The sequence below is a fragment of the Xenopus tropicalis genome, chromosome 3 (genome assembly GCF_000004195.4).
Source record: "Xenopus tropicalis strain Nigerian chromosome 3, UCB_Xtro_10.0, whole genome shotgun sequence".
NCBI lineage: Eukaryota > Metazoa > Chordata > Amphibia > Anura > Pipidae > Xenopus > Xenopus tropicalis.
The window spans coordinates 142,022,862-142,150,667 of record NC_030679.2 but is presented as its reverse complement, the minus strand read 5'-3'; the positions used below and the strand labels follow the sequence as shown (position 1 = coordinate 142,150,667).

The following is a 127,806-nucleotide window of genomic DNA, read 5'->3' as shown; positions in this document are numbered from 1 at the left end:
TACTGGGATGTGGGGCAGTTCTACCCCCTGCCCCCTGCTCTTTAGGGTATGTGATTGTACTGTTACTTTCTACTGGGATGTGGGGCCAATTCTGCAGTTGGTCATTAAGCTATAGCTCTCAGGATCTCTTGGGGCTGCTGAGAGTTGTAGTTCAACGCACCCATATGTATATCATGTCTGGGGTTAATGCAACATTCTGTAGTGACTTCCCAGCTGTACTGGGCACAGAGAGCAGGGAATTATCAGCCATCCCAGTAGCTGGAGAGGGCTTGGGTAGTGACTATATGCTTTAAAAAGGCATGTTTTTCCATATATACTTTTTTTTTCTTAGAATTGTTTTTCAGTGTGCATATTGGGCTATTTTTGGGCTACTTTCGAAGTGGCTTTTTGCTAGTTTTAGAACTGGCTTTTGCTGGTTTGGAAAAATAAATCTGCCTCAGAACCTCACTAGCTCTGTTTATTTGCTGCAGATTTCATCCCACTCTCACAGGTACCATATTATATATGCTCTAAAAGCTGACTCACTAGCTGAAATTAAATCATGTTTGTAAGCTGGCATCTGTAATATCCTTTTGACCCTTTCTCTAGTCTCTTTTTATTTCTTTTTTGTTACTTTTGTTACTTTTATCACTGTTTTGTTCATTTCTAGTTAGTTACAGTGGCACGCTTATGAGTGCCTGGCTAGGAAACAAAGCCAATGTTGTGTATCGGAGCCAGTGTTATAGTGCTAGGGCCTTAATATCTGCCATCAGTACCCACTGCCTCTCACTGTATATAATGTACCTGGGGTGTCAGTACCCGCTGCCTCTCACTGTATATAATGTGCCTGGGATGTCAGTACCCACTGCCTCTCACTGTATATAATGTGCCTGGGATGTCAGTAACCACTGCCTCTCACTGCCTTTCTCACTATGAAACTAACTAAAAAAGCAAACTGATCACAAACACAAATCGATAGACAACCCCTGTATGAATACTTTTAGGGTAAAAATAGCAAGAGGTAGTTGAGGGGGGGGGGTCATTTTTTTATGCCAGCAGCAAATCCAATAAGTCTCACATTAGTTTTAGGTCAGTCTATGTATGGTCTATCTTTTGCCTCCACCATTGACATTGATTGCACATTTGGTTCGAATTCGGGTCACGACAGCTTTTTCCGGTGCTACACATCAGGGGATTTATATAAACTATAGAAGGGTTTCTGTAGCAAACACCCCAGCTGTACCAGTGCAGGAATGGCTGCCCCCGGGGCTACACAGCGGGGTATTTATATAAACTATAGTAGGGTTTCTGTAGCAAACACCCCAGCTGTACCAGTGCAGGAATGGCTGCCCCCGGGGCTACACAGCGGGGTATTTATATAAACTATAGTAGGGTTTCTGTAGCAAACACCCCAGCTGTACCAGTGCAGGAATGGCTGCCCCCGGGGCTACACAGTCGGGTATTTATATAAACTATAGTAGGGTTTCTGTAGCAAACACCCCAGCTGTACCGGTGCAGGAATGGCTGCCCCCGGGGCTACACAGCGGGGTATTTATATAAACTATAGTAGGGTTTCTGTAGCAAACACCCCAGCTGTACCAGTGCAGGAATGGCTGCCCCCGGGGCTACACAGCGGGGTATTTATATAAACTATAGTAGGGTTTCTGTAGCAAACACCCCAGCTGTACCGGTGCAGGAATGGCTGCCCCCGGGGCTACACAGCGGGGTATTTATATAAACTATAGTAGGGTTTCTGTAGCAAACACCCCAGCTGTACCAGTGCAGGAATGGCTGCCCCCGGGGCTACACAGCAGGGTATTTATATAAACTATAGTAGGGTTTCTGTAGCAAACACCCCAGCTATACCAGTGCAGGAATGGCTGCCCCCGGGGCTACACAGCGGGGTATTTATATAAACTATAGTAGGGTTTCTGTAGCAAACACCCCAGCTGTACCAGTGCCGGAATGGCTGCCCCCGGGGCTACACAGCGGGGTATTTATATAAACTATAGTAGGGTTTCTGTAGCAAACACCCCAGCTGTACCAGTGCAGGAATGGCTGCCCCCGGGGCTACACAGCGGGGTATTTATATAAACTATAGTAGGGTTTCTGTAGCAAACACCCCAGCTGTACCAGTGCAGGAATGGCTGCCCCCGGGGCTACACAGCGGGGTATTTATATAAACTATAGTAGGTTTGTGACATAACAAACTGTATAAGTTGGATGAAACCATGAGATATTTCTGTTTATGCTGAAATGTACCCCCTGCCCCCTCCTACCTGTTATAGCAAATGCATTGTGTAGGTTAATCTCATCTAGGTGTGTATTGTGTGTAGCCAGCCAGCTCTGTCTGGCCCTCCCCATGTAATTGCCCCTATTGTGAGGGCACACAGAGCCAGACCCATAGTGACACAATACACATAGTTACCCCTTGTGAGAGCAGTGCTCTGTCTAGTAAATGCAAAAGACTGAACTGGGCATGCTCACTAGGTGGCTTCCCATAGGCCCAGTGGGATTAGCTATGATTGGCCCCCCTGGAGGCTGCCTTTGGGTTGGCAGAAGGAGTCAAATCCTGTTTTGGTTTTACGACAGGGGCTGTTCCCTTTCTGGCTACAAAGGTGGCTGCCAAGAGTTCCAAGGAGCCTTTTGTCTGGGGTGTAACCTTAGCTACGGCAGGACCCGTTCCCCTGTGTTCCCCTGGAATCTACCTTAGCTGCGGCAAGAAGATTCCCCCCAACTGTGTGTATTTCCCTATTCCCTAAGGAACAAGAGTGCAGGCTGGCTACCACCAACTGGCTTATGGGAACCTGCTGATGGCTACTTGCCATTTCTCCAATAAACGCCTCATCCTGTGATACCAACTGTTTGCTCTTTGGGTCCTGCCCTATATCTGTGAACTCACGGCCCTGAGGTTGTGACAGGGTTTCTGTAGCAAACACCCCAGCTGTACCAGTGCAGGAATGGCTGCCCCCGGGGCTACACAGCGGGGTATTTATATAAACTATAGTAGGGTTTCTGTAGCAAACACCCCAGCTGTACCAGTGCAGGAATGGCTGCCCCCGGGGCTACACAGCGGGGTATTTATATAAACTATAGTAGGGTTTCTGTAGCAAACACCCCAGCTGTACCAGTGCAGGAATGGCTGCCCCCGGGGCTACACAGCGGGGTATTTATATAAACTATAGTAGGGTTTCTGTAGCAAACACCCCAGCTGTACCAGTGCCGGAATGGCTGCCCCCGGGGTTACACAGCGGGGTATTTATATAAACTATAGTAGGGTTTCTGTAGCAAACACCCCAGCTGTACCAGTGCAGGAATGGCTGCCCCCGGGGCTACACAGCGGGGTATTTATATAAACTATAGTAGGGTTTCTGTAGCAAACACCCCAGCTGTACCAGTGCAGGAATGGCTGCCCCCGGGGCTACACAGCGGGGTATTTATATAAACTATAGTAGGGTTTCTGTAGCAAACACCCCAGCTATACCAGTGCAGGAATGGCTGCCCCCGGGGCTACACAGCGGGGTATTTATATAAACTATAGTAGGGTTTCTGTAGCAAACACCCCAGCTGTACCGGTGCAGGAATGGCTGCCCCCGGGGCTACACAGCAGGGTATTTATATAAACTATAGTAGGGTTTCTGTAGCAAACACCCCAGCTGTACCAGTGCAGGAACGGCTGCCCCCGGGGCTACCAGCGGGGTATTTATATAAACTATAGTAGGGTTTCTGTAGCAAACACCCCAGCTGTACCGGTGCAGGAACGGCTGCCCCCGGGGCTACACAGCGGGGTATTTATATAAACTATAGTAGGGTTTCTGTAGCAAACACCCCAGCTATACCAGTGCAGGAATGGCTGCTCCCAGGGCTACACAGCGGGGTATTTATATAAACAATAGTAGGGTTTCTGTAGCAAACACCCCAGCTGTACCAGTGCAGGAATGGCTGCCCCCGGGGCTACACAGCGGGGTATTTATATATACTATAGTAGGGTTTCTGTAGCAAACACCCCAGCTGTACCAGTGCAGGAATGGCTGCCCCCGGGGCTACACAGCGGGGTATTTATATAAACTATAGTAGGGTTTCTGTAGCAAACACCCCAGCTGTACCAGTGCAGGAATGGCTGCCCCCGGGGCTGCACAGCAGGGTATTTATATAAACTATAGTAAGGTTTCTGTAGCAAACACCCCAGCTGTACCAGTGCAGGAACGGCTGCCCCCGGGGCTACACAGCGGGGTATTTATATAAACTATAGTAGGGTTTCTGTAGCAAACACCCCAGTTGTACCAGTGCAGGAACGGCTGCCCCCGGGGCTACACAGCGGGGTATTTATATAAACTATAGTAGGGTTTCTGTAGCAAACACCCCAGCTGTACCAGTGCAGGAACGGCTGCCCCCGGGGCTACACAGCGGGGTATTTATATAAACTATAGTAGGGTTTCTGTAGCAAACACCCCAGCTGTACCAGTGCAGGAATGGCTGCCCCCGGGGCTACACAGCAGGGTATTTATATAAACTATAGTAGGGTTTCTGTAGCAAACACCCCAGCTGTACCAGTGCAGGAATGGCTGCCCCCGGGGCTACACAGCGGGGTATTTATATAAACTATAGTAGGGTTTCTGTAGCGGGAGGAGGGGGTTATTCTTCCCCTTTACAGAGCACTGGTAAGGCCCCATCTAGAATATGCTGTTCAGTTCTGGTCTCCAGTGCTCAAACGGGACATTACTGAGTTAGAGAGGGTCCAGAGAAGGGCAACTAAGCTGGTAAAGGGTATGGAAAGTCTCAGTTATGAAGAAAGACTGGCCCAGTTGGGTTTGTTTACACTGGAGAAGAGGCGCTTAAGAGGTGACATGATAACTATGTATAAATATATAAGGGGATCATATAATAACCTTTCTAATGTTTTATTTACCAGTAGGTCCTTCCAACGGGCACGAGGGCACCCACTCCGTTTAGAAGAAGGGAGGTTCCATTTAAATATTCGGAAAGGATTTTTTACAGTGAGAGCTGTGAGGTTTTGTAATTCCCTCCCTGAATCAGTTGTGCTGGCTGATACATTATATAACTTTAAGAAGGGGCTGGATGGATTCTTAGCAAGTGAGGGAATACAGGGGTATGGGAAATAGCTCTCAGTACAAGTGAGGGAATACAGGGGTAGGGGGGATAGCTCTCAGTACAAGTGAGGGAATACAGGGGTAGGGGGGATAGCTCTCAGTACAAGTGAGGGAATACAGGGGTAGGGGGGATAGCTCTCAGTACAAGTGAGGGAATACAGGGGTAGGGGAGATAACTCTCAGTACAAGTGAGGGAATACAGGGGTATGGGGGATAGCTCTCAGTACAAGTGAGGGAATACAGGGGTAGGGGGGATAGCTCTCAGTACAAGTGAGGGAATACAGGGGTAGGGGAGATAGCTCTCAGTACAAGTGAGGGAATACAGGGGTAGGGGGATAGCTCTCAGTACAAGTGAGGGAATACAGGGGTAGGGGGGATAGCTCTCAGTACAAGTGAGGGAATACAGGGGTAGGGGGGATAGCTCTCAGTACAAGTGAGGGAATACAGGGGTAGGGGAGATAGCTCTCAGTACAAGTGAGGGAATACAGGGGTATGGGGGATAGCTGTCAGTACAAGTGAGGGAATACAGGGGTAGGGGAGATAGCTCTCAGTACAAGTGAGAGAATACAGGGGTAGGGGGATAGCTCTCAGTACAAGTGAGGGAATACAGGGGTAGGGGAGATAGCTCTCAGTACAAGTGAGGGAATACAGGGGTATGGGAGATAGCTCTCAGTACAAGTGAGGGAATACAGGGGTAGGGGAGATAGCTCTCAGTACAAGTGAGAGAATACAGGGGTAGGGGGATAGCTCTCAGTACAAGTGAGGGAATACAGGGGTAGGGGGATAGCTCTCAGTACAAGTGAGGGAATACAGGGGTATGGGAGATAGCTCTCAGTACAAGTGAGGGAATACAGGGGTAGGGGAGATAGCTCTCAGTACAAGTGAGGGAATACAGGGGTAGGGGGGATAGCTCTCAGTACAAGTGAGGGAATACAGGGGTAGGGGGGATAGCTCTCAGTACAAGTGAGGGAATACAGGTGTAGGGGAGATAGCTCTCAGTACAAGTGAGGGAATACAGGGGTAGGGGAGATAGCTCTCAGTACAAGTGAGGGAATACAGGGTTATGGGAGATAGCTCTCAGTACAAGTGAGGGAATACAGGGTTATGGGAGATAGCTCTTAGTACCAGTTGATCCAGGGACTGGTCCGATTGCCATCTTGGAGTCAGGAAGGAATTTTTTCCCCTCTGCGGCAAATTTGAGAGGCTTCAGATGGGGTTTTTTGCCTTCGTCTTGATCAACTAGTAGTTAGGCAGGTTATATATAGGCATTATGGTTGAACTTGATGGACGTATGTCTTTTTTCAACCCAACTTACTATGTTACTATGTCTGTGAGTGCGGTTCTAGGGAGCCAGCAGAGCTGCTGAGGTGACTTCAGGGATCATGCAGTTACCCCATTCACCTACAAGGATTGTAAGTAGGGCTGGCAGCAGTGCTTTTCCACATCCAACTGCACCAGAGGAAGCTCCCTGAGGAAGAACTCTTTATACCTTCACCAAGGGACGTCTTGTGCATCTTGTGTTTCCTTCACACCCACAGGCAGAAGGCAGTTCCCAAGTTCAGTGTTTATAATATAGTGGAATTTACCGTAGTTTTTCATTTAGGCTGCTGTACCATTTGCTGCCCATCTAGTTCTGAAGAAGGGGTCGCCCATTGGTACAAACTCTATCCAGCTGGCTATGTATTGGGGGACTTGGATGTACCTGGGGGTTGAGAGGTTATTGCCGAGGGGCTATTATTGTTATAGTTATCACAGGTAGAGCTGATAAATACCAATTTTCCTTCTATTTTTCACTTTTTCTAACCAATCAGGTGAGGTTGTGCCTGTTGCTATGCCATAAGTGTGTACTTGGTTACTGGGGACTTGGGGTGTCACTAAGTGGGACAGACGCAGACCCACTACTACTACTGCCAGCACCTAAGTGAGTGCTACATAGCATTTATAGGGCTATTCGGACTATTGATGCTGTGGTTGAAGCCAAACCAGAAGAACTGAGTGTTTATTTGTACTGAATGTAAAACATTGCAAGGGAAAATAAGATGCTGAAATCTGAAAGGGGTCAAAATCAGCTTTTTTCAGTGTGGGCATCCAGCAGTCATGAGGTATTCAGAGAATTCTTCAAATATATCACAGATATCATAGTTCTCACGTCGCTGACAGTCCCTCTCACTGGGCCACCACTCAATCCATGTATCTTTGCCAATGATATAGGAATATCTGTGAAAGAATAAACAATGGTTACATTCCAAACAAAATCTGTCTTTATCTTCCTCTTGATGCAGCCCATACTGAGAAAGATTTGGGGATTTTAGGGGATAACAGACAGTGTAACTGTAGGCAGTGTCAGTCAGTGGCTACTAAAGCATATAAAGTGCTGTTTTACATAAAAAGGCATTAACTCAAGAAATGAAAACATAATTTTCCCTTTATAGATCCCTGGTAAGGCTTGAGTATGGGGGCAGTTTTGGGCCTCAGTCCATAACAGGGATAGTAATAAACTGTAGAGAGTTCAGAGATGTCCAACTAAACTGGTAAAAGGAATGGAACCATTAAAACAATTATAAAGTTTGAGGGGGGTAAATATCACTTGCAGTGGGACAGAATTTATTTCCTCAAGTACATTAGAGGACATTATAGACAGACATTTTCACATAGAAAAAAACAAATACCCAGAGTCACCTTTTAGACTTGAGGAACTTTTGATTTGAAGTAGTGAAAATGGTTCTTCCCAGGGCGGGCAGTAAGATTATGGCATGCCAGATTAATGCCTTTAACAGGGGCTTGGTTGACTTCTTATACAAGTATGATATTCATAAGATGTACAGTTAGTATAGGTATCAGTGTATAGCAATGTAAATTACTGTTAGGGAGGAATTAGTGACTGATAGGATCCCAATGGCGAGAGGCCCTGAGAAGAGTCTGATTGTGTCTGAGAAGGAACGTCCTGCTGTCCAGCGGGGGAACAAGGCAGCTACTCAGTACTGAGACTACTCAGTATTATGGGGCTCCCACAGGGAAGGCTGCACAACAGTCTGAAAGAGCAGCACAGGGGAGAGCTAAGCCGCAGGGGAAAGACAGCCAAATATTGGCCGAATCCCAAACCAAATCCTGGATTCGGCGCATCCCTATTAAAACCATAACAAACAATATATATAAAATATCAATGATCCTTTATTTCGGATTCATTCAAGCTTCAGTATTGTGACTTTCCCTGGGCCAGGTTGGAGCTGCACAGTGCCTTTGAGCTCTATGGGAGACTTTCCTTGGGCCGGGTTGGAGCTGCAGAGTGCCATTGAGCCCTATGGGAGGCTTTCCTTGGGCCGGGTTGGAGCTGCAGAGTGCCATTGAGCCCTATGGGAGGCTTTCCTTGGGCCGGGTTGGAGCTGCAGAGTGCCATTGAGCCCTATGGGAGGCTTTCCTTGGGCCGGGTTGGAGCTGCAGAGTGCCATTGAGCCCTATGGGAGACTTTCCTTGGGCCGGGTTGGAGCTGCAGAGTGCCATTGAGCCCTATGGGAGACTTTCCTTGGGCCGGGTTGGAGCTGCAGAGTGCCATTGAGCCCTATGGGAGACTTTCCTTGGGCCGGGTTGGAGCTGCAGAGTGCCATTGAGCCCTATGGGAGGCTTCCAAAATCATGCAAAGTCGGAAAGGTTTGCCCGCCGTTTACGCGCGCTCAATATAAAAAAGTTGCAGCAATTCGCGCAAGTCGTAACGGCTACAAAAAAGTTGTGACAATTCACAGAAAAGTCGCAACGGCGACGAAAAAAATCGAAAAAAATGCGAAAAAGTCGCAAAATGTTTGTTTCCAATCCGATTTTTTCCCATTCGGGATTCGGATTCGTGGATTAGTAAATCAGCCCCAAGGTGTGGGAATGGGCATGACCAGAGTTGTGAGAGGGGGGGCACAGGGTGTTGCTAAACTAGATTAGGGTAAGCTTCTCTAAATAAATGTGTTTTTAGAGATCTCTTGAAGACAGAGAGATTGGGAGAAAGTCTGACAGTTTGTGGGAGCGAATTCCAGAGAAGGGGGGCAGCCCTTGCAAAGTCTTGAATGCGAGCGTGTGAGGGGGAAATGAGAGAGGAGTTGGGGAGCAGGTCAGTAGGGGGGTAACAAGCGGGTTGGATGGTACCTAGAGATGAGTTCAGAGATGTAGGGTGGGGCAGAGTTATGGGCTGCTTTGTATGTGAGGGTCATTAGTTTGAATTGTATCCTGGATGGTAGGGGAAGCCAGTGCAGGGATTGGCAGAGCAGCATGGCAGGGGGATTGGCAGAGCGGCACGGCAGGGGGATTGGCAGAGCGGCACGGCAGGGATTGGCAGAGGGGCACGGCAGGGATTGGCAGAGTGGCACGGCAGGGATTGGCAGAGCGGCACGGCAGGGATTGGCAGAGCGGCACGGCAGGGATTGGCAGAGTGGCACGGCATGGGGATTGGCAGAGCGGCACGGCAGGGATTGGCAGAGCGGCACGGCAGGGGGATTGGCAGAGTGGCACGGCAGGGGGATTGGCAGAGCGGCACGGCAGGGATTGGCAGAGCGGCACGGCAGGGGGATTGGCAGAGCGGCACGGCAGGGATTGGCAGAGCGGCACGGCAGGGGGATTGGCAGAGCGGCACGGCAGGGATTGGCTGAGTGGCATGGCAGGGGGATTGGCAGAGTGGCACGGCAGGGATTGGCAGAGCGGCACGGCAGGGATTGGCAGAGTGGCACGGCAGGGGGATTGGCAGAGCGGCACGGCAGGGATTGGCAGAGCGGCACGGCAGGGGGATTGGCAGAGCGGCACGGCAGGGATTGGCAGAGTGGCACGGCAGGGGGATTGGCAGAGCGGCACGGCAGGGATTGGCAGAGTGGCATGGCAGGGGGATTGGCAGAGTGGCACGGCAGGGATTGGCAGAGCGGCACGGCAGGGGAGGAGCGGTTGGAGAGGTGTATGAGCCTGGCAGCAGGATTCATTATGGACTGGAGAGGGGACAGTCTTTGGAGGGGAAGGCCTATTAATAGGGAGTTACAGTAGTCCAGGGAGATATGTTAAGAGAGTGAATAAGAATTTTGGCAGCATATTGAGTGATAAATGATCGGATTTTGGAGATATTTCTTAGGTGAAAGTGACATGATTTGATAAGTGATTGGATATGAGGAGTGAAGGACAGGGCAGAATCGAGGATAACCCCAAGGCACCGGGCCTGGGAAGATGGGGTGATGGTAGAATAGTTGACAGAGATAGATACCTCGGGAACAATGTGGGCGTTGGATGGGGGAAAGAGAACCAGTTCAGTCTCAGAGAGGTTAAGTGAGTTGTTGGGCCTGTGTGGATAATGAGCCTCGTTGCTGGGAATTAGGTGAATATTGTTTGGGCGCTGATGATAGTGGAAAAAATGTTCCTTGTAGAGAAAAACTTTGTTTGATATAAATGGAGCCTCTGTGGGCCCCCACGACCCAGACCCAATCCCATCCCTGCTTGTGCTCCCCCCGCTGATCTCCCGCCCCCGCTGTGCCTCTGTAAGTATTATATATGCTCATTAGGGGGGAGGAGTAGGGTGTGTGCGTGTAGCGGGGGCCCCTTAAGAGGTGTGGGGGCTTCTGGGGTGGAAGCTTTGGTGGGACCCAAACATCCTAGTCCGACCCTAATCATAAAGTCTCTATTCTTGTTGGGGAGCCCTGCTAGTAGGTAGATATTTCAGATTTTTCTGTGAAATTCTCAGCAGTACAGTAGCAGCCGGCTCCTTATTGGATAAAAGCTGCTCATGTGACAAGTGGGCTAAATCCACATGTTTAATCACTAAAATACCCATAGGCTTGGATACCTAGTTTATAAGGTTAGTCAGATTTACTGCTTCTTACAGAACTCAGTAGCGGCCACACTTACCCATCAGGCTGTTTCCAAAGGTCCCCGGTGATACCCCAGATCAGGTAATCTCTGCCGACCTTCAGATCCAAAGCTTTCCGACATTTGATGTGACTGATGAAGTTACGTTCCTCGTTCTCACCAACCTGATCTGTACCTGGAGGAACATGAGAAGGATATTGGAGTTGCGCTAATAAACCAATCAGTGCTTCTTTTAAAGGTCCGACATCATTTGTCACTTTCCAGTGCATAATTGTATATTTGTACAGTAGGTAAATGTAAGTGGGAGACTGATGTAAATGCAACTAGAGTCATGGAGATTCACTGAGAAGGGCACGTGACCCACAATAAGCTAGTGGGCTGTGTCGGGGCCTCCCAGCTTCTCCTGTAGCCTTTGTTAGGTCCTGACATAAGAAGCAGCTCATTATACAGACAGTCTATCATTGGGCGGGTAATTTGTTTTACTACATTCTCCTCTGCAAACAGTGGCAGTTAGAGACTCAGGCTCATTTTCATGTTAAGTGCAAGAAATTTATTTTTTTTTAAAAAAAAAAACCTAGCAGAAAACAATTGATTGGTGTTGAGAAATTATGGGATATTTTCATGGGCATGTCAGCCAGTGCGTGGGGCAAATGGATGAGAGATATGAAGCAGAGCGGGGGCAGGGAGAATGCATTCAATTTGATGCCAAGAAATGATAGGATGTCACCTGAGCTAAACACAATCAAGCTGACTCCCTATTTATGACTCCCCCCACTTCCCTGACTCCCCCTTTGTATCTTTATAGAAATGAAACAAATGCCATAGGCTCACCTGGCTTAATCACCTTCCCAACTGTCAGCACATAGTTGTCGAAGCTTTCCTTGGGCTGCACCTCTTTGACGGTGGCCTTGTACACTGAGAATACAATAAACAATGAATGGCGGAAGAGTTTACATACCCAGAATTCAGTGAGAATTTAGCACCGGGTGCTGGTTCTGCCCGTTCTTCTAAATTGCACTCGGGGTACAAATTACAGGGCTTAGAAAGCGCTCCCACAGCACACTGAGCCAACTCACTCAACTGAGGCCAATACCGGCTCTATTGTGATACAACTATAGGTGTGAAACCTGTTATCCAGACAGTTCCCAATTACAGGAAGGCCACCTGCTGTAGACTCCATTTTAATAATGTAATGCAAATTTATAATAAATATTTCCTTTTTCTCTGTTGATCCCAACTAAGATATAATTACCCCTTATTGGGGGCAGAACAGCCCTATTGGGTTTATTTAATGGTTAAATGATTCCCTTTTCTCTGTAATAATAAAACAGTACCTGTACTTGATCCCAACTAAGATATAATTACCCCTTATTGGGGGCAGAACAGCCCTATTGGGTTTATTTAATGGTTAAATGATTCCCTTTTCTCTGTAATAATAAAACAGTACCTGTACTTGATCCCAACTAAGATATAATTACCCCTTATTGGGGGCAGAACAGCCCTATTGGGTTTATTTAATGGTTAAATGATTCCCTTTTCTCTGTAATAATAAAACAGTACCTGTACTTGATCCCAACTAAGATATAATTACCCCTTATTGGGGGCAGAACAGCCCTATTGGGTTTATTTAATGGTTAAATGATTCCCTTTTCTCTGTAATAATAAAACAGTACCTGTACTTGATCCCAACTAAGATATAATTACCCCTTATTGGGGGCAGAACAGCCCTATTGGGTTTATTTAATGGTTAAATGATTCCCTTTTCTCTGTAATAATAAAACAGTACCTGTACTTGATCCCAACTAAGATATAATTACCCCTTATTTTTTTTTTTTTTTTCAATGTATTATTTTTATTAAACATTTTGCAGGGTACACATATTCAAAAAGGAAAAAGCAGAAGTTATACAGAAGATGTATATTAGCATACTGAGCTGAAAGGATTACATACATACATTTTCCCATAGAGGATTTCTTGCCCCTTACATGTTGCTATTGCTCTGTGTTGGTATTGAATTATTTTGGCTTAGATAGACCTATTCGGCCACGCGGAGGGCCGTATTGTTTGTTATAGGGTGTCCGTACAGTGACGCCAGATTTGCAAAAATTTAAGCATCTGTCCCTTTTTATCCAAAATAGTCCTTTCCAGTGATGCGAGGTCATCCATCGCTTTCCTCCATTCGTGCATGGTTGGGGGTTCTATGTCCTTCCAATGGAGAGTCAAGAGTCTTTTTGCCTGAAACAAGGCCTTGGTAATGAAGATTTTAGTGTGCACATCTAGCGAGGTGTTGAGGTCCAGCATTAGTAGACATTTCCTGACGTCATTGGGGCCCCATTGGGGAATCTTATTTTCTAGCCACCCATTTACCCCTTCCCAGTAGGCTTTCAATTGTGGGCATCCCCATAGTGTGTGCAGTAGCGTGGCTATTTCTGTTTTGCACCTGGGGCAGTAAGGAGAGTTTAGGACCTTCATTGCGTAGAGTCTCTGTACGGTGTAGTATGCTCTGTGGATCGTATATAACTGCAACAGTTTATGTCTTTGGGAAAATGAGACCATCATTGGGGTGTTTAGTACCCCTTCCCACTGATCATCTGTGATTGCTCCTAAGTCCTCCTCCCATCTTACCCTTGCGCGTACCTCCGTGTCACTATAGGTTGGTTTACTCAGAACTCTATAAAGCATGGAGAGTTTACTTTTTTGTTTAGGGATTAGGAGACACTCTAACACTGGGGAGTCATTTACCAGTGGGTTGTTGGCAGATAGAGTCATAGTTAGGACTGTCTTAATTCTGTGGTGGGTAAGCCACTGATTCAGTGGTAACTGTCTAGTTTTATGGAGGTTTAAAAGTGATATGGCTTGGCCATTTTCCCACACATCTGCCAGGGTGCAGAGTTCCAGGGATCTCCATATGTTTGGGGGATTCACCTGTGCTAAGTGTGGGAAGGAGGCGTTTCTGCCATATTGGGGTTTGCGGAGGGTAACCTGTGTGGCCAATCAATTTGTGGGCTGAAGAGAGAACCAAGCACTGTAGTGCAATTAACGGAGAGCGTACACTTAGTTTCTGTTTAACCAGAAGAGCGTGCCAGGGTGTTTCGGGGAAGCCAGTGGCTTGTACCCACAGTTGAAAGAGTGGCGGGGAGAGCTCTTGGTGTATCATGGGAGAGATGTGGGTAAGTTGTGCTGCCAGGTAATACATATAGGTGTCCGGAAGGGCCATTCCCCCCTTGTCTCTTGGTCTCATTAGTGTATTAAGGCGAAGCCTTGCCCTTGAGGGTCCCCAGATAAACTTAGAAAATTGGGAGTGTATTTTGGTGAATACTTTTTTTGGAATCTGAATTGGCGCGTGCCATAGTACATATAAGAGTTTGGGTAGGATAAACATTTTTATCAGATGTATTTTTCCTGCCGGCCCTAGTGGCAGCGTTTCCCAGTTCTTAAATTTATCCTGGAGCGTAGTGGAGTAAGGTTATGTTCAGTGTAGCTTGAGACGGGGAGGGCCACCTGTATGCCCAGGTAGGTAAATTTGTTGGTAACCTGAAGAGGACATATCCCTCGGGGCTCGCTGTTGTTCTGCCTGTCCACTAAAAATAAAGTAGATTTGGATGTATTGGTTTTTAGACCTGATATTGTACCAAATGCATTTGTGAGTTCTATTAAGATTGTTAAGGACTGTCCTGTGTCCCCTAGTGTCAAGAGTTATTCTGTAGTGAGTGGGAGAAGGTAAGGTGAGTCCTTCAGGCAGGGGCTGTTAAAGGATGGAGGAGGCGCGGACAGGATGTAGTGGGCGTAGACCAAAAGGGACAGGACAGATCGGGACAGGACAGAGCGGGCGTAGATCAGAAGGGACAGGAAGGGACGGAGCGGGCGTAGATCAGATGGGACGGAGCGGACGTAGATCAGATGGGACGGAGCGGGCGTAGATCAGATGGGACGGAGCGGGCGTAGATCAGATGGGACAGGAAGGGACGGAGCGGGCGTAGATCAGATGGGACAGGAAGGGACGGAGCGGGCGTAGATCAGATGGGACAGGAAGGGACGGAGCGGGCGTAGATCAGATGGGACAGGAAGGGACGGAGCGGGACAAGGCAAGATCAGGCAGAACAGGAGTGAGGACTGAGGAGAAGAGTGAGGAGCAAGGAGCGAAACAAGAACAAGACAAGAAAGCAAGAAAACAAGGCTAAAGAACAAAGAAAAGAAGAAGCAAGATAAGGAGCCAGAACAGGAACACCAGCTAGGGGCAGGCCAGAGTGCTAAATGTAATTAATGTTCAGGTGTGAGGAGGGCTGGGCTTATATAGGGCAGAGTCAGCCCTGATTGGCTGACCCCACCTAGCCAATAAGGCTGCTGGGGTAATGTAATGAAGCCCAGGACACTGGTGAAAGGGATTACAAAGCAATCCCCTCTCATCAGCTGCTCTCCTGGCTCAACAGTTAGGGAGAGCAGCCAAGAACCAGTAGGTCCTGGGATCAAACCCCAGCAGAGCCTTACACCTAGGTATACCAGGGTGTCGTCAGCATATAACTGTATTTTTTCTATTGTTTCTCTTAGCTCATAACCTTGGATTAGTGGGTGTTTACGTACAGCTTGGGCAAAGGGCTCGATGGCCAGGGCAAAGAGCAGCGGGGACAGTGGGCACCCGTCTTGTACCCCTGCAGAGAGAGAAGGTATCAGTACAGAGTGAGTTGATGCGGAGGGAGGCCCTTGGGGATTTGTACAGTAACTGGACCATCTGCGTGAATTTAGGGCCGAAGCCGAACTGCTTCATCACACACCACAGATATGGCCATTCCACTGTGTCGAAGGCCTTAGCTATGTCCAAGGCTGCTATTGCCCTGTTTCCTATATTATTAGGTGCAAGTGTTAGATTTAAATAAAGCCTTCTGGTGTTGAGTACTGTGGTCTTAGTGGGTATAAAACCTATCTGGTCTGGGTTGATAATTTTTGAGATAACTTTAGCCAACCTGCGCGCTAGTATTTTAGCATATATTTTGACATCTGCTGTCAGTAGTGAAATGGGTCTAAATGATTCGCAAAGTTGTGGGTCTTTACCGGGTTTTGGCAATAGTACTATCGCTGCCTCATACAGGGACTCTGGGAGTTGGCCTGCCGGTTGGGCTTCCATATACATTCTAGTGAGCAAAGGTGTTAAGGATTTGGCATGCCTTTTGTAGAGTTCAATTGGGATTCCATCAGAGCCTGTTGCTTTCCCTAGCGGAAAAGCATCTATGGCCTCCTGGGTTTCTATGTCAGTGATATCGGATTCAAGGAATTCCCTGTACTCTTGGGGCAGCAATGTTAGGTTTAGTGGATCCAGAAAGGCTTTGATATCTTCGGTAGGGGCTTGCAACTTGGTTGAGAAGAGATCTCTGTAAAATGATATTAATAGGTTTTGGATCTCATCTGGGTTTGTGTGTAGCTTGTTTTGGCTGTCCTTCAGTGCTGGTATGGGGGGGGGGAGGAGTGTGCCTTGGCAAGGTGTGCCAGCACCTTGCCTGAGCGTTCCCCATGCTCATATATATTAATTTTGGAAAAATAATGTTTTTGGAGGGCTTTTTGTTTAAGGCTCTCTGTGAGCTTTTCTTGTGCCTCCCGTAGTGAGGTTAGTATTTCAGGGGTTTGAAGGTTGGCCGCTAGTTTATCTAGGTGGGATACCTGATCCTCTAATGCTTTGTGTGCAGTGTTGGCTTGCCGTTTATAGGCTGTTATTTCTGCCGATATAGAATTGCGAAGGTAGGTTTTCAGTGCGTCCCAAAAGGGGAGTATGAGGCTAGAGCTTTGCTTTAGTGTTGTGAATTCCTTAATACTGGCTTCTACGGTTGCATAGTTATCTAGTATATTTAGCCAGGTTGGGTTTATAGCTGGTCTAGAACTCTTGAGTCTATAGGGAAGTTGCCACTGGATTTGCACCGGAGCATGGTCCGATATCCCTCTCGGTAGGTACTGGACTTTGCTTAAATGAGGGATCATTGCTGCGTTGACTAGTACTAGGTCAATTCTGGAGAGGGACAAGTAAGATGTTGAAAAACAGGAGTATTGGCGTGTGTTAGTGTTGGCGATTCTCCAGGGGTCTAGCAGTGCCAGTGAGGTTACCAACCGTGCTAATGGGGTAGGTTTGAGGGGTGTCTTGTCTGGCTGTTTCCAAGTTCTATCTATGCTAGGGATGAGGACTTCATTGAAGTCCCCTGCTATTATGACTAAGGCGTGTGGAAACTGGGACATTAGGTCAGAAAGTGTCAGTAGGATCTCAGGGTCATAGGGGGGTGGGATATAGACGTTTGCGAGGAGGAGTTTGCATGCATACAAATGACAGTGTAAAAATAGGTACCTGCCATTGGGGTCGGATTTCAGAGAACCAAACCTAAATGGGACATTTTTCCCTATTAGAATAGCAACACCAGATGAATGTGTGGAGTAAGTAGCATAGTATGACCATCCAACCCAGGGCCTTTTGAGGGCTAATATCTTGGAGCCAGTTAGATGGGTTTCTTGTAGGAATGCTATAGAGGTATTGTGCTTTTTCAAGAAATCTAGGACCAGCCTGCGTTTAATGGGGCAATTAAGTCCCCTAACATTCCAGCTAGTTAATTGGATAGCCATTAGTCCACTGGGTTGGATAGTGTCTCCTGCCAATTACTAACCATTTCCCTTGCAGTAGGTTAAAATACCATTGAGCATAACACATTAACATGAACAACATCATATCAACAATGCACATTAACGACGTGCAGGTATATAACATTTCCCGAACCCTTACAACCCTCCCCTTCCACCCGCTGCCCAACTCGGGGTAGAATTGAACCCTTAAGTAAAACTTGTTAAGAACTTCTTTGGGGGTGAGACTTGTCGCCTAGTTAGGCACGTTGCGTTCCCAATGTGTTGGGAGGTAAGTTGCTTGGTTTCTCTGGGGGGAGATCTGGAGCCGCCGAGCTTGCACCCGGACTATGGTTGGCACAGGGGCACTTTGGATGTTTCCAAGATCTGAGGGTACATAGTGGTGTATGTGCCCCCTCGGATTCCTTTGTGGCCTGAGGTAGTGGGGTATTTAGGATGCTGTAGATTAGTGTGCCCGGAGCTGCAGGGCATTTTTTTAGTAAAGTGCGTGTGCCACGGGGTATAGTCAGTACTTACAGACTTGCGCTGGTGCATCCAACTCTTTAGCGGCGGTTCAGTATGAGTTATGGGGGTATACCTCTAGCATCCATCCAGGTTTGTAGATCCTGAGGTACTGTGAAGAAGTAAGACTTGCCATCAGCTTGTACTCTTAAGCGGGCTGGGTACATCATGGCGTAGGTTAGGCCGGTTGCTCGTAGGCGACTTTTCCCGTTCTGGAACCCTGCCCGTTGCCTTAATACCTCAGCTGAGTAGTCTGCGTATATCGATGCGTTTGCTGCTTGGTGTTTCAGTGGGCCTTGTGTCCTGGCGAGTGTAAGGATTCTGTCCCGGTCCCTTGCATTAAGCAATTTGGCGATTAGCGGCCTTGGTGGCGCTCCCGGGGGGCCTGTCTGGTGGGCACTCTATGAGCTCTCTCGATAGCAAACGTGCTGGATAGTTGTGTTGCCCCAAAGGTTTCTTTCAGCCACGTTTCAAGGAAGGCCTCCGGGGAATTTCCTTCTGCCTGCTCCGGGAAGCCCACAAATCTTAAGTTGCTGCGGCGGAGGCGATTCTCGAGGTCATCCGACTTCCGTTGGCATTCCAGTACTAGCTTTTGCACTGTTTGGTACTGCTCGGGGAGGTTTCTGCAGGAGTCCACAAGGTTACTCACTCTGAATTCAACCGCAGTTGTCCTTTCCCTCAGCTTTTGTAAGTCAGCTTTGATTATTGATAAGTCTATTTTGATTTCTTCTGTTTTGTTGTGTATAAGCGTGGAACAAGATTGGTTCGCCGATCGGATCTCTGCAAGCACGTCATGTAGTGTGGGCTCACTGGTGCTTAGAGGTTCGTCTTGTTTAGCTTGTTTGCCGGTCCGGTTGGCTGTTTCGCGTTGCTTTTGGCCGGGGACCTAGGAGTAGAAGTGGGCCTTTCTGCTGCGCCGCCATTTTGGTTGGTTTCGCGGGCAAACTTTTCCAATCGCGCCGCGGCTTCTGATGCTCTTTTCTGGGCTTTGTGCTGCCCCATCAGTTCTCTTTGTGGTAAGGGATCCCAACAGGGTTCTGCAGGCTCCGTGGTTATGAGGTGCGAGAAGGTAAATCAGGATTATTGCCAGGTTTCTCAGCGGAGCTCCTGAAAGTGCATGTGCTCACATCCGCGTCAGACCACGCCCCCCCAATTACCCCTTATTTGGGGCAGAACAGACCTATTGGGTTTATTTAATGGTTAAATGATTCCCTTTTCTCTGTAATAATAAAACAGTACCTGTACTTGATCCCAACTAAGATATAATTACCCCTTATTGGGGGCAGAACAGACCTATTGGGTTTATTTCATGGTTAAATGATTCCCTTTTCTCTGTAATAATAAAACAGTACCTGTACTTGATCCCAACTAAGATATAATTACCCCTTATTGGGGGCAGAACAGCCCTATTGGGTTTATTTAATGGATAAATGATTCCCTTTTCTCTGTAATAATAAAACAGTACCTGTACTTGATCCCAACTAAGATATAATTACCCCTGATTGGGGCAGAACAGCCCTATTGGGTTTATTTCATGGTTAAATGATTCCCTTTTCTCTGTAATAATAATAATAATATTGTTAGAGGGTTTATGGTTCATAAATTCCTGATTCTCACCATAATCCATACCCCCGACGCAGGCCATATACATTCTGTCACTGGCTGTGGTTTCAGAGTCAATTTTCTGCTGCAAGAAACAGTTCTCTGTAAGGAGGAGAGAGAGAGAATTTGGGGGTGAGACAGTTGAACACAGATGTAGGGAATAAACCAAACCCCCCATTGTTACTGTGGGACTATGTACATTTATATAACAGGGATCTGTGTAGGAATAGGCACAATGTTACATCTGCACATGATTAATAGCCAGAGTCTGTGCAGTTGGATATTACTCTGTATATTCCCTGTTTATATATTGACCTACTAAGACATGTTTACATTCTATACTGCCATTCCCCCACTGTCCTCTGTTTATTTCTTCTAACCCTTCTGCCATTCATTACAGAATACACATATATACCCTCATATGTAACGAAAGGCACTAAGTTTACCCAGGATCACTAACCCATAGCAACCAATAAGATGTTTGCTTTTAAAGAGGTATAATGTATCGTGTTATAGACACGAAAAAGACAGAACTGGCACACCTCTTATTGTTAAAATTTAACTTTTACTTTCACTAGTTAAAAATGGTAGGTTAAAATAGATAGAAAAGTCAAGAAAAATTTAAAATGTTACATATCACACCTTGAAAAATGTTTCAATTCTAGCTCTTAACCTCCTAAATAATGTTGCTTGGGAAGTATCTTTATCTGTTATAATTGGTTACATTTGTATCCTTGCTAGTCTGCGTATTGCATATGCCAAAGGAGAGCACGGTCCTTTCATTCAGGTACGTATTGTTAGTCTCTGCACAGAGGTCAAAGAATAAGCACACCATCCATTCAATAAATTTTAATTAACCCTTCATGTGTCATGTGTTTTATTACTTAAATAACCCTTGTTGTCCAAGGGCTCAGATGAGTATTGGACTGTATTGATTTGGTCCTTATTTACTGGGTTGCTACAGACTTATCAGGTAAGTATCTTATTATACTCAGGTAAGTGTGGTTCTAAAGTTCTTATACTCGATAGAACTCCTAACTATGGATATACAACATCAGACTCGGAATCCGTTTACAGCCCAGCATTTATAAATTCCTCAATCCTATGTTATAGCACGTCGATTGTAAAAGTAGGGCTTACTGTTGGACCCAGCTGGGTGATGAGTCTTAATTAACTCTTATAGTCTACTTTTAACAACAGGTTGGTGGCAATTATAATACAATGTTTATAAAGATCAAGTTCACGTCGTAACCAGTGTATGGTGCACTACTATTAATGATTTTCTTGTACGGCATATGAATTGCGTTCAGTTATAAGGATTCACTGTATTGCCCATTGGTGCCTAAAGAGGGGACTGCATTGAGATCCCAACTTATATTTCCCAACCTGTATTGACCCTATTGTTTCGGCACCTAAATAGTTAGATATATGCAGTTCTATTCAATAGTATCGGTAACCTGAATTTGCCAAGCCCTCAAGGACAATGCAGCAGGATTCCTTTAACGTTATTCCGTTGTTATAACCAAATCATGGTGCCTACCGTTCTGTTATTGTCTCAGCAAACAGGATTGTAAGACGGAAATTGGCAATTACAATTATTACTACTTCGCTTTAGGCTCAGTTAGATCAATAGCCAGTCTACATTACTGGCTGGACATCATCTGAAAACCAGATAATGTTCCTATATCGGCAATTCTCGGCGCAAAAACTTACTAGGACGATTCTGATCTTTAGCCCAAATACCAGCACCTACACTTCCGCCCGTTGCCTCGCCAGGTAAAAATCCCGGGTAATCAGCAATTGCCAACGTTCCCTGTTCATATATAACTCCAAAAGGAGTAATCTGCCTGCATTATTAACAGCCCTGAGCGTGTGTCGACTTTGCTTAGTTGGTTAACCAATATGCAATGCGCTAATATACAATATGTTAGTATGCAGCATACAGGTTAAATTCAATTTAAGTGATTCACCACCTTGTCCATTAGTGTCTAGGAAGAGAGCTGCATTGAACTCCCGGCTTGTATTGCCCCTATTGTTGTGGCGCCTAAATGGTTAAATATATACACGGCTCTATTTATCGCCCCGGCAGCTCGAATCTGCCGAGCTACCGAGCAAGCCACGGCGAGGTTCCTTTGGCACTGCTTTGCTCCGCGCCCAGGTTCTAAAACTCACTACCCCAACACTACCTCAGCCGACAGGACCGTAGGATCAGGTCGGCTATAGCGGATATCACCGCTTCACATTAGACTCAACCAGATCTACCGCCAGTCTACATTACTGGCTGAACGTCACCTGGAAGTCGGCTGGTATCGGCAGGCAGGGTTTGAAGTGACAAATAGTTGCCCTCATTCCCCATTCGCATTAGACTAAACAATGTGTAGATAGTCAGCCTACATTACTGGCTGCACAAAAATAGGAGGTCAGAAAAATATTCCTGTGCCTACGATCCTAGTTATTACCTCGGCACAGGATTAAATGGATCAAGGATGTGAAGCGCCCATTCCCCATTTGCATTAGACTAAACAGTGTGTAGATAGTCAGCCTACATTACTGGCTGCACCAAAATAGGAGGTCAAAGAAATATTCCTGTGCCTACAACCCTAGTTGTTACCTCGGCACAGGATTTACTAGATCAAGGATGTGAAACACGTTGAGTCTAATGTGAAGCGGTGATATCCGCTATAGCCGACCTGATCCTACGGTCCTGTCGGCTGAGGTAGTGTTGGGGTAGTGAGTTTTAGAACCTGGGCGCGGAGCAAAGCAGTGCCAAAGGAACCTCGCCGTGGCTTGCTCGGTAGCTCGGCAGATTCGAGCTGCCGGGGCGATAAATAGAGCCGTGTATATATTTAACCATTTAGGCGCCACAACAATAGGGGCAATACAAGCCGGGAGTTCAATGCAGCTCTCTTCCTAGACACTAATGGACAAGGTGGTGAATCACTTAAATTGAATTTAACCTGTATGCTGCATACTAACATATTGTATATTAGCGCATTGCATATTGGTTAACCAACTAAGCAAAGTCGACACACGCTCAGGACTGTTAATAATGCAGGCAGATTACTCCTTTTGGAGTTATATATGAACAGGGAACGTTGGCAATTGCTGATTACCCGGGATTTTTACCTGGCGAGGCAACGGGCGGAAGTGTAGGTGCTGGTATTTGGGCTAAAGATCAGAATCGTCCTAGTAAGTTTTTGCGCCGAGAATTGCCGATATAGGAACATTATCTGGTTTTCAGATGATGTCCAGCCAGTAATGTAGACTGGCTATTGATCTAACTGAGCCTAAAGCGAAGTAGTAATAATTGTAATTGCCAATTTCCGTCTTACAATCCTGTTTGCTGAGACAATAACAGAACGGTAGGCACCATGATTTGGTTATAACAACGGAATAACGTTAAAGGAATCCTGCTGCATTGTCCTTGAGGGCTTGGCAAATTCAGGTTACCGATACTATTGAATAGAACTGCATATATCTAACTATTTAGGTGCCGAAACAATAGGGTCAATACAGGTTGGGAAATATAAGTTGGGATCTCAATGCAGTCCCCTCTTTAGGCACCAATGGGCAATACAGTGAATCCTTATAACTGAACGCAATTCATATGCCGTACAAGAAAATCATTAATAGTAGTGCACCATACACTGGTTACGACGTGAACTTGATCTTTATAAACATTGTATTATAATTGCCACCAACCTGTTGTTAAAAGTAGACTATAAGAGTTAATTAAGACTCATCACCCAGCTGGGTCCAACAGTAAGCCCTACTTTTACAATCGACGTGCTATAACATAGGATTGAGGAATTTATAAATGCTGGGCTGTAAACGGATTCCGAGTCTGATGTTGTATATCCATAGTTAGGAGTTCTATCGAGTATAAGAACTTTAGAACCACACTTACCTGAGTATAATAAGATACTTACCTGATAAGTCTGTAGCAACCCAGTAAATAAGGACCAAATCAATACAGTCCAATACTCATCTGAGCCCTTGGACAACAAGGGTTATTTAAGTAATAAAACACATGACACATGAAGGGTTAATTAAAATTTATTGAATGGATGGTGTGCTTATTCTTTGACCTCTGTGCAGAGACTAACAATACGTACCTGAATGAAAGGACCGTGCTCTCCTTTGGCATATGCAATACGCAGACTAGCAAGGATACAAATGTAACCAATTATAACAGATAAAGATACTTCCCAAGCAACATTATTTAGGAGGTTAAGAGCTAGAATTGAAACATTTTTCAAGGTGTGATATGTAACATTTTAAATTTTTCTTGACTTTTCTATCTATTTTAACCTACCATTTTTAACTAGTGAAAGTAAAAGTTAAATTTTAACAATAAGAGGTGTGCCAGTTCTGTCTTTTTCGTGTCTATAACACGATACATTATATCCGTAAGTTTCCAATACTGAGCACCCTAACATATACCACTGCAGTGCGAGGTTCTCTCTTACTTTATATGCTTTTAAAGAGGTGACCAGTAAATTGTACCTGCCGATTGGTTGCTATGGGTTACTGCTCCTGGGCAAACTTAGTGCCTTTTATTGCATAAACCTTATAGGCTTCTCCCATGTTATTCCCCATATTCCATTGGTTCTCTCTACACTTGTGATTTATCTCTCTCCTTTCTTTGATATCCTGGAGGCATTTTCTCCCCATTTCCTTTCTTCTATTTTTCCTTCCCTTTCTGTTATTCTCTACCTATTTTTCTCCTTCACCAGTGGGGGGTTCATGCAAACAGGGGGCAGATCACCCGCAGGAACAAACCATTTAATTAGCTGAAAAGCTTCTAATGTTGGACTCACCCTCTACACAGCGACATACATCCCCCTGACAAATCTTGCCATATAGCGCGCTGCTCTCTTTAACGTGGTAGAATTTAGTGCAGCGGTTCTCTGTGAGGGAAGGACAAGAGATAAGCAAACATCAAATTGCTCTTCTGATAAAAATGTTCTTTGCATTCATATTTAAAAATCTTGGTGGGTCTGGGGTCTGGCTAGCTGGCTCTTGGGTGACAATGAAGGTGGCTGTACATAGAGCCAGACCTGTGGGTTATCTCATGTGTATCAGAACCCAAATAAGAGCTGTGATTGGCTATTTGGTATCTCCATATGGACTGCTGGTCTTCAGGAAGCTCTGATTGGAGTAAAACCTTGTCTCTGTGCTTCCAAAACTTGTTTCCAAGCCAGAAATGTAAAAATGGCACCTATTTTGAGGCCACTGGGAGCAACATCCAAGGGGTTGGTGAGTAACATGTTGCCCCCGAGCCACTGTTTGGGGATCACTGAAGTAGAGAGTAGAATTACCCCCATAGGATTTTCACAACCACATGGAATATCCAGACCAACTCAACTGATTAATACTTTTCTTTTGTTTCAGATTTCCACTTCAGGCCCAGACTGGCGATCTGTGGGTTCTGGCAAAAATTTTATTAAACCTGAATATTTCAATCCTCGAGGAGCAGGGATCTGAGAAGAACGGATGACAATCAGGGCATTTTGGGACATTTGAACAGCATTCTGGGACAGCGGCCTGTCAGGTATGTGATATTCCAGCGAGGGTGAGTGCCCCCCCTTGCCCCTATTTGCGGCCCCATGGATAGATATTTTTATGAATTGATCAAGACACTGTTGCAATGGAATACTAGGAATTAGTAGTCATAGAAGGTTTCCTGTCTGTCATGAGGAGCCAACCTGTTCATGGTGCAAACTGCACAATATGAAAGTCAATGGATGTAGGCGCCCATTTTACCAATGCCAAAGTAGATAACAGACAGCTGGTCTGTCTACAAAGAGACCTAGGTCTTTAACTCAAGTGACTAAACCTTCACAATTTCACATCTCTAGACTTCCCCCCTTTTTACTGCAACCTTCAGAGCTCAGCCTTGCCAAATCTAAAGGGAAATGAAGGAGACTGTAGGTAATAAAGGAAGAAAAGGTTAATTACAGTAGGAAATAGACCTCCTTACCGGGAGTATAATAGTCATACACTGTCACAGAAGCAGGTTGAATGAGACCCACCGCAAAATACTGGTGAGCGTAAAACTTCACACATTCTGGCTCCGTGTGGGAGATCTGAAATGAAGTGGGAAAGGTAATGAATAGAAATAAAGCAAAAGAGAAGACAGATTGGAATAAACACAGGAATGAATGTTAGAGTTAAACAGCTGAGGCCGAAACCAGCAGAGAACAGGGCCATCTTTAATTGTGGCAAAGCATCGAGAAAGTAAACTTTACCCTTAATTTCAATGCAAATGAATTCTGTCAATGCTTGGACTGAAATTTAAAATATGATACAGGTATGGGATCTGTTATCCTGAAACCCATTATCAAGAAAGTTCAGAATTATGGGAATGCAATCTCCCTTTGACTTCATTATAAGCAAATTCTAATTTTTAGAAATGATTCCCTTTTCTCTGTAATAATGAAACAGTACCTGTACTTGATCCCAACTAAGATATAATTACCCCTTATTGGGGGCAGAACAGCCCTATTGGGTTTATTTCATGGTTAAATGATTCCCTTTTCTCTGTAATAATAAAACAGTACCTGTACTTGATCCCAACTAAGATATAATTACCCCTTATTGGGGGCAGAACAGCCCTATTGGGTTTATTTCATGGTTAAATGATTCCCTTTTCTCTGTAATAATAAAACAGTACCTGTACTTGATCCCAACTAAGATATAATTACCCCTTATTGGGGGCAGAACAGCCCTATTGGGTTTATTTCATGGTTAAATGATTCCCTTTTCTCTGTAATAATAAAACAGTACCTGTACTTGATCCCAACTAAGATATAATTACCCCTTATTGGGGCAGAACAGCCCTATTGGGTTTATTTAATGGTTAAATTATTCCCTTTTCTCTGTAATAATAAAACAGTACCTGTACTTGATCCCAACTAAGATATAATTACCCCTTATTGGGGCAGAACAGCCCTATTGGGTTTATTTAATGGTTAAATGATTCCCTTTTCTCTGTAATAATAAAACAGTACCTGTACTTGATCCCAACTAAGATATAATTAATCCTTATTGGAGTCAACACATTCTATTGGTTTTAATTAATGTTTAACTGTTTTTTTTAATATACAAAGTATGTAGATCCAAATTACGGAAAGACCCCTTATCTGGAAAAACCCTGGTCCTGAGCATTCTGGATAAAAGGTCCCTTACCTGTATTGCATTTCTGGAACACAAGGGTCCAAGCAACACACTACAGACCCCATAAGAAGTGTCAAACTATGGCAGTTTACCGCAGCCCCTCTGGCCTATGGCAGGATATCCAGGAAAACACAGAATGAAGAAATAACAATAATGGGTTGTAATATAATATTTGAAGGAAAAGGGAGTCCTGGTGCGATGGAAGGGCAGATTGGGGAAAAAGGAGAGACCAGCTTGATATATCAAGTATTACTAGAGATAAAGTATGTGTTAGGGAGGATTTGTGGATAAAAGAAAATGGAGTAAAGAGTCCCCTAGAGCACTTACCACTCAGAACTTACCTTATCTAAATAGAGAATAAGGGTTCCCCTCTCATTTGCTCCTTTGTTGATTTCATACTTGGAGATGTATTTGTCCGCTCCTTTCATTAGCTGTGGGTAACAGTAAGTCAGTATTGCCATGGGTCATGGGCAGGCAGGGGAGACAGTAATGGCTCCTAAGCTCCTAACCAGCAAAATATCATTATAAATATCTATTTTCTTGATATCCCAGGTCATACGCTACTTAGCCAAGACTTTTCTTTGTTCTTTACTACCTATTTTATGATGCCCCATGTACGGTAACTGGTACTTACATTATTAAGGGAATTAGTATCGGGAGAGAAACCAGTCATCATTGAGATATCCACGATGGACATGGTGGCATCAGGATTTCGGAGATATCTGGCAAGAAGCAGAATAAGTTGTAAATATATATAAGTGTTTATTTATTTACAGAAAATCCAAAGTTACAAAGCAATAATCAGCGAGGAGCCAATTTCTAAACATTTGCACTGAACAGAACAAAATACCATTTAGACAATAGCATGTAGAGTAAAATCTTGAACAAAAGTTGTTAAAAAAAAGAAAGCCTCTTAAATCTAAAAACTGGAGGGGGGAATTTTGGTTGTTTGCCATCAGCTTGGTTATTCCTCTTCCTTATTCTTCTTTGGGGTTCAAGTTTTTCTCTAGATCAGTTATGATAAAAGGCGAGTTACGCTCGACTGTTGCGTTAAGGGGACGAATCAGGTGACGGCAACAATGTGACATAAAAGCTCAGATATTGTGGGATGTTTAGTGTCAATGAGAATTGTTCAAATGCTCTTGTACAAACCTTGCACAGACTTCAATAGACACTGCAGCCACAACACCGTCAGGGAGCTTCACTGGTTTAATAGAAATAAAATAACAAGGGTCAGAAAGGATTAACAAAAGGAAACAAACAAACCCCACAATACTGTCAGCTAATTAGCGCAATGTGACATATTGATCATGGCTGCTAGTAATCCTGATGGGGAGATCCAGGGGCATAACTGTCCCTCCTTGGGCTCCCCTGCCACCATCTTGCTGGCCACACACACACATAAGAAATGTATTGGAGCAGGAACAGCCTGAGAAGAAAGAAGCCTTCTTCTGGGTCCTCACCAGACTTCACTCCAGTGTCTGCTTCCCCCCCACTCAGAAGATCTACTTCATGGTGTTACTGAAGGGAAACCAATTCTTGTCTGGTCAGTTAGACCTGTGCCTCATCTGTACCGCTGATCCGCAGCCTGCCTGCTTTGCCCCAGACGTACCACCTGACCATACCTACTGGGGGTTAACTTTATTCCAACCAGGCAATTGCATAATATAGAAGATATATCCCTGTGGACTAGAAGTGAAATCATTCCAGGAGGTGGATCAACCAGGTTAGAAAAAAAAAAAAAAAAAACCCCATAAAAAAAGACATTTTTACTCTGGGGGGAGTGGGAGGCAAATTCCAGATTAGACTCTGCACTTTACCAGAGAACCCTTGCAGTCTAACAGCAGTGTAACAACTTGGCGCCAGGCCCCCTCCAAAAATACTTCTGCGGGGGCCCATTGCTCTGCCACTGACCCCCCCCCCTGCAACTCGCTGCCCCCACGCCCTCTCAAGTGTGCAAGTGTGCCTGCCCTTACAGGCAGCAGGCTTGCACCTTTTCTGTTAGAGAGTGGCTATAGAGAAGCCCCCCATCTCCCAGATCTCCCCTACCTCTATAGTTATTAGTACAAGTTGATCCAGGGACTGGTCCGATTGCCATCTTGGAGTCAGGAAGGAATTTTTTCCCCTCTGAGGCAAATTAGAGAGGTTTCAGATGGGGTTTTTTGCCTTCCTCTGGATCAACTAGCAGTTAGGCAGGTTATATATAGGCATTATGGTTGAACTTGATGGACGTATGTCTTTTTTCAACCCAACTTACTATGTTACTATGTTACTATGTTATGCCACTGCAGGGTACTCATTGACCCCCCTCATGGTCAGGGAATCAGAAATGTTCCACCTGTCCACTTTGAATGTATTGGGCAGGTACCAAACCAGAGTGTAAATCATCTCTGAGATAAAGGATGTGAAAGTTTCCAAAGGGACCTCAATGTTCTGCCTTGTTAGGAACATCATAAAATAACAAAAAATGAAATACGCCTCGAACGACTCACGATTTTTCTCTTCATTCACTGTCACAGAGAGATCAAAGTTTTTACATTCCATTTGCTTCTCCGTTGTAAGAGCGTGATACACAGACACTACCTGCGCAGGAAATGGCATCACAATGAATGTTATTAGGAATGATGACATCATAAATATCAAAATAATATATGGTGCAGCTTAACGGTAAAAGAGATATATAAGGCCAAGGCTGTTGAGGCTTGGGTGTAATTTTCTCTATAGCTTTTAAATAAAAGTATTGAGAATTTTTAGTCCAGTTGTATAATATAGGAAAAGCAGAGTATGGGATGCCAGCTGATACACACTGAAGCTCATTAGGAGGTGACATCACCCCTGCCAACTGCAATTATGCTGGGATCATGGGAAAATGGTGAATTGTGGGAGAAAATGGCAATGGCAGTGAGATAAGTAAATGACCCCTAGCGATTCACTGTAGGATAATGGACTTTTCCATGTTACATTAGTGCAGCTGAGTTTTGGTTGGGTGGCAAGGCATTAGTGGCAAACACGTGGTTAGGGTTCCTGATTTACACTTAATTACTCTAGAGTAACGATGATCATGGCTATCAGCTGACTTGATCAAGCACAATATATGGTTGAGGTTGTACTCACTGTCAGAAGAGCTTGTCCTTTGCCTTTAGCTTTAACTACAAAGTCTTGATTTATAGCGGTCTGCAAAATAGATAAATGCACGTGTGTGTGAGAGAGAAGGTGAGTAAAATACATACAAACTTGCCACTTGAATATACAAACAGCGGCCCAAGTAGCTGATTAAGTCGGTAGGTGGGGCTGAGAGAGACATCTCTGGGTTGATGTCCAACAGGGCTGCTATTTGCAGCTAAATCTCGGGGCTTAGTAAAGGTCCCCATACACGGGCCAACTATAGCTGCCGATATGGGTCCCTTGGACTGATTCGGCAGCTAATCGGCCCGTGTATGGGCAGAACAGAGCGGCCTGGCCGACCGATATCTGGCCTGAAATTGGCCAGATATCGATCGGCCAGGTTAGAAAATCCAGTCGGATCGGGGACCGCATCGGCTCGTTGATGCGGTCCCCGAACCGACTGCCCCATAACCACAAATGAAATCCGATCGGATTATTTTTTTTAAGTTACTTGCTACCCGATATCGCCCACCCATAGGTGGGGATATCGGGTGAAGATCCGCTCGCTTGGCGACATCGCCAAGTGAGCGGATCTTATAGTGTATGGGCACCTTAAGTGTTAGAGGCCCATTAACATATTGTATTTATGCCTTGATTTTATTTCTTGATTCAAGTTTTTTCGCTCTTAAAAAACTCAAATTCAAGTTACGTTTAGGAAACTCAAATGTCCAATACTTATTAAGTGCAAAAAACCCGAAAACTCAAATGTAAAAATTTGCCGTGTAAATGCTTGTGTGTTTCTATAGAAGTCAATGGGCGATGTCATAGGCAAAGTCAAACCATATTCTCAAACTCAAATTCTTTTGAGTTTTTAAAGCTCGTAAACTCCAAAAATTTGAGGTATTCATGTTTTTTACTCGTTTTCCTTATTATTAAATAAGCGACCATTTGATATGCGAGTTTGTTCAATTTAGAAACACAAACTTGAATTCAAGAACTCGAAAAACTGATAAATAAGCCCATATGTGTCAGTAAAATCAGCATTCCAGTGTAAGAAATTGGGGCATTTTTCTGCCTCCACCCATCCTGTTCATTTATTTATTCATCTCCAGTTACATATTTGTGTGTGGAGCAAAAGTACGAGAAGCACTGCTTTCAGTCTCCGCCCCCTTTGGCACAAACACACATGAATATCATCCCATTGGCTGAAACATCCGACTCTAATTTCCCCTTCTAATCAACAGGGAACCCTAGAGGTTGACATGGTTTGCCCACACACAAATATCTACTCAATAGATAAATGAACAAGAATGATAGTATTGAGCCATTGTGGTACTGGGCTCTAATTATCTGGTTATAGGAAAAAGCAGATCCCATATTTAGGCCATATTTAGGCAGAATTAATAAAAATTCAAAAGGGTTGACAAACTTTCAGGCACCACTGTAGAAAGCTAAGTTCAAGCAAAGGATGGATGCTTTTGTACTTTTGTATATTCCTTCATGTATTATTGTATTCTTTAATTTAATATGTCTAGCAATATGTCCATTGCCTTTCTAATCATTATTACAGAATCAATAAGTCTCAGTATTTGGTTCTATATTCTCTATATTGGCTTCTGATGAACCTCTTGAAATCTGCATTGAATCTTCTGACTCACTGAGCGAGCCTCCTAAAGGCACATTATAGCCACCATTTACTCAATACTAAAACAGGACCTTTGTACTCCCACGTTTAGCTAAAATATTGCGATGACACTTTATTAGGCATTATTTTATTGTTACAATGAATATTACTGCAACCTCAGCAATGGCTTCCATACAGACCTCTTCCAAGCGCGGCATCAATGCATTCTCATTATTAATACGGATACTGACGGGATCTTTTTTCTCAGGGAGGCAGACAGAGATGTCCATGTTCAAGTCACTAACATTGGGGACATCTGTCTGATACTGAGCCAGAGCTTGGAACACTATAATCGTAGCCTAGAACAATACAAAATACCAGTCATCCTAATGAGCAACAGCGCCAAAGACTTAAACAGATGTTCCTAAAACTATGGGACTGGCCACCCATGGCGGCAGATACAGCAGGTTTTGGCGATATATGGTACACATTATATTTTCTATGTTTATTTTTTTAAGAACTAAAGCAGGGGCCACTGTGGCCAAGAAACACTATTTTGTACGAAAAATGAAAACCTGTTCAACTACTGGTTAGTCAAAGGGGAGACTGAATTTATGTATGAGATTTTAGAATGGTATAAACTGACCTAAGATGGGCAAACATGCAGGGACAGTACTGGGGGTAGGCAGAAGAGACACGTGCCTAGGGCGCAATGCTGGAGGGGCACCAGGCACATACCTCATTTCTGCCTTCCCCCAGTCCAAGCATTCCAGTCCCAGTGATGCTCCCAGTCCTGCCCACATTCCCATGCTCCTCCGCTGTTTCTTCTTCTCTCCACTACCACCCCTTTGTCATCCCCGTGTGTGTGAATGTGAGCTGACGCTGGGGGGGCAGGAGTGGAGCGTCATGGCTGGTCGTGTTGCCTAGGGCACCCCGCACTGCATACACAGTGCAAGGTCAACAAACAAGTAAATTGTCTCCCAATATGCCAGATATCTATCAGGTAGGCCCGTGGGGGTGCCCATACATGAGCAGATAAGCTGCCGAATTGGTCTGAAGGACCTGAATTGGCAGCTATCTGCCCATGTACGGCCACCTCTATTCTATTTAGTAAATTGTTTTTATCACGTGTAGTAAACAAACAAACATGATGATCATGATCATAACCTCATAATGGGGTAACGCAGACAGCGGGCAACTGCACAATGAACTGGAAGGCATCACTTACTTGTGTGGAGCTGTAAGCTGCCCCATAATATCTCTGCTCGTTTAGCCAACGCACTATGGCACCGGTTGGATCGTGCTGCTTCACTTTAAGGAGGGTCAGAAGAGCGTATGATGTGGCCTCCAGGGTGATAAAGGATGAATCTGGCTCTTTCCAGTGGCTCTTGTCTGAATAAGAACACAAACAGAGAATGTGCAAAAACTTTTAAAAGCTGATTGGCACTGTGAGTGTTTAATAAAACAGGGAAAACTACATCTAACCAGCGACTCCTTTCCAGTGAAGGCACCCGGGAGATATCCAAGGGAACAGCTCTGGAAATCACATAATGAAGAAGGATACAGCTCTACTCTGCCCACTTACTTTTCTGTGCTCAGGAATGTTATGATCTTATGCCAGTGGTTGTTAAATAACGTTAAACATAAACGATACTAACTGGGTGATCATTTGGCCCAGTTGTGGTTGATCAGCTGTGGTGCAACCGGTTAAGCTGGCCATACAGTGAAACATCTGCTCAGCTGGGCGACATCACCAAATGAGCGGATCTTTCCTAAGATACAATCACTATGAGGTGGGGGCGATTTCCGATTGAACCAAGGGCCAGACGATCGAATCACATTGATGGGATATAGGCCATTGGGGCCAAATCAGTTCAACATAGCAGAACTGATCACTAATCACACACAAAACTGCCATGTATCTATTAAACAGTTCATCTGGAACTCAGGCTGTTATTTATGTGTCACCTATTACATAGGATGTCCCTTTAATTTTAGACAAAAAAATTCACCCTAAAGCCGTTGATGTGAATGTAGAGGATGGCCTGCAGAGATATATGAGCTATTACCTGTGGCTGCATTCAGTAGTGTGTTTGTATCCTGGAGCTTCCCGGCCAATGCCAGCGCGTAGGATGTGATTGCGACGGAATACGGTTTGCGCAGTTGAGAATATTTACCCCTCAGGAAGTTGGTGGCCCTATTAATAGCATCTCCCAAGCGCTAGGGTCAAGAACAGAGTCAGAAGTCAAGTGATGCTGTGGATTGCACATCATTCATTGTACGAGCTAATACAGTATAAGCATACATTTGTCATTTTCTAGATCTATACACTGCCAGGGTAATACAGAAACGCCGTACAGAAGGGGTCAGGCAGAGGCACCGTCAGAGTCAGGCAAAGGGTCGAGCGCAGGCAGCGAAGGTTCCGCGTCACAAAACCAGGCAAAGAGTCAAAAACCCGTGGAACAATCAGGGACAAGGCTTAGCCAAGGTCTGGGTACACACAGCCAGCTTGTATCGCTCTGTATCACTCATGTATTATAAGGGATAATGTACCCCCTACTGTAAATGATAAGGATATTCAGGGACGGGCCAAGCTGACCGGGCGCCCTAGGCAACCTCGCTGATTCCTCCCCCCATGCGTGTGCTTTAGTGCGCATGCGTAGTCGCACGCCCCCCACTGCACATGTGCGCTAAATCGGTTCACGATGCGCTAGCGGCTAGATCATTGCCCCCACCGCGTAATGACAAGCGGTGGGGGCAATGACTAAAGTGAGCGGGCTAGGGGTAGGCTAGGTGCCTAGCCCTAGTTCCGGCCCTGAGGATATTAGCAGTCACTGAGGGGTTCTGTGCCCATATAAAGGCACAAGGCTGCAGGCTGAGTTATACAGGGAACTCTGAGTATCACTCATGTATTATAAGGGATAATGTACCCCCTACTGTAAATGATAAGGATATTAGCAGTCACTGAGGGGTTCTGTGTCCATATAAAGGCACAAGGCTGCAGGCTGAGTTATACAGGGAACTCTGAGTATCACTCATGTATTATAAGGGATAATGTACCCCCTACTGTAAATGATAAGGATATTAGCAGTCACTGAGGGGTTCTGTGCCCATATAAAGGCACAAGGCTGCAGGCTGAGTTATACAGGGAACTCTGAGTATAACTCATTTATTATAAGGGATAATGTAAATTATAAAGAATTCAGTGACTGAGGAGCTCTTTGAGGAGATCTCAGCATTGTGGCCCAGTTACTCACACTGAGTTGTTGGGTACAAAGCTCCCGACTCTCTAACATAGCGATGAGCACAAAGGCTGTGAGGGCTGCGTCTGGCTCTGCTGCTCCTTTCTTATTTCCCCCCTGTGAAAAAGACAAACCATTTAATTCATATTAAAACACAAAGGATCTCAGTTTCTATGACAGAAACAAAAAAATAATAAAAAATAAGATAAGGACTTCTGTGACATTACATTCAGTGATCCCTCCAGTCTGGATTTTGTTTGTCTGGGATTCAAGTTCTGTTTTATTATCCCCACCCACTTAGGCCCAACATCTTCCAGGAGGGGTATCCAGGAGTAAAAAGTAGCCCCATAGCCCTATATACTGCCTGGGTGTGGGTAACATGATCCTGCCTATCATCCTGCTATGCCCCTACCTACCTCTCTAGGGTCACAACAAATAGAGGGCAACTCATCTGGTAGGGATTTTGTTGTACCTCTCTACACTATAGGGCTCATTTACTCTATATTGGAAGTAGAAGGAGCTGTGTCTGAAAGTGCTGGGCACAAAATGTGGGGCAGTGTTCATTGCTGGAAGAAACATAACTCTCTGTATGGGTGTCTACCAGTACGTACCCCCATTTCCGTTCCTGTAATGTATCTGTATGGGTATCTACCAGTACATACCCCCATTTCCATTCCTGTAATGTATCTGTATGGGTATCTACCAGTACATACCCCCATTTCCATTCCTGTAATGTATCTGTATGGGTATCTACCAGTACGTACCTCCATTTCCATTCCTGTAATGTATCTGTATGGGTATCTACCAGTACATACCCCCATTTCCATTCCTGTAATGTATCTGTATGGGTATCTACCAGTACATACCCCCATTTCCATTCCTGTAATGTATCTGTATGGGTATCTACCAGTACATACCCCCATTTCCATTCCTGTAATGTATCTGTATGGGTATCTACCAGTACATACCCTCATTTCCATTCTTGTAATGTTTCTGTATGGGTATCTACCAGTACGTACCCTCATTTCCATTCTTGTAATGTATCTGTATGGGTATCTACCAGTACATACCCCCATTTCCATTCCTGTAATGTATCTGTATGGGTATCTACCAGTACGTACCCCCATTTCCATTCCTGCAATGTATCTGTATGGGTATCTACCAGTACATACCCCCATTTCCATTCCTGTAATGTATCTGTATGGGTATCTACCGGTACGTACCCCCATTTCCATTCCTGCAATGTATCTGTATGGGTATCTACCAGTACGTACCCCCATTTCCATTCCTGCAATGTATCTGTATGGGTATCTACCAGTACATACCCCCATTTCCATTCCTGTAATGTATCTGTATGGGTATCTACCGGTACGTACCCCCATTTCCATTCCTGCAATGTATCTGTATGGGTATCTACCAGTACATACCCCCATTTCCATTCCTGTAATGTATCTGTATGGGTATCTACCGGTACGTACCCCCATTTCCATTCCTGCAATGTATCTGTATGGGTATCTACCGGTACATACCCCCATTTCCATTCCTGCAATGTATATGTATGGGTATCTACTGGTACGTACCCCCATTTCCATTCCTGTAATGTATCTGTATGGGTATCTACCAGTACATACCCCCATTTCCATTCCTGTAATGTATCTGTATGGTTATCTACCGGTACGTACCCCCATTTCCATTCCTGTAATGTATCTGTATGGGTATCTACCAGTACATACCCCCATTTCCATTCCTGTAATGTATCTGTATGGGTATCTACCAGTACGTACCCCCATTTCCATTCCTGTAATGTATCTGTATGGGTATCTACCAGTACGTACCCCAATTCCATTCCTGTAATGTATCTGTATGGGTATCTACCAGTATGTACCCCCATTTCCATTCCTGTAATGTATCTGTATGGGTATCTACCAGTATGTACCCCCATTTCCATTCCTGTAATGTATCTGTATGGGTATCTACCAGTACGTACCCCAATTCCATTCCTGTAATGTATCTGTATGGGTATCTACCAGTATGTACCCCCATTTCCATTCCTGCAATGTATCTGTATGGGTATCTACCAGTACATACCCCCATTTCCATTCCTGTAATGTATCTGTATGGGTATCTACCAGTATGTACCCCCATTTCCATTCCTGTAATGTATCTGTATGGGTATCTACCAGTACGTACCCCCATTTCCATTCCTGTAATGTATCTGTATGGGTATCTACCAGTACGTACCCCCATTTCCATTCCTGAAATGTATCTGTATGGGTATCTACCAGTACGTACCCCCATTTCCATTCCTGTAATGTATCTGTATGGGTATCTACCAGTATGTACCCCCATTTCCATTCCTGTAATGTATCTGTATGGGTATCTACCAGTACGTACCCCCATTTCCATTCCTGTAATGTATCTGTATGGGTATCTACCAGTACATACCCCCATTTCCATTCCTGTAATGTATCTGTATGGTTATCTACCGGTACGTACCCCCATTTCCATTCCTGTAATGTATCTGTATGGGTATCTACCAGTACGTACCCCCATTTCCATTCCTGCAATGTATCTGTATGGGTATCTACCAGTACATACCCCCATTTCCATTCCTGTAATGTATCTGTATGGGTATCTACCAGTACATACCCCCATTTCCATTCCTGCAATGTATCTGTATGGGTATCTACCAGTACATACCCCCATTTCCATTCCTGTAATGTATCTGTATGGGTATCTACCGGTACATACCCCCATTTCCATTCCTGCAATGTATCTGTATGGGTATCTACCGGTACGTACCCCCATTTCCATTCCTGTAATGTATCTGTATAGGTATCTACCAGTACGTACCCCCATTTCCATTCCTGCAATGTATCTGTATGGGTATCTACCAGTACGTACCCCCATTTCCATTCATGTAATGTATCTGTATGGGTATCTACCAATACGTACCCCCATTTCCATTCCTGTAATGTATCTGTATAGGTATCTACCAGTACGTACCCCCATTTCCATTCCTGCAATGTATCTGTATGGGTATCTACCAGTACGTACCCCCATTTCCATTCCTGTAATGTATCTGTATAGGTATCTACCAGTACGTACCCCCATTTCCATTCCTGCAATGTATCTGTATGGGTATCTACCAGTACATACCCCCATTTCCATTCCTGTAATGTATCTGTATGGGTATCTACCGGTAAATACCCCCATTTCCATTCCTGCAATGTATCTGTATGGGTATCTACCGGTACGTACCCCCATTTCCATTCCTGTAATGTATCTGTATGGGTATCTACCAGTACATACCCCCATTTCCATTCCTGTAATGTATCTGTATGGGTATCTACCGGTACATACCCCCATTTCCATTCCTGTAATGTATCTGTATAGGTATCTACCAGTACATACCACCATTTCCTTATGTATGACAAGTCCATGCTCTATAAACATTCCATCTGGCATTTGTCTCTCCTTTAAAAGCCAATTGATTGCACCACAGAGAACATTATCATCAATATATGTATATTCGTAGGACATGGCAAACACTTTAGCAACGTACGCTGTGAGCCTGAAGGGGAAATAAAGAGCAATGAAAGAGAGGACACACATTGGTTGTTACTAGACTTTGTCATTATGATTCATTGTCTCACAGCTAAAGGGGCAGGGCTTTGAGAAAGATAAGAAAGGTTACATAACATAGTAGATGAGGTTGAAAAAGGCTCACAACTTTTTTGTCTAACTGCTAGTTGAGCCAGAAGAAGTTGAAAAGATCCTAAATCCGAGAGACCATCGACCAGTCCATAGATCAACTTTTTACTAGAGTTAATTTCAGTAAGTCTGCATATTCTCACTTTCTAAAAAGCCATCCAACTCTTTCTTAAAACTATCTAATATATCTGCCAGTACAACAGCCGTGGCAAGAGAATTCCACAGCTCTCACTGTAAAAACCCCTTTCACATCTTAAGATGGAACCTTCTTTCCTCTAATGTGAATGTATGCCCTCGCGGCTGCTGGAAGGGTCTACTAATGAACAAAGCACCTGAGAGTTAATTTTATGGGACCCTTAAGCGCCTCTTCCCCAGTGTAATCAATACCAATTAGGCCAGTCTTTCCTCATAACTGAGACTTTCCATTCCCTTTATCAGATAGATGGGTCTACTTAGGATTGTCTATTGATTTCCCTTGGAGACAAAAACAGCTTAGCATATTCTAGATGGGGCCAAATTTGGGCCTGCATCATTTTTTTGTTACAGAGAAGTGAAGGATATGGCAGATTTGGCTGTGGCCAAATGGCTTTACTTTTTAACCTGATGTGAAATACATGACAAGGTTGTGCTTGTGCTCTGCTTAAAGGAGTAGTAGCAGCAGTAGTAGCAGATTAGTCACGATAGTGCAAGTTAGAATGCTATATTCATTCTGCAGAAAGCTTTACTATTACTGAGTAAACAACCATTAAAACTCCCTCTGTTTGTTTAAGATACTGTAGCAGCTGCCATTTTAGCTTGGTCCTAGTAGCTTCCATGCTGCTGCTCTGGTGGCAGTAAAAGGGCAGGTATGAGCCTTACCACGTGCTGGATGGCCTATTTTGAAATGCTGCAAAGGAGCTGTCAGGTTTCCTATAAGCCAGTTCTCTCTGATAACCTATGAAGACAGAAATGCTACAGTAACTTATCCATGTTTTTAGTATAACTGGAGTTAGTCTATCAACTTTTCACACTTAAGCATCTTATCAATCCAGCCCAGAGTCTCATATAATGGAACAGTGTGTGCAGATAAAAGGAAAAAGTAACAATTTCAGTCTCTCATTCAACAAATAGAACTTAGCAAATGTAAGAGAAGGCTCTTATAGAGCTATTGAAAAGCTGGTGAGATTCACTAGCCAACAGTTATTTTAGACTCCTTCATTCTTTTCTGCATGAAAAATGTCCCGTATTTTTCATGCGTCTGTAACCCTCAAACAACAAACCAAGAAGTCATTCCATCTGTAGTAATAGTACAGGAAGGGGAGGGGCTGGGTCTTGGTGGAAAGACCAAGAGCTCTGTTTTAAATAGGAGGTGGAGGGGGCGTTGGTTCATTCAGGAGAAAATGGCTAAGAGGCACGTAAGGAGATGAAATAAGGATTTATTTCAATGTATATAGTTAAGCTTTATTTGGGCTGGCCTCTAGATGGCAAATAGGGTTGGACTGTAGGGGGCAGTCCCCTTCAGGAGCCTATATAAAGAGCTGCGTGAGCTGAGCATTTCCACTTTTGGCCTAATAACATCTACAGAGAGGCAGGTATAAAAGAGTCAGGTGGGCACTAGACCCTTACTAGGCTAGGCAGAGAGGTCGGAAATTGTAGCATTTGGAATTTGGAGCATGTAGGATTGGCCGCTTAGTGGAGCTTGCGTGAAACTTGTTCCACTGTGTGTTGGACACCACAGAGGGACAGGGGGACGGATGATTGGGTAAATAGGTCAACCCCTTAATGGCTAAAGGCACTTCCACATGACAGGGGTCCTGGAGGCTTCGGGGAATACAAAATGTGTGAGTGTGTGATACAAGAGAGAACAAGAGAGAATCCTCTGTGACGTATAACTTGTGAAACAATTATTTCCTGGTCTAGTCTGTCCATTCTCTGCCTGAGAGAAGCCTACCATAAAGTCTGCTGTGGTTCAACACACTCCGTTGTCATCATGACTGCAGTTCTCAGCAAAGGCCTGCACTGGTCCCAGGCTGGAGGAGTGCCAGTCCCGGGGTACCAACCTAACAGGCACTTAGGGATCTGGGTCGGAATGTCAGTGGTTAGTGAGGGGGTGTCTATGTATGTCTGGATATGATCTTTATATAAGTGATATTTAAGGCCAAATGAAGAATTAGGGAGAACAGCAGATGGCACAGTACAAAGCCTTATAAGTTCTTTAGGCAGGCCATAGTTTTGGATCCACATGCGCAAGCCAATAAGCAGTCAGCTCTGCTAGGAGGTCTTATGAACAACAAGTAATGCCCATCTACCACACATGAAAGATCTAGGTCCTAAAGATGGAGGGTTATATATCAAGCAGTGACAAGGCTGGGTAAATTAATCTCCTAAACTCCTATTCATTTGCCATCCTTTTCAAAGGAATCTCCTTTACTTTGCCTGAGAAATACACAATGTATCAAAGTGTTTTTTTAACTCTTGCACTTTGTCTACTCACCATGTTTAATGTTGCCGATGGCTGTTGCTCTGCGGTCCACTCCAACTCGCTGCCACTGTGCGGTTGCATCAAGGTACCGTGTAGTAATGACATTAGTAGTCATCGTCATCATGTTCTGCTCTCCACTCCCGACTGGTTTCTGAATCAAATGCCGTAATTTGCTCCCATCAATGGCGCTCTCCACCAGCTGACTGATTGGAGTTCCTACGAATAAAAAGGGAATTAATTAAGAATAACAAGATTTAGTTAAGATCATATTAAGAGACACCAATAAAAAGGGTGAGAGGCTGTAACTGATGAGAAGCTTCTTAGATATTTCCCTCAACATCTGAATTTCTTCTTTCAGTTCACCTTGTAATATGACTTTGATGTCAATATCTGACTTGGGAACAATATTCGGTGCAGACAGCGCTTTAATCTTTACTTCTTGTACCCCACCTATGGGATAAATAATTCACACGATCACAATTATATATTAATAAAATATGAAATTATGATGTTGGACCCCAATACACCTTTCTTAAAGAACCATGAGACTTACGGGCACTTGAAATAAGAAACACTGACCTTTTCCTTTTACCTCTGGCTCTAAAATCACAAAATTTAATGTTTTTGAAAGAAGCAATCCTTCAGGCTAAAACAGAAGAAAATGCAAAATAAAGACACAGAAAGATTTAACCTGACAGAGACAGCAGCACCAGAGTATCTGTTTACATAGCCCTTATCCAAATACGGCACTACTTTCCCTCAAACACACTACAGTTTGCTCATGGATCTAACTCACCACAACATTTAGCTTTTTACGGATGCCATCGGATTTAAATTGCTTATAGATCGCTGCCTTCACTTCTACTTCATGCTGACCGAGTTCGAGTGGCACAATGACGAAGGGGACAACAGCAGAGGACTCGGCACCAACCCAAACCTCCTGCCGGAACTTCTTTTTAGGTTTGGACAGACTGCAGAACTCTTTATTGTAGCCGAACTCCACTAGCACCTATGCAAGGAATGAAAGAAAACAGATACAGTTGGCCTTCACACTTGTGTGTTGGTTTTATAAAGAAACTGGTGGATCCTGGTCCTGTGTAAGCAGCAAAAACTGTGTAATAAATTCTCAAAATGGTAAAATTTTGCCAAAATTTTAACAAATGAATTGGAGTCAATGGCCTTTTTGTGTGGTTTTCCTAGTGAAAAAAACACATGGAGAAATTATAATAATGTCAATTACATCATTCCCACATAAAAAATGCTATATTTTGGCACAAAACTACCAGGTGAAAATGTTTGCTGATCCCTATTAATTAAGACCAGTTGCATCTATTTGGGAGCTGTACAGATCTTCAGATCATTTGCACTGTGCACAACTGCAGGAATGTTTATGGGCGCGAAAACTTTTATGAATAGTGTCGACGTGCATGCAATCTTGTGACACCATTGTGCCTGTATTTATAAATGAGTCCTATAATATATATATATCAATTATATTAATTTATATCAATATAAATCAATTTCACATGCTGTTGTGGAAATGGAATAGACAACAGGTGGAAATTATAGGCAATTAGCAAGACATCCCCAATAAAGGAGTGGTTCTGCAGGTGGTTTGGCATTTGCCAGAGAACACCATGATTGGCAAATTCGCCACTGGCACCCTGTGCTCTACACAGATGAAAGCAGGTTCACACTGAGCACATGTGACAGACGTGACAGAGTCTGGAGACGCAGTGGAGAACGTTCTGCTGCCTGCAACATCCTCCAGCATGACCAGTTTGGCAGTGTGTCAGTAATGGTGTGGGGTGGCATTTCTCTGGGGGGCCGCACAGCCTTACATGTGCTCGCCAGAGGTAGCCTGACTGCCATTAGGTACTGAGATGAGATCCTCAGACCTCTTGGGAGACCATATGCTGGTGCGGTTGGCCCTGGGTTCCCCCTAATGCAAGACAATACTAGAGCTCATGTGGCTGGAGTGTGTCAGCAGTTCCTGCAAGACAAAGGCATTGACGCTATGGACTGGCCCTCCCCTTCCCCAGACCTGAATCCAATTGAGCACATCTGGGATATCATGTCTCGCTCCATCCACCAAGCCAAGTTGCACCACAGACTGTCCAGGAGTTGGTGAATGCTTTAGTCCAGGCCTGGGAGAAGACCATCCGCCACCTCATCAGGAGCATGCCCAGGCGTTGTAGGGAGGCCATACAGGCACGTGGGGCCACACACACTACTGAGCCTCATTTTGACTTGTTTTAAGGACATTACATCAAAGTTGGATCAGCCTGTAGTGTTTTTTTCCACTTTAATTTTAAGTGTGACTCCAAATCCAGACCTCTATGGGTTGATAAATTTGATTTCCATTGATAATTTTTGTGTGATTTTGTTGTCAGCACATTCAACTATGTAAAGAATGAAGTATTTAATAAGAATATTTATTAATTCAGATCTAGGATGTCTTATTTTTGTGTTCCCTTTATTTTTATTTTTATTTTTGTGAGTAGTGTATATGTATATATATATATATATATAGTAGTGACTCAATATGGTGGACATAGTACAACAGATTGGTACTATTCTACGTAAACATTGGCATATTCTACGGGATGCCTATCCACAGGTTAAGGAATTCTCTTTGCCTCCAATGATTTCATATAAAAAGGGCAAAACTATAGGTTCACAATTGGTCACTTCAGCAGTACCTGGAAGAAAAAATGATGGCTCTAAGAAAGTTTTTGGTCACTCACAATGTGGCATGTATCCCTGTTTGGATTGTAAGCAATGTAAATACGTTATGCGAGGTAAAATATTTCACCACCCTATTACTGGTGAGAGATTTGAGCTGCGGGGACATTTTACATGTTTATCTCAATATGTAGTATATGCGATTGTTTGCCCTTGTAAAAAGATTTATGTGGGTGAAACAATACAGAAAGTTAAGTCTCAGATTTCACAGCACAGGTCTACAATTAATGTAGAGAACATCATACTTCCACTATCAAAACATTTTAAAGAACAGGGGCATAGCCCGGAACAATTAAGATATACTGTGTTAGAAGCAGTGTCCCCATTGAAAAGAGGAGGGGATCGTGAGATGAAACTTAAACAAAGGGAAGTATGGTGGATTAAAAGACTCAGTTCCCTGCATCCAAATGGGTTGAATAAAGATTATAACTTATATTTGTTTTTGTGATGTTAGACAAGAAGCACATAATAATAGCATTGGTGTCTGATAATATGTTATTACTGCTTGTATTGAATCTTCAGGGTTGGAACCCTGGAATGTGGTTATGTGAATTATGATGTTGTCATTTCCTCCCCTGTGAGTATAAATGTTTAGCTCTTGTAATGGACATATGGACTTACTGCTCACAAGCCTTGATGAAGAGCCTGGCTGGGCTCAAAACGTTGCTTATATGTGTACAGTAAGCATATGATGTAATTTTTATACAACATATTCTTTGCACTTTAACAGTGTGTGCTGTCCATATATTTATATATATATATATTTTTTTTTAAGTTGCTGTGAGAGTTGGCCCTGATTGTCAAGTTCTCTGGTAGAAAACTCCAGGTGGGTGCTGATCCCACACTCAGTACTGAGTACCGGAGTATAACTACATGGAGAGGATGTGTGTGCCGGAATGTGGGTTGGGTGTGGGCAATATTAGGCTCAATACAAATACTAAGGGCCGATGGTCTGCTACACATTTATATATTGACACCATACTAGGTCCACATTTGGTGCCTATGTCAGAGGTGCCTTAAGAATGCATTAAGGACAGGAATCCCTTTTCTCCCTTCATCCCCCTGATGCACGTTCTTTGCACTTGAAAGGGGCTTTGCCAGGATATACCTACCGTATATACTCAAGTATAAGCCGATCCGAATATAAGCCGAGGTACCTAATTTTACCTAAGAAAACTGGACTCGAGTATAAGCCGATCCGAATATAAGCCGAGGTGCCTAATTTTACCTAAGAAAACTGGACTCGAGTATAAGCCGATCCGAATATAAGCCGAGGTGCCTAATTTTACCTAAGAAAACTGGACTCGAGTATAAGCCGATCCGAATATAAGCCGAGGTACCTAATTTTACCTAAGAAAACTGGACTTGAGTATAAGCCGATCCGAATATAAGCCGAGGTGCCTAATTTTACCTAAGAAAACTGGACTCGAGTATAAGCCGATCCGAATATAAGCCGAGGTACCTAATTTTACCTAAGAAAACTGGACTCGAGTATAAGCCGATCCGAATATAAGCCGAGGTGCCTAATTTTACCTAAGAAAACTGGAAAAACGTATTGACTCACGTATAAGCCTAGGGTGGGAAATGCAACAGCTACTGCTAACAGCTACTGTAATATAATCTGGTTTAAGTATGCCATCCCGTTGTGTGTGCTGCCATCGAAGCTGCCATACTAAATATCAAGTACTTGCCATCCTGCTGTGTGCGCTCCCATCGTATTCCATCCTGCTGCCTGCTGTGTGCACTCTCATCATCCTGCTGTGCTCCCCTGCGTGCGCTCCCATCCCCTGCTGTGCTCTCGTGTGCGCTCCCCATCCTGCTGTGCTCCCCCTGTTCCATCCCCTTCTCCCACCAGTTGCTCCCCACCCGACAACCCTGACTCACCTATAGTGCATATAAAGGTTGAATTGAAGGCATCTTCTGAAAACCTAAATAACACACACGTCTTCCTGACCCCAGAATCGCTGATAAGTAGCAGTTTAAACAAATAATCGTAAGTCTTTGCCATATTAAAAACTACTAAACAGGAAATACTAGAAGCTGCGAACAATTGGCCAGGGGCAGCGTCAATCTATGTGAAAGAGAAGATCAATTGGCTAGTGACGCCCTGTCGTTACCCGCGACCCACCCATCCCAAGAGACCCCCCGCCGCCGAACCCAGCGTAAAGTTTATCAGGCAAAGCTGCCGAGTCAAACTGAGAGACATTAGCTGGTTGGTGGAAGTAATGTCAGAGCGGGTGCTCTGGGCCGATTAATACATTGCCAGGTCTGAAGAGTAATTTAAAGGTATAACCCAGACAAGTAGGTTGACTGGAAACTAAAAGCTCATATAAAGTTTGGATGTTTTATAACCCTTGCATATCTTATTGGCGTTGGGATGAAATATATGTACTAAAGGCACGGTATTGAAGGCTTGTTCAAAGAAGGCAAATAGTGCCGTAATAGTGTGTAGGGCAATGTTACAGCACAGAGGCCAGCGCGTTACATCTTCAGATTACCGTATATACTCGAGTATAAGCCGAGGGAGACATTTTCAGCACATTTTTGGTGCTGAAAAACTCGGCTTATACTCGAGTATATACGGTACATTCTGATTATGTACCATCTCTTCTGGACGTAGTCCTGAGGTATTACCAGGAGAACTGATCCAGAGACAGGCAGAACTGTTGGCTCTACATTCTGTGGTAGACTCAACTCTTGGGGGAAAGGCGCAAAATGCAAAAAAAAAAAAAATAGCACTTAAAAGTAATACAATGCCCAATAAGAAATGTAAGGGCTGAGAATGGATTTTCTTCCCAGGATTCCTTCTGCTTTGCATTACTTACTATTCCCTATTTCACCTCCCTACTATTCTCTCCCATTTACCTTAATCCTGTTGCTGTTATAGTTGTGGACAACGGCTCGGATCTCCACCTGCTCGTTCCTCACAACAGAATAAGGCAGTTTTAGATCGATAAAGAAATCCTTCATTGCCTTAATCTCATAGGGAGGAGCCACGCACAGACCTGTATACAGAGAAGAAGACAATGCACCAATGTCAAAATATATTTGTTTTGCATAGACAGTCACATGACATGAACCTTAAGAAAGTGACCATCAATTCAATGGAAACAGAGAAGGGGAAAAGAGTTTAGTACTGCAAAATAATTTTAACAGATATTTTTTCAAGAAGAATGGTTCCTCAAAAGAATAATACTATAAAAAAAAATAAAAAATCAGACTGGGATTTCTTGCTTGGTTCTAGATCTCAATACCTCTCACTTTTTCAGCTATTTATGAGGACTTACCAAGATGGCTCCATCTGCCCCCATGTTACTTCTGCACGTGAGAAAGCGAATAGGTCTTGGCACTTACAAGATGACATCATCGCGTTACAATAACTGCTTTGTGATGTAATTATGGTCTTCATGATGTCTGGTTCCAGAACAGTTTTAATTAAGAAAGTTGCTTAGGTGCTTGATTGTAGGATTTTGATCTTTCAGAGCTCCTGGGTGCTACTATAGATAAGCAAATTCCTTGTTTTGAACTAGGCCGACTCTTAGGCTTATCTTGCCTGCTACTGCCCAATACTATCACATATTCTGACTGCCCTCGGCATTGGCCTGATCCCCACAGAGCTTATTTCTTCTACCTGGACCTCAGCCTGACTTTGCAGCCTGGCTCTGGAAAAGCTCTCTGAAATGCTTCCTTCTTCTGATGGTCTTATTTCGTCCAATATTAAAACAATCGTCAACTTTAGTCTCTTTTTTGGGGGGGGGAGAACTAAGCTACAAACTGAAGAAATTGTAGTATATCCCCATGTGTATCAGTAAATAAGAATACAGAGAAGTGACTATGGGGCTGATTTTCAAACTTAGGTTCTAAATTGCAGTTTCCAATAGCAATCAATTAGCAATTGGTCTTCTATAAGCTAAACAAATGAAAGCAAATACCTGATTCCTTGCTATTGCCAACTGTAATTGCACTTTAGCACCTGTGCAGTTAAATCGCAGTTAAATTGAAAATGAAAAGTATGTTTTTTTCCAATTTTATTCTTTTTAACCGAAACCATGCACATAGTGTAAACTCATATTACAATAAATAACATTACATGCATAGGTTTCAAAACAGGTTAAAAACAAAAGACAATCAACTTACTACACCCCTTCCCTATAGTGCCAGAACCATTACTAAAGCTTTATGTGATATAGGCCCATGTGAGCCATATGGAGTGAGGCCACTAGAAGCTGTTCCAGTAATCCTTCCCCAGGGAAACTATAGCTACAGCCAACAGGACAGTTACCTTTGTTTTCAGACAAGCTCACAGCCAGAACCTCCCAGGTTGTTATTGAGTCTTTCAACTGAACATTTAGGATCTTGGTTGAAATCCTGTGAAGATAAAGTGCTAATGTTAGGGTACTTCAGACCAATTCAGCAACTTATCTGCCAATCTAAGGGGACCCCTGATGGACCTTCCTGACATATATCTGGCCTAGGTGTGCCTTAGGTGGGTAAATTGGTGGAAATATCCGCTTATTTGGTGACCTCACCAAACAAAAGAATCTTATAGTATATGGCCACCTTTTGGCTGTCTCAACACTCAGATGAAGACACTGCTAAATATTATGGATGTGATGAGCTTGTGGTGGAAATAAGAAAGGGGCTGATAGGGACTCCCAGGACTCCACTCCACTAGGAGATCCTCTGTTACTCTGGGAGGCCAGTTTGACCTTGTTCTGCCTTAACACTTTTTTTTAAAGAGACCACAACAAGGAATCTCTCTTCGACTGCTAGCAAGGCAGGGTAGGGGTGTCATTACTAACTTGTCTTTATCAGCAGCTCCAGTCATTTCCTCTTCTCTCCAGAACCAGCTCTCAGGAAAGTCTGATCTGATATCAATTTCAGAATACAGCATGTAATTGGTATCCTCCTCACCTGTGGCACAAGATGTTCAATAAATCTGAGATGGTAAATATCACTATGACCTCCGACTTTTCACCAAAATCACAATGCTTGAAAAAGTTTCAGTGTCAAGGGAAAATCTTACAATGGGCACCTATGGAAACTTTTATTGAAGAGCAAATGAGCGAAACTGGGTGTATATATATATAACATCACAGCTAGCACCTCTCCCTCCAAAGCACGGTCGACAAATAAATGACCTAAGTGTTTCTACGTAAGACCTGAGAGCGCCGATGTTTCTTTGTCTTTCTTGGAATTGTTACCTTCTTACTGGACTGTGAGATATATATAAAAAAGGGCACTCACAGCACAGGACTTATGGTGAAAAATAAATAAAGTTTATTAGTTGTTTGGTCTTAACGAAGATGCTGGAATAACAAATCTTTATTTCTTTTTAACCGTACTACTCCCAGAGGGGCGGGGGGGCTGTCTGTCTGTGTGAGGAACTCCCAGAGGGGCGGGGGGGCTGTCTGTCTGTGTGAGGAACTTCCAGAGGGGCGGGGGTGCTGCCTGTCTGTGTGAGGAACTCCCAGAGGGGCTGGGGGGCTGCCTGTCTGTGTGAGGAACTCCCAGAGGGGCTGGGGGGGCTGCCTGTCTGTGTGAGGAACTTCCAGAGGGGCGGGGGTGCTGCCTGTCTGTGTGAGGAACTCCCAGAGGGGCTGGGGGGGCTGTCTGTCTGTGTGAGGAACTTCCAGAGGGGCGGGGGTGCTGCCTGTCTGTGTGAGGAACTCCCAGAGGGGCCGGGGGGCTGCCTGTCTGTGTGAGGAACTCCCAGAGGGGCCGGGGGGCTGTCTGTCTGTGTGAGGAACTCCCAGAGGGGCCGGGGGGCTGCCTGTCTGTGTGAGGAACTCCCAGAGGGGCTGGGGGGGCTGCCTGTCTGTGTGAGGAACTCCCAGAGGGGCTGGGGGGGCTGCCTGTCTGTGTGAGGAACTCCCAGAGGGGCTGGGGGGGCTGCCTGTCTGTGTGAGGAACTCCCAGAGGGGCTGGGGGGGCTGCCTTTCTGTGTGAGGAACTCCCAGAGGGGCTGGGGGGGCTGCCTGTCTGTGTTAGGAACTCCCAGAGGGGCTGGGGGGGGGCTGCCTGTCTGTGTGAGGAACTCCCAGAGGGGCTGGGGGGGGGCTGCCTGTCTGTGTGAGGAACTCCCAGAGGGGCTGGGGGGGCTGCCTGTCTGTGTGAAGAACTCCCAGAGGGGCTGGGGGGGCTGCCTGTCTGTGTGAAGAACTCCCAGAGGGGCTGGGGGGGCTGCCTGTCTGTGTGAAGAACTCCCAGAGGGGCTGGGGGGGCTGCCTGTCTGTGTGAAGAACTCCCAGAGGGGCTGGGGGGGCTGCCTGTCTGTGTGAGGAACTCCCAGAGGGGCTGGGGGGGGGCTGCCTGTCTGTGTGAGGAACTCCCAGAGGGGCTGGGGGGCTGCCTGTCTGTGTGAGGAACTCCCAGAGGGGCTGGGGGGCTGCCTGTCTGTGTGAGGAACTCCCAGAGGGGCTGGGGGGGGTGCTGCCTGTCTGTGTGATGAACTCCCAGAGGGGCTGGGGGGGCTGCCTGTCTGTGTGAGGAACTCCCAGAGGGGCTGGGGGGGCTGCCTGTCTGTGTTAGGAACTCCCAGAGGGGCTGGGGGTGCTGCCTGTCTGTGTTAGGAACTCCCAGAGGGGCTGGGGGGGCTGCCTGTCTGTGTGATGAACTCCCAGAGGGGCTGGGGGGGCTGCCTGTCTGTGTGAGGAACTCCCAGAGGGGCTGGGGGGGCTGCCTGTCTGTGTGAGGAACTCCCAGAGGGGCTGGGGGTGCTGCCTGTCTGTGTTAGGAACTCCCAGAGGGGCTGGGGGGGCTGCCTGTCTGTGTGAGGAACTCCCAGAGGGGCTGGGGGGGCTGCCTGTCTGTGTTAGGAACTCCCAGAGGGGCTGGGGGTGCTGCCTGTCTGTGTTAGGAACTCCCAGAGGGGCTGGGGGGGGGCTGCCTGTCTGTGTGAGGAACTCCCAGAGGGGCGGGGGGGCTGCCTGTCTGTGTGAAGAACTCCCAGAGGGGCTGGGGGGGCTGCCTGTCTGTGTGAGGAATTCCCAGAGGGGCTGGGGGGGGCTGCCTTTCTGTGTGAGGAACTCCCAGAGGGGCTGGGGGGGCTGTCTGTCTGTGTGAGGAAGGTTTTAGTGTGAACGATACCCTGGAAGGTTAGAGCCCTGAAGCAGGTACAAATCATAACCATGTTCGGTGAACTGTTTATGAACTGACTGTTATGTTTATGTTGGGAGGAGCTTACCCCAAATAAACTTTTGTTTTTGAGAAAAAACGTTATGTCACATGTGGTGTCCCTGTCTCTTATGCTCCTGATCTTCTGCATACCTGCCTACCATAGCTAATTCCCCCCAGACAGTCAGCATGTCACAATATATAATATATATAGAATAGTTAAGTATATAAATTTCAAGGCAATGATTTTCCATGCCCAAATTTGTATTCGTTGGCTCCTATAAGGCACTGCAGTAATGCTCTTATGGGTGAATGAAAATCACTAGAAGGGTAAAAGCATTTTCCCTAAATTATCTCTGTCTTTGCCCAACTCATGGTTCCTTACTTCTTGCCAGAGTATCCTCATCTTTACTCTTCCTCTCATCTTCCCTCCTCTTCTCATAGTATTTGCAGCAGTCCAGGAAAGCGTCCACACATTCCTTCCCATCCAAGATGTAGCGGGTACGGCGCTCACAGCTGTGGCCCATCAGGTTCTCCTGCATCCCATCCAGGCAGCACTGTTTCGCCTTGTCCTTGTATTCTGAAGCTAAAGGAAAACATGTTAATTATATAAAGTGTTCTTTATACCATACCTTGGTGTGCTTTCCATCACTGGTTCTATAGTAACGTATAACAAATTCACAAGGAATTATGGGTAAATGTGCTGCAACTTCTACTCTTCTACATAAAGGAGGCAGAACATTGCATTATGGACATGAGCTATATGAAGCCATCTTGGATCCAACCAGTTCTTGCACCATATCTGACCTTTCCTGTTTTTAATCTCCATCAGTGCAACAGTTGAACGGCGTTTGCGCGGCGCCCGATCTTTACATTGAGGCTCTGGGGGCAAAGAAATAACCATTGTCAGAACTTCTAAATACATAGGAGACACAGGCGTGCTTATGTAATGTTCCTTTTCAGTTAAAACACTTCAGGCAGATACAGGTAAAGCCATACCTTCCAAACTTGGCCTCCTTCAGCCTATTAAAGGGAAACTATACCCCTCAAACAATGTAGGTCTCTATAAAAATATATTTCATAAAGCATCTCGTATGTAAAACGTCTCCAACTTGGGGGGAAAAATTCCTTCCTGAGTCTAAGAGCGGAATCGGACCAGTCCAACTTTATACTAAGAATAATCATCATAACTAGGAAAGTCATGGAAGATACTACGTATGCCTGTGATTATCCAAACCATGTGGCGCGTAAAGGTGCCATAATATGAGCCGCACATCACATGTTTGAATGATGGATGATGCTTGGCTCCCTGCCCCTAGGAGTAAGGTAACCCATGGATACCATCCCTACTTAGAATTGAAATATTCTGGAGAATTTAACGCGGTTAAAATGGTTTTCCAGACACAGCTGGAGTACAGCAGCCCTTTGCTAAACACAAAATTACAGTCATAGGCTTTGCAGGGCTAGCGCCCATCAGTCTGACAAAATGGCTGCCCCTTTTCCTTCAACTTTAAGCAGCTGGGGGGTGGCTTTGAGGCCCTGGCAATTATTGATTTTTTTATTTTGCTTTAAATACATTTTTCATTGCAAAAGGAGCAGCCTGCCTTATTACAGTACCATATCCTATATGGGGCCTCCCCAGCGCTCTCGCAAATCTATGCACCTTCTAATACAGCTCCAACCCCTGTTTGCCAAGTTCACTGTCTACAGGGCCCTTGGTTCCCCCTTTTCTATTGCCTCTGTTCCTCTGAATCAAAGTATAGCCCCCTATATATATATATATATACTGCCCAGTCATGTGACTCATTCAGCCATGTTTCTTCAGCAACACAAACACATCATATTTCTTCTCCAGTGCCAGCACCTCCAGCTCTCCCAGTGTACCAGTCAGACTCCTGGCACTAGCAAGTATTATTCTGAGTATGGGTAAGGGCTATTCTATTAGTACAGGTATGGGATCCCTTATCCGGAAACCCATTATCCAGAAAGCTCCGAATTACGGAAAGCCTGTCTCCCATAGACTCCATTTTAATCAAATAATATAGAATTTTAAAACTGATTTCCTTTTTCCTTGTAGTAATAAAACAGTACCTTGTAACTGATCCCAACTAAGATATAACTACCCCTTATTGGGGCAGAACAGCCCTATTGGGTTTATTTAATGGTTAAATGATTCCCTTTTCTCTGTAATAATAAAACAGTACCTGTACTTGATCCCAACTAAGATATAATTACCCCTTATTGGGGCAGAACAGCCCTATTGGGTTTATTTAATGGTTAAATGATTCCCTTTTCTCTGTAATAATAAAACAGTACCTGTACTTGATCCCAACTAAGATATAAATAATCCTTTTTGGATGAAAAACAATTCTATCGGGTTTAATTAATGTTTTATTGATTTTTAGTAGACTTAAGGTATGGAGATCCAAATTACGGAAAGATCCCTTATCTGGAATACCCTTGTTCCCAAGCATTCTGGATATTGGGTCCTATACCTGTATTAATTTTATAAGGATATAAATCCTCTAGTAGCAGATTTGTAGATATTAATATTTTTAGCAGAACATATACAGTAGCAGCTTTGCCAGAAACCCTATACAACATGGTGTGCACCTGGTGGGATTGGCAGGTTGCATTTACAATGTGATAAAGCTTTGTATTGGTTGAGTGGCTGTTTGAATGAAATCATTCATTGGCCTAGTAATTCAGTGGAGTAAACACGCAGGAACATCCAGGAACGTATTCTCTAAAAAGTGTCAATTTGCTCTACGATTTTTGGCAGTTGGTGGAGAAGTAAAGCAACCGACAACTCAAATACATAAAGGGAAAGGGAATTTTTAGTGAGTTTTTGTAATGCATTGTGTATTTAGTTAGATGTTTATATAGGGGATAATGCCCCCTACTGTTAATGATAAGGATATTAGAAGTCACTGAGGGTTTCTGTGCCCATATAAAGGCACAAGGCTGCAGGCTGAGTTATACAGGGAACTCTGAGTATCACTCATGTATTATAAGGGATAATGTACCCCCTACTGTAAGTGATAAGGATATTAGCAGTCACTGAGGGGTTCTGTGCCCATATAAAGGCACAAGGCTGCAGGCTGAGTTATACAGGGAACTCTGAGTATCACTCATGTATTATAAGGGATAAGGTACCCCCTACTGTAAATGATAAGGATATTAGCAGTCACTGAGGGGTTCTGTGCCCATATAAAGGCACAAGGCTGCAGGCTGAGTTATACAGGGAACTCTGAGTATCACTCATGTATTATAAGGGATAATGTACCCCCTACTGTAAATGATAAGGATATTAGCAGTCACTGAGGGGTTCTGTGCCCATATAAAGGCACAAGGCTGCAGGCTGAGTTATACAGGGAACTCTGAGTATCACTCATGTATTATAAGGGATAATGTACCCCCTACTGTAAATGATAAGGATATTAAGAAAGAGTTCTATAACGCAGCCTGTTGGCTGATACTCACCTATTCTTTGATCAGTAGTAACACTGAAGGAGGTCTGTAGAGCAAGCCCAGCATCATAAAAGACCCCTTCGCTATTAGCACCACTCCCGGGGGTACAGCCGGTGTCTGACTTCTCCACTGAATCCCAAACCTGAGCAAAGTGATAAATGAAAGAAGTGTAAAAGCAAAGGGGGATGTTACAAGGCACCTTACACGTTACATCATTTTCAGGCCAAGGACCGGCTACACTACTGGTTTCAGACAGTTCCTATAGAAGCCAATTGGAGGCAGCAGGGCAGTTTTGTCTGCCAGTTGCACCCATATAGAAAACTTCTCATGTGACATAGGCAAATTAAGATGACAGAAAGTCATAAATCCCAGGCACAGAATAATAAGACTATATAACAACAATGAATAATTTCTCTTGGATGGATGAACATAACACATATGGGAAGGGTTTCTCACCTTACTCTGAGTGAGTTTATACTTCTTGTTCAGCAGAAAGACCCCTTTATCCACAATCACGAGTCCCACGTTGGCCTTGTGGTCGGCTCTGAGTTTCAGTTGCACGCTTGCCGGCAGTTTTTGGACTTCGTTGTCCTTGTCCTTGTAACCTGTCACCTCCAGCTGTGCAAGAACCATAAATATTATTATTATTATTACTTATATAGTGCCATCAATTTACACAGCGCTTTACAGAATAGAGGGGTACAAAAGACAGAACAGTTAACGTGTACATATAATTCACAAAAATGGTTTGCAGTTGCATTGGATGAGGATTGGAGACACTAGGGGGAGGGCCCTGCTCACAAGAGCTTACATTCTAAAAGGGGGGGCTGAGACATAAGGTCAGGGTAACTAGCATGGCGCTGGAGTATATGTAGGTGTGTAAAGTGACAGTAAGTGCGGAGTGAGAGGTGAAAACCAGTTGTTAGTGAATGTTTGGGGGGTTTAGGTTATAGGCTTGAGTGAAAAGGTGAGTTTTAAGAGACCGTTTAAAGGCTTGGACAGTCTGGCAGTGCCTAATGGGATGGGGAAGGGTGTTCCAGAGAATGGGTGCAGTGCGTGAGAAGTCCTGGGTGCGAGAGTGAGAGGAGGGGATGAGTGAGGAGGAGAGAAGGAGGTCATGTGTAGAGCGAAGGTTACGTCTGGGGGTGCGCTTGGGGATTAGGGTGGTTAAATAGAGTCGTGAGTGCTTTGTAGGTGAGTACGAGAATCATGAACTGAATCCTGTACATGACTGGTAGCCAGTGCTAGGATTGGCAGAGAGGGGCGGCACTTGTGGAGCGGGAGGAGAGGTGTATGGCGGCACTGTTCATGATGGAGTGGGGTCAGTTTAGACAGGGGAAGCACAAAGAGCAGTGAGTTGCAGTAGTCTAAGCGAGATATGAGAAGGTCGTGGATGAGAATTTTGGCAGTCTCATGAGTGAGGAAAGGTCGAGTGTGAGCAGTGTTTTTGAGGTGAAACCGATTTAGAGAGTGTTTGAATGTGGGGAGTGAAAGAGAGAGCAGAGTCAAATGGGACTCTTATACAGCGAGCTTGTGGAACTGGGGTTATATTAATATTTTCCACACAGACAGTGATGTCAGGCAGGGAACAGTGTTGGAGCGTGGGAAGATGACCAGCTTGGTTTTGTCCATGCCGAGAGGACATGAATGCAGAAATTGCAGTTAGACAGTCGGAGACACAAGCTAGGAGAGAGGGCAGGTCTGGGGAAGAGAGGTAGATTTGGGCATCGTCTGCATATAAATGATAGTGAAATCCAAAGGAGCTGATTAGCTGACCCAGACCAGTGGTGTAGATTGAAAATAGAAGGGGTTCAAGAGCAGAGCCTTGAGGTACCCCAACTGAGAGAGGCTGAGGGGGGGGAGGTGGAGGCCGAATGGGAGACACTGAAGGAATGGTTGGAAAGATAGGAAGAGATCCAAGATAGAGCCTTATATTGAATCCCCATTGAGGATAGAATATGGAGCATAATCGACAGTGTCAAAAGCTGCAGAAAGGTCAAGCAGGATTAAGAGGGAGTAGTGGCCCTTTGCTTTGGCAGCGAGTAAGTCATTCGCTACGTTAGTGAGGGCAGTTTCTGTAGGGTGGTGGGGGCGGAAGCCAGACTGAAATGAGTCAAGTAGGGAGTTAGATGTTAGATAGTGTGAGAGTTTGTTATGTACATGTTGTTCAAGCAGAAAGGGAGTAGAGAGAATGGCCAATAGTTAGAGGGGAGTGTAGGATCCAGAGAAGGCTTTTTAAGTATGGGCTGGATGATTGTGTGTTTGAGTGAGTGTGGGAATGTGCCAGTAGTGAGAGAGAGGTTAAAGAGAGAGGTTGGAGTGAATATAGGTGAAAGAGGAGGAATGAGATGAGAAGGAATAGGATCGAGAGAGCAGGGGGCAAGATGAGCTTTAGACAGGAGAAGGGAGATAGTCTCCTCGGTAAGCGTGGGAAAGGGTGCAAGAAAAGTAGCGGCTGAGGGAATGTTTCATAGTGTGATGTCCTTTGGGTTCCGATTTATTTCAGTCCGGATTTTTTGAATTTTATCTAAGAAATAGCTAGCAAAGTCCTCAGTAGTGATAGGGGGGGGGGCAGTAGGTTGGGTGGGCGGATGTAGGAGGGAGTTGAAAGTGTTGAACAGTTGTTTGGGATTGTGAGATGCTCTTTATTCATTATCCATTATCCATTTTATGTTTGGTAGAAAACTGTTTTTTGGGTTACTGAACCTTTAATTTTGATCAGTCCTATCTACATCTGTCCCAGCCTTTATATAGTACCTTCCCCCATATGATTACTGTTAATCCACCAACCGTAGGCTGTACAGTAGCGACTGATCTAGGGTTGACAAAAGCAATAGATTGCAGTGAGCTCAACCTGAAGGCCAATTTTGGTGAAATTTGATTACTGAAATAGATTATTAGTTGAGGGAAATGGAAGGGAAGATCATATTTATTTGATCTTAATCTTGAATCTTAATATACAGTAGATATGTCAAGAACTCAAGATATGTCAAAGCATGTTGGTCACCTACGCCTGATAAATGTGCAGTACAACCGAACCTGCTATACTGAGAAATGGTAGAACATATGAAATCCCCGCATTACAGGGGTGACTAGCTATCAATTCTGGTTATGTCCCCTGTGTCCCCCTTAAAGTCACTGACTAAGAGGTTAGAGAGTTGTAAATAACTTCCATAGCTTCCATAACTGAAGAGTTGGTCATTGTTTTATAAATGGAACTGTAAGATGTTGCCCCAGTTGACCCGGGCATGTTCTGGTTGGATTGCTGTGTGGATTGCTGGTAGGCTAAGGACATGTGTCTGTAGGGTACGTCTACACCAGATTCCCCTGTACTTTAATAGATTACAACATGGAATCTCACCGTGCCCATGCAGGTATCTACCACATCCACCCAGACAGAGTCAGACACAATATCACGCCCTTTGGTTGTTGTCACCATGTAATAGGCCACAATACGGAAAGATGGTAGGTAGTCCTCAGTGATGTTCAGAGACATGGCGACCACGGGCTGATTAGGCGACCGTTCCCGCCTGCCCACCTTTATGATCCGCCCCCTGCTCATGACCTGGAGGAGAAATGATGCGCAGTTAAAGTGAAAGTAGGTTCCTTGGTAAAATGAAAGTCTCTCATTGGCCGATTAGTATCAGTTACCCCATCACTTAGCTAGGTGTGTGAAGAGTCTTCAGCCTCAGGCTTAAATATTCTCCTCCTGGTCCACTGCTATTTTGAAGGGGCAATAAAATAAGATGTATCTCCCATGCCTTCCTTTGTCCTTATAAGACTACTGGATTATGTACCTCATTAACTCCCAGTTATGAAATCGATCCAGTTGGTTGGTGGCTTTAACAAACCAGTAATAATAATTAAAATGACTATTACTATGTTCAAACCTGTCGGATTCGTCTGATCTTGCATATCAAATACCATGGGCAATGGTCATAGTTTTTGTTTTAAATGTTTCCGTGGATTTAATCAAGAGGAATATTAATCAAATATCATATAGGTACATAAAGGGGTAATCTCCCTTTACTGTTCATGAGTCGCCAGTTAGTACCCTATTCCCTGTAGGACAGAGGTATTCCTATTGCCCAGGGGTAGTTGCTCCCTGGTTCCCTAGTGTATAAGAGCTTAGGGAACGTGTGTTTACTATTGTTCTGAATTCCACCAATGCACCAAAGGACCAGAGGTTTAGGCAGGCTACAGTACAGGACACCAAGATCACGCCCTAAGGCAGTGATCGCCAACCAGTAACTTGTGGACAACATGTTGCTCACCAACCCCTTTGATGTTGCTCCCAGTGGCCCCAAAGTAGGTGCCCATTTTTACATTTCTGGCTTGGAGAGAAGTTTTGGAAGCATAGAGATGCACTTTTACTCCAAGCAGAGCCTCCTGTAGGCTAGATGTCCACTTGGGTTACCAAATAGCCAATCGCAGCCCTTATTTTGGATCATCTAAAGAACTTTTTCATGCTTGTGTTGCTCACCAACACTTTTTACCTCTGAGTGTGGCTCCCTAGTAAAAAAGGTTGTGGTTCCCTGCCCTAAGGTAACAATTCTTTATTAAAGCTGGGGTTAATAGACTGGGCATGTTGTGCTTTACTTTGCTTTCATACCTCCCAACTTTCCCAATTTTCGCAGGACTGCCCAATTTTAACAGCTCAGCTCAGTTAGACAAGTAGGCCTTTGGAAGAGCCCAGAATGTGCTTCATCTGTGTTTATGGTTGAACCACAACAAGGCCACTACCAATAAGTTTGTTATAAAGGGTTAACTGACCAGTATCAGGAAAGGTAATTATCATTAAACATGTGAAATGTGAATTTATCAGTAAATGCAAATGTGCTAACACACTCTTCATTAGTCTATGTCTTTGCGGGTTGTAAAATACATTAAGGGCAATGGAGTTTTGCATGTTCACAGGGTTGTATGTCTGGTTACCAAATAGGTGAAATGCCGGGTTTGTTCTGCAACGTCTGGGGAGTCAGTTTTGATGTAGAACGTCACTATGAGAGTGCCTCCGAGTTTTAGCTCCGATCCAGGGACGCTGATGTGCAGGTAATTATTAAACGAGTAGGAGGGACGGTAGGCTTTAGCAGACATAGTCGCAGTTGCTTGGTGCTGGGGTTGCACACCTTTCTTGTCTGTTTTGACCTGATAACAGAAAATATAAAACATAAGGCAGTATCCTGGGAGCCCTTCATATACTTCTATGTCTTCCAGTGGCTTTGCCTATTCTGCAAAATGTTGCCCAGCCCAATAGGCACAAGCTTTGTTTTATTGCTTGGCTGGTTCTGTATATACAAGGCAATGGGAGAGTCATAGCAGACACACAAGTGCAAGAGATCCTCTCACCAACACAAAAAGTCACTGTAGCTTTGTGCATTTGAGCTTGGGTTTCCATACTTGTGATCCGCCCGATACTTAAATTCTGCTCCCATTAATATAGTTCCGGTGATAGCCAATCATTATCCGCAACAAGTGGTTTGTTGTGACCATTGGATGGGAATGTAAGATTGTTTAGATGAAGAGGATTTAGCAAAGTTGTGTCATGTGTTGCATCTTGGGGCCCCTCTGGGGGGGGTTTGTAGGCAAGGGCTTTGCTGATTCTTTTTATAATTTAGGAGCATCTGTAAGATAATTTCCATGGCATATAATTTGCCATTGTTCTTCAGTTTCCCTCCCTACTGCCTGAGAGAAGAGAAGCCAGGAGAATTTTGGGAGAATTTAGGTTGTTACGCCAATGGAGAAAGTACTTGACATCATATATAATAGCAGGGGCTGCACTACCATACTGCCAGTTACTGCCAGTTACTGCGAGCCTTCCCATGATGCCTGAGCCCAGGCAACAGTTTAATTGAAATTGCTTTCCTTTAAAAACAACATATTTGGTACTGACAGAAATATTCATCGCTGCCATTCCTTCTTGAGTGTTGAGTTTCAGCCTAGCGGTGCCGTCAGCTTGAGTTTCCCCACGAATGTTTCCCGGATGAACCACCACGGGGATCTGATTAGCAGGTGAGCCATCGGGATTGGTTACAAGAACCTGAAAGAAAAAGAAATGCATGATATATATATATTTATACAGAGAGAGAGAGGATTCTACAGTGCAATTTTCAGCCAATTGGCCATTAAACATGTTATAGTTACTTTTATAATTACCCTACTGAGAGGAACTGAGGAGATTACCTGGGGGTGAAAAAGGGTTGGTGAAAGTGATTCCAACATGTGGTTGTGGAACTATTATGATAACCCAGGCAGGAAGGGGCAGCAGTTGAGAGTTGATCCTCAGAAACATTACTATAGTTAATATATATATACCCGACTGTGTAGCCCCGGGGGCAGCCATTCCTGCACTGGTACAGCTGGGGTGTTTGCTACAGAAACCCTACTATAGTTTATATAAATACCCCGCTGTGTAGCCTCCGGGGGCAGCCATTCCTGCACTGGTACAGCTGGGGTGTTTGCTACAGAAACCCTACTATAGTTTATATAAATACCCCGCTGTGTAGCCTCCGGGGGCAGCCATTCCTGCACTGGTACAGCTGGGGTGTTTGCTACAGAAACCCTACTATAGTTTATATAAATACCCCGCTGTGTAGCCCCGGGGGCAGCCATTCCTGCACTGGTACAGCTGGGGTGTTTGCTACAGAAACCCTACTATAGTTTATATAAATACCCCGCTGTGTAGCCTCCGGGGGCAGCCATTCCTGCACTGGTACAGCTGGGGTGTTTGCTACAGAAACCCTACTATAGTTTATATAAATACCCCGCTGTGTAGCCCCGGGGGCAGCCATTCCTGCACTGGTACAGCTGGGGTGTTTGCTACAGAAACCCTACTATAGTTTATATAAATACCCCGCTGTGTAGCCCCGGGGGCAGCCATTCCTGCACTGGTACAGCTGGGGTGTTTGCTACAGAAACCCTACTATAGTTTATATAAATACCCCGCTGTGTAGCCCCGGGGGCAGCCATTCCTGCACTGGTACAGCTGGGGTGTTTGCTACAGAAACCCTACTATAGTTTATATAAATGCCCCGCTGTGTAGCCCCGGGGGCAGCCATTCCTGCACTGGTACAGCTGGGGTGGTTGCTACAGAAACCCTACTATAGTTTAAATAAATACCCTGCTGTGTAGTCCCGGGGGCAGCCATTCAAAGAAGAAATGGCTGCCCCCGGGGCTACACAGCAGCTTTGTTTATATAAGCTATAGTAAACACACCAATTGTACCCATAGGGGAAGCCATTGAAGGAGAGGGCACAGTCACTGGCTTTCTGTTATGGCCAATCAGTAGGGGTATAGTTACTCACCCTGGTTACTATGCAGATCCCAACATAAAGATATTATCAGATAATCTGGTTACTATATATTATGGAACAACCGCTTGTGAGTCTCTGGCTCTGGGAAGTTCAGACAGGAAATTACCGTTAAATCGTAAGACAATCCAGGCTTGAAATACTGGGGGGATTTGCTGAAGAGGATTCTGTAAGGAGATGAGACGATATAGATTTCCTCCAACTGAGCTTCTACCATGTCGGTGCCTGCGAGAGACGTACAGTTGGTACAGACGGCTGGGGAGATCTGACCCACAGTTCTACTCACACATATCTGATAATCACAACCCAAAGAATCAGGTTTCCAGAGGAAATTTACAGGGTTCTAATAATGTGATGCAGAACGTAAGCTCTGTGGGGCAGGGACTTTCCTACTTTGTCTCCACTTAATCTCTGTATACACCTGTACCCCCCAACTCCTACACCTGTACCCCCCAACTCATACACCTGTACCCCCCAACTCATACACCTGTACCCTCCCAACTCATACACCTGTACCCCCCAACTCATACACCTGTACCCTCCCAACTCATACACCTGTACCCTCCCAACTCATACCCCTGTACCCTCCCAACTCATACCCCTGTACCCTCCCAACCCATACACCTGTACCCTCCCAACTCATACACCTGTACCCCCCAACTCATACACCTGTACCCTCCCAACTCATACACCTGTACCCTCCCAACTCATACACCTGTACCCACCCAACTCATACACCTGTACCCTCCCAACCCATACACCTGTACCCTCCCAACTCATACACCTGTACCCCCCAACTCATACACCTGTACCCTCCCAACTCATACACCTGTACCCTCCCAACTCATACACCTGTACCCCCCAACTCCTACACCTGTACCCCCCAACTCATACACCTGTACCCCCCAACTCCTACACCTGTACCCCCCAACTCATACACCTGTACCCCCCAACTCCTACACCTGTACCCCCCAACTCATACACCTGTACCCCCCAACTCATACACCTGTACCCCCCAACTCCTACACCTGTACCCCCCAACTCATACACCTGTACCCCCCAACTCCTACACCTGTACCCCCCAACTCATACACCTGTACCCCCCAACTCATACACCTGTACCCCCCAACTCATACACCTGTACCCCCCAACTCATACACCTGTACCCTCCCAACTCATACACCTGTACCCTCCCAACTCATACACCTGTACCCACCCAACTCATACACCTGTACCCTCCCAACTCATACACCTGTACCCTCCCAACTCATACACCTGTACCCTCCCAACTCATACACCTGTACCCTCCCAACTCATACACCTGTACCCTCCCAACTCATACACCTGTACCCCCCCAACTCATACACCTGTACCCTCCCAACTCATACACCTGTACCCCCCCAACTCATACACCTGTACCCCCCAACTCATACACCTGTACCCTCCCAACTCATACACCTGTACCCTCCCAACTCATACACCTGTACCCCCCAACTCATACACCTGTACCCCCAACTCATACACCTGTACCCCCCAACTCATACACCTGTACCCCCCAACTCATACACCTGTACCCCCCAACTCATACACCTGTACCCTCCCAACTCATACACCTGTACCCTCCCAACTCATATCACTGTATAAAATGATGGGAAAGTTTCCCAGTTCCTACCTGTTGCAGTGGCCACAGAGACTGTCATATATAACTTGTAGTTCAACATCTCAACTGCATTAAGATACTTCCGAAGGTGTACCCCTTTCAGCTCAGCACGTCCTTTGCCTTTATTAATCTGAGTAAAGGAGGTGCAGCACAAATTAGAGAACAGCAGGACTCATTTATGGATGCAGTGAAATTTGGTAAAAGCACATTTTGGATTCATATTAGCATGTAAAATCCCAGTATAATAATGGGGACCCACTCAGTAGGTTCTCCTGTACTTTCCGATGTACCGATATGGTTGCAAATTTGCCTCCATCGTGAAAAAAGTTTCCTCTTTATGCATTTGTGGGCCAGTGCTATCACTTCCGGTACATGGTGTCAATAGCGCAAGATTCACTTGGTGCAATATGATCTGTGGCTACAGAAGCAAGTGACTAATGGAACCCCAGCATTTATGCCAGGCCCAGACTGCTGGTGGTTTCTGGGTCCCCTTGGATTCATAGCTTGCACAGCTCATTAGAGCAAGGTGGGCAAGTGTACTGAGGCATATATGGATCCATGTACCCGTTAGAATAGCCCCAAGGCATGCTCAGTTTGGCGGCCATTTCAGAGCTTTCACCCCAAGCGGTAATGGCAAGAAGTCTGACATTAAGAATAATCTTATTATCTGTAGGTTTAGGACTCCGAGACCTAGGGGGAGTAGATAGCTCTACCTGTAGTATGACTAAGGCTGAGGGCAGGTGTGTATTGTGCCCAAACCTCCCACTGCCACTTCCTGTTCACTTGAATGGAAAACACACAGTAAAGGACTGGGATGTGCCGGGCCCACCAGCTGCCATCTCAGAACCCCGACCACCCCAGCCTGACCCCACACACCCCTCCTGCCCTTGACACACGCCCTCCCACCAAACCTGCCCCCACGGCCACAGCAAATTTATCCCCCACCCCAGTCCTGGGCAGAATGCCACCCTGGGCTGATGGGTCCACCCGTTTTTTTCCCCGTGCCCCCCGGCCCAATCTGATGCTGAAAACTCATGATTTTTAAATCTTTTTTTGAAATGTGTTTCCCATTCAGGTAGTTGAAGGGGCATGTCCACCAGAGGAGAATGTGCCAAGTGTGCCAAAGCCCTAAACACTTCCGTATGCCAGTCTGTCATGCTGAGTATTTACTTGCACCTCAGGTCCCCTCATTTGGTGTTATAGAGAAATGGAATCTGTGCTACCTGTACTCTCGCTAGAGACTCTGGGATTCCTGTCCTTGTGCCGTCCTTCTGTACCCCAAAGAGCACGAACGCGTGTCCTTCCACAGGCCTCCCAAACAGGTAGCTGGGCACATAGAGCTGATATTAGCCCCCGGGGTGTCACTGACCCCTATACCCCCCACTCACCCTGCACAGATACTCACTGAGTGTCACTGACCCCTATACCCCCCACTCACCCTGCACAGATACTCACTGAGTGCCACTGACCCCTATACCCCCCACTCACCCTGCACAGATACTCACTGAGTGTCACTGATCCCTATACCCCCACTCACCCTGCACAGATACTCACTGAGTGTCACTGATCCCTATACCCCCCACTCACCCTGCACAGATACTCACTGAGTGTCACTGATCCCTATACCCCCCACTCACCCTGCACAGATACTCACTGAGTGTCACTGACCCCTATACCCCCCACTCACCCTGCACAGATACTCACTGAGTGTCACTGACCCCTATACCCCCCACTCACCCTGCACAGATACTCACTGAGTGTCACTGATCCCTATACCCCCCACTCACCCTGCACAGATACTCACTGAGTGTCACTGATCCCTATACCCCCCAATCACCCTGCACAGATACTCACTGAGTGTCACTGATCCCTATTACCCCCACTCACCCTGCACAGATACTCACTGAGTGTCACTGATCCCTATACCCCCCACTCACCCTGCACAGATACTCACTGAGTGTCACTGACCCCTATACCCCCCACTCACCCTGCACAGATACTCACTGAGTGTCACTGACCCCTATACCCCCCACTCACCCTGCATAGATACTCACTGAGTGTCACTGACCCCTATACCCCCCACTCACCCTGCACAGATACTCACTGAGTGTCACTGATCCCTATACCCCCACACACCCTTCACAGATACTCACTGAGTGTCACTGATCTGTATACCCCCACTCACCCTGCACAGATACTCACTAAGTGTCACTGATCCCTATACCCCCCAATCACCCTGCACAGATACTCACTGAGTGTCACTGATCCCTATACCCCCACTCACCCTGCACAGATACTCACTGAGTGTCACTGATCTGTATACCCCCACTCACCCTGCACAGATACTCACTAAGTGTCACTGACCCCTATACCCCCCATTCACCCTGCACAGATACTCACTGAGTGTCACTGATCCCTATACCCCCCACTCACCCTGCACAGATACTCACTGAGTGTCACTGATCCCTATACCCCCCACTCACCCTGCACAGATACTCACTATACCCCCACTCACCCTGCACAGATACTCGCTGAGTATCACTGATCCCTATACCCCCACTCACCCTGCACAGATACTCACTGAGTGTCACTGATCCCTATACCCCCCACTCACCCTGCACAGATACTCACTGAGTGTCACTGATCCCTATACCCCCCATTCACCCTGCACAGATACTCACTGAGTGTCACTGATCCCTATACCCCACACTCACCCTGCACAGATACTCACTGAGTGTCACTGACCCCTATACCCCCACTCACCCTTCACAGATACTCACTGAGTGTCACTGACCCCTATACCCCCACACACCCTGCACAGATACTCACTGAGTGTCACTGACCCCTATACCCCCCACTCACCCTGCACAGATACTCACTGAGTGTCACTGATCCCTATACCCCCCACTCACCCTGCACAGATACTCACTATACCCCCACTCACCCTGCACAGATACTCGCTGAGTATCACTGATCCCCTATACCCCCACTCACCCTGCACAGATACTCACTGAGTGTCACTGATCCCTATACTCCCCACACACCCTTCACAGATACTCACTGAGTGTCACTGATCTGTATACCCCCACTCACCCTGCACAGATACTCACTGAGTGTCACTGATCCCTATACCCCCACTCACCCTGCACAGATACTCACTGAGTGTCACTGATCCCTATACCCCCCACTCACACTGCACAGATACTCACTGAGTGTCACTGACCCCTATACCCCCCACTCACCCTGCACAGATACTCACTGAGTGTCACTGACCCCTATACCCCCCACTCACCCTGCACAGATACTCACTGAGTGTCACTGATCCCTATACCCCACACTCACCCTGCACAGATACTCACTGAGTGTCACTGACCCCTATACCCCCCACTCACCCTTCACAGATACTCACTGAGTGTCACTGACCCCTATACCCCCACACACCCTGCACAGATACTCACTGAGTGTCACTGACCCCTATACCCCCCACTCACCCTGCACAGATACTCACTGAGTGTCACTGATCCCTATACCCCCCACTCACCCTGCACAGATACTCACTATACCCCCACTCACCCTGCACAGATACTCGCTGAGTATCACTGATCCCTATACCCCCACTCACCCTGCACAGATACTCACTGAGTGTCACTGATCCCTATACCCCCCACACACCCTTCACAGATACTCACTGAGTGTCACTGATCCCTATACCCCCCACTCACCCTGCACAGATACTCACTGAGTGTCACTGACCCCTATACCCCCCACTCACCCTGCACAGATACTCACTGAGTGTCACTGATCCCTATACCCCCCACTCACCCTGCACAGATACTCACTATACCCCCACTCACCCTGCACAGATACTCGCTGAGTATCACTGATCCCTATACCCCCACTCACCCTGCACAGATACTCACTGAGTGTCACTGATCCCTATACCCCCCACACACCCTTCACAGATACTCACTGAGTGTCACTGATCCCTATACCCCCCACTCACCCTGCACAGATACTCACTGAGTGTCACTGATCCCTATACCCCCCACACACCCTTCACAGATACTCACTGAGTAGCACTGATCACTATACCCCCCATTCACCCTGCACAGATACTCACTGAATGTCACTGATCCCTATACCCCCCACTCACCCTGCACAGATACTCACTGAGTGTCACTGACCCCTATACCCCCCACTCACCCTGCACAGATACTCACTGAGTGTCACTGATCCCTATACCCCCATTCACCCTGCACAGATACTCACTGAGTGTCACTGACCCCTATACCCCCACTCACCCTGCACAGATACTCACTGAGTGCCACTGACCCCTATACCCCCCACTCACCCTGCACAGATACTCACTGAGTGTCACTGACCCCTATACCCCCCACTTACCCTGCACAGATACTCACTGAGTGTCACTGACCCCTATACCCCCCACTCACCCTGCACAGATACTCACTGAGTGCCACTGACCCCTATACCCCCACTCACCCTGCACAGATACTCACTGAGTGTCACTGACCCCTATACCCCCCACTTACCTTGCACAGATACTCACTGAGTGTCACTGATCCCTATACCCCCACTCACCCTGCACAGATACTCACTGAGTTTCACTGATCCCTATACCCCCACTCACCCTGCACAGATACTCACTGAGTGTCACTGATCCCTATACCCCCCACTCACCCTGCACAGATACTCACTGAGTGTCACTGATCCCTATACCCCCACTCACCCTGCACAGATACTCACTGAGTGTCACTGATCCCTATACCCCCACTCACCCTGCACAGATACTCACTGAGTGTCACTGATCCCTATACCCCCACTCACCCTGCACAGATACTCACTGAGTTTCACTGATCCCTATACCCCCACTCACCCTGCACAGATACTCGCTGAGTGTCACTGATCCCTATACCCCCACTCACCCTGCACAGATACTCACTATACCCCCACTCACCCTGCACAGATACTCGCTGAGTATCACTGATCCCTATACCCCCACTCACCCTGCACAGATACTCACTGAGTGTCACTGATCCCTATACCCCCCATTCACCCTGCACAGATACTCACTGAGTGTCACTGATCCCTATACCCCACACTCACCCTGCACAGATACTCACTGAGTGTCACTGACCCCTATACCCCCCACTCACCCTTCACAGATACTCACTGAGTGTCACTGACCCCTATACCCCCACACACCCTGCACAGATACTCACTGAGTGTCACTGACCCCTATACCCCCCACTCACCCTGCACAGATACTCACTGAGTGTCACTGACCCCTATACCCCCCACTCACCCTGCACAGATACTCACTATACCCCCACTCACCCTGCACAGATACTCGCTGAGTATCACTGATCCCTATACCCCCACTCACCCTGCACAGATACTCACTGAATGTCACTGATCCCTATACCCCACACTCACCCTGCACAGATACTCACTGAGTGTCACTGACCCCTATACCCCCCACTCACCCTGCACAGATACTCACTGAATGTCACTGATCCCTATACCCCCACTCACCCTGCACAGATACTCACTGAGTGTCACTGACCCCTATACCCCCCACTCACCCTGCACAGATACTCACTGAATGTCACTGATCCCTATACCCCCACTCACCCTGCACAGATACTCACTGAGTGTCACTGATCCCTATACCCCCCACTCACCCTGCACAGATACTCACTGAGTGTCACTGATCCCTATACCCCCCATTCACCCTGCACAGATACTCACTGAATGTCACTGATCCCTATACCCCCACTCACCCTGCACAGATACTCACTGAGTGTCACTGATCCCTATACCCCCCATTCACCCTGCACAGATACTCACTGAGTGTCACTGACCTCTATACCCCCCACTCACCCTGCACAGATACTCACTGAGTGTCACTGATCCCTATACCCCCCATTCACCCTGCACAGATTCTCACTGAGTGTCACTGATCCCTATACCCCCACTCACCCTGCACAGATACTCACTGAGTGTCACTGATCCCTATACCCCCCATTCACCCTGCACAGATACTCACTGAGTGTCACTGATCCCTATACCCCCCACTCACCCAGCACAGATACTCACTGAGTGTCACTGATCCCTATACCCCCCACTCACCCTGCACAGATACTCACTGAGTGTCACTGACCCCTATACCCCCCCACTCACCCTGCACAGATACTCACTGAGTGCCACTGACCCCTATACCCCCACTCACCCTGCACAGATACTCACTGAGTGTCACTGACCCCTATACCCCCACTTACCCTGCACAGATACTCACTGAGTGTCACTGATCCCTATACCCCCACTCACCCAGCACAGATACTCACTGAGTGTCACTGACCCCTATACCCCACACTCACCCTGCACAGATACTCACTGAGTGTCACTGATCCCTATACCCACACTCACCCTGCACAGATACTCACTGAGTGTCACTGACCCCTATACCCCACACTCACCCTGCACAGATACTCACTGAGTGTCACTGATCCCTATACCCCCCATTCACCCTGCACAGATACTCACTGAGTGTCACTGACCCCTATACCCCCCACTCACCCTGCACAGATACTCACTGAGTGTCACTGACCCCTATACCCCCCACTCACCCTGCACAGATACTCACTGAGTGTCACTGATCCCTATACCCCCCACTCACCCTGCACAGATACTCACTGAGTGTCACTGATCCCTATACCCCCCACTCACCCTGCACAGATACTCACTGAGTGTCATTGATCCCTATACCCCCCAATCACCCTGCACAGATACTCACTGAGTGTCACTGACCCCTATACCCCCACTCACCCTGCACAGATACTCACTGAGTGTCACTGATCCCTATACCCCCCACTCACCCTGCACAGATACTCACTGAGTGTCACTGACCCCTATACCCCCACTCACCCTGCACAGATACTCACTGAGTGTCACTGACCCCTATACCCCCCACTCACCCTGCACAGATACTCACTGAGTGTCACTGATCCCTATACCCCCCACTCACCCTGCACAGATACTCACTGAGTGTCATTGATCCCTATACCCCCCAATCACCCTGCACAGATACTCACTGAGTGTCACTGACCCCTATACCCCCATTCACCCTGCACAGATACTCACTTAGTGTCACTGACCTCTATACCCCCCACTCACCCTGCACAGATACTCACTGAGTGTCACTGATCCCTATACCCCCCACTCACCCTGCACAGATACTCACTGAGTTTCACTGATCCCTATACCCCCCACTCACCCTGCACAGATACTCACTGAGTGTCACTGATCCCTATACCCCCCACTCACCCAGCACAGATACTCAGAGTGTCACTGATCCCTATACCCCCCACTCACCCTGCACAGATACTCACTGAGTGTCACTGACCCCTATACCCCCCACTCACCCTGCACAGATACTCACTGAGTGTCACTGACCCCTATACCCCCCACTCACCCTGCACAGATACTCACTGAGTGTCACTGATCCCTATACCCCCCACTCACCCTGCACAGATACTCACTGAGTGTCACTGATCCCTATACCCCCCACTCACCCTGCACAGATACTCACTGAGTGTCACTGATCTCTATACCCCCACTCGCCCTGCACAGATACTCACTGAGTGTCACTGATCCCTATACCCCCCACTCACCCTGCACAGATACTCACTGAGTGTCACTGATCTCTATACCCCCACTCGCCCTGCACAGATACTCACTGAGTGTCACTGATCCCTATACCCCCCCACTCACCCTGCACAGATACTCACTGAGTGTCACTGACCCCTATACCCCCACTCGCCCTGCACAGATACTCACTGAGTGTCACTGATCCCTATACCCCCCCACTCACCCTGCACAGATACTCACTGAGTGTCACTGACCCCTATACCCCCACTCACCCTGCACAGATACTCACTGAGTGTCACTGACCCCTATAGCAGAGAAATACATCTATTTACAAGTACTCACTGTGCCTCAATATCCACTGAAAATTTCTCAGAAGGAATATAATAGAAAGTATTTTCTGGCTTCAGAGTGACTTCTATTGTGGGCAGTACTGCAAAGAGAAAAATAAAACTTTTTTAGCTGAGAAAAAAGCTACAACTACAGGTGCCCAGTGCTATAAAGTGGCAATTCTGATTGGGTGGGGTTGCCACCTTCTCTATAAAAAATATGGGCCTTCCTTTCTTTTTAACCTTTTATCAATAACATTGGCATCATTAATTGTTTTTACAGACCAGGCCGCTTAAATCCTGGCCGGCAGGGCTGTATCTATATATATAGGCACCCAAGGGCCTGCAGCAGCCTTAGGGGGGGTAACCCTTGGGTGGGTATATAATCAATAATATAAAAAAAAATCTACTTACCATATTCCTTCACTTCAAAATTGGTGGTGTAATCCTGTTGAGGGGTATCTTCATACTTTGCTGAGACGGTCCATATCCCGACGCTGCCAATTTATTAGTGCAGATACAAAGGAGATATGGTTATTTGCCAATTGCATCCAATAGAATACTGAGGGTGTATGTGTGTGAACAAAACCACCCATCATGCTCTGACAGCATTTCCCTTGAATGTCCGTTTAATTGGAAACTTTGACTGACCAATTAATGATTAATGTAGGAGTTAAACATACGTATGGAAGTGCAGACAGCAGCAGTGCAACATGTGAGCATAAAGGTGACTGACTTTGGTCACTTTGGGGACTTTATGGTCCTTGTCAGGATCTAGGAGAAGTGCAATTGGTGTCTTATTCCTTAATTCTATGAAAACAGCTGAGAAACAAATGAAAAGAACCCAGTAGATACTGGAACAGCATAATCGGTTGTGTTATGTAATTATCACTGGGGTGGGGGTGAGATAGAAATTACAGCAGCGGAGAGAAGCTGGAAGGCCAAATAGCGTAGTACCGAAGGAGTAGGCAGAAGAACAGTCAAACGAGTCCGGGTCGTGGCAGGCAGCAAAGATTCACAGGTGAGGGTCAGGCAAAAGCAGGGCTGGGCCAAGGTATTTTGGCACCCTAAGCAAGGGCTTCAATCAGCACCCCTACCCTTCCTGATTGCCCCCATGTTCCTGTGCCAGGCTGCCAGCAGCCATTTTATTGACCTATGTGCCTGTGTCAGTGGCCACTATATTGCCCCCCCATCTGTATTTGTGCCAGCAGCAGCCAATCCCTCATATTGCCCCCAAACCCCCAGTCTGTACCTGTGCCAGCAGCCATCATATTGCCCCAAGCCCCCAATCTGTACCTGTGCCAGCAGCCAGCAACAAACTTCAGAACTTTTCTCACTTTGCAACGGACCAGCTCTCTCTGTTTGAATGACGGCGTACGTGTACGCTACCCCTTACTGCGCATGCATCAGAGCACCAGCGAGATAAGAGGAGAGCGCGTCAGTTTATTAAGGTATGTGCCGGCAAAGAGAGGGGCAGGGGTGCGCTCCTGGGTCCCGGCTACCGAGTAGAGTGAACAACACACATGCCAGAGAGGGTGGGAAGGCGGTTTTGGAAGGCCTTACCTCACAAGCTTGGGCAGATCATATGTCTCAGACGAGATCCCGGATTTACTGGTAGGGCGGAAGGTCTCTCTCATCACAACGATGCCATCTGGGTTCTACAGAGACAAGGCCTTTGTTAAACTCAGAGTTATGGCTGAGCATACAGAGGGACCGTACATCTAGTTTTCCCACAAACATGCACATATGGCAAAGTCTGGCAAATTGTAAAAACTGAAACACTAAGTATAAATTGATAGAGTAGGGCAACTTCATGGTGTAGAAAAGTTTTGAGCAAGAAAAACACCTTTCTGGAGGATATAACATTATTCTGCAGGGCTCTTTCATGTGAAAACAAAAAAAAAGAAAAGATACAACTACTACCACCTCTACTAGTACTACTACTACTAATAATAATAATATATGAGGCAGGGGATCTCTTCTCTGCTTCCCCTCAATTCCAGTCTAGCTGCCTACTCATGACTCTAGCTGCCTACTCATGACTCTAGCTGCCTACTCATGACTCTAGCTGCCTACTCATGACTCTAGCTGCCTACTCATGACTCTAGCTGCCTACTCATGACTCTAGCTGCCTACTCATGACTCAAGCTGCCTACTCATGACTCTAGCTGCCTACTCATGACTCAAGCTGCCTACTCATGATTCTAGCTGCCTACTCATGACTCAAGGTGCCTACTCATGACCTACCAAAAATTCGACGACCATTGGTTTTGTAATTGGATTCATCTTGTAGTTCATGGAGAAAACCCGATACATAACTGTGGAGAAATAGATTGAGTATGTTGGTGAGAATACAAAGGGCATTGCTGTTTGACTGAAGAGCAAGAATGTGACCAAGAGAAGAGGAAATTGTATTGTATTGAAAAGATCCATGCATCGGCCTTTGTCCTCCACAGCTACATAACTGCCTGTGTCTATGGTAGGCCCCACCCCCTGTTCTTCCCAACAATACCCTCCCACACTACCAATGAGAGGCAGCATCAACCACTCATATAATTGTCTACATTGAGCCCTGTGCTGCCTGCTGGGCTTCCTTGTAATCCTCCAATGAACCAAATCAGATAATGTTTCACTAAAATATATATTTAAAGAAAACCATAACCCCAAGAATGAAACTTAACTTAACAGATTCTTTGGGGCCCATGTACTGACCAACAGATTTTTTTTTATCGATTCTGATTTTTAGCTTTAAAAATTAGCAGAAAAAAGAAGTTGTGACCTTTTCCGAGATTTACTATTCGTCACAACGGCTAAAAATCCAAATCAGACAATTCACCATCTAAAACTTGGCAAGTTCATGTAGAAGCCAATGACCAATGGTGCGACAATTCGAAACTTTCGAGTTTTCAAGGCGACAATTGGGAAAAAAAGCAGTTGTTGCAACTGTTTCCCGTTCCGACTTTTCATATGGGATTTTTTTTTTTTTGTAGAAGTTAGACATTAGAGAAAATGGGGGGAATTCACAAAAGTGGAGGTAGCCCTTTTTTGGAGTAAAACTGGTGGAAAACACTTTCACCAGATTCACAAACAGAAATCTGTCTAAATTCCGACTCAACCGCCACTTTTCTGTTTTTGGTGAAAGAAAGACAGTTTACAGACACTTTTGTGAATTTGTCGTTTAAACGACATTTATACGACGTTTTAATGGCATTTTTCCCCGACATTTTCAAAATGGAGTAAAGCTCAGTGTAACTCTGTCAGATCAATTCTAAGCTCTTCTGTTTTGTTTCACATTTGCATGGTTATGCTAGTTTTAGCTCAATCAGTGAGGTAATAATAACATTTTGAGTGAATATATTGTAAACATTTTTATTAAAAGGAAAAGTAAAGCCTCCCAGGCAAATGTTTAGTTTTAGCAGCAGTGCCCCCTCTTTAATCACTTCACTGACATTTTCCCCAACTTATCTGCACCCCCATAGCATGTCCTGAACTACAGAGCTGCCTGACAGCATCAGCCCCCACCTGTTCCCAGCAGCCATCTTGGTGGCACATACACACTGGCACCCACACTGGGATATTGGGGTACAGGGTTGGACTGGCCCCAACAGGCACTGGATAAAAACCCAGTGGGCCTTAGTCCTGTTGGACCTCTATTCACCGGGCATGTTGGCGTGTGGGCCGGATTGCTGCTGCCCAGTAATGAGTAGGGGCTAGAGAAGAAGGTTTTTAGACAATTAAATCTTGTTACAGAAGTGGAATTACACAGAAATATAGAAAACATTAGAAAGCCCAGATTGTCCTGAAAAAATGATGTATAGTTTCCCTGGGCAAAGTAAAATTACCCCTCAGGAAATGCCCCCAAAGTGAAATGGCAAATGGCAAATGAAATGCAAAATCCTGCAGGTAAAATCCTTACCCCAAGGCTCCTGTAGCTGTGGGACTGGGTTTGGTGGCACCGACAGATTTACTAACAGCTAAAGGCAAATTCATAAAAAAAAATGTCGGGAAAAAGACAAAATCTGAAAACTGTCTGTTTAAAAGATAAATTCACAAAAGTGGAGATAGAGGTTTGTGATTTAGGTGGAAAATCCGACAAATCTATCTCCACTTTTATTTTGTCGGAATATCACCACTTTTGTGAATTCCCCCCAATGAGTTTAGTCGAATTTTAAAATGAAAAAAAATGAGAAACTATAGCGTTTTAGTAAAAGTGCCCCTTTATATCATATTAAGTGGCCTATTAAATAATCTCCCCAAACTGGAATATATATATCAGTAAATATTGCCCTTTTACATCCTTTTCCTTGAGCCGCCATTTTGTGATGGGCTGTGTGTTCCCTCAGAGATCAGGTGACAGGAAGTGATGCAGCTCTAACTGTAACAGGAAGTAGTGTGGGAGTAAGAGACAGAACTCTGCCCATTCATTGGCTGAACTAACATGTATGTGTTCCTTTGGTTTGTTTGTGTGGAACATGAATTGTATGATCCCAGGGGGCGGCCCTTAGTACTTAAAATGGCAGTTTCCTATTTAGGATTACCCAATGGCACATACTACTAAACAAGTATGTTTATATGAAAATGGTTTATTTAGATGAAGCAGGGTTTTACATATGAGCTGTTCATGCAATATATTTGTATAGAGACCTCCATTGTTTAGAGGTGTATTTTTTCTTTAATAAGCAAATAAATTGTTTTTTTTTCTGAAATTTTAACTGTCTTTTACCCATTAACTCCCACAAGTGCAACAACAGGTAAATTAGGTAGCGGTGTCAATAAATAATGGCTTCCTATATCTCTCAGCAGCCATGATCAGCCTTACCTTTAGATCCTGGGGTGTAGATAGTCTTGTCTGTCTGAATGAAGATATAGCCGCTGCTGTATTGCAACATCACAGCTTTCTCCAGTGTACATGAACCGGAGCTCACACTGACATACACAAACTGATTGTTTCTTGTCTCTTTGGGGAGTTGGTCAGAGGGAATCTGGAGGAAGACAGGCTATTAATACAATATAGGCACAACTCAGACAGTAAAGGTGCGGAACATCTCCCATATTACACAGGGTACGACACAAACTGCTCTCACCCTACCAAACACAACAGAAACGCAATAACACCTCTCAGAACCCCACATATATTCACTGGCCGCATCATGGGCAGCCATTTTAGGTAGAGTCACGTGTCATTCCATCTCACCTTTACTGTGGCACTTCCAAGAAACCCATTGTTATTATTCAAGGAGACTTTGGCTGATGCAAGACTGAGTTTCTTCTGAGGGAAGTCCTGGATAAGGATGTTGGCCTCAAATGCAGAGTTGTGTCCTTGAGCATCTACCACAATGGTCTCTTCCGTCTCTACACGTAGCAAGCTTGGTGTTATCAGAGTGCATCTGTGGGGTAGATATATGGTTTTGTTGTACTTGATCCCAACTAAGATATAATTACCCCTTATTGGGGCAGAACAGCCCTATTGGGTTTATTTAATGGTTAAATGATTCCCTTTTCTCTGTAATAATAAAACAGTACCTGTACTTGATCCCAACTAAGATATAATTACCCCTTATTGGGGCAGAACAGCCCTATTGGGTTTATTTAATGGTTAAATGATTCCCTTTTCTCTGTAATAATAAAACAGTACCTGTACTTGATCCCAACTAAGATATAATTACCCCTTATTGGGGCAGAACAGCCCTATTGGGTTTATTTCATGGTTAAATGATTCCCTTTTCTCTGTAATAATAAAACAGTACCTGTACTTGATCCCAACTAAGATATAATTACCCCTTATTGGGGCAGAACAGCCCTATTGGGTTTATTTAATGGTTAAATGATTCCCTTTTCTCTGTAATAATAAAACAGTACCTGTACTTGATCCCAACTAAGATATAATTACCCCTTATTGGGGCAGAACAGCCCTATTGGGTTTATTTAATGGTTAAATGATTCCCTTTTCTCTGTAATAATAAAACAGTACCTGTACTTGATCCCAACTAAGATATAATTACCCCTTATTGGGGGCAGAACAGCCCTATTGGGTTTATTTCATGGTTAAATGATTCCCTTTTCTCTGTAATAATAAAACAGTACCTGTACTTGATCCCAACTAAGATATAATTACCCCTTATTGGGGCAGAACGATCATATTGGCTTTAATTCACATTTAAATTTTTTTAGTAATAGTAATTATATTCGTAGTAGTATAGCAATCTAAATTATGGAAAGACCCCTTATCCACAAAACCCCAGATCCTGAGCATTCTGGATAACGGGTCCCATACCTGTACTTTCCCATAACTGCCAGATCTCTACCAGAAAATCTTCTAGAAGAGCTGACATGTAGCACACCTCCCAACATTTGAAAAATGAAAAGAGGGACAAAAAGACTTTTTTTTACCGCGCCCACCTTTGTGGCCACGCCCCAATTACCACACCCCATTTTTTTATAAAAATTCTCCTTTTATATAGATGAAATGGTGGGATCAGACCCAAATGTGCTATACCCTCATACTGTACTACCTAAGGAAAACAATATAGCAACTCCTACATATAAAATACAAATATAGAGAGAAGGCAGTCAGTTATAAGTGAGTTACAACTATGTACCAGTTTTGCCCCCCCATACACAGTGCCCGCAATGGCCCAATAGACAGTAACCCCCATACACAGTGCCCCCCAAAGACAGTAGCCACCATAGATAGTACCCCCCATACACAGTACCCCCATATACAGTACTCCCATACACAGTTCCCCCATAGACAGTATCCCCATACACAGTGCCCTCATAGACAGTGCCCCCATACACAGTGCCCCTCATTGCCCCCATACACAGTACCCCCCATAGACAGTGCCCCCCCATAGAAAGTGCCCCCATAGACAGTAACCCCCCATAGAAAGTGCCCCCAATTGCCCCATAGACAGTGCCCCCAATTGCCCCATAGACATTACCCCCAATTACCCCATAAAAAGTACCCCCATACACAATGCCCCCATAGAAAGTGCCCCCAATTGCCCCCATAGTCAGTACCCCCATACACAGTGCCCCCCAATACACAGTGGCCCCCATACACAGTGCACTTCATACACAGTACCCTTTATAAACTGTAGATATGATCCCAATGCAAGGGACAGGCCCAAGCTGTACACTCAGTGTAGGGTCACTTTTAATTCTCTTATTTTCCAAAAACAATTGGGCCACAATAGGCTGTGCATAATGCTTTGGGAGCAACCCAACTGGGTTCCCTGTACCTCTTATAAAATGGAAACAGAGAGCCACTTGAACCTAATACATGCACCCATAGTTCCCAATAGCAAAAACGCTTTGTTGTAACTCCCACCCTTTCCAGCTACAGTCAGGTGATCAAAATGAGCCAATAAAAGGGCAACTATTAGGGGATTTTAACCTTGAAAGCAAGTAAGTTGCAGGTAAAAATATAAATTGAAGCAGTAGAATTCTTAATGTATCAGATAAAAGTGAGTGTAGGGCAGGCCAGACTAGGGGTGAGTGAGTGTAGGCCAGACCGGGGGTGAGTGAGTGTAGAATAGGCCAGACCGGGGGTGAGTGAGTGTAGGACAGGCCAGACCGGGGGTGAGTGAGTGTAGGCCAGACCGGGGGTGAGTGAGTGTAGAATAGGCCAGACCGGGGGTGAGTGAGTGTAGGACAGGCCAGACCGGGGGTGAGTGAGGGTAGAATAGGCCAGACCGGGGGTGAGTGAGCGTAGAATAGGCCAGACCGGGGGTGAGTGAGCGTAGAATAGGCCAGACCGGGGGTGAGTGAGCGTAGAATAGGCCAGACCGAGGGTGAGTGAGCGTAGAATAGGCCAGACCGGGGGTGAGTGAGCGTAGAATAGGCCAGACCGGGGGTGAGTGAGCGTAGAATAGGCCAGACCGGGGGTGAGTGAGCGTAGAATAGGCCAGACCGGGGGTGAGTGAGTGTAGGACTGGCCAGACCGGGGGTGAGTGAGTGTAGAATAGGCCAGACCGGGGGTGAGTGAGCGTAGAATAGGCCAGACCGGGGGTGAGTGAGCGTAGAATAGGCCAGACCGGGGGTGAGTGAGTGTAGACAGGCCAGACCGGGGGTGAGTGAGTGTAGGACAGGCCAGACCGGGGGTGAGTGAGTGTAGGACAGGCCAGACCGGGGGTGAGTGAGTGTAGGACAGGCCAGACCGGGGGTGAGTGAGTGTAGGACAGGCCAGACCGGGCCAGTAAAACATTTGATGTAGAGTTTGCAGAGGGAAGATAAGAGAAGGAACCCAAGTAGGCTAAAGCTTAAGCACTGAGTTTAGGGCACAGGCAGGGCAGTTGCTGGGGGGATCCCAACTACTGATGAGTTTTGACAGAGTAGCGCAGGGTTTTCATTTCAATACATGTAGAGCCGAAGGAGCGGATCCCATGAAAAGCAATTCAAGTTCATGCAAAGCAGAAGGAATCCTGGCAAGAAAGTCCAGTTTAACTGCTAACGTGTCCATTTCTATTGAGTATCCTGTAGGCTAAAGCTCCCTCACTGGGTGTTACAGCACAGTCGGAGCAGTTACTGATCACTGGTAATCTAGTTATCTGCCTTGCAAGGACCAGACATGGAGTTTGGTTCATGTTTTGTCCCTTGCAAGGCAGATAATTAATTGGTTACTCAGTGGGAAATGCACACAGCAAAATGAGAAAGGAACGTGTTGGACAAAACAACTTCCAATTCCATAATCCTATGATTCCAAAATACAGACAGTAAAGCTAATAATACAGACAGACAGAGAGTCGGTGCAGCAGATCTATACAGGCTAATACCTCAGACATTGGGAATATTTGGCAGAATTGCGGCAATGGAACAATACAAACACCCTAAGACAGAGAATGGACATTGGGATATGGATTTTGGGGACTTATACTCACTGTTGGGCGTAGGATCCGGCCACTAGCAAAAGCAGAGACAGGCAGAGAGTTCTACAGCCCATGGTGCAGACTGGACACTATGCAGACTCAGTTGGATGGGGCAGTTTATATGAAATGTTTATGTGTGAGGGTCATACCCTTCAGCTCACTGCCCTATCGGTAACTGGGTGGAGCCAAAGAGATTTCCAAACTGGCAGATTTCTATGGAAAGCAGCAATTGTGTAACAGCACCGGAGATAATGTCGGAAATACAGTAATTATGTGAAGCAGAAGACCTTTTAGTGACCCTTTTTGGGTTTAGAACACAAATTATTATTTCAAATGCTGTAAACAGTCCTTGGTGGCAATGGGGCTCCCTAAAACATTGTTGGCCAGGGGGTAAGGGTTTCATTGGTGCCATTGGTGTTCAGTGGAACTTACCTTTATAGTTCATCAGCAGCTTCTCCGTTGACTTCTTCGGCTCCTCAGTGGCTTCAGGCATCTCCAGCAGCTTCTTCGGGCTCCTCCGGTGGCTTTGGGCCCCTCCGGCGAGATCCTTCCTCAAAGTTGCCTTCTCTATTTTTTAACATTTTAATCTTGAACCAACAAGTGTATTTGTAGCTGTAATATTGGTGTGTAGGCGCCATCTCAGTGCATTGTGCCTGAGTCTGAGCTTTCAGCCAGCCCTACACATTAGAACTGCTTTCAGCTAACCTATTGTTTCTCCTACTCCCATGTAACTGGAGGAGTCCCAAGCCGGACTTGGATTTCTTACTATTGAGTGCTATTCTGATACCTACTGGGAGCTGCTATCTTGCTCCCTTCCCATTGTTCTGCTGATTGGCTGCTGGGGGTGAGGGGGGGGGGATATCACTCCAACTTGCAGCGCAGCAGTAAAGTGTGCCTGAGTCTGAGCTTTCAGAAGGAGCCAGCGCTACACATTAGAACTGCTTTCAGGTAACCTATATGGGAACATACAAAGTGAGTTGGTTTTCAATTACCACTCTAATAGGAATGATTTAAGGATCAGACTTGCTGCCTCAGTATCCCATGACCCAAAACCGGTTTTTGGAATTTTGTCTATAAGTAGTATTGTTCGGTGCGTCGACGTTGTCCTTTTTTCAGCTGCAGACACTGAAAAGAACTTAGATGCTTTAGGTCATTGTTGCGCAGCTGACTTCCTCCTATTCGCCACTTTGCAAGTCAAATTCAAGCTGAAGAGTAAAAAGGAAACTTTGCTGCATACTTTCCCCTGTTGCACCCTACCCACAGGTGATAATGAGAAGGGGTAAATAACCTCTTGGACATGTTGGTGCAGTCATTGTGAGTAACAAAAGGTACCTTTGGGCAAGGGGGTGAAGATTAAGGGTACATTTATTCGTGTGGAAATTGCAAGACCTTCTCCTTAGGTTTGGCAGGAAGATGATTTTGTGACATTAAATTGTCTCATTATATCAATTGCCACACGAGTGGGGTCATATATGCCATCATATGGCACACACAGGCAGCATAGGGCAGGCAGAGTATGGCACACACAGGCAGCATAGGACAGGCAGAGTATGGCACACACAGGCAGCATAGGGCAAGCAGAGTATGGCACACACAGGCAGCATATGGCAGGCAGAGTATGGCACACACAGGCAGCATAGGGCAGGCAGAGTATGGCACACACAGGCAGGGTAGGTCAGGCAGAGTATGGCACACACAGGCAGGGTAGGGCAGGAAGAGTATGGCACACAAGTATGGCACAAACAGGCAGGGTAGGGCAGGCAGAGTATGGCACACACAGGCAGCATAGGGCAGGCAGAGTATGGCACACACAGGCAGCATAGGGCAAGCAGAGTATGGCACACACAGGCAGCATAGGGCAGGCAGAGTATGGCACACACAGGCAGCATAGGGCAGGCAGAGTATGGCACACACAGGCAGGGTAGGGCAGGCAGAGTATGGCACACACAGGCAGGGTAGGGCAGGAAGAGTATGGCACACACAGGCAGGGTAGGGCAGGCAGAGTATGGCACACACAGGCAGGGTAGGGCAGGCAGAGTATGGCACACACAGGCAGGGTAGGGCAGGCAGAGTATGGCACACACAGGCAGGGTAGGGAAGGCAGAGTATGGCACACACAGGCAGGGTAGGGCAGGCAGAGTATGGCACACACAGGCAGGGTAGGGCAGGCAGAGTATGGCACACACAGGCAGCGTAGGGCAGGCAGAGTATGGCACACACAGGCAGGGTAGGGCAGGCAGAGTATGGCACACACAGGCAGCATAGGGCAGGCAGAGTATGGCACACACAGGCAGGGTAGGGCAGGCAGAGTATGGCACACACAGGCAGCATAGGGCAGGCAGAGTATGGCACACACAGGCAGGGTAGGGCAGGCAGAGTATGCACACACAGGCAGCATAGGGCAGGCAGAGTATGAGGTGGAAACAGTGCAGGGGTGCAGTGTATTTCAGTACTGATACCATTTAAAACTTACACAAAGGTAACCAGTCACAGCAGCCGGACAGGTGGGGGGGCCACACAGGGGGCGGGGGGTTGTGGGCCACCAGTTGGACAGCACTGATCTAGAGTATTATTTGCGGAATTCTCTATAAGGGCACAGGAGTGCAGGGAATCCTTTTACGGGAAAGATCTCTGTATTTGCACAACTGGTTTATTTTCTTCCATTGTTTGCCTTCTACAACCTTCAAACCAAGCACTTTGGAACTGATCCTGTTGCAGCAACATCTATAATCACAGAAGCTGGCTCATATAGACAGGTGGAACACCCTGGCAGTGTTTGCAGTCTATGGAAAACATTGTGTATGCCTACATTTGCTTGCAGTGGGCAAATACAGATTGGTCAGACTGAACTAATACTCTCTGTATGCACAGAAGCACCTCTTTTGCACTAGGTGGTGTGTGATATAAACTGTGTGCCCTAGCTACATCTGAGAGAGGCGACTGCACAATTGTCTGTGTTATAACCGTGCCATGGATCTCGATTATTTCTGTAAAACTGCAGCTGGTACTTGTTAAAGGATAATTTGGGGCCTGGTGCTGCTTTTATATACCAGGACTTTGTTTTTCGGGGTGGCGTTACAATAGTATTGCATTTCATATGTTTTATCTATGCCACCCATGTGTTTAGGGGCCCTACCGCCGCACAATGATATTTCCTACCATGGATGGTAGTAAGCATCAGTACATTTTTTGTATAGGTATAGGACCCGTTATTCAGAATGCTCGGGACCTGGGGTTTTCCGGATAAGGGGTCTTTCTAATTCGGATCTCCTACCTTAAGTCTACTAAAAAAATTATATAAACAGTAATTAAGCCTAATAGGATTGTTTAGCCTCAAATAAAGGGTAATTATATCTTAGTTGGGATCAAGTACAGGTACTGTTTTATTATTACAGAGAAAAGGGAATCATTTAACCATTAAATAAACCCAATAGGGCTGTTCTGCCCCCAATAAGGGGTAATTATATCTTAGTTGGGATCAAGTACAGGTACTGTTTTATTATTACAGAGAAAAGGGAATCATTTAACCATTAAATAAACCCAATAGGGCTGTTCTGCCCCCAATAAGGGGTAATTATATCTTAGTTGGGATCAAGTACAGGTACTGTTTTATTATTACAGAGAAAAGGGAATCATTTAACCATTAAATAAACCCAATAGGGCTGTTCTGCCCCAATAAGGGGTAATTATATCTTAGTTGGGATCAAGTACAGGTACTGTTTTATTATTACAGAGAAAAGGGAATCATTTAACCATGAAATAAACCCAATAGGGCTGTTCTGCCCCCAATAAGGGGTAATTATATCTTAGTTGGGATCAAGTACAGGTACTGTTTTATTATTACAGAGAAAAGGGAATCATTTAACCATTAAATAAACCCAATAGGGCTGTTCTGCCCCGATAAGGAGTAATTATATCTTAGTTGGGATCGTGTTTTATTATTACAGAGAAAAAGAAAACTATTATTAAAAATGTGAATTATTTGATTAAAATGGAGTCTATGGGAGATGGCCTTTCTGTAATTCGTAACTGGATAATGGGTTTCCGGATAAAGGGTCCGATACCTGTATCATGATATGTTATTGCCAGGAGCTATCCACATGCTTTTGTTTTTTGTATCCACATGCTTTTGTTTTTTATTTACCAGTTCCCTGGGCAAGGCTGGTGGGTTGGCAGGAAGGGTCTTCCCAGGCAGGCAGTCTTCCAAAGTGCAAGTAGGCAGCAGGAGAACAAGATACAAAGGGGGTTCATCAAGGAGTGAGCATGTAAAAACAGCCCTGTATAGGGGAACAGCAGTCACGCAAACTCCTGCGAGATTACCGATTGAACCCTGTACCCCATTGCCTACAAGGATGTCAGTCAGATTCCAAACCCAGACGTCACGTGCCTAGTGACAAGCACCTCTACCCAATTATAGCTTGACTGCGGTTCCCCATTGGCTCCAAGGATGTCAGTCAAGTTCTAAACCCGGACGTGACGTGTATTGTAACATATTCCACTACCAGCAGGTGGAGCACTTTTGATGGGATTGTAAATTTTACGATCTGTGGCAGGGAAGCGGTTAACAGACATGGGATGGAGCTTAGGGTGCCTGTTGAACCATCCTGGAAGATTTGGAATTTCCACCCACCTGTGAATCACTTGAAGCTGTTACCTCCTTCTGCTCTTAGGCGATGACCACCATGAAGCTCAAGGAAGTGACCAGAAGCAGAAGCTGGAGATTTATACTTAGGGGCATTGCTGCAAAATGGCCCTCTCCTTCTTAATATAAACCATGTCCATTCTACCTCCAACGTTGTTTTGTAACAGGACCCTCAATAAAACCAAGATACGATGGTTCCTCCAAAGGAGGAGCCTTAGCGTTTTAAGAAGCATTCCTCCAAGGAGCACCCAGGGTGACTAACTGCTGCCCTCCCGGGCAAACAACTTGCTAATGATACATTATTTAGCTCTGTTGACCTCAAATCTATCATGAGTTATAACCATACATTCCTTCATGGTTAGCTTTTGTCATTGACCAGTTCCTCCTGAACTTCTATAGTAATAACTCCTTCCAATTAAAGAACCATGATGGGTCAAGAGCTCCATCTGCTGGGCAAAACACAGCAATAGTGATGAGCAAATTTTTTTACAGCCTTATCTACCTCCACCTAGTTCTTATTCAATAGGGGGTGGAGCGCAGATTCCAACTTGTTCTTGGGTAGGAAAGTTCTTGTTTCTGAGGGTAAAAGAGTGCAAAAGGCATAGGCTAGGGTTTATGGGTGACGTGTGGAGGTGCCAAAGAGGACATAGTGTCACAAAGAGTATATCTAGAATAGAAGATAGGTTTTCCCTTCAATTCTCAGCCTTAAGGACCTTCACACTGGGCTTTTGGATGTTTCTTTGAGTACCAATAGGTATTTTGTACAACTCTGTATCTTATATCACCCTCAAGCTTGAGGAGGAATGTGTGTCCAGAGCTTCAGGTAGTGTAGACTATGATACCTATATATGTCATTTTATTTATATAGTGCTACAGTTAATTAGTAGAAGAAACAGGGGTAGTTACACTATTAAATACCAGATTGCCTGGCCTAGTGAGCTACGGTCGGCCGGAGCAAAGCAAGAACTCAATGTTAGTTACTCTAGTACCATCAGGTAGATAGAGCTAGAAAACAGGGAATGAGGAGCCAACCTTGCAGGATTAGTGTTGATGTCAGTTTTAGATGTTTGCCTGGAGGTACAGAAAGAAGGACCTCATACGAAGATGGAGGGAGGATGTAGAACCAGAGCCTAGGACATAAGGTCAAAGGGATGGTATCAGGGAAAGACAAGTAGTCAGTATTAGGGTTGTTGTTCCCAGGGTGATGTCTTGTATTAGCACTAGTTAGGCTTGTCTAGCTCAGTATCCTACTCAACCAAGGAAAGACAATAGATTTAGTATCCTGGTAATATCCACCAAGTGTTCCCAGGGAATCCCGGTCAGATTATTTGAGAGTCTGCCCTGTAGGAGCACAGGTAGGGATCCCTGTGACTACTTATTACTCCTGCCTTTGCCTAATATACCTGTTGCAGTGTATTTTCCTGTTGCCTATTGCCATGTATTGCTAAGAACCACCATCACCCAAAAGTCACTAGGGTGTCCTTGATGGACCTCTAGCAACTGCAGGTAATTCTGAACAACGCTGATAGTGGACATACAGCTTCTATTTCCAATATATAAGGCAGCCCTTAGATGTGCAAGTGTAAAGGTGCCCATACACGGGCCAATTCTACCTGCCGATATGGGTCCCTTAGACCGATTCAGCAGCTAATATGCCTGTGTATGGGCACTATCGACGGGCCTGCCCGACCAACATCTGGGCTGAAATCGGAGAGACCTCGATCAGGCAGGTTAAAAAATCTAGTCGGATCGGGGACCGCATCGGCTCGTTGTTGCGGTCCCTGGACCAACTTTTTCTATACTCTTCGATCGAATTAGCCTGGATTCTCCTGATATCGCCCACCTGTTGGTGGGGGATATTGGGAGAAGATCCACTCGCTTGGCGACATCGCCACTGAGCGGATCTGAAGGTGTATGGAAACCTTAAGACTGAATTTTCCCATCTTTACCTTAGGTGCAAAATTGGCCTGGTCCAGCACAGAGAGCAAATATACAGTCAACTTAGCGTGTTTCATGGAGAATGCAAGGCTTGAGGGGAATGGGGAGTCTGTGACCTACTGGGACAGACTTGCACTGGTTTATTGATTGGTTTCATACAAAGTAAACAACGGGCAATAAAAGGCAAAGGGAGATGAATAGAGGGCCCTGCCCTCACAGGTTCATGGTCCGCAAGCATGGGGGAAATGTGGTCTTGCCTGGGCAACAGAGAGGGTTCATCTAGCACAGTGGTTCTCAACCTTTCTAATGACTAAGACCATCGGAAATATGTGTTTTCCCCCCAAAGGGGTTCCGACCCACGGGTTGAGAACCGCTGATCTAGATATATACAGAGACGGTTTATTTTGTCTTTATAGAAATAGAAATAAGTTGATCTGCTGGCAAAATGGTCTTGGTTCTGATCCAAGGCGACACAGGAGAGGAGCAGCTTTCAGCCCAGCGAAGGCTCAGTTGGTGCAGCCGACCAGCGTCAGTTCATCTATAAACTTGGAGATTTCCTCACACAACTTGGTTTGTGTTGTGATACATTCCTTGCCAGTGGGCACCTCTTCTATCCACGTGTCGCCACTGATCACGTAGGCTTTCCTGGGTAAAGGAATGTGGCATGGGGTTAGCCGACTGTATATATTAAGGGATATCATTATGAGGAACGTGAGCCTCATAATAAAGGATGGGCGTGTTCTTCTAATTCAGTGGTTCTCTACCTTCCTAACGCCGCGGCCCTTTAATACAGTTCCTCATGTTGTGGTGACCCCCAACCATAAAATTATTCCTAAGACCATCAGAAATATGTGTTTTCCGATGGTCTTAGGTCTCAACCCACTGGTTGAGAACCGCTGTTCTAATGTCTGCCTTCTATGGTTGGTGCCCCACAATGTGTGTGCATGTGGGTATATTAGAGAGAAGGGAGAGGTAGGTGCTCCTAAGATGAATGGGAAGGGGTGGTTTGATTGTTGAGACCAGGACCATACTTACTCATTCTTTACTTCCCATAAGTCAGCGGTTTTGCCCCAGATGAGATATGTACGACCTTCTGTTAGTTTCACAGAATCTCTACAGCTTTGGTGACTAAAGAACTGGCGCTGCTTTCCTTCTGCTGTATCATCAGTGCCTGGGGGAGGATAACATTAGGCCTTAGTATTGGGGAACAGCTTATCCTATCATGAACCCCGACCGTGCCGGCATTGGGAGAAGACATTGACATGCACTTGTAGCCACCAGTCAGTATCTTATATATTTCTTGCTTAAATGGTACCGTGGGCCCAACCCACCCTTTATATTGTTCCCCCTGCCAGAGGCTTGATTCTGCTGCTAAGTGCAGTCCAGAAACATCTAGGGCCCCTCGATTAGGAACGAGAGGTGCAGGAACGGACTTACCCAGCTTCACAATCCTAGTGATGGTCATTATAAAAACATCATACGCCCCATTCGACTCAGTTTTGTCCAGTCTTGTTTCGTACACTGTGAAGGGGCACAACAGGTCATATGACAATATTAGCAGAGAGAGGGTCCAACAGGGGGGACTGCACGGAGACCCTCCCTTAGGACCCTTTGAAACACAACAATTTCAGTGTTGCTTTGCTTTATTCCTCAATTGCTCATAATATGAATCTAAGTCTCACCGTAATCCACTCCGGCTTCACACGCAGACTGCAAGCGCCCGTCCACATCCAGCTTGCCCTTGAATGCGTTCTTGAGATTGCACCTCTCTGGTGAAGAAACATGGGGGCAGGAAAGAGGCATGAGGGGGCTCACCCACAGACCCAAAATATACTATTGCTTTATTATAGGAACATATTAAGTCCCATTATTTATATGAACATTCCTACTGTCACATGATTTATAGGAGCACATCTACAGTAATGTTCTTTATAGGAGCACATCTACAGTGACTTCCTTTATAGGAGCACATCTAAAGTGACTTCCTTTATAGGAGCACATCTACAGTTACTTTCCTTTATAGGAGGACATCTACAGTGACTTTCTTTATAGGAGCACATCTACAGTTACTTTCCTTTATAGGAGCACATCTACAGTGACTTTCTTTATAGGAGCACATCTACAGTTACTTTCCTTTATAGGAGCACATCTACAGTTACTTTCCTTTATAGGAGCACATCTACAGTTACTTTCCTTTATAGGAGCACATCTACAGTTACTTTCCTTTATAGGAGCACATCTACAGTGACTTTCTTTATAGGAGCACATCTACAGTTACTTTCCTTTATAGGAGCACATCTACAGTTACTTTCCTTTATAGGAGCACATCTACAGTTACTTTCCTTTATAGGAGCACATCTACAGTTACTTTCCTTTATAGGAGCACATCTACAGTTACTTTCCTTTATAGGAGCACATCTACAGTGACTTTCTTTATAGGAGCACATCTACAGTTACTTTCCTTTATAGGAGCACATCTACAGTTACTTTCCTTTATAGGAGCACATCTACAGTTACTTTCCTTTATAGGAGCACATCTACAGTGACTTCCTTTATAGGAGCACATCTACAGTCATTTTCTTTATAGGAGCACATCTACAGTTACTTTCCTTTTATAGGAGCACATCTACAGTGATTTCCTTTATAGGAGCACATCTACAGTTACTTTCCTTTATAGGAGCACATCTACAGTCATTTTCTTTATAGGAGCACATCTACAGTGACTTCCTTTATAGGAGCACATCTACAGTTACTTTCCTTTATAGGAGCACATCTACAGTCATTTTCTTTATAGGAGCACATCTAAAGTGACTTCCTTTATAGGAGCACATCTACGGTCATTTTCTTTATAGGAGCACATCTACAGTCATTTTCTTTATAGGAGCACATCTACAGTCATTTTCTTTATAGGAGCACATCTACAGTCATTTTCTTTATAGGAGCACATCTACAGTTACTTTCCTTTATAGGAGCACATCTACAGTTACTTTCCTTTATAGGAGCACATCTACAGTCATTTTCTTTATAGGAGCACATCTACAGTCATTTTCTTTATAGGAGCACATCTACAGTTACTTCCTTTATAGAAGCACATCTACAGCAATGTTCTTTATAGGAGCACATCTACAGTCATTTTCTTTATAGGAGCACATCTACGGTCATTTTCTTTATAGGAGCACATCTACAGTCATTTTCTTTATAGGAGCACATCTACAGTCATTTTCTTTATAGGAGCACATCTACAGTCATTTTCTTTATAGGAGCACATCTACAGTCATTTTCTTTATAGGAGCACATCTACAGTTACTTTCTTTATAGAAGCACATCTGCAGTAATGTTCTTTATAGGAGCACATCTACAGTTACTTTCCTTTATAGGAGCACATCTACAGTTACTTTCCTTTATAGAAGCACATCTACAACAATGTTCTTTATAGAAGCACATCTACAGTCATTTTCTTTATAGGAGCACATCTACAGTTACTTTCCTTTATAGGAGCACATCTACAGTTACTTTCCTTTATAGGAGCACATCTACAGTTACTTTCCTTTATAGAAGCACATCTACAACAATGTTCTTTATAGAAGCACATCTACAGTCATTTTCTTTATAGGAGCACATCCACAGTGACTTTCTTTGTAGGAACACATCCACAGTGGCTTTATTTATAGGAACATATATTCATTCCTAATTGGAACACACCTACTGTTGCTTTCTATATAGGGGCCCATCAACAGTGGCTTTCTCTAAGGCACACATTAACATTTACATGATATATTGGAAGACATCCACAGACACATTCATTATTGGAACCCTCCCTTATAAAGAAATATCTATAGACAGAAGCAGGAGCTTCTGGTGTCTTGTATATTGCCAGCTAAAGCCTATAATATTGACATAATGACCTCAGATGATCTCTGTATTCTAATCATGCATAGACCAAGGGTGGAAGTTCTGTGACAGCTGCATAAATTGTGGTTAGTGACTTCAAACCACTCAAAAAAAATGCTCTTGGGTAAGGCCAAAATTACTTCGTTAAAGTTATCTGTTTAGAGTAATCAGCCCCACTGGATTCCTTTTGCGTGAGCTTTGATTGATCTGTTTTTCTGGTTTTTTATGCTAAATGTACAAACTGAGCTGCCCTACAGATACACAATGCAATACCTGCCACACAGTGACACTCTATTCCTGTGCAGATCCTGCGCAACTGCCCCTGCTCTTCCGTTGGGTGGTAAAACTTAGTGCAGCGATACTCTGCGAGAGGAAGACAAAATGGGAATACTTCAGGTCTTACAACCCAATAAGCCAAAATGATAGCATCCATTTCCCTCCTATCCATGTTTGAATAAAGGAATAAAGGTCTCGGCACCTACCCTGAGTGTAATATTCATACACTGTGACGGCTGCCGGCTGCAGAACTCCAACCTCAAACTTCTGGTGAATCTTGAATTTCAAACATTCATTCTCCGTTCTGGACACCTAGGGTCATCAAAAATGCATGGTAAAAGCTGCCTATGAGGATGCCCGCAGATCCATCGCCAAAGACAAATTGCCCAGTGTTCTTTACTCTATTAGTAAAGTTCCTTACCTTGTCCAAATAAATAATGAGGGAACCTCGTTCTGATCTCTCTTTATCCATCTCGTACTTGGAAATGTATCTTTCCACCCTGTTTGTCAGCTGTAGGAGAGATGAAGGTGCTCAGTGGACATCACCCCGAGCATGCATGCCAATGCTGTCCCTGCTGTCTACAAGCCCCACAACATGCAAAAACTAATCCTTTCTCTCCTGTAATCACGCTCCCTTCCCCGGTAGTTTGTACAGTAGGATCTCACCACCTTGTCTCTACATGGTCCAATGTCCATTTTTGTCCCTGTCTTTCTTACAAAGTCAATGACTATAATAATTGGTAGCCACCAAGTCTTGGCAGTTTCTCTAAGCCCTAGCATGAACACCCCCCCCCCCCCACATTTTCTTTCAGTAGTCTCAATGCCCTCTTTGTCTAGGATAAAAGCCTAAACCTGTTCCCCTTTGGGTCTGTTACTAACCATATCCAGGTCATTTGTGTCTGGTGTGAATCCTGTAAGCATCGCTACATCTACAATGGTCATTGTAGAATCAACAATTCCAAGAAACCTGCAAAGACAAGACCCTGGTGACCCAAGAAAACTAAATGGGGCTAACCGCTCAGCTGACACTCACAGTCAGTGACAACAGACAAGTTACAGCTCAGATATACAGAATACTCACTTCATACAGATGTTCATATACATAGACTTAATGACTCCATGTGGTTTCTTGTCTAAAAGACACAAATAATAATGGTTCCTTTACTCTCCTGTGAGTTTGAGCTACATCCCATAGCACAAGTCACATCTGAAGATATAAAGAGCTGAGTGTGAATCTGTGATTGGAACAAGTACATAAAGAGCAGGTATTTACCATTTGGCACCTCTTGAAGGGAGACAGAGAAGTCAAACTTCTTGCATTCGACTTCATCTTCAGATAGTGGGACATAATACACGCTCATTATCTGCGAGTGGTGAGAAGGTGGTTCATTGTTATGACTATTTTATTACTTGGCACATTCTGCTCCGCTGGCCTGGATGGTGGTATCTTACCTGGAGCGGGTTCTGTAGGTGGTAGAGGGGATATGCACCACTCTACAGGTTGGTGGCAGGGATATAAAAGGCTCTGCAGATTACTAGCAGTGAAATACAATGATCTGCAAGTCCCTGGCAGGTCCCCGGGTTGGCATACCCAAGGCTCTGCAGATAGCTGGCAGTTATACAAAGTGCTCTTTAGGTTGTTTGCAAGGACACAGAGGACCTTCAGATCACTGGTTGGCATACCCAAGGCTCTGCAGATAGCTGGCAGTTATACACAGTGCTCTTTAGGTTGTTTGCAAGGGCACAGAGGACCTTCAGATCACTGGTAGGTATACCCAAGGCTCTGCAGATAGCTGGCAGTTAGACACAGTGCTCTTTAGGTTGTTTGCAAGGATACAGAGGACCTTCAGATCACTGGTTGGCATACCCAAGGCTCTGCAGATAACTGGCAGTTATACACAGTGCTCTTTAGGTTGTTTGCAAGGATACAGAGGACCTTCAGATCACTGGTAGATATACCCAAAGATCTGCAGGTTCCTGGCAGGGTACCTAAACTTCTGCAGAAGGTCTCTTACTTACCGTCATTGTGCCCCTGCCCCTCCCTGTTGCTGTCACTGTAATATTGCCTTCCATTGATGTCTAAAGGAGAAAGAAGTGAGAGTGAAATGAAGACACTTTAGAACACTTACCTTACCTACCAAACTCAGTAAGGAGGAGGAGCAAACATAGAAAATTGTTCCAACTGCCATGATGCCTGAAATTTTCGATTTATGGCTGTTTCCAACCAACCCTGTTCACCAATGACATAAGGCCAAACCCCTAGTCAATGCTATTTTATTTCTTCTTGTAAGTGGGCTATAATAATGCTGGATGGCTTAACTAGATGATAAGGAAAGTTGTAAAAGATGGCAGTAACCGAAAAGTGGAATCTTGTGCAAAGCTGAAACTGCCAGCTGAAACAGTAACTGGCACTAAGGGCAACAGGTACAATGTATAGGAAGAAATGAGTCCCTCAGGCCTCCATAGATTTGCTAGGGAGTCAAGCAAAACTTGAGGAGTAATGAAGTGTCTATCAGAGAACTTGCTCTGGATTGTTCCCCAAGTATCCAAACAGAACTCCTTCATACTCACCTGTTCGCTTCGCCTGACCATGCCATTATCAGAATCAATCCTCCAAGTCAGGGGGGCACTTCTTGTCGGAAGACGGATCTTTACATCCATCTCAACATCATTCATAAGGGGAACATGAATCTGGTATTCTGACAGTGCTTGAAACACCATTATTGTGGCCTGCAAAATGGTCCAAGGCTTTATACACGACCAATGCATAAATCTAAGCTCTGCAACTCAACAACAGGAGCAGAAGAAGACCTACCTGAGTAGAGCCATAGCCTCCACCGTAAAACCTCTGTTCAGCCAGCCACTGGGACACTGGTCCGGCCAAGTGATAATCGCCGAGTTTGAGGAGAGCAAGAAGGGCATATGACGTGGCCTCTATTGAGTAAAGATGAGGGGAGGCATCTGCCCAGTGTGTACCACCTATAAACAAGGAGAACAAGTGAGCATTCTCTAGTTTATGCTGGCTACCTGTCATGGTTAGCTGGGGAAACGTTATTATGGGTATAACAACCCCATTACCATGTTGTAAAAACACACTATTTCATTTCACTTGTTGGGTTTAGTATATTAATTATTTTTGTACACTTTTCAAGAAATGGTCACGGGGCTGGCTGTGACTGTTTCTTAATGGACGTTGGACAGAATGTAACCCATGTTTGGATTTGGATGTTGAAACGCTGAGCCTCAATTACTTTTTATGGTCCTACTTAAATATGAAAAGAGTTCCAGTTGTACATATAAATATATTGGTTGGAACAAAAGACCACATATCTATGGAGGCACAGTTTGGATCCCACATCTTATATAAAGGTGGCCATACACGGGCTGATTCTATTTGCGAATTTCGGTCTCTTAGACCGATCCGGCAGCTAATTGGCCCGTGTATGGGCACTAACGACGGGCCTGCCCGACCGATATCTGGCCTGAAATTGGTCAGATCTTGATCGGGCAGGTTTGAAAATTAGTCGGATTGGGGACCGCATTGGTTCGTTGACTTGCTCCCGAACGAATGGACGCCTATACCCCAGGGCCAAATGACCGATTTAGCCCGATATCGCCTAGCTGTAGGTGGGGATATCGTGAGAAGAGAACGGATCTTAGAGTGTATGGCCATCGTAAGAGCTACTTAATTATCTTCTACGCTATTGCCTCTTTCTTTTAGGTTTTCTTCTAATTTTCCTTATTTTCAGTCCTCATTCTCCCCCTTCTGCCTCTATCACTCATCCTTCTACCCTTCACTTATATACTTTTTTTAGTCTTCTCTTTCTCCTCTCATCCCAGACTCAATTTTTACCTTTCTCTACTTTGTCTGCAATTGTTCTCCACATTCATTTATCCTGTCCTTATTTGATCTCTTTCCCAATCTCGTTTTTCTCTCCACTTTTTACTTTTCTGCTCCATTACTTTTTGCTTCTCTTTTGGTTACTCATTCCCACCATTGCTTCATTCACCCTTTACTCTTTTTGAATCCTCTATATCTTTCTCACCTTTATTCACCTTTCTCCCTTAGAATTCCTTTCCTCTCCTCTGTGCCAACTTTTTACCCCATCTGCTTTGACTTCATTACTCTTTCTAATCCTTCTGTCCCCGCCCTTCTGTCTTCCATATTCACCCATTTGGCTTTCATAATGTTTGGTTCTACAGCTAATAAATATATATCACCATCATCTTTCTGGGGAGCAAGGAACTATTCAGTTGAAAGCTGTCCAAGTTTCCTCTCTAGTGACTTATCAGTGTTTGTTTCTTAGTACCAGCAAAACCAAGAATAAAACCAAGGCTGAAGAGAGGCTGTGGGCACAGGGTTCCAAATAGCTGTGGGTTGCAGAAGGTGCATCTGAAGGCTAGAAGCTTTGGGTTGGGCATAACTGGCACACAATCTGGATATTGACCAAATATAATTCCAACATCTGCAGTGTACAACAATTCACACACAAAAACTCCATGGCACTATACCTTGGGAGAACTGTACCTTGATTTCTTCCATTTTTTTCAAATGGAAGTTTGAATGTGCAATCACTTTCTTTCTGCACATTCCCTTTGTGTCTATGTTACTGGAACAGGTTGCTGTTTCACCCTTCCATTGTCTCAAGCAAGCTGGCCTTAACCTACCCTACTTCACCCTATTGGTTTATTATCTTCAGGAAGGGGTCTGGCCTAACTGACCTGGGTGCATTGGCTGTGCTGTGCATTGGTGCTCAATGGGTTCAGTGGAATTCCCTACCACTCATTTGAACTGAAGAAGCCACTTGCATGAGTCCCGTTGCTTTCAACTAAATTCTACTAGATACTGTCTATCATGACCTGGATGAATGAGAATCTTCATAGGCAATAAATAGAGCTTTCCAAGAGAAGAACTAAGCAAAAGTTCAACAGGACTGAGGGTATAAAAGCTATTTTTAACCCTTTTATACATGTCATTGTAAACTTAAATCATAAAGAAAACTAAATGAAAATCAATATATGATACTATGTACCTTGTGCAAATTTCATCAGATGCTTGTGATTGGGCAATCTCCCAGCAAGAGACAGAGCGTAGGACACGATGCACACGGAATATGGCATTTTCAGTGTCTTGAGCCGAAGTTCCAAGTATTCAACACTTTTATTTGCAGCTCGGCCCAGGTTCTAGAGGGGGGACGGGAGATATTTAGTCATTCTGGGACCACCAGGGAAATTTTTATGCAAAATTAGACAATTTTGAGATATAGACAAATACAGAGCTACATGGAACAGTTCCATAACCGGGCAGGCTGTATAAGGCGGCCTTAAGCTGGCCATGCATAGTCAGTTGCCAATAGAGACTTGATTTGGCCACCCGCAGGCTGGCTCATATTGGCCTGATCTGATCATACAGAGGAACTTACAGGCCCTTTGGATGAGGATCCCATCAACAAGCCAATGTTTTTCTCATTGGACGGGTAAATTAAGCCTACCTGGTTGACATCTGGCTGATTTTTGGTCTTTCGGACAGAGTTGTCAGCTTTTATTGGGCTGTGGGTACTGGCACTTATACCCATCAAAACAATAGTCCTGCTAAGGACAAGTTGCCACGTGTCAGAGCCAACTAAAGGTGGCCATACATGGCTGATTTCAGCTACCAATATCAGTCCTTTAAGGTGGCCATACACGTTAAGATCCCTCCCGATATCCCCACCTACAGGTGGGAGATATCGAGAAAATATAGGCTAATTCAAACAATCAAATTCTAACGGTGGCAATGGCACAGTAGGTTCGGGGATCACATCAATGAGCAGATGTGTTCCTCGATCCGACTAAATCTTTTAACCTGCCCAATCAATATCTGCCCAATTTCAGGCCAGATATCGGTTGTGTATGGCCATCGTTTCTGCCCCTTCATGGGCCGATAATCTGTCCAAGGGACCGATATCGGCAGCTACAATCGGCCCGTGTATGGCCACCTTTAGACCGATTCAGCAGCTGAATCAGGGCTTCAGACGGCCCTCCCCAACTGACATCTGGACTGAAATTGACCAGGTCTCGATTGAGCAGGTTTGAACTTTCTGTCAGATCAGGGACTGCATCTGCTTATTGATGGGGTCTCCGAACCACCATTTTAATTAGAAAGTTTGGCCCTAGGGAATTAGCCCAATATCGCCCACCCGTAGGTGACCATATTGGGAGAAGATCTGCTTGCTTGCTGACCTCACCAAACGAGCAGATCTGAACACCATGGCTCCCAATGGTCCAGATTTTCACGGAACAGTCTTGAGTTGAGTCACCAGAAATGGGATGGGTTTACCAGACAGATGTGTAGGTTTTGCTAAAGAGGACATGGCCTAAACTGTCCCTTTTTTTGAAGGCTTTACAAACATGATTGCGACACTCACTGGCACCTCCTCTTTGCAGTAACTCTGCGCCTCCAGTAATGCAATCAGGACAAATGCAGTAAGAGAAGCATCAGGATCCGTCTGTCCAGACCCGCCCTAAAGGAGAACAATTAGGTTACGGTTAGAAATTATCAAAACCTTTATTATTTGTTTCCTCAGAACTTTTGATTCGGCTTTCAAAAACAGCCCAGCGTATGGCCATCATATTTCTTTCTTCCTTGAGTCTCCACTCTTTCGCTTGTTGAATTATCTCTTAATTATCTTTTCTTCTATGTTCTATAATGCCATCTGGCCACCTTTTCCTAAACAAATGTGCACAGTACTTGCTGAACCTTTTTCCAACTCACGGTCTTTTTGGAACCATCATTTGTCTACTTACAACCATCTCCCCATGAATGACAGGAGCATCTTCTTGGAACATTCCATCGGGCAGTTGCTTCAGCACGAGCCATTTGACGGCTCCACAGACCACATCTTTGTCAATATTAGTCAGCCCTGAGGCCATAGCAAAAACCTTTGCCACGTAAGCTGTCAGCCTTCAAAAGTCAAAGAAATTTCAATTAAAGAAAGGGAAGGTAAAAAAAAAAGGACGGTTGGGAAGAACACAAGGGGGAAGGAAAATATGGCTTCCACCTTACATCTCCTCACCATGTACTACTGGGTCTGTTAGCGAATGCTGCATACGAGTTGTCAGATTTCCGGTACGCCAGCTGTTGGCTATATCCTGCAAAGGCAAAAAATACATAAAGCTGATGTGCCTATTTCATTCACAAGGGGTTCCATCTGTGCAAAGAGGACATCAAAGCAGGCAAGGCTTAGCGAATCAGCTTTCACAATTTACTTTGATTTCGTTTTCAAGCTGTTAGCCTTTTTAAAACTCTAATATAATGAATTATATTAATTTCGCCAGACTACAATTGACGGAAAATTATGTTTGTGAGAAAAGGCTATGCTATGATCCTCTGCCTAGAAGATGAACTTGGTGAGGCATCTTACAGTTCGTTCTATTAGCTTGTAAAACTGATAATATCTTGCAAACCTTCACCAAGCTGGACCAAACTGTAGCAAATGAAAGTACAGGTATGGGATACCTTATCCGGAAACCCGTTATCCAGAAAGCTCCGAATTACAGAAAGCCCGTCTCCCATAGACTCCATTTTAAACAAATAATTCAGAATTTTAAAACTGATTTCCTTTTTCTCTGTAATAATAAAACAGTACCTGTACTTGATCCCAACTAAGATATAATTACCCCTTATTGGGGCAGAACAGCCCTATTGGGTTTATTTAATGGTTAAATGATTCCCTTTTTTCTGTAATAATAAAATTGTACCTGTGCATGATCCCAACTAAGATATAATTACCCCTTATTGGGGGCAGAACAGCCCTATTGGGTTTATTTCATGGTTAAATGATTCCTTTTTCTCTGTAATAATAAAACAGTACCTGTACTTGATCCCAACTAAGATATAATTACCCCTTATTGGGGGCAGAACAGCCCTATTGGGTTTATTTCATGGTTAAATGACTCCCTTTTCTCTGTAATAATAAAACAGTACCTGTACTTGATTCCAACTAAGATATAATTACCCCTTATTGGGGGCAGAACAGCCCTATTGGGTTTATTTCATGGTTAAATGACTCCCTTTTCTCTGTAATAATAAAACAGTACCTGTACTTGATTCCAACTAAGATATAATTACCCCTTATTGGGGGCAGAACAGCCCTATTGGGTTTATTTCATGGTTAAATGATTCCTTTTTCTCTGTAATAATAAAACAGTACCTGTACTTGATCCCAACTAAGATATAATTACCCCTTATTGGGGGCAGAACAGCCCTATTGGGTTTATTTCATGGTTAAATGATTCCCTTTTCTCTGTAATAATAAAACAGTACCTGTACTTGATCCCAACTAAGATATAATTACCCCTTATTGGGGGCAGAACAGCCCTATTGGGTTTATTTAATGGTTAAATGATTCCCTTTTCTCTGTAATAATAAAACAGTACCTGTACTTGATCCCAACTAAGATATAATTACCCCTTATTGGATGCAAAACAATCCTATTGGGTTTAATTAATGTTTAATTGATTTTTTAGTAGACTAATGGTATGGAGATCCAAATTACGGAAAGACCCCTTATCTGGAATACCCTTGGTCCAAGCATTGTGTATAACGGGTCCTATACCTGTATTAGATCTTTGGCAGGAGAAGACCATATCAGTACATTAAGTCCATTTGGAACGGTGCCAAATTATAGGAAAGTTCCCTATTAATATTATATAAGAGTAAAAAGTGGAAAATGGAGAGGAAAAATCAAACTTCGACAGACAGAATAAGTATCTGCTAGATGTAGTAGCTTTATCACCTATATTTCTAGCAAAATAAAGATAGAACCTTGCTTTTTTGTCCATGGCATTCTTACCTTTTTTAATGGTATTGATAGCTTTTTCTCTGAGCTCCAACCCAACTCTGTCCCACTGGCCAATGGTGTCCAGGTAGCGCGTGGCAATCACGCTTGGGGTCATGCTCATCATATTTTGCTCTCCGCATCCAGATGGCACCATAATCAGATGATGTAGCTTTGAGCCATCAATGGAATTCTCAAGTGTTTCGGCCACAAGGTTTCCTGTGATGGTCCCACATGAAAAGTATAGTTATCTGGGAATTTATTTGCCGTGAAATTGAATTCCTGTCTCTATTTCTCATACTCTATCTTGTGTCTATTTTTCTCTTACTGTCATTATGCCCTGGAAGGGACAACCTTGGTGTTTAATAGAGGCCTCCTGTCTGGTGTTTTAGGGTCTATCAATTTAGCATGAGGAACATCTTCAGATGTTCTGAAGATGAGGAACATCTTCACAAAACAGCATGATACAAACAATATTTACAGACTAGTCCCATGGTTTTCTGCATCTGGCACCACTGTTCTAGATAAATTACACTGTGGACTTATTTATCCCATCTCTTGGTATCACCTCATTGTTTTGAAACAAACATGGTCCTTACCGGTGACGCTGACATAGGTCACAGGATCACTCTTGGGCACTATATCATTGCGCGGAGCAAGATTAATGAATTCTGTCTGCTTCCCAGAATCTGTTGATGGTCAAAAGGCAAAAAAAGGTTTTGAGGTATTTCAGGACTGAAGTAGATGGAAAGGACAGAGAAGAAGACATCTTGGCATTTTCGGATGTTCACAAAAGCATTTAATTCATCAAATGCAGCTACTTGTATCCATTAATTTACATTATGGATAGTGGATATTTTGTTGATGTATGCTAGACCAAAACTAGACACCTTGCAGTCGGCTCAATGATCAGATGAGGTAATGTATATAGGCCAATAGATATTTAGACTGACCAGCCCAGAATATGGCTTTCAGTTGAGCAAGATGATAATTTTGGGCCCACAAACTAAACAATAAAGTTGCCAATTGCAAACTGCTCTACTACATCAGCCCATGAACGGCCATCTTAAACTGCAAACAACTTAGCATGGGGGACACAGTAAATGCCTCTTGAAGAGGCAAGAACAGGCATAGCATCGTTACGAAGACCCTGGACAGATGTGGAAGAGCACTAAGGAGCGCAAAAGTTTTTCCCTCCTGGATACAGTGCTGCTTAATGCAGACGGCATTGTTTTCATGGGTCAAAGGTAGGTGTCTGTGCACACCATATATCGCAGGGGTGGGCAAACTTTTTGGCTCAGGGGGCCACATTGGCTTACCGGTGGGCCGGGCCATCATTACGCCGTTTCCGCCCGTCAGTCCCCAAATGCCAAGTCTCGCTTGATGAGACCTGCAGAGCCGGCAGGCCGGATTAAACAGACCAAGGGGTTGGAGGTGGCCCACGTGCCGTAGTTTGCCCACCCCTTATATATCGGGATGCTTTATGCAGCATGTGGTGTTCAAGCAACAGAAGTTGTTAAGAGTGTGTCTCCATAACTTTACTGTAATACAGTAATATTCCTAGAGACAATAGTAATTATGGCGATGAGTGTAACTGTTACTAAAGCAATTACTGGGTAACCAGAGAAAAACCTCGAGGAACTCTCATTTAGAGCAAAGTTGAATGGGGACTAATGTGCTCTCAGAGGTAGGCAACCACCCTTGGTTTCTCTGCTCTACAGTTCATTGAAAAAATGTAATAAATGGGTCCCCTGGGGTCATTGCAGGAATCTCAAACTGAACAATCACCTACCTGATCCTAAGGGGTCCAGGATGATGCTCTGGATGGTTTTAAAGATCTTCATCCCTTCTGGCTGTTTCAAAAGAGAAGAAATGTTCAACTTAAACATGTGTCGATGGACAACAGTAGGACACTCAGAAGCTGACACTCTAGTCCTAAACTTGATACGGGTGTCCGCCACTTACCACAACCTTCAGCTTTTTCATCACGCCATCGTCAAATCCTGTGTTTTTCACTGAAGCCTTAACTTCCACCTGTAGATCAGTAGCCACCAACGGCACAATGACAAACGGAATTACGGCAATGGCACCGGGTCCCATCTTCACCACCTGGCGATACGTACTTTCCTTTGTGGCTGAGCTGCACATATCCTGGTTATACAGGAGGTCCACCCGCACCTACCAGAAGTACCAGCAGAAAACCGATTAAATGTTCCATTGAAACTATTTTATTAGGGTGATATTAGGGTTTCTGGGTGATATCACCGCACTATCATTGTGATCATTAGTGATGAGTGAATCTTTCAAAAGATTCACGAAATGGTGAAAACTTTGCGAAACGGCAAAAATGTAGCACAGAAAAAAACTGACGCCCACGACTATTCTTGCAAAATATTTGGACGCGCGACTATTCTTTTGACACCCACAACTATTTTTGCAACAATTTTTTGACGCGCGAATATTCTTTTGACACCCGCAACTATTCTTGCAACAACCTTTGGACTCGCAACTATTCTTTTAACACCCGCAACTATTCTTGCAACAACCTTTGGACTCGCAACTATTCTTTTGACACCCGTGACTATTCTTGGGACAATTTTTGGACACGCGACTATTCTTTTGGCACCTGCGACTATTCTTGCAACAATTTTTGGACTAGCAACTATTCTTTTGACACCTGTGACTATTCTTGCGACAATTTTTGGACGTGCAACTATTCTTGCAACAATTTTTGGACACGCAGCTATTATTTTGATGCCTGCAACAATTTTTGGACGCGCAGCAATTCTTTCCGTGGCAAATTTTTTCATCCGTTTCGTGAAACAATCCGCCAATGGCAAAACGTGGAAATTGGCCGCAAATTCATGCCTGGCGAAACATTTCGCCAATCGCTAGCGATCATACATCTCCAATCCGGTCATATTTACCTCAATGTCTTCCTCTATATAGCTGTATAGGACAGCACGGATCTCTACTTGCTCATTACGCACCACGGAATATGGAAGCCTAAGATCGATGAAGAATGGTTTCTTCACCGTGAGTTCGTATGGCTGAGCAACACAGATACCTGTAGAGAGGCAAAGAAGGGCACTAAGGATCAATAGACACTGAGATCCCTCAAAAGTCATCTGCTATAGATTGCACATCCCCCATTCACATTCATGGAAAGATGCTGTGAGCAGGGTAACCTGGTGCCTACCAATATTTTTATTTTTACTACTAGATTACAAGAGCTGAAAAACCCATCTTCTTTATTCTATACACTGAGGAAGATCATTAAGCACACTTGCTTTATTATAATACCCGATAGGACCCACACTCTCACCTTTCTATTATTGATATACTTTTTTCGGGATTGGTCTTTGCAAGTGAACTAACCAGTTCCTTATTTTCTATTTTTGCCTTTTTGATAGCTGCTTTATAACAGATAATATTGATAGGGCCTACATGACGTCTGTCCCCTCTGATTATTTTCTTCTTCATCCTTGCTATTATTATTATTTACATGTATTTTAAAAGAACCAACATATTCTTTATCTCATTCTTTACATCTGGGATAAGCCACGTGTGTTGCTGCTTCAATCTTTTGCATTAAGACACATCAGGAACAACCATGTTTTTAGCTTAGAACATGATACCGACCATGTTCCCGATCTGGATGTATTATTATGAAACGTTCCTAAATAGTACCTTTAGTAGGAGACATGCTGACAGCCAGGAACTCCCAAGTGGTGATTGATTCTGGCAGTGGGGGAGATATAATTTTGGACGCCCAGCTGAAAGATGAACACAAGTGAGAAGGGCAAATACAACACAACAGTCCAGGTAACTGGCAAAAAGAAACTAAAGGAGGCCTAGACGGACCGACTGTAGCTGCCGATATTATTCCCTTGGAATGATTTGACAGCTTATTGGCCGTGTAGGGGCAGGAAGGAGCGGCCTGAAATTGCCCAGATATTGATCGGCAGGTTAAAAGATTGAGTCGGATCGAATTATAATGGCGGCAATGGGGCAGTCAGTTTGGGGACTGCATCAACAAGCCGATGCGGTCCCTGAACCGACTGCCCCATTGCTGCCACTATAATTCGATCGTTTGGCCCCAGGGCCAAACAATCGAATTAGCCTACATTTTCCCCAATATCGCCCACCCGTAGGTGGGGATATTGGGAGAAGATCTGCTCGCTTGGCGACCTCGCCAAGCGAGTGGATCTTCATGTGTATGGGCACCATGTGATTCCTGGCAGCCATGTTGAGCATGTTCTAAATGTATTTCAGGAGAAGAGGGGAAACACATAGTTATATCCAGAGACATCACAGTCCAGGAGAGTGGTTTATGGGAGATTTTTGGCCCCAACCAGACCCCATTGCCTCCTACCATGGCATTAACACCGCAAACATGTCCCCAACTCAGCCTCCACCAGTATAGAAATCTGGCAGAGCTGCCCTGTAGATCTGACAGATGCATGTCTCCTGTAGAAGGATTTGGATTCAGCTGAAGTGCCTGGCCAAGCCAACTGTCATTTGGGGTGGGGCTATGATGTAAGGAAAGGGGAAATGGGAGTAGTGGGTGGGGTTACAGGTGGAGCAGAGGTGGGCCCATAGTTATAAATGGTGATCGGCAGCAAAGAGGGTCATGGAATGAAGAGATTTATAGGCCATTCCGGAATTATTTTGTGCTTTGTTCACCAGCTCTCCAGTTTGTAATTTGAGCAACTATCTGGTTGCTAGGGTTCAAATTACCCTAGCAACCAAGGAGCGGTGTGAGTGAGACTTTGGAATATGAATAGGAGTGGGCTGAATAGAAAGAAAAGTAATAAAATATAACAATAACAATAAAACTGTAGCCTCACAGAACAACAGGTTTTTTGGCTGCCGGGGTCAGTGACCCCCATTTGGAAGAAAAGGGCAAATAATTCAGAAAATATAAAAAATGAAGACCAATTGAAAAGTTGCTAAGAAATGCCCATTCTATAATATACTAAAAGTTAATCTGAAGGTGAACTACTCTTTTAAGTTGGAGGTGATGGAAGCGGGTAGAATGAAAAGCTCAGGTGTCCATTTTGGGGCCGGAAACAGAAAGGAAAATGGCTGCTTCAGTGCAGTAGGGAGAATACGTACCCAGTGTGGTCTGCCCGGGGCGGCAGTACTTCTACCCTCCATAGCCAGCTCTCAGAGAATATGGTACGGGAGCTGATGTCTTTGATATCCATGTAGGAATCCATATCATCCTGGCTTTCTCCGGCAGAGGTTGCATGGACTGGGAGAAGGAAGGAACAGGGAAATAAAATGTATATGGAAGGAATAAGAAAACCTATGGATCTGCTGATGCTGCTGGACTACAATGCCCATCATTTTAAAAGGTAAAAACTAAGTAAGCTTTATCAGAAAGCCATAAGCACTCACAGAAACAAGGCTCTGAGTCCTCTATCAAAAGAAACACAGGATTTATTTTCTTCTTTTATGCACAGACTCTGTGTCAGACTCTCAGAAAAATCCTTCAGGGCACGGCACGAGTCTGCTCAGTTTGTACCTCTCTCCCCCTCCCTTTTCCTCCTCCCCCTCCCTTTTCCTCCTCCCATCAGAATTCACTCCCCCTCCCATCAGAATTTGCTACCAGCCAGAGCTGCAGCAGGAAGCTACTGAGACCAAGCTGAAATGGCAGCTGCTATCTTAAACAGACAGAGGGAGCTTCTAGGGCTGTTACTCAGGTATGGTAAAGGTTTCTGCAGAATATATATAGGGTTCTAGGTGGCACTAATGTTGCAAATTTATTGGCAATAAATTGCCAAAATGACTTTCCTTCTCCTCAAATGGGATTCTGGGAGTTGCCAGGTAGTGGCTGGTATGTTTCCTATAGGACCCTGGAACTTGATGTGTAAATGAGCACATGTTGATAAGACACGCCCCTAATGCCACAGCTATGCTTAGCCACACCCCCATTCTGCCAGTCTCCTCCCACATACTTACTGAATGAGGTTATACTTGGCCTTCTTTTGGGTCCCCTGGAGCCTCCTCTGACTGGCGGCGATTCATAAATAAACTTGCAGCATTCGAGGAATATGGCAGAGCAGTCGCCAGCCTCCAGCACATACTGGGCCCGTCTCTGGCAGGAATATCCCATGGGATTCTCCAGCATTCCCTCCTCACAGCAGCGCCGCAGCCGCAAATCCTTGTACTCCTGAACTGGGGTGGGAAACAGTGTCTTGGATTCAGCAACTCACACAGTGTGCAAATAATAACAGGGGGGATAAATACATTAATAAAGTCTCATTATCCCTTATAATACATGAGTGATACTCAGAGTTCCCTGTATAACTCAGCCTGCAGCCTTGTGCCTTTATATGGGGGGCACAGAACCCCTCAGTGACTGCTAATATCCTTATCATTTACAGTAGGGGGTACATTATCCCTTATAATACATGAGTGATACTCAGAGTTCCCTGTATAACTCAGCCTGCAGCCTTGTGCCTTTATATGGGCACAGAACCCCTCAGTGACTGCTAATATCCTTATCATTTACAGTAGGGGGTACATTATCCCTTATAATACATGAGTGATACTCAGAGTTCCCTGTATAACTCAGCCTGCAGCCTTGTGCCTTATTATTCCTATAGAGTTGTAATAGGGGATATTAATATATTACAGAGAAAATAACAGCTATAAATACCTTTCTTTGCCTTTAGTCCAGTCAGGGGGACGGAGCGACGCTTCCTTTGACCCTGGGAGCAGCGGAGTTCTGCAGAGGCAGATCATTGGGTCATAAATAATTTTAAATTCCCCATAAAACTCTTAATTTATTAATAAATAAATCATAATGACATTGCGATGTTACGGGTTATTATCAACGAGCCCTACTAAGTTTGTCCAGGAGCAGTAACCCATAGCAACCAATCAGCAGGTAACATTTACTGATCACCTGTTGAAAAACAAACATCTGATTGGTCGCTATGGGTTACTGCTCCTGGGCAAACTTAGTGCTTTTTATTACATATGAGGGATAGATAAGAAGCCACTGGCTTTTGGTTTCTTGCTGGGGAGAATACATTGACATATCATCAGTAGATCCCATCACCTTCTCACCTTGTCTAATGGGATTATTAAGGCCAATGTTGGTCACTACAGAAAGTCCAGCGTCGGTAAACACGGCTGCGTTATCACTTCCCCCACCGATGGTACAGCCCAGGTCGCTTGCTTCCAGCTCCTTCCAAATCTGTAGAGACCCACATGACAGCAAGTTGAACATTGTGTTACTGTTCCTATTGGAGGGGGCAGTTGGTTCTACTCTTTGGATGGCGATCTAGTGCCCTGATTGGTGGCCTGGTCAAGCCATGTAGAGTTTTACATGGCTAAAAGAAACTATGGACTGAAATGGCATAATTCAGACGTGCCCATATGCCCATTGCCCTGTTCATTACCTGCCAAGGTCTGGTAAGCGTGGATCTGGGTGAGCCTACTGAAGTCTAATGATCTACTAAGTGCCCCAGAACGTGCTTTACACAATGTACCTCATTAGATCAGTGGAATTCATTGTCATACTAGTGCACTAAAAACCAAACTAGCCTCAATGCCCCAATACAGTATCAATATAGCCCAGTGATCCCCAACCAGTGCCTCGGGGGCAACATGTTGCTCTCCCCCTTTGATGTTGCTCCGAGTGGCCATTTTAAAATTTCTGGCTTGGAGGCAAGTTTTGGAAGCACCGAGACACAGTTTTACTCCAAGCAGAGCCTCCTGAAGACCAGCAGTCCCCATGGGGCTACCAAATAGCCAATCACAGCCCTTATTTGGCATCCCCCAAAGAACTTTTCTCATGCTTGTGTGGCTCCCCAACACTATTTACATCTGAGTGTGGTTCACGAGTAAAAAAAAGTTGGGGATCCCAGATATAACCTATAGCTTGATTCCCACGGTCCACCATCCCCCAATACAGTATCAATATAGCCCAGTGATCCCCAACCAGTGCCTCGGGGGCAACATGTTGCTCTTCCCCTTTGATGTTGCTCTCAGTGGCCATTTTAAAATTTCTGGCTTGGAGGCAAGTTTTGGAAGCCCCAAAACACAGTTTTACTCCAAGCAGAGCCTCCTGCAGGCCAGCAGCCCACATTGGGCTACCAAATAGCCAATCACAGCCCTTCTTTGGCACCCTCAAGGAACTTTTTTCATGCTTGTGTGGCTCACCGACACTATTTACGTCTGAATGTGGCTCATGATTATAAAAAGGTTGGGGATCCCAAATATACCCTATAGCTTGATTCCCACTGCCCACCATCCCCCCAATAAAGTATCACCTCACTGTGCTGTATTACAAGACCCCTATAGCCCCTTATGACTTAATACTGTGCCCCCAATACAGTCCCTACTCAGATTGCCACGTCCGAATACAAATTCCTTCAAAAGACTCTGTGTCCCAGTGCAGTGCCCCCAGAACCACTGTACCCCAACATAGTTGCTCTATAGAAATATCTTACACTGCAATATCCCTACAGTGCTCAGAATAGTCCCTGCACAGACTGAACCCTAGATTGCCCCAGAAAGTCCTCTGTGACCCAATTCAAGTCTTTCATAGCCCACAAGTAATCCCCCCACACCTCCGCTGTTTCTCACCTTGGCTTGGGAAATCCTGTTCTTTTTGTTCAGAACAAAAACGGCTTTGTCCACGGCCACGAGTCCGACGTGGGCCCCGGGGTCCCCGGTGATCAACATACTGATGGAATTTCCAGGTTGAGGATTAAAGGACATCTTCTTGGGATTTTGACGAAACTCAATCTGTCGGGGGCAGAAGACAAAATATTGATATAGTGATATAATGTCGCCATTTCTCCATTATTCCAGTGGACTTCTGCCTTTCAAGTATCCAGTATTTTTAACAAAAATACATTAAATACAATTAAACTTAAGGTTTGTTGCATTTCTATAGCCCTGCGTGTCCACATAAAGTCTTCTGTCTTAGCCAAGATATCATTACTGGAGCTAAGGCTAGGGCATCAGTTCTCAACCTGTGGGTCGGGACCCCTTTGGGGCTTTCACAGGGGTCGCCTAAGACCATCAGAAAACACATATTTCCGAGGGTCTTAGGAATAATTTTATGGTCGGGGGTCACCACAACATGAGGAACTGTATTAAAGGATTGTGGCATTAGGAAGGTTGAGAACCACTAGGCTAGGGTCTTGGTTCCTCAAAACACATTTGCTTTATTGGCCTTCCTTCTGCTCAAGGAAAGGTTCTTCACCCCATGATAGTTAAAAAAAATGAGGAGTCATCCAAAAAATGTTTTGGGGAGTCAATAAAGGGGTGCTATTAAGAAGCCGGTGTCTAAATTCCAACATTTGCCCCATGTAGTCCGATCTGGAACCCCAACTAAGGCCTCCACTCACCTTTCCCATGCAGGAATCCTGAATGTCCACAGAGGCTGAGTCTGACACAATTTCCTGCCCTTCTTTGCCCGCTATATAATACGCCACAATTCGGAAAGATGGCATGAACTTTTCGTTGACAGGAATAGATGTGACCACAAGTCCTTGGCCTTTCTGCCGGCTTACTTTGCCCACGTGTACGATCCGGCCCTTGCTAAGAACCTGAAGAGAGAAGATTCCAGGTCATGGTCTGGGACAGAGCTGTCTTTGGGGAGGGGATGGAAGTGTAAGGAAGTCCTACACTTTCTGTAGGCCACAGAAAAGCAGTTGGAAGCAATGAGAAGACAACAAGGCTTATTTATCAGTGATGTTAATAATTAATGGGGCAGGAGAATGAAGCAGAAACAAGAAGACAGTAGAGAACATGGGAAATCCAGTCTGAAGAACTCAAGGGAACATTGAACTTTTTTATTACCATAAAAGAGATTTTCTGGATACTCTCATCGGCTTCCACGCTCCTCACGTAGAAGTTCACAGGCAGGTTATTATATAGTCCCACCTTGGGGGCCATGATGTCAACGTGCAAGTAATTCTTCGAGTTGCCCTGTGGTTTGTAGGCCTGGATGGTGAACGTGCCAGTCGCTTGCCGGTGTGGCAGAACATCTAAAGCTTCCGTCCGCATCTTAGCAAAAAAGATGATGTCAAAGATGCTTTTAGCACATACTGTGCAGTAACACGGAGGATGAAAATGACACCAAGAATGACCCCAGGGCCACAAGCACCTTGAAATGACTCCACTCTTGTGTGCTCTTCTAGACTATAGAGGTGGCCCAACAAGCTGTGAGTTTGCCCATGCAGAAGAAGTTGCCAGCTTACTGGCTGGTATATGGGGCTCTCTCAGGCTGGAACCCATAAAGGGTAAGTTTCACTGATATGAACTCACCTTCACTTCCAGATTTGTACTGTCCGCTGGAGTGTTTATCACTAATTGCGCGGTCCCATCCTTGTCAGACCTACGGCACTCATCAGTCAATGTGCAAACACTCACAGCAGAAGCCGGAGATCCGTCAGGGTTCTCAATCGAGATCTGAAGGTACAAAAAATAAGAGTGATAGTAAACTGTGTGATATTGTTGGCTTGAATTTAGCGTATGTACGTTTCTGGCCCTTATACGGTGCACGTTCCTTACCCAGAGTGTATAGGGCAAGCCTGGCTTGAAATAGTTTGAGCTCTTGGTGAATAGCAAATTGAATGCTTTGTCAACTACGGGGATCCCAGTCCTCTCAGCTTCCACCATGTCACTGCCTGTAACAGATACAATGATACATCACTAGGTTCCCTTGGGGTTGTTAGCAATAATTTGGGCAATATTTGGCCCTGGCCAGTAGCCCACTGGGTGCTTTGTTAGATTGTACCAACTGACTGTTGATATTACATAGAGCGCAATATACATGTAGGGGGTGGATACCTGTAATGGTAGGGCCGGGGGGGGGGGTTGGTAAGGTAGAGGGATAGTATGTAAGGGTGCTGGCACATAGTAAATAATACACATGCTCAGTAACTGGCTACTATATTGGTACCTGCATTGGTCAGGACTGTGACTGTGACGTACAAGTGCTTTCCCAGTAGCAGAGAGAGTACGGGGAACCGCCTCATAAGCATGGCACTTTTCAGTACGGCTCGGGCCTCTCCATTTACCACCTATGAGAAGGAAGTTATGGTATTGATATTGCACCATTACGCATATTGTTAAATGTATATTGAAGGAGTAGGTTGGTAAATCAGATAAAAGTGAGGGTAGGACTGGCCAGACCGGGGGTGAGTGAGTGTAGGACAGGCCAGACCGGGGGTGAGTGAGTGTAGGACTGGCCAGACCGGGGATGAGTGAGTGTAGAATAGGCCAGACCGGGGGTGAGTGAGTGTAGGACAGACCAGACCGGGGGTGAGTGAGTGTAGGACTGGCCAGACCGGGGGTGAGTGAGTGTAGGACAGGCCAGACTGGGGGTGAATGAGTGTAGGACTGGCCAGACCGGGGGTGAGTGAGTGTAGGACTGGCCAGACAGGGGGGGAGTGAGTGTAGGACAGGCCAGGCCGGGGGTGAGTGAGTGTAGGACTGGCCAGACCGGGGATGAGTGAGTGTAGGACAGGCCAGGCCGGGGGTGAGTGAGTGTAGGACTGGCCAGACCGGGGATGAGTGAGTGTAGGACAGGCCAGGCCGGGGGTGAGTGAGTGTAGGACTGGCCAGACCGGGGGTGAGTGAGTGCAGGACTGGCCAGACCGGGGGTGAGTGAGTGTAGGCCAGACCGGGGGTGAGTGAGTGTAGGACAGGCCAGACCGGGGGTGAGTGAGTGTAGGACTGGCCAGACCGGGGATGAGTGAGTGTAGGACAGGCCAGGCCGGGGGTGAGTGAGTGTAGGACTGGCCAGACCGGGGGTGAGTGAGTGCAGGACTGGCCAGACCGGGGGTGAGTGAGTGTAGGCCAGACCGGGGGTGAGTGAGTGTAGGACTGGCCAGACCGGGGATGAGTGAGTGTAGGACAGGCCAGGCCGGGGGTGAGTGAGTGTAGGACAGGCCAGACCGGGGGTGAGTGAGTGTAGGACAGGCCAGACCGGGGGTGAGTGAGTGTAGGCCAGACCGGGGGTGAGTGAGTGTAGGACTGGCCAGACCGGGGGTGAGTGAGTGTATGACTGGTCAGACCGGGGGTGAGTAAAGGACTGGCCAGACCAGGGGTGAGTGAGTGTAGGACTGGGCAGACCGGGGGTGAGTGAGTGTAGGCCAGACCGGGGGTGAGTGAGTGTAGGACTGGCCAGACCGGGGATGAGTGAGTGTAGGACAGGCCAGACCGGGGGTGAGTGAGTGTAGGACAGGCCAGACCGGGGGGTGAGTGAGTGTAGGACTGGCCAGACCGGGGAGTGAGTGTAGGACTGGCCAGACCGGGGGTGAGTGAGTGTAGGACAGGCCAGACCGGGGGTGAGTGAGTGTAGGACTGGCCAGACCGGGGGTGAGTGAGTGTAGAATAGGCCAGACCGGGGGTGAGTGAGTGTAGGACAGGCCAGACCGGGGATGAGTGAGTGTAGGACAGGCCAGACCGGGGGTGAGTGAGTGTAGGACAGGCCAGACTGGGGGTGAATGAGTGTAGGACTGGCCAGCCAGACCGGGGATGAGTGAGTGTAGGACAGGCCAGACCGGGGGTGAGTGAGTGTAGGACTGGCCAGACCGGGGATGAGTGAGTGTAGAATAGGCCAGACCGGGGGTGAGTGAGTGTAGGACAGGCCAGACTGGGGGTGAATGAGTGTAGGACTGGCCAGCCAGACCGGGGATGAGTGAGTGTAGGACAGGCCAGACCGGGGGTGAGTGAGTGTAGGACTGGCCAGACCGGGGAGTGAGTGTAGGACTGGCCAGACCGGGGGTGAGTGAGTGTAGGACAGGCCAGACCGGGGGTGAGTGAGTGTAGGACTGGCCAGACCGGGGATGAGTGAGTGTAGAATAGGCCAGACCGGGGGTGAGTGAGTGTAGGACAGGCCAGACCGGGGGTGAGTGAGTGTAGGCCAGACCGGGGGTGAGTGAGTGTAGGACTGGCCAGACCGGGGGTGAGTGAGTGTATGACTGGTCAGACCGGGGGTGAGTAAAGGACTGGCCAGACCAGGGGTGAGTGAGTGTAGGACTGGGCAGACCGGGGGTGAGTGAGTGTAGGCCAGACCGGGGGTGAGTGAGTGTAGGACTGGCCAGACCGGGGATGAGTGAGTGTAGGACAGGCCAGACCGGGGGTGAGTGAGTGTAGGACAGGCCAGACCGGGGGTGAGTGAGTGTAGGACTGGCCAGACCGGGGAGTGAGTGTAGGACTGGCCAGACCGGGGGTGAGTGAGTGTAGGACAGGCCAGACCGGGGGTGAGTGAGTGTAGGACTGGCCAGACCGGGGATGAGTGAGTGTAGAATAGGCCAGACCGGGGGTGAGTGAGTGTAGGACAGGCCAGACCGGGGGTGAGTGAGTGTAGGACTGGCCAGACCGGGGGTGAGTGAGTGTAGGACAGGCCAGACTGGGGGTGAATGAGTGTAGGACTGGCCAGACCGGGGGTGAGTGAGTGTAGGCCAGACCGGGGGTGAGTGAGTGTAGGACTGGCCAGACCGGGGATGAGTGAGTGTAGGACAGGCCAGGCCGGGGGTGAGTGAGTGTAGGACTGGCCAGACCGGGGGTGAGTGAGTGCAGGACTGGCCAGACCGGGGGTGAGTGAGTGTAGGCCAGACCGGGGGTGAGTGAGTGTAGGACTGGCCAGACCGGGGATGAGTGAGTGTAGGACAGGCCAGGCCGGGGGTGAGTGAGTGTAGGACAGGCCAGACCGGGGGTGAGTGAGTGTAGGACAGGCCAGACCGGGGGTGAGTGAGTGTAGGCCAGACCGGGGGTGAGTGAGTGTAGGACTGGCCAGACCGGGGGTGAGTGAGTGTATGACTGGTCAGACCGGGGGTGAGTAAAGGACTGGCCAGACCAGGGGTGAGTGAGTGTAGGACTGGGCAGACCGGGGGTGAGTGAGTGTAGGCCAGACCGGGGGTGAGTGAGTGTAGGACTGGCCAGACCGGGGATGAGTGAGTGTAGGACAGGCCAGACCGGGGGTGAGTGAGTGTAGGACAGGCCAGACCGGGGGTGAGTGAGTGTAGGACTGGCCAGACCGGGGAGTGAGTGTAGGACTGGCCAGACCGGGGGTGAGTGAGTGTAGGACAGGCCAGACCGGGGGTGAGTGTAGGCCAGACTGGGGGTGAGTGTAGGACTGGCCAGACCAGGGGTGAGTGAGTGTAGGCCAGACCGGGGATGAGTGTAGGCCAGACCGGGGGTGAGTGTAGGCCAGACCGGGGGTGAGTGTAGGCCAGACCGGGGGTGAGTGTAGGCCAGACCGGGGGTGAGTGTAGGCCAGACCAGGGGTGAGTGTAGGCCAGACCGTGGGTGAGTGTAGGCCAGACCGGGGGTGAGTGTAGGCCAGACCAGGGGTGAGTGTAGGCCAGACCGGGGGTGAGTGAGTGTAGGCCAGACCGGGGGTGAGTGAGTGTAGGCCAGACCGGGGGTGAGTGAGTGTAGGCCAGACCGGGGGTGAGTGAGTGTAGGCCAGACCGGGGGTGAGTGAGTGTAGGCCAGACCGGGGGTGAGTGAGTGTAGGCCAGACCGGGGGTGAGTGAGTGTAGGCCAGACCGGGGGTGAGTGAGTGTAGGCCAGACCGGGGGTGAGTGTGTCATAGTTGGCCAGCTTGAAGTATATTGCAATATATGGATAAACAATCCCTGTTTTGCGTAAAGGGGAGGGCATTGCTTGGTAGCTTAATGCACAGAATGGGTTAATGCCCCGTATATATATACTGATAATGGCTAATGAGTGCAGAGGACCTGTTGTAGTGACCATTATAGAAGGGACTTTCCATGATGACATTTCTCACCTCTATTTTAGTCAGAGAATCGGGGAAATTCATCTTCTCGTTACCTTCCATCGCCCCGAACACTACGTACCCTGAGCCCTCAACCTCTTTCCCGTGCAGGAACCTGGGGGGCACCAATGAAATTAACAGTACAATATTGGTCTAGATGTTCTACAGAGCCCCCTTTAGACCCAGGTTCTAGGTTATTATGGATGGCTCTCAGGATAAAGTAGTTCTCTTTTTGTGTGTTCATTGTAGTTGCAGTACCACTCTTTATCCAGAACATTTGCCCAAATCCATGGGCAATTGGCAGAATTATTTTGCCAGTTGCCCATGGATTGTTGATCAATGTTCCTAGCCAATGGCCACCATTGGAAACTTCCAGAAGAGAGCTGATTGGACAAATATATTTGCCTGCAATCATCAGCTACCACTGTTCTGAACTTCAGACTGCTGCTCCTGTGTGCCACCTAGTGGGCGCCTACTGCTACTACAATTATCTATTAAAAGGATTAGATATAACTCACAATTCGTGGATCTCACCTGGCTTTTACGTCCACGACAAATTCATTTTCGTCCAGAAAGAAATATGGCTGCGGCGTCTCCAGGAGAACCTCAAAAGTAGGCAGCACTGGTGGGAGAAATATGTACTGGGGTTAAACAGTAATGTAGGTGGCTAGATCTGGTCTAGTATCCCATAGCAACCAATCAGCAGTTAGCTTTTCCAGTCTATGCCCCTTTGACATTACAATGGCCCCTTGGTGGGGCTTCATGAAAGTGCCCCTCTAGTCCAGTTAACTCTCTCTGGAGTCCAATCAGAGCTAGAGGGAAGGTTAACCAATGGTGTTGTAGGAAAGCCCATAAAATATTCAATATGGCCGCACCCACTCCTAGGCACAAAGAGATTCCATGGGATCATGGAGCCTTTAGTGAAGCCACAGTACCATATTCCTTGCACTCAAACTCAGTGTGGAACGTCTGTTGAGGTGCCGCCTGGAATCTAGAAATGATCCTCCACATTCCAACACTGGAAAAAGAGACACCAAGTGGTATTGAATGAACCAATGGAACACACAGGAATTCTTTTTAAATTGCCTCCAACTGTGGCCCAATAATTGGCCCCGAAGGCTTCCCCCGTGCCACCACCATATCCACCGTAGGACAACCACAGTTCACCAGAGGAGGAGCTCAATAGTTCTTCCTTTTTGGGGTTTAAATAGCCTTTACCTTCTGATAAAGACGCCCCTCTCAGTTGAACTGTGGTGAACTCCCTTCACCCTTAGCGGAATATGCCCTATGACCACTCACTTTGCTATGTCTGGCAGGATGAAGTTCTTGGACACGATGCCGGCGCTGGACGTGTAGGAAGCTTTTTCCAGCACAATCTTGTCTGGGTTCTGCGAAGAGTAACATGTAAGACTTTATCCTATTGGCTGTTCCCCTGGGCCCCATTATCCCAGGCACCACTCCCTTATGCACTATTACCCTAAGTATAATGCCAGATCTCACCACCTTTGGCCATTGGGAGCACCATTATCCTTAGAAGAGCAGAACATGGGGGTACTCACTTTGAATTAACCAACAGCATTCAGTTGTGGGGGGTTTATAGAGTAGGAACCCTACCCTATATGTCTTAGATGCATTCAGAGCAATTGATTTCAACTAACCACAATCTCCACCGTTACTGTACGGTTGTCGGGAGCCAAGAAGGGGTTCGAGATGAAGAGCCGATATAAAACTGCAAAAGGCAAAAGTTCAAGCATTAGCAAAGAGCTAAGAGTCATTCCCCAATAGGGTTGGAATAATTCGGTTTCCCAATCGTATAAGTGATCCCCAATCTTTACTCAAAATAATCGACCTTATCCGGCAGAGATAAGTTTGCTTTAATTATACACAATGTTATTGTTGGGGTTATATGAACTGTTTCTCCTTGTTATCGAGTCAACTTATTACAAAGCTGCTTGTTTCATAACTGTTTATGCCTCTGATCAGTCACTTATATAAACCGGTTTTCCTTGATCATTAAGTCAACTCATAACTGAGCTGCTGGTTTTGTAACTGTTTGTGCCTCTGACCAGCCAGTCACTTAATGAACTGTTTCTCACTGAGTCAGTGGCTTCTTTTGTAGCTGTTTATGCCTCTAACCGGTTAGTTACACACATATATGAACTGTTTCTCCTTGTTATTGAGTCAACTCATAACTAAGCTGCTTGTTTTGTAAATGTTTGTGCCTCTGAGGATCAGTCACTTATATAAACCAGTTTTCCTTGATCATTTAGTCAACTCATAACTAAGCTGCTTGTTTTGTAACTGTTTATGCCTCTGAGGATCAGTCGATCAGTCACTTATATAAATCGGTTTTCCTTGATCATTTAGTCAACTCATAACTAAGCTGCTTGTTTTATAACTGTTTGTGCCTCTGACCAGCCAGTCACTTATATGAACTGTTTCTCCTTGTTATTGAGTCAACTCCATAACTAAGCTGCTTGTTTTGTAACTGTTTGTGCCTCTGAGGATCAGTCACTTATATAAACCAGTTTTCTTTCATCATTTAGTCAACTCATAACTAAGCTGCTTGTTTTATAACTGTTTGTGCCTCTGACCAGCCAGTCACTTATATGAACTGTTTCTCCTTGTTATTGAGTCAACTCATAACTGAGCTGCTTGTTTTGTAACTGTTTGTGCCTCTGACCAGCCAGTCACTTAATGAACTGTTTCTCACTGAGTCAGTGGCTTCTTTTGTAGCTGTTTATGCCTCTAACCGGTTAGTTACACACATATATGAACTGTTTCTCCTTGTTATTGAGTCAACTCATAACTAAGCTGCTTGTTTTGTAACTGTTTATGCCTCTGAGGATCAGTCGATCAGTTACTTATATAAACCGGTTTTCCTTGATCATTTAGTCAACTCATAACTAAGCTGCTTGTTTTGTAACTGTTTGTGCCTCTGAGGATCAGTCACTTATATAAACCAGTTTTCCTTGATCATTTAGTCAACTCATAACTAAGCTGCTTGTTTTGTAACTGTTTGTGCCTCTGAGGATCAGTCACTTATATAAACCAGTTTTCCTTGGTCATTTAGTCAACTCATAACTAAGCTGCTTGTTTTATAACTGTTTGTGCCTCTGACCAGCCAGTCACTTATATGAACTGTTTCTCCTTGTTATTGAGTCAACTCATAACTAAGCTGCTTGTTTTGTAACTGTTTGTGCCTCTGAGGATCAGTCGATCAGTCACTTATATAAACCGGTTTTCCTTGATCATTTAGTCAACTCATAACTAAGCTGCTTGTTTTATAACTGTTTGTGCCTCTGACCAGCCAGTCACTTAATGAACTGTTTCTCACTGAGTCAGTGGCTTCTTTTGTAGCTGTTTATGCCTCTAACCGGTTAGTTACACACATATATGAACTGTTTCTCCTTGTTATTGAGTCAACTCATAACTAAGCTGCTTGTTTTTTAACTGTTTGTGCCTCTGAGGATCAGTCACTTATATAAACCAGTTTTCCTTGATCATTTAGTCAACTCATAACTAAGCTGCTTGTTTTATAACTGTTTGTGCCTCTGACCAGCCAGTCACTTAATGAACTGTTTCTCACCGAGTCAGTGGCTTCTTTTGTAGCTGTTTATGCCTCTAACCGGTTAGTTACACACATATATGAACTGTTTCTCCTTGTTATTGAGTCAACTCATAACTAAGCTGCTTGTTTTGTAAATGTTTGTGCCTCTGAGGATCAGTCACTTATATAAACCAGTTTTCCTTGATCATTTAGTCAACTCATAACTAAGCTGCTTGTTTTGTAACTGTTTATGCCTCTGAGGATCAGTCGATCAGTCACTTATATAAATCGGTTTTCCTTGATCATTTAGTCAACTCATAACTAAGCTGCTTGTTTTAAAACTGTTTGTGCCTCTGACCAGCCAGTCACTTATATGAACTGTTTCTCCTTGTTATTGAGTCAACTCATAACTAAGCTGCTTGTTTTGTAACTGTTTGTGCCTCTGAGGATCAGTCACTTATATAAACCAGTTTTCCTTGATCATTTAGTCAACTCATTACTAAGCTGCTTGTTTTATAACTGTTTGTGCCTCTGACCAGCCAGTCACTTATATGAACTGTTTCTCCTTGTTATTGAGTCAACTCATAACTAAGCTGCTTGTTTTGTAACTGTTTGTGCCTCTGAGGATCAGTCACTTATATAAACCAGTTTTCCTTGATCATTTAGTCAACTCATAACTAAGCTGCTTTTTTTATAACTGTTTGTGCCTCTGACCAGCCAGTCACTTAATGAACTGTTTCTCACTGAGTCAGTGGCTTCTTTTGTAGCTGTTTATGCCTCTAACCGGTTAGTTACACACATATATGAACTGTTTCTCCTTGTTATTGAGTCAACTCATAACTAAGCTGCTTGTTTTGTAACTGTTTGTGCCTCTGAGGATCAGTCACTTATATAAACCAGTTTTCCTTGATCATTTAGTCAACTCATAACTAAGCTGCTTGTTTTATAACTGTTTGTGCCTCTGACCAGCCAGTCACTTAATGAACTGTTTCTCACTGAGTCAGTGGCTTCTTTTGTAGCTGTTTATGCCTCTAACCGGTTAGTTACACACATATATGAACTGTTTCTCCTTGTTATTGAGTCAACTCATAACTAAGCTGCTTGTTTTGTAACTGTTTATGCCTCTGAGGATCAGTCGATCAGTCACTTATATAAATCGGTTTTCCTTGATCATTTAGTCAACTCATAACTAAGCTGCTTGTTTTAAACCTGTTTGTGCCTCTGACCAGCCAGTCACTTATATGAACTGTTTCTCCTTGTTATTGAGTCAACTCATAACTAAGCTGCTTGTTTTGTAACTGTTTGTGCCTCTGAGGATCAGTCACTTATATAAACCAGTTTTCCTTGATCATTTAGTCAACTCATAACTAAGCTGCTTGTTTTATAACTGTTTGTGCCTCTGACCAGCCAGTCACTTATATGAACTGTTTCTCCTTGTTATTGAGTCAACTCATAACTGAGCTGCTTGTTTTGTAACTGTTTGTGCCTCTGAGGATCAGTCACTTATATAAACCAGTTTTCTTTGATCATTTAGTCAACTCATAACTAAGCTGCTTGTTTTATAACTGTTTGTGCCTCTGACCAGCCAGTCACTTATATGAACTGTTTCTCCTTGTTATTGAGTCAACTCATAACTAAGCTGCTTGTTTTGTAACTGTTTATGCCTCTGAGGATCAGTCGATCAGTCACTTATATAAACCGGTTTTCCTTGATCATTTAGTCAACTCATAACTGAGCTGCTTGTTTTGTAACTGTTTATGCCTCTGAGGATCAGTCGATCAGTCACTTATATAAACCGGTTTTCCTTGATCATTTAGTCAACTCATAACTGAGCTGCTTGTTTTGTAACTGTTTGTGCCTCTGACCAGCCAGTCAGTTATATGAACTGTTTCTCATTGAGTCAGTGGCTTCTTTTGTAGCTGTTTATGCCTCTAACCGGTTAGTTACACACGTATATGAACTGTTTCTCCTTGTTATTGAGTCAACTCATAACTAAGCTGCTTGTTTTATAACTGTTTGTGCCTCTGACCAGCCAGTCACTTAATGAACTGTTTCTCCTTGCTCCCAGAAGACGTTGCTTTGTGGAAACCAATGTAATTCAATAATGTCATTGTCAAAACGTTATATTTGAATATAATAATTATTTTACTCATATTTCGCAATGTAGTGGATAAGCAATATCTACTATTTCAACACCATGCCTGAGTGCCCAAAATGCCCTCCCCCGACTTCTACTGCAAGTATTTCTCAAGAAACTGTTGTCTGGAAACACAGAAAACAGTTCAATGTGTTAATATTAGAGATGCATCGCACCCACTTTTTTGGGTTTGGCCGAACCCCCGAACCCACCCTGATGGGGTTCGGGTTTGGTTCGGCAGGGGCCGTGGATTCGGTCAAAACCGAATTCTTCAAAAAAAAGAATCCAGGATTCGGCGCATCCCTAGTTAATACACATTAATACATGGTATCATAAGCAGTACATTATATTATGGGGTTATGTAATTAAAGTTTGCCCTAAGGTGAAGTAACTTATAGCAACCAATCAGAAGGTAGCATTTATTGAACATCTGTTTAAAAGCAAACATCTCATTGGTTGCTATAGGGTTACTATGCCTGGGCAAATTACATAGGGGGGTGAGGATTTATGGGACGCTGAGTTACCATTGGATCCCGGGGTGTAGAGGGTTTTGTCGGTCTGTATAAAGATGTAGCCGCTTTCAAAGGACAGGAGGACTATTTTCTCCAGTTTGCAGTTGGCGTCGGGGGCATCAACAATAACGTAGGCAAATTGCTTCTTGTTGGAGTCTTTGGGCAAGTCATTGGCTGACAGCTACGAACAGAAGAACAGGCTGAGATTTATCCAATGGCTACTGACCTGCTTTATCTGTTTGCTGCCTACTTGCCCCATCTTCTGTAACTCCAGCTTGCCAGACTCACTCCCTCATCCCTCACCTGTATTTTCACTTCGCCCTGGAAACCGTTGGCGGCATTTAGCTTCACCGTTGCCTTGGCCAGAGACTTTAATTTCAGCGGGAAATCCTGTATCTGGATTTTGGCCTCAAATTCCGAGGTGTGTAATGGAGCCTCCAGCATGAACGTCTCCTCCATTTCTGCGTGGAGCACCGCGGGGGTGATTAATACGCATCTGTGTGAGGGGGAGGAGACAGAGGAAGGTGGGTTGGGTCTAGGAGTCTATTGCCCTATTTCCTTTATTATAGGCTTTGCCACCTCTTTCCTATAATGTCATTTGTGCTTTATAATCACGTGACTTTGGTGTTTCAGGGTGGGCAGTCAGGTCAGATGTGGGTAAAGTAGATGGGTGGTGGGTACAAATGGGGGTTGTGGGTGCAGGCCTGTAATCTGATGTGCTTTGATTCCCCCCACAAGGGTTATTGGCTTCAGTGGGCCCTTTAATTGGACTTACAATGGAAGGTAATGCGAGAGCCCTAGTGTTGTGCAACAAGTTATCTACACTGACTACACATTTCAACTTAAAGCCATAGGCACATAGGACCTTGTTCTGTAGTTTATATTTTTTTTTAATTAAATTAATATACAGGTATGGGATCCCTTATCCGGAAACCTGTTATCCAGAAAGTTCTGAATCTATCTCCCATAGACTCCATTATAAGCAAACAATTCTCATTTTTCAAAAATAATTTCCTTTTTCTCTGTAATAATAAAACAGTACCTGTACTTGATCCCAACTAAGATATAATTACCCCTTATTGGGGGCAGAACAGCCCTATTGGGTTTATTTCATGGTTAAATGATTCCCTTTTCTCTGTAATAATAAAACAGTACCTGTACTTGATCCCAACTAAGATATAATTACCCCTTATTGGGGGCAGAACAGCCCTATTGGGTTTATTTAATGGTTAAATGATTCCCTTTTCTCTGTAATAATAAAACAGTACCTGTACTTGATCCCAACTAAGATATAATTACCCCTTATTGGGGCAGAAGAGCCCTATTGGGTTTATTTAATGGTTAAATGATTCCCTTTTCTCTGTAATAATAAAACAGTACCTGTACTTGATCCCAACTAAGATATAATTACCCCTTATTGGGGCAGAAGAGCCCTATTGGGTTTATTTAATGGTTAAATGATTCCCTTTTCTCTGTAATAATAAAACAGTACCTGTACTTGATCCCAACTAAGATATAATTACCCCTTATTGGGGGCAGAACAGCCCTATTGGGTTTATTTCATGGTTAAATGATTCCCTTTTCTCTGTAATAATAAAACAGTACCTGTACTTGATCCCAACTAAGATATAATTACCCCTTATTGGGGCAGAACAGCCCTATTGGGTTTATTTCATGGTTAAATGATTCCCTTTTCTCTGTAATAATAAAACAGTACCTGTACTTGATCCCAACTAAGATATAATTACCCCTTATTGGGGCAGAACAAGCCTATTGGGTTTATTTCATGGTTAAATGATTCCCTTTTCTCTGTAATAATAAAACAGTACCTGTACTTGATCCCAACTAAGATATAATTACCCCTTATTGGGGGCAGAACAGCCCTATTGGGTTTATTTCATGGTTAAATGATTCCCTTTTCTCTGTAATAATAAAACAGTACCTGTACTTGATCCCAACTAAGATATAATTACCCCTTATTGGGGGCAGAACAGCCCTATTGGGTTTATTTCATGGTTAAATGATTCCCTTTTCTCTGTAATAATAAAACAGTACCTGTACTTGATCCCAACTAAGATATAATTACCCCTTATTGGGGGCAGAACAGCCCTATTGGGTTTATTTAATGGTTAAATGATTCCCTTTTCTCTGTAATAATAAAACAGTACCTGTACTTGATCCCAACTAAGATATAATTACCCCTTATTGGGGGCAGAACAGCCCTATTGGGTTTATTTCATGGTTAAATGATTCCCTTTTCTCTGTAATAATAAAACAGTACCTGTACTTGATCCCAACTAAGATATAATTACCCCTTATTGGGGCAGAACAGCCCTATTGGGTTTATTTCATGGTTAAATGATTCCCTTTTCTCTGTAATAATAAAACAGTACCTGTACTTGATCCCAACTAAGATATAATTACCCCTTATTGGGGCAGAACAAGCCTATTGGGTTTATTTAATATTGAAAGGATTTTTTTAGTAGACTTAAGTTATGGGGATCCAAATTACGGAAAGACCCCTTATCCGGAAAACCCCAGGCCCCGAGCATTCTGGATACCAGGTCTGATACCTGTACTGTGGAGCTTTACTGAGAAGATCCTTATTTCTGGGTCCGGCTGATCCTTCTTAGCTCCCTAGGGAGAGGAACCCCCCCTCCCACAGTTGCAACCACCTTCATCCCCCCTCCATAAAAGGCATAGGGCTCACTGCAGATGTTGGCACTTACGGTTTCTCAGCAGAACTGGCGGCGAGTAGGAGTAGGAGGCACAGGCCGGCGGCTGTACCCATGATGCTGCCCGGTCCGTGCATGTTGCTTTCTGTGGGATGGAAGGGAATATAAGGGATTAAGACCTTCAGCAAACAATGCCATTAATCAGGAACTGGGAGGGCGGCCAATATCAGCAACAGGAGGGGAAGTACATTCTTGTGCAACCCATCAGCCTGGGAGAGATACACGGGCACAGGTACGTCCTGTTACAGGGGGAACCAAAAAGGGAAAAGTGCTTCTGTCCTGGGGATTATGTTCTATAGAATATGGGATCTATCCCACATCATTGGCTGCCCTGGGGGCTTCTCCACTGCAACAGCGCCATCTGTGGGTCGGAAATGGAACTGGTATGAAAACTGTCTCGGCAAAGGCAAGTAACAGGGCAGCTCCTTGGGCCCTAAATGATAAATCCTTACATCTATACAGGGTTTATTTTCTCCGTAGAGGGCAAGAATTCCCATGAAATCACCAATATTTGGTAAATGTACACAGGGGATTGCAAGAAGGCATCTCAAGCAATCAGTATGTAAATGGGATTTCCTTATACAGACCCCCTGTGTTAGAACAATTGCCTCTTGCCCCCCCCCTCCCCCAGTCCCTACTCACCGGCTCTCTGTGCACATTCAGCTTCCCAGTGCCCACTCTGCTACTGCCTTACTAATGAAGTAGGTCCAGCAGATGTATGTACACAGGGGGGCGGGGATTCATTTAATTGGCTTAAGAGAGGGTGGTGGGTGGTATTAAGAGCTGTATAACTGTGCCCTGAATACTATAGTCTCCTGTTATTATTAATATAAAATCAAAGTAGAATAGTGGGATGCTGCTGGCTGTGGGGCCAAGGGGCCAACCTCTGCCTGCTTTTAAATTGTGACCCATGAGAAGCCATATTGAATGATTCTACATGTAACACATGTCCAATAACAATAAGTCAAATTATAGCCTTACAGAAATATACCTGAGCTTACGCCTACCTGGCCTTGCCTTCTATAAAGGGGAACTAAACCCCTCAAAAGGCATTGATAGCAGTAGAGGACAAGGCTATTTAGGCATAAGCTCAGTTAGATTTCTAGGCTATAAGTTGGCCTATATGCCCCTCTTGGTATTGAACATGTGACCCATTCATATGGGTTCTTATTTCTATTAATTGCACAGTAGCGCTTCCCTAAGTTTCCATTTTCTTGTATACCATCAAACACTTAGCGTCCAATCACCAAAAGGTTACAGAACACACAAACAATGGAGCAAAACTGCAGTTGTAAGCTGCATTATAAAAGTGACCTTTAGGGGGAGCTCCCCTGTGTAGTTTTCTCCTACATTAGGTGCTGTAACATATAATGCAATGTAAAAACCAGGAAAAGAGACAGAAAGGAAAATCTCACCCCCTTCCCCCCCATCCTGATTTACAAACAATACAGTAAACCATTAACCTAAGGGATTTATTAAACCCCCACTCCAAAAGGTCACAGAACCTTTCCCGTAAAATAACAAGGTCACATGACCACAAAGACAAATAAAGGTTACAGCCATGCACGTACTTAACTGAATAGCATCGGTCTGATGAGAGAAAAGAATAAAAGTGTGTAGGGACTTTGGACTGAATTAATATTATGAAATAATTATTAACAAATGGAATGTGTTTCCTTAAGTGGCCCCTAGGGGGAAACAAACAACACTCAATGGAAATTGGTTACAGTTACTATTTATTTCTCACAGATATGCTGATATACATAGGGGGGTGTCATAACTGATGGGGGGAGCAAGTCCCGAAAAACTAAAGTCCTATGCTTTCTCTCATACTTGCACCCCCAAATAAATGGTAGAGCTTACTCCCCCCATGTAAGGGACATCAGGGCTAGTGATGGGTGAAATGTTTCACCAGGCATGGATTCGCTGAGAATTTCCGCGTTTTGGCATTGGCGGATTGTTTAGCGAAATGGATGAAAAAATTTGCCGTGGAAAAATTCACCACACGTCCAAAAGAATAGTCGCGGGCGTCAAATAAATAGTGGCGGGCGTCAAAAGAATAGCTGCGCAACAAAATAATAGCCGCTGGCGACAAAAGAATAGCCGATGGTGACAAATGAATAGCCGATGGCGACAAAAAAGTAGCCGCAGGCGACAAAAAAGTAGCCGCAGGCGACAAAAGAATAGTCGTGGACGACAAAAGAATAGCCGCACGACAAAAGAATAGCCCCGCGACAAAAGAATTGCCGCTGGCGACAAAAGAATAGTCGTGGACAACAAAAGAATAGCCACTGGCGACAAAAGAATAGCTGATGGCGACAAAAAAATAGCCGCAGGCGACAAAAGAATAGTCGTGGACGACAGAAGAATAGCCGCGCGACAAAAGAATAGCCGCGCGACAAAAGAATAGCCGATGGCGACAAAAGAATAGCTGCAGGCGACAAAAGAATAGCTGCAGGCGACAAAAGAATAGTCGTGGATGACGATTTTTTTTTGCCGCATGACATTTTTGCTGTTTCGCAAATCTTTTGAAATATTTGCAAATTTTTCGGGAAAGCGAAACGGGACAGATTCACTCATCACTAATCAGGGCTGGAGTGTGGGTGTGTTCGTGACATTGGGGGGGGCATTGGTGGCTTATGGGAGTAATGACGTGCTGGGCTGTACCATGTAGGGACCAATATTTTCCTTATTTTGGTTTGGGTTTTACACTGAAACCCAAACAGGCAGTTTTGTTTGGTTCAAAAACAACAGTTGGCATTCGTAGTCACTGAGCCCAGGTTACTAGACCCATTGGGGATGCCATTGTGCCCAGCAGTCTCAGGGGCTGGAAGAGAACTGCCTCCTGCAGTCTGTCCCCCAACAGGGAGGCTAAAGGTGGCCATACACGGGCAGATTTAAGCTTCTGAGTTGTTCAGACTGATTTGGCAGCCTATCTGCCCGTGTATGGGGCCTCCCCGACTTATATCTGTCCGGAAATTGGCCAGAAGTTGATGGGGCAGGTTTTACCGCATTGACTCATTGATGTGGCCCTTGCTTTGGCTCCTATACCCCTTGGACCAGACTTATTAGACCTAAGGTGGGCCTGAGATCGGGCAGCTTAGGTGGGCATATTGGGAGTAAGTTACCCCTCCCATATAGAGTGTAAGCTCTACGGGGCAGGGACCTCCATCCTCTTGTGTCTTTGACTCTTAACTTATTGCAACTGTATCTTGTATTTATCTTGTATTTATTGTTATACTTTGTATGTATTTATTTTAATGCCCCTGTTTGTATGAATGTACTGTACTGTACAGCGCTGCGTACACAAGTGGCGCTTTATAAATAAAGTTATACATACATACATACAAAGATACGCTTATTTGGGGACCTTTAGTGATGAGCGAATCTGTCCCATTTCGATTTGCGTGACAATCGCCTGAATCTTTTAAAAGATTTGTGAAATGGTGAAAATGTCACGTGTTAAAAAAAAGAAATTGCCGAACAATTTTTTTTGACACGGGCGGCAATTTTTGGTTGCACAGCAAATTTTTTCATCTGTTTTGCAAAAATAATCCGCCAATGGCGAAACAGAAATTCGCTGCGAATCCATGCCTGGCCAAACATTTCACCCATCACTAGTGACCTTCCAAACCAGCAGATGTTACCATGTAGGGCCACATTAAGCCCAGGGTAAACTCACTGAGGGAACCAGCTGAATATTTTGGAGGTTGCCCTGCCAGCCAGGACTCTACAGGAACCCTATAGCCAACCTGCTGTTCTGCTTCATTCTCTCATCCCCTTTCTTTGTTTTATGCTCCTCCCCACTTTGCCCCTTCCCCCAGGTGGAGAATATTCCTTCTCCTTTGTCTTCTGCTGTCCTACACCATTATCTTCCCCTACCTGCCCTCCCTTCTACCCTCCCTCTGTCTTTATCTTTCCATTATTTTACTGCAATCTTCCCCCCACTGTCGTCTCCTGAGCCCATCGCTCTTCCTTTCCTTATCTTCTCCCCTTCCGTCAGCACTTTGCACTCCTGGGCATTCAGAATAAAGGTCCCCATACACGCCCCAATTTCAGTCCTTTAGACCAATTCGGCCCGTGTATTTGAACCAACAGCGGGACTCCCCAACCGACATCTGGCCTGAAATAGGGCAGATCTCAATCAGGCAGGTGTGATTTTTCCATTGGATCGAGGACCACATCGGCTCATTGATACGGTCCCCAAACCAACGGGGCCCATGCCAGCCATTTTAATTTGATCGCTTGGCCCTATAGTTGGCGTATCGGGAGAAGATCCGTTCGCTTGGTGACCTTGCAGATCTTACAGTGTATGGCCACCTTAACTTTAGATTAGTTAGATTGGCAGAAACTGCAGGGAGGCTTCTCACAGACCTAGAGACCCCCCAGCCTCATTGTTCCTGGCTATAGATAGTGGCACATTCTCTCT

The 127,806-nt window shown here is 45.3% G+C and overlaps 2 protein-coding genes across 2 annotated transcripts; both read right to left on the bottom strand.

The window, feature by feature from the left end:
* Window positions 1-7,063: 7,063 nt before the first annotated feature.
* Window positions 7,064-80,234, bottom strand: LOC108646250 (complement C3). The gene is made up of 41 exons (XM_031899490.1): window positions 80,129-80,234; window positions 76,444-76,636; window positions 76,069-76,231; window positions 73,497-73,567; window positions 72,813-72,907; window positions 71,664-71,746; window positions 71,266-71,353; window positions 64,479-64,581; window positions 63,268-63,385; window positions 61,705-61,820; window positions 60,179-60,325; window positions 59,221-59,433; window positions 57,647-57,850; window positions 54,742-54,903; window positions 54,298-54,427; window positions 51,622-51,696; window positions 51,200-51,400; window positions 48,501-48,612; window positions 47,981-48,066; window positions 46,564-46,703; window positions 41,750-41,962; window positions 41,533-41,599; window positions 41,317-41,403; window positions 40,966-41,169; window positions 39,351-39,426; window positions 38,193-38,352; window positions 34,794-34,895; window positions 33,606-33,756; window positions 32,765-32,928; window positions 31,737-31,895; window positions 29,922-29,981; window positions 29,300-29,390; window positions 27,960-28,011; window positions 27,442-27,529; window positions 27,149-27,238; window positions 25,612-25,717; window positions 24,449-24,538; window positions 19,644-19,730; window positions 11,745-11,828; window positions 10,953-11,088; window positions 7,064-7,307 (listed from the first exon to the last, which is right to left on the bottom strand). The coding sequence occupies exons 1-41, from the start codon at window positions 80,188-80,190 to the stop codon at window positions 7,166-7,168; spliced, it is 4,971 nt and encodes a 1,656-aa protein (XP_031755350.1). The 5' UTR covers window positions 80,191-80,234; the 3' UTR covers window positions 7,064-7,165.
* A 6,533-nt stretch (window positions 80,235-86,767) lies between these two features.
* LOC100170611 (A.superbus venom factor 1) lies at window positions 86,768-124,073 on the bottom strand. The gene is made up of 42 exons (XM_002940050.5): window positions 124,020-124,073; window positions 123,372-123,462; window positions 120,946-121,138; window positions 120,655-120,823; window positions 116,102-116,172; window positions 115,743-115,831; window positions 115,379-115,461; window positions 114,978-115,065; window positions 114,456-114,558; window positions 110,616-110,736; window positions 110,225-110,340; window positions 109,979-110,122; window positions 109,511-109,717; window positions 109,057-109,257; window positions 108,287-108,448; window positions 106,763-106,892; window positions 106,350-106,418; window positions 105,650-105,865; window positions 104,801-104,939; window positions 103,373-103,458; window positions 102,610-102,749; window positions 101,648-101,860; window positions 101,475-101,535; window positions 100,282-100,371; window positions 99,698-99,901; window positions 97,919-97,994; window positions 97,650-97,806; window positions 97,271-97,366; window positions 95,897-96,047; window positions 93,679-93,842; window positions 93,435-93,593; window positions 92,883-92,942; window positions 92,137-92,227; window positions 91,945-91,996; window positions 91,743-91,830; window positions 91,285-91,374; window positions 91,070-91,175; window positions 90,861-90,950; window positions 88,379-88,465; window positions 88,134-88,217; window positions 87,732-87,867; window positions 86,768-87,341 (listed from the first exon to the last, which is right to left on the bottom strand). Exons 2-42 carry the CDS (start codon window positions 123,452-123,454, stop codon window positions 87,203-87,205), a joined length of 5,004 nt encoding a protein of 1,667 aa, XP_002940096.3. The 5' UTR covers window positions 123,455-123,462; window positions 124,020-124,073; the 3' UTR covers window positions 86,768-87,202.
* Between the last annotated feature and the right edge of the window lie 3,733 nt (window positions 124,074-127,806).

Bases quoted from the DNA above. Each gene is read 5' to 3' on its own strand.
- LOC108646250 (XM_031899490.1), bottom strand. From the start codon at position 80,190: ATGGGCTGTAGAACTCTCTGCCTGTCTCTGCTTTTGCTAGTGGCCGGA. The intron at 54,428-54,741 runs GTGAGAAACCCT...CACTTTGCTCAG, and splicing joins ATAAACTCACTCAGAGTAAG to GTTTGGGATTCAGTGGAGAA. The intron at 41,963-46,563 runs GTAAATGGGAGA...TTCCTTGCATAG, and splicing joins ATAACAGCAACAGGATTAAG to GTGCTAGTGGAGTTCGGCTA.
- LOC100170611 (XM_002940050.5), bottom strand. From the start codon at position 123,454: ATGCACGGACCGGGCAGCATCATGGGTACAGCCGCCGGCCTGTGCCTC. The intron at 106,419-106,762 runs GTGAGAAGGTGA...CTGCCTCTGCAG, and splicing joins TAATAATCCCATTAGACAAG to AACTCCGCTGCTCCCAGGGT. The intron at 88,466-90,860 runs GTATTGCATTGT...TTTCTTCACCAG, and splicing joins AGAGTGTCACTGTGTGGCAG to AGAGGTGCAATCTCAAGAAC.